Genomic DNA, 144179 nt, shown 5'->3' with positions numbered 1-144179 from the left:
TTTGCTGGCATTTTGTGTGTAGCACTTTCACAGCATCATCTTTCAGGATTTGATATAGCTCAACTGGAATTCCATCACCTCCACTAGCTTTGTTCATAGTGATTTTTCCTAAGGCCCACTTGACTTCACATTCCAGGATGTCTGGCTCTAGGTGAGTGATCACACTACCGTGATTATCTGGGTCATGAAGATAATTTTTTGTGTAGTTTTGTGTATTCTTGCCACCTCTTTTTAATATCTTCTTCTGTTAGGTCCATATCATTTCTGTCCTTTATTGTGCCCATCTTTGCATGAAATATTCCCTTGGTATCTTTAATTTTCTTGAAGAGATCTCTAGTCTTCCCCATTCTATTGTTTTCCTCTATTTCTTTGCACTGATCACTGAGGAAGGCTTTCTTAATCTCTCCCGGCTATTCTTTGGAACTTTGCATTCAAATGGGTATATTGTTCCTTTTCTCCTTTGCCTTTCACTCTCTTCTTTTCTCAGCCATTTGGAAGCCCTCATGAGACAATCATTTTGCCTTTTTGCATTTGTTTTTCTTGGGGGTGGTCTGGATCACTGCCTCCTGTACAATGTCATGAACTTCCATCCATAGATCTTCAGGCACTCTATCACATCTAATCCCTTGAATCTATTTCTCACTTGCACTGTATAAAGATAAGGGATTTGATAGGTCATACCCAAATGGTCTAGTGGTTTTCCCTACTTTCTTCAATTTAAGTCTGAATTTGGCAATAAGGAGTTCATGATCTGAGCCACAGTCAGCTTCTGGTCTTGTTTTTGCTTACTTTATAAAGCTTCCCCATCTTTGGCTGAAAAGAATATAATCAATCTGATTTTGGTATTAACCATCTGGTGATGTCCATGTGTAGAATCTTCTCTTGTGTTGCTGGAAGAGGGTGTTTGCTATTACCAGTGCATTCTCTTTGAAAAAGTCTATTAGCCTTTGCCCTGCTTCATTCTGTACTCCAAGGCCAAATTTGCCTGTTATCCAGGTATTTCTTGACTTTCTACTTTTGCATTCCAGTCCCCTATAATGAAAAGGACATTTTTCTTGGGCGTTAGTTCTAAAAGGTCTTATAGGTCTTCATAGAATCATTCAGTTTCAGCTTCTTCAGCATTACTGGTCGGGGCATACACTTGGAATGCTGTGATATTGAATGGTTTGCCTTGGAAACGAATAGAGATCATTCTGTCATTTTTTAGATTGCATACAAGTACTGTATTTTGGACTGTTTTGTTGACTATCATGGCTTATCCATTTCTTCTAAGGGATTCTTGGCCACAGTAGTAGGTATAATGGTCACCTGAGTTAAATTCACCCATTCCAGTCCTTTTTAGTTTGCTGATCCCTAAAATGTCAACGTCCACTCTCACCATCTCCTGCTTGACCAGTTACAATTTGCCTTGATTCATGGACCTAACATTCCAGGTTCTTATGCACTATTGCTCTTTACAGCATCAGATTTTACTTCCATCACCAGTTACAGCCACAATTGGATGTGGTTTTTGCTTTGGCTCCATCTCTTCATTCTTTCCGGAGTTATTTCTCCACTGTTATATTCCCACTGATCTCCAGTAGCATACTGGGCACCTACCAACCTGGGGAGTTCATCTTTCAGTGTCCCATCTTTTGCCTTTTCATATTGTTCATGGGGTTCTCAAGGCAAGAATACAGATGGCTAAAAAACACGTGAAAAGATACTCAACATCGCTCATTATTAGAGAAATGCAAATCAAAACCACAATGAGGTATCACCTCACACCAGTCAAGATGGCCATCATCAAAAAGTCTACAATCAATAAATGATGGAGAGGGTGTGGAGAGAAGTGAACGCTCTTGTACTTTTGGTGGGAATATAAATTGATTCAGCCACAGTGGAAGATGGTATGGGGATTCCTTAAAAAAGAAGGAATAAAGCCACCATTGACCCAGCAATCCCACTCCTAGGCATATACTCTGAGGAAGCCAAAATTGAAAGAGACACATGTATCCCATTGTTCACTGCAGTGTTATTTACAATAGCTAGAACATAGAAGCAACCTAGATGTCCAACAACAGATAAATGGATAAAGAAGTTGTGGTACATATACCAATGGAATATTACTCAGCCATAAAAAGGAACACGTATGAGTCATTTCCAAAGAGGTGGATGAACCTAGAACCTATTATGCAGACTGAAGTAAGTCAGAAAGAGAAAATTAAATATTGTAATCTAACACATAGGACATGGGTTTGGGTGGACTCTGGGATTTGGTGATGGACAGGGAGGCCTAGCATGCTGTGGCTCATGGGATTTAAAAGAGTCAGACATGACTGAGCGACTGAACTGAACTGAACACATATATATGGAATCTAGAAAAATGGTACTGAAAAATTTGTTTACAGGGCAACAATAGAGAAACAGACATGGAGAATAGACTTATGGACATAGTGAAGGGGAGAAGAAGAGGAGATGTATGGAAAGAGTAACATGGAAACTTACATTACTTACATTTATCTATGTAAAATAACTTATATTCATATCTATGTAAAATAACTTACATTTATCTATTTAAAATAGATAGCCAATGGGAACTTGCTGTATGGCTCAGGAAAGTCAAATAGGGGCTCTGTATCAACCTAGAGGAGTGGGATGGAGAGGGAGATTCAAAAGGGAAGGGATATGTGTATACCTATGGCTGATCCATGTTGAGGTTTGACAGAAAACAGCAAAATTCTGTAAAGCAGTTATCCTTAAATGAAAAATAAATAAATTAGACAAAAAAATGACAATAAGAAGTTACAAATCAATACTACCCATAAACGCAAATGGAGCAAATGCTCCGATTGAAAGACACAGAGTGAATGAATGAATGCAAAACCAAGATACCAAGACTCTTTTCAGATGTAAACATGCACAGACAGAGAGAAAGAGATGGAAAAAGGAAATGGAAGTCAGTATGGAATGGAAGTCAATAGAAAGCCAGGGTATCAATATGTAGAAAAAATAGACTTTAAATATATCAAAATAGCAAAGAAGGACACTATATAATGATCAAGGAGTCAATTCAAGAAAATATAATATCAAACATAGGAGCAACTAATATGCAAAGCAAATACTAAAAGACATAATGAGGAATAATAACAATGATACAATAAATGAACAGATCATCCAGACAGAAAAATCAGTGAGGCCTTAAATGACACTTTAGACCAGATGGAGATAATAGATATACATATAGACTATTCCATCTGGAAGTACAGAATACATATTCTTTACAAGTGCACATGAAACATTCTCCTGGATAAATCACATACTAAGCCACAGAATTAGTCTTGGTAGATTTAAGAAAATGGAAAGATGTTAAGCATCTTTTCCAAATCACAATGCTATGAGACTAGAAACAAACTACAACGGAAAAAACTGCAAAAAAAAAAAAATGTGGATGCTAAGCTATATGCTATGAAGAAATCAGTGGATCACTGAAGGAATCAAAGAGAAATTTTTTAAAATCATGTCAATGTATGACAAAACCCACTACAATATTGTAAATTAATTAGCCTCCAACTAATAAAAAAAGAAAAAAAATAATACTTGAAGACAAACGAACAAACAAAAAAGCAATTCAAAATCTATGGGTGGAACAAAATCAACTCTAAGATTGTACAGTGGAGGTGAGGAATAGATTCAAGGGACTAGATCTAGTAGACAGAGTGCCTAAAGAAATCTGGATGGAGGTTTGTAACATGGTACAGTAAATGGTGACCAAAACCATCCACAAGAAAAAGAAGTGTAATAAGGCAAAAATAGTTGTCTGAGGAGGCCTTGAAAATAGCAGAGGAAAGAAGAGAAGTGAAAGGCAAGGAGGAAGGGAAAGATATACTTAATTCAATGCAGAATTCCAGAGATGGCAAGGAGAGATAAGAAGGCCTTCTTAAATGAACAATGCAAAGAAATAGAGAAAAACAATAGAATTTCTAGAGATTTCCTCAAGAAAATAGGAGATATCCAGGAAACATTTCATGCAAAGTGTAAGTGAAGGGTTTCAGTCATGTCCGACTCTTTGCAAACCCCATGGACTGTAGCCTACCGGGCTCCTCTGTCCATGGGATTCTCCAGTCAAGAATACTGGAGTGGGTTGCCATTTCCTTCTCCAGGGGATCTTTCCAACCCAGGGATCGAACCTGGGTCTCCTGCATTGCAGGCAGATGCTTTACCCTCTGAGCCAACAAAGATGGGCACACTAAAGGACAGAAACAGCAAGGACCTAACAGAAGCAGAGATAAAGAAGAGGCGGCAAGAATACACAGAAGAACTGTACAGAAAAGGTTTAATGACCTGGAAACCATGATGGTATGGTCACTTACCTAGAGCTAGACATCCTGGAGTGTGAAGTCAAGTAGGCTTAGAAAGCATCACTTTGAACCAAGCTAGCGGAGGTGATGGAATTCCAGCTGAGCTACTTAAAATCATAAAAGATGATGCTGTTAAAGTCCTACAATGCAATGTGCCAACAAATTGGGAAAATTCATCAATGGAAACAGGACAGAGAAAAGGTCAGTTTTCATTCCAATCCCAAGGAAAGGCAAAACCAAAGACTATCCAAATTCTGTATGATTGCACTCACTTCACATTCTAGCAAAGTAATGCTCAAAACCCTTCAAACTAAGCTTCAGCCCTATGTGAGCTGAGAACTTTTAGATGTACAAGCTGGATTTAGAAAAAGCAGAGAAGCCAGAGATCAAATTGCCAATATCTACTAGATCATAGAAAATGCAAGGAAATGAAAAAACAAACAAACAACTTCTGCTTCATTGACTACGCTAAAGGCTTTGACTCTGTGGATCACAACAAACTGTGGAAAATTCTTAAAGAGATGGGAATACCAGACCACCTTAGCTGTCTCCTGAGAAACCTGTATGCAGCACAAGAAGCAACAGTTAGAACTGGACATGAGACATTGGACTGGTTCCAAATTGGGAAAGGATTACATCAAGGCTGTATTTTGTCACTCTGCTTATTTAATTTATATGCAGAATACATTATGTGAAATGCAAGGCTGGATGACTCACAAGCTGGAATCAAAATTGCTGGGAGAAATAGCAACAACGTCACATATGCAGATTATTACTACCCTAATAGGAGAAAGGGAAGAGGATCTGAAGAGCCTCTTGATGAAGGTGAAATAAAAGAGTGGAAAAGCTGGCTTAAAACTCAACATTCCCCCAATGAAAATCATGGTATCCAGTCTCATCCCTTCATGGAAAGTAGATGGCGAGGGGGTTGGGGGGGGCGGAATTGGAAACACTGACAGATTTCATTTTCTTGGGCTACAAAATCACTGTGGTTGGAGACTGCAGCCACGAAATCAAAAGACACTTGCTTCTTGGAAGGAAAGGTATGACAAACATAGACAGTGCATAAAATAGCACTTTGCAGAAAAAGATCCATCTCAACTGAAGCTATGACCTCCAGTAGGCATGTAAGGATGTGAGAGTTGGACCATAAAGAAGGCTGAATGCTGAAGATTTGATGCTTTCAAAGAAGCATCAGTTGCTGGTGAAGACTCTGGAGAGTCCCTTGAACAGCAAGGAGATCAAACCAGTCGGTCCTAAGGAAATCAACCCTGAAAGGACTAACATTGATGCTGAAGCTACAGTACTTTGGCCACCTGTGGTGAAGAGCCAGCTCATTGGAAACAGCTGGGAAGTATTGAGGGCAGGAGAAGGGGGTGACAGAGAATGAGGTGGTTGGATAGCATCACTGACTCAATGGTCATGCTGCTGCTGCTGCTGCTGAGTTGCTTCAGTCGTGTCTGACTCTGTGCAACCCCATAGATGGGAACCCACCAGGCTCCCCCATCCCTGGGATTCTCCAAGCAAGAACACCAGAGTGGGTTGCCATTTCCTTTTCCAGTGCATGAAAGTGAAAAGTGAAAGTGAAGTTGCTCAGTCATGTCCGACTCAGTGACCCCATGGACTGCAGCCTACCAGCCTCCTCTGTCCATGGGATTTTCCAGGCGAGAGTATTGGAGCGGGGTGCCATCGCCTTCTCCACTCAATGGTCATAAGTTTCAGCAAATTCAGGGAGATAGTGAAGAACAAGGAAGATTGGAATGCTGCAGATCATGAGGTTGCAAAGAGTCAGACATAACTTAGCAAATGAACAATGAACAATAAGAGGGAAGTTTATAGCAATACAAGCTTAGCTCAGGAAACATGAAAAACTCACTCAAATAAAAAACACAAACGTGTACATAAAGAGCTAGTAAAAGAAGAATAAAGAGAGCATAAATTTAGTAGAAAGGAAGAAATCATAAAGATTAGAGTTGAAATAAGTGAAATAAAGACTAATAAAATAATAAAAAGAATAATGAAACTAAGAGTTGGTCCTTTGAAAAAACAAAGTTGATAAACCTTTAGCTAGATTCATAAAAAAAAAACTTTAGATAAGTTCAGATTGTCTAGCCATTGTTTTGTTTGTGCATTTTAATTAATATTGCTGTGTATTAAAGAATAGCCCCTTAATAAATATCCTTTTGTTGGTTTATAGGAAGGGCTGTGTCTTCTGGGGGTATCTATGTTAATCCACTTCTTGGAGCTAGATGTATTCTAGTACTTAGTTATTGAAATGCTGGAGAAATAAGAGGAAGGGTGAGGGGAAGGGCTTTTGGCTAATATCTACAATGTCTAAAAGACTGTTTTAGACTATAACCATAGGTCCATATGTGCATTTTTGTAAAGTTCCGATGTTTATGTGAACAAGGTTCATTATTTTGCAACATTTAGCTTTTTAGATGTCCTGAGGACCAGATCAAAGCAGTCAATCCTAAAGAAATCAGTTCTGAATGTTCATTGAAAGGACTAATGCTGAAGTTGAAGCTCTGATACTTTGGCCACCTGATGAGAAGAGCTGACTCATTAGAAAAGACCCTGGTGCTGGGAAAGATTGAACACAGGAGGAGAAGGGGATGACAGAGGATGAGATGATAGGATGGCATCACCGACTCAAGGGACATAAGTTTGAGCAAGCTCCAGGAGTTGGTGATGGACAGGTAAGCTTGGCGTGCTGCAGTACATGTGGTCTCAGAGTCGAACATGACTGAGTGACTGAACTGAACTGAACTTACAATGTATAACAAAAAGTAGAACTAGTTAATTAACCAATTTGTAAATATCTTTGTTATAACTGAGTTTTCTAAAAGGCAGCATCTTGAACATGGAATTGTTAAACTGTCTCTGAGAAGTGTACATAAGGACTTGTTTATTTAGGTTGGCAGCAGAGGGGCAGAAGGAAGTATAAAGGGAGGGCTGTATGAGGATGTGTTCATATTTATATTTTGATGATAACCATTTATGTGTATGCATATCTTGGCTCTAGTATAGGAATGCATTTTTAAATAATTGATTCAACAGAAACATATCCCCCCTTGCTAATACTTAAATAGTTTAGATCATTTAATGAATCCTCTTAGAAGCATTATACTTTGTGTACTCTGTCGCTTTATGTCTCATTCTTAATTAAACATTAAGGGAATGTAATATTTTAACCTTAGCTCTGCCTATATCTTTATATAAAGGCCTGTTGCCCTTTTTTTCCTTCTCTGAAATTTTTGTCACCAAAAAAGGCAGGATTGCATTTTTTTCCTTTCTAGATTGAGTTGGTGTAGTGTATTCTTGGTTATCAACATACTCAAAGCTTTGGGACTTTGAAATGGTAAATATTCATGATGTGTGAAACAGCATGATACATAACTGTATGACCTTAATTACATAAAAATGGATGCTTAGCTTTGAAAATACACAAGTGAGACCCAGGATACATCAAATGGTAAGATGTTTATGATTATGAATGCCTTTGTTTATTGCTTCTTGTGTTTTTGGTTTCCTATTATGCACATGTCAACTCTTAAGAAATAAATGCTATTTTAAAAACCTTTAAAAAATGAAAAAGAAGTTATAATTGACACAAGAGAAATACAAAAGATCAGAAGAGACTACTAAAAACAACCATATGCCAATAAAATGGACAATCTAAAATAAATGCATTAAGTCTTAGAAAAACCTCCTGACTGAAACAGAAGTAGAAAATATGAATGGACAATTTAACAGCAGTAAAATGGAGTCAGTAATTTTAAAACTGTCCCTCAAAAAAGTTTAGGACCAAATGGCTTCACAGTGGATTCTACTGAATATTTAGAAGAGAGTTAACATCTATCTTTCTCAAACTATTCCAAAGATTTGTGGAAAAAGGAATGCTTCCAAACTCATACTATGAGGCTAACCTCACTCTGATACCAAAATGAGACTAAGATATCACACACACAAAGAAAATTTCAGATCAATACTACTGATGCAGGTATATACAAAAATCCTCAACAAATACTAGCAAACGGAGTCCAACAATACAGGAAAAGATGAAAAGATTCATACACCATGATCCTTGTACTTATGATCTGTTTTCTGATACCAGGATACCAGTAAACATTTTTTTTCTAAGATAAGGAACAAGACAAGAATGATCACTCTTGCCACTTCTATTCAACATAGTACTGAAAGTCCTAGCCACATCAATTAGACAAGAAAAAGGAATAAAAGGAATCCAAATTGGAAAGGAAGCAGTAAAACAGTCACTGTTTGTAGATGATATAAACTATACATAGAAAATCCTAAAGATAATACCAGAAAACTAATAGAGTTCAATAATGAATTTGTTAAAGTTTCAGGTTATAAAATTAATATACAGAAATTTGTTGCATTTCTATGCACTCAAACTCTCAGAAGGAGAAATTAAGGGAATAATCCCATTTAACATTGCATGAAAAATAATAAAATGCCTATGTATAAGCTTGTGTAAAGGAAGTAAAAGATCTGTATTCAGAAACTGTAAAGCACTGATGAATGAAACTGATGATGACACAGATGGAAAGATATACTGTGTTCATAAATTGTAAGATTTATTATTGTTAAAATGACCACAGTACTCAAGAAAATCTATGGATTCATTGCAATTCCTATCAAAATATCAATGGCATTTTTCATAGAACTAGAAGAAATAGTTTTTGTTTTGTTTTTTTTTTCACTTTCTTTTTTTTTTTATTAGTTGGAGGCTAATTACTTCACATTTCAGTGGGTTTTGTCATACATTGATATGAATCAGCCATAGATTTACACGTATTCCCCATCCCGATCCCCCCTGCCACCTCCCTCTCCACCCGATTCCTCTGGGTCTTCCCAGTGCACCAGGCCCGAGCACTTGTCTCATGCATCCCACCTGGGCTGGTGATCTGTTTCACCATAGATAGCATACATGCTGTTCTTTTGAAACATCCCACCCTCACCTTCTCCCACAGAGTTCAAAAGTCTGTTCTGTATTTCTGTGTCTCTTTTTCTGTTTTGCATATAGGGTTATCGTTACCATCTTTCTAAATTCCATATATATGCGTTAGTATGCTGTAATGTTCTTTATCTTTCTGGCTTACTTCACTCTGTATAAGGGGCTCCAGTTTCATCTATCTCATTAGGACTGGTTCAAATGAATTCTTTTTAACGGCTGAGTAATATTCCATGGTTCTATATGTACCACAGCTTCCTTATCCATTCATCTGCTGATGGGCATCTAGGTTGCTTCCATGTCCTGGCTATTATAAACAGTGCTGCGATGAACATTGGGGTGCATGTGTCTCTTTCAGATCTGGTTTCCTCAGTGTGTATGCCCAGAAGTGGTATTGCTGGGTCATATGGCAGTTCTATTTCCAGTTTTTAAAGAAATCTCCACACTGTTTTCCATAGTGGCTGTACTAGTTTGCATTCCCACCAACAGTGTAGGAGGGTTCCCTTTTCTCCACACCCTCTCCAGCATTTATTGCTTGTAGACTTTTGGATAGCAGCCATCCTGACTGGCGTGTAATGGTACCTCATGTGGTTTTGATTTGCATTTCTCTGATAATGAGTGATGTTGAGCATCTTTTCATGTGTTTGTTAGCCATCTGTATGTCTTCTTTGGAGAAATGTCTGTTTAGTTCTTTGGCCCATTTTTTGATTCGGTCATTTATTTTTCTGGAATTGAGCTTCAGGAGTTGCTTGTATATTTTTGAGATTAATCCTTTGTCTGTTTCTTCATTTGCTATTATTTTCTCCCAATCTGAGGGCTGTCTTTTCACCTTACTTATAGTTTCCTTTGTAGTGCAAAAGCTTTTAAGTTTCATTAGGTCCCATTTGTTTAGTTTTGCTTTTATTTCCAATATTCTGGGAGATGGGTCATAGAGGATCCTGCTGTGATTTATGTCGGAGAGTGTTTTGCCTATGTTCTCCTCTAGGAGTTTTATAGTTTCTGGTCTTACATTTAGATCTTTAATCCATTTTGAGTTTATTTTTGTGTATGGTTTTAGAAAGTGTTCTAGTTTCATTTTTTTACAAGTGGTTGACCAGTTTTCCCAGCACCACTTGTTAAAGAGGTTGTCTTTTTTCCATTGTATATCCTTGCCTCCTTTGTCAAAGATAAGGTGTCCATGAAGAAATAGTTTTAAAGTTTATATGGAAACACAAAAGATCCTAAATACCCAAAACAATCTTGGGAAAAAAATATCAAGGTTGGAGTTATCATACTCCCTGATTTCAAGCAATACTACCAAGTAACAATAAAAATGGGTACTGACACACATGTTCACATGCACGCACACACACACACACACACACACACACAAATAAACACATAGATCAAGGGAGCAGAATAGAAAGCCCCCCAAATCACCCACACGCTTACAGTCAATTAATATATGACAAAGGAGGCAACAATATGCAGTGGATAAAATACAATCTCTTCAATAAGTGGTGCTGGGAACACTGTACAGCTATGTGGTAAGGAATGAAGTCAGAACATTTCTCATATCATAAATGAAAATAAACTCAAAATGGGTAAAGACCTAGATGTAAGACTGGATACCATAAATCTTCCAGAAGAAAAGATAGAATACTCTTTGACATAAATGATAGCAATATTATTTTGGATCTGTCTCGTAAAAGAAAGGAAATAAAAGTAAAAAATAAACAAATGGGACCTAATTAGACTTAAAGCTTTTGTGCAGCACAGAAAATCATGGACAAAATGAAAAGACAAGTTAATGAATAAGATAAAACATTTGTAAATAATATGACAGAAAAGTGGTCAATACCCAGGATATATAAAGAGTTCATGCAAATCAACAGTTGATAAAATAAACAAAACTACAAACAATGCAATTTAAAATGTACAGGGAACCTGAATAAACATTTTTTTTCCCACAGAATACAGGCAGATAGCCAATAGGTGCATGGGGAAAATGCTCAACATTGATAATCATTAGAGGAATGTAAAAGCTAGAATGAGATATCATCTGACACATCTCAACATGACTATCATAAAAAAGACCATGAATAAATGTTGGGGAGGATGTGGAAAAATGGGAGCCCTCATAAACTGTTACTGGGAGTGTAAATTGGTGCAGACACTGGAGAAAATCAAGTGGTAGTCTCTTAAAAAAAAAGATAAATAAAACTACCATGTGATCCAGAAATTCCAATTCTAGCTATATATATTTTAAGAAATTGAAACACTGATTTTAAAAGATGCATGCATCTCAATTTTCTCAACATCACTATTTATAATTGCCCATTTGAGAACTCCTTATTGTCAAATTCAGACGTAAAAGAAAGTAGGGAAAACCAGTAGGCCATTCAGGTATGACTTAAATAAAATCCTTTATAATTATCCAGTGGAAGTGACAAATTCACAGGATTAAATCTCATAGATAGAGTGCCTAAAGAATTATGGGCAGAGATTCATAACATTGTGTAGGATGCAGTGATTGAAAACATCCCCAAGAAAAAGAAATGCAACAAGGCAAAATGGTTACCTGAGGAGGCCTTATAAGTACCTGAGAAAAGAAGAGAAGCAAAAGGAAAAGGATAAAAAGAAAGATAAACCCATCTGAATACAGAGTTACAAAGAATAGCAAGGAGAGATGAGAAAGTCTTCCTAAGTAAACAATGTAAAGAAATAGGGGGAAACAATAGAATGGGAAAGACTAGAGATCTCCTCAGAAAATTAGAGATACCAAGGGAAACATCATGCAGAGATAGGCAAAGTGAAGGACAGAAATTGTATGGAACAAACAGAAGCAGAAGAAATTAAGAATAGGTGGCAAGAATACACAGAAGAACTACACAAAAAAGATCTCAGAGACCCAGATAATCATGATGGTGTGATCACTCACCTGATATCTTATAGTGAGAAATCAAGTGAGCCTTAGGAAGCATCACTACGGAAAAAAGCTAGTGGAGGTGATAGAATTCCACCTAAGCGCTTTCAAATCCTAAAAAAAAAAAAAAAAGCTGTTAAAATGCTGCACTCAATATGTCACCAAATTTGGAAAACTCAGCAGTGGCCACAGGACTGGAAAAGGTCAAGTTTTCATTCCAATTCAAATGAAAAGCAGTGCCAAAAAATGTTCAAACTACCACACAGCCGCACTCATTTCACGTGCTAGCAAAGTAATGCTCAAAATTCTCCAAGCTAGTCTTCAGCAGTACATTAACCGAGATATTCGAGATGTTCAGGTCAGATTTAGAAAAGGCAGGGGAACCAAGATCAAATTGCCAACATCTGATGGGTTATAGAAAAAACAGAGAATGCCAGAAAAACAGTTACTTCCTCATCATTGACTATGCTAAAGCGTTTGACTGTGTCTATCACAACAAACTGGAAAATTAAAGAGATGGGAATACCAAATTACCTTGTCTGTCTCCCAAGAAACCTGTATGCAGGTCAAGAAGCAACAGTTGCAACCAGATATGAAACAATGAACTGGTTCCAAATTGGGACAGTAGTACGTTAATGCTATATATTGTCATCCTGCTTATTTAACTTATATGCAGAGTACATCATATGAAATCCTGGGCTGGATGAAGCACAAGCTGGAATCAAGATTGCCTGGAGAAATATCAAGAATCTCACATATGCAGATGACACCACCCTTATGGTAGAAAGTGAATATGAACTAAAGAACCTCTTGATGACAGTGAAAGAGGAGAATGGAAAAGCTGGCTTAACACTCAGCATTCAAAAAACTAAGATCATGGGTCCAGTCCCATCACTTCATGACAAATAGATGGAAACAGTGAGACTTTATTTTCTTGGGCTCCAGAATCACTGCAGATGGTGACTGCAGCCATGAAAATAAAAGATGTTTGGTCCTTGGAAGAAAAGCTATGACCAACCTAGACAGCATATTAAAATTCAGAGTCATTATTTTGCCAACATAGGTCCATACAGTCAAAGCTGTGGTGTTTTCCAGTAGCCATGTATAGATAGAAGAGTTGGACCATGAAGAAGGCTGAGTGTCAAAGAATAATGCTTTTGAACTGTGGTGTTGGATAAGACTCTTGAGAGTCCTTTGGACTGCAAGGAGATCAAACCAGTCATTCCTAAAGAAAATCAGTCCTGACTTCATTGGAAGGACTGATGCTAAAGCTGAAGCTCCAATACTTTGGCCACCTGGTGAGAAGTGCCGACTCATTAGAAAAGACCCTGGTGCTGGGAAAGATTGAAGGCAGGAGGAGAAGAGGATGACAGAGGATGAAATGGTTGGATGGCATCACTGACTCAATGGGCATGAGTTTGAGCGAATTCTGGGAGATGGTGAAGGACAGGGAAACCTGGCCTGCTGAAATTCATAGGGTTGCAATGAATCAGATACAACTGGGTAACTGAACAACAACATATAAGAAGGAACCTATGTGTCCATCAGCAGATGAATGGGTAAGGAAGATGTGGGATATAGATACAACAGACTATTACTCAGCCAAAAAAACAATTTTTGAAATTTTTCTATTTGCATAAACATGGATGGACTTTGAGGGTACTATGCTAAGTGAAACAAATCTGTCAAAATATGTAATATTTTAAGACTTCAATGTATGGAAATTAAAGAATTAAATGAATTAGAGATATAACCAAATAGAAACAGACTCACAGATACAGGCAACAAACTACATGTTACAGCAGGGAGAAGGAAAGGGAGAGGGGCAAGATGGGGTAGTGGATAAAAGGTACAAAGTATTATGTATAAAATAAATAGCTACAATTATATATGTACAATGCAAGGAATTAGCCAATTTTTATAATACTATAAATGGAGTATAGCCTTTAAAATTTGTGACTCACTGTATTATATATGGACTTCCTTGGTGGCTCAAGTGTTAAAGAATTTGCCTGCAATGCAGGAGACCTGGCTTTGATCTCTGGGTTGGGAAGATGCCCTATGGAAGAGAATGGCTATCCTCACCACTATTAATGCAGGGAGAATTCCTTGGACAAAGAGTTCTCATGGATATTTGGACTACAGTGCATGGGGTTACAAAGAGTTGGACACTACTGAATGACTAACTCTTTCACTTTTCACTTTTTCATGTTGTACACTTCTAACTTATATAATATTGTACATCAAATCTGCATGAATAAAGAAAAGAATACAATCCACTTTAAAGAGGAAAAAAGCAACAAGATTATCACACATATAGAAAAAGATAAATGAATTTTATTTTTTCCATTATGGAGTATTACATTGCTTATGTAGCCCTCATAGTCAACAAAAGAGTCCAAAATGCAGTTCTTGTGTGCAATCTCAAAAATGACATAATGATCTCTCTTCATTTCCAAGGCAAGCCATTCAATATCACAATAATCCAAGTCTATGCCCCAACCAGTAATGCTGAAGAAGCTGAAGTTGAATGGTTCTACGAAGACCTACAAGACATTCTAAAACTAACACCAAAAATTATATCCTTTTCATCATAAGGGACTGGAATGCAAAAGTAGAAAGTCAAGAGATATCTGGAGTAACAGGAAAATTTGGCCTTGTAGTAAAGGATGAAGCAGGACAAAGGCTAATAGAGTTTTGTCAAGGGAACGCACTGGTCATAACAAACACACTCTTCCAACAACACAAGAGAAGACTGTACACACGGACATCACCAGATGATCAATACTGAAATCAGATTGATTATATTCTTTGCAGCCAAAGATGGAGAAGCTCTATACAGTCAGCAAAAACAAGACTGGGAGCTGACTGTAGCTCAGATCATGAACTATTTATTGCCAAATTCAGACTTAAATTGAAGAAAGTAGGAAAACCACTAGACCCTTCAGGTATGACCTAAATAAAATCCCTTATAATTATACAACAAAAGTGACAAATAGATTCAAGGGATTTAATTTGATAGACAGAGTTCCTGAAGAACTATGGACACAGGTTCATGACATTGTACAGGAGGCAGTGATCAAGAACATCCCCCCCAAAAAGAGAAATGCAAAAGGGGAAAATGGTTGTCAGAGAAGCCCTTACAAACAGCTAAGAAAAGAGAAGGTAAAGGCAAAAGAGAAAAGGAAAGATATACCCATTTGAATGCAGAGTTCCAAAGAATAGCAAGGAGAGAGAAGAAAACCTTCCTTAGTGATCATTGCAGAGAAATAGAGGAAAACAATAGAATGGGAAAGACTAGAGATTTCTTCAAGAAAATTAGAGATAACAAGGGGATATTTCATGCAACGATGGGCACAATAAAGTACAGAAACAGTATGGGCTTAACAGAAGCAGACAATATTAAGAAGAGGTGGCAAGAATACACAGAAGAACTATACATAAAAGATGTTAGTGACCCAGATAACCATGAAAATGTGATCACTCACCTAGATCCAGACATCCTGTAGTGCAAAGTAAAGTGGGCCTTAGGAAGCATCACTATGAACAAAGCTAGTGGAGGTGATGGAATTCCAGTTATTTCAAATCCTAAAAGATGACACCTCCCCACCACCCCATGTCCATGAATCTGTTCTCTATAACTGTGTCTCCATTGCTGCCCTGCAAATGTTGATGCAAATGTTCCCGTTGCCATCTTCTTAATTGTTCTGGGTTTGTTTTCATAGGTGTTTTTCTTGTGTTTTCTACCTATAGAAATCCCTTTAACATTTGTTGTAAATCTGGTTTGGTGGTACAAAATTCTCTCATCTTTTGCTTGCCTATAAAGCTTTTGATTTCTTCATCAAGTTTGAATGAGATCTTTTCCAGGTATGTAATCTTGGTTGTAGATGTTCTTTTTCAGCACTTTAAATATATTCTGCCATTCCCTTCTGGCCCACAGTTTCTACTGAAAGATCAGCAGTTAATCATATGGGATTTTCTTGTATGTTACTTTTTGTTTTTCCCTTCCTGTTTTTAATATCTTTTCATTGCGTCTAATCTTTGTTAGTTTGATTAGTATGTGTCTCGACATTTTTCTGAGACATGTGCATGTTTCATCCTGTATGGGACTCCGTGCTTCATGGACTTGATTGACTATTTCCTTTCCCATGTTGGGAAATTTTTCAGCTATAATCTCTTCAGAAATTTTCTTAAAAGCTTTCTCTTTCTCTTCTTCTTCTAGGACCCCTATAATTTGAATGCTGGTACATTTAATATTGTACCAGAAGTCTCTGAGATTATCCTCAATTCTTTTCATTCTTTTTCCTTTATTCTACCCTTCAGCAGTTCCTTCACCCCCCAGGTGCAAGTCCAGTTATGCTCACTCTCCTATTTTTCTCCTCCTTCCTTTGTCCTACCAAGCTTTGCATGAATCTATATATTCCTTTCCAGTGGTTATGGATTCTTGCCATCTCTCATTTGCTGTTCTGCAGGATCTTCTGTACTATTGATGCATTGGTGGAAAAAGATGTACTCCACATCCACCATCTTGTCACTCTCCTTGTCTGATTTTTATATCAGGGTGATGGTAGACTGATAGAATGAGTCTGGAAATGTCCTTTTCTCTGTAATTTTTTTCAGAAGCATAGGTGTTGACTCTTCTCTAAATGTTTTATAGAAATTGCTTGTGAAGCCATCTGGTCCTGGACATTTGTTAGTTGGACATTTTTACATCAGTTTCAATTTCAGTACTTGTGATTGACCTGTTCATAATTTCTATTTCTTCCTGGTTTAGTCATGGGAGATTGTTCCTTTGTAAGAATTTGTCCATTTCTTTCAGCTTATCTATTTTATTGGCACAGTTGCTTGTCTTTTATCATCCTTTGTATTTCTGTGGTGTCTGTTGTGACTTCTCCTTTTTCATTTCTAATTTTATTGTTGTGAGTCCTCTCCCCTTTTTTTCTCTATGAGTCTAACTAAGGGTTTATCAATTTTGTTTATCTTTTCAAAAACCAGCTTTTAGTTTCATTGATCTTTGCAACTGTTTTTTCCCCTCTATTTCATTTATTTCTGTTTTCATCTTTATGATTTCTTTCCTTCTGGTAACTTTGGGTTTTATTTGGTCTTCCTTCTCTAGTTGCTTTGGGTGTAATACTAGGTTGTTTATTTGAGATTTTTCTTGTTTCCTGAGGTAAAATTGAGTTGGTATAAATTTTCCCTCTTAAAACTCTGCTTTTGCTTCATTTAGAGGTTTTGAATCATTGTATTTTTGTTTCATTTGCTACTAGATTGTTTAAATTTCCTCATTGGTTTCTTCAGTGACCCATTGATGGCTTCATATGAAGGAACCTGTTGTTTAGCCTTCATGTGTTTGTGTTTTTTTTTAAACAGGTTTTTTTCTTGTGTGATATTTCTAATCAATAGCATTGTGGTCAGAAAATATGCTTGATATGATTTAAGTTTTCTTAAATTTACCAAGGCTTGATTTATCAGCCAGTATGTGATCTAATTAAAATCCTTATAATGTTCTATGTTTGCTTGAAAAGAATGTGTACGCTGCTACTTTCAGATGGAGTGCTCTATAAATATCAATTAAGTTCATCTGATCTAATGTGTCATTTGAGGCCTGTGGTTCCTTTTTTATTTTCTGTCTGGATAATCATTCCATTGATGAAAGTGGGGTGTTAAATAGTCCCACTCTTTTTGTGTTACTGTTTATTTCATCTTTTATGGTTTAGCATTTTCCTTATATATTGAAGTCCTCCTATGTTGAGTGCATATATATTTACAAATGTTATATTTTCTTCTGGGATTTATCCCTTGATCATTATGTAGTGCCCTCCTTTATCTAATAACACTTTATTTTAAAGTTTATTTTTTCTGATATGAGTATTGCTATTCCAGCTTTCTTTTGGTTTCCATTTGCATGGAATACATTTTTCCATTTTCTCACTTTCAGTCTATTGATTGCTTCTAGTATATTTTTCATTTCATCTATTGTATTGTTCATCTCCCTTTGATTTTTACATCTTCTAGCATTTTGAGAAACATTTCTTATATCTTTTCAGCCTGTGCCTACATACTTTTTGTGAGATAATTTTCATCACCTTTATTATAACCAGTGGTCATGTATGGATGTGAGAGTTGGACTGTGAAGAAATCTGAGCACCGAATAATTGATGCTGTTGAACTGTGGTGTTGGAGAAGACTCTTGAGAGTCCCTTGGACAGCAAGGAGATCCAACCAGTCCATCCTAAAGGAGATCAGTCCTGGGTGTTCATTGGAAGGACCGATGCTGAAGCTGAAACTCCAGTACTTTGGCCACCTCATGCGAAGAGTTGACTCATTGGAAAAGACCCTGATGCTGAGAGGGATTGGGGGCAGGAGGAGAAGGGGACAACAGAAGATGAGATGGCTGGATGGCATCACCGACTCGATGGGCATGAGTTTGAGTAAACTCTGGGAGTTTGTGATGGACAGGGAGGTCTGGTGTGCTGCGATTCATGGGGTCACAAAGAGTCGGACACGACTGAGCAACTGAACTGAGCTGAACTGAACTGAATAATTAATCTGAATTCTTCCTCAAGTATAATGCCTATCTCCACCTCACTTAGGTATTCTTCTGAGGTTTTATCTTATTCCTTAATTTTTTGTCTGCTGAACATATTTCTCTGATGTCTCACTTTGTCTAAAGTTCTGTGTCTGTGGGCTCTGTTCTGCAGGCTTCAGGATTGTAGTTCTTGCTTCTGGTGTCTGCCCTTTATTGGGTTCATTTGATCTAGTAGCTTGTGCAGACTTTCTGGTGGGAGGTGCTAGTGTGTGCTCACTGGTGGCTGGAATTGGGTCTTGTCCCTCTGATGAGTAGGGCCACGTCAAGAGGTGTGTCTAGAGGTTACTGTGTGCTCAAGAGGACTTTATGCTGCCTGTTTGTTGATGGATGGGGCTCTGTTCTCTTCCTGTTGCTTATTTGGCCCAAGGCATCCCTCCACTGGAGCTTGTGGGCTCTTGGGTGGGGCCATTCTCAATGCCAAAATGGTCACCTACTGAAGTTCTCACACCTTTGAATATTTCCTAGGGGCCACCAGTGACCTTGCTCCCCACTCAAGGCCACTGCCAACTCCAAACTTCCTTAGAGACCCTCAAAGATCCTCTGGTAGGCTGGCCCATTGTCCTATGAAGTCACTACTTTGCCCTCGGTCCCAGTCCATGTGAAACTTTGTGGCTATCCTCCAAGATTGGAGTCTCTATTTTTCCCAGTCTTGTGAAGCTCCTGAACTCAAGCCCTACTAGCCTTTGAAACCAAATGGCTTGGAAGCATGATGTGGGGCTCAGAACTCACTCCTGTGGGAGAACCTCTGTAGTTTAATTATTTTCCAGTTTGTAGGTCATTCCCACCTGGTGGGCATGAGATATGATTATATTGCAACAGTACCCCTCCTGTCTTGTTGTGGCTTCTGCTTTATCTTTTGATATAGAAAATATTTTTTCGCTATGTTCCAGTCTTTTTTAATCAATGATTGTTCAGTAGTTAGTTGTGTTTTTGATGTTTGACTGAGAGGAGGTGGGCCCAAGTCCTCCTATTCCATCAACTTGTCACCAGTCAGGTTAAAGTTATATATGCCCAATGGTTTAAATAAACAGCTCATTGTCTCATTTCTGTTTCCCCTTCCAAGATATCCATTCTCAATTTCTTTAGCTAAATCTTTTGTTTTAACTCAATATACCTGAAAACTTTGCTTAAATTAGTATTTATTCATCCCTATTTTTTTCCATTAGACAACTGTCTTTGTTGTCTCTTTCCTTCCTTTACCTTGAATGAACATGCACACTTTCAATTTTCATAATCATCCTAATAAACTATTGCAATTTTTAGTAGAATCAATATTTAGTATTTACATTGTAAATACATTTCACAATTATAAAGTTGTTCAAAATTGAGCAATGTACTATTGTTATATGATAATTTTCTTTGCCCATATAAATTTTTCTTTTCCATGGAGTTGATGGGGATATAGTAGGATAGTTAAATTGTTAGTTTAGAAATCCTATAGGAGATTAAAGACAGAAAGGCAATTTTAAGGAATTTTGGGAGATTATTTTCATCCAATGACTACTCAAGAAAAGAATCCAGTAACTGTCTATACTTACCTTGAAAAAAGACCAGGTGCATTTAAGTGCTGGGCTTAGTCAGATCACAAGACCCATTAGTTAAAACACATGCCAATAGATATGGGGTCTGAATTTTGTTACATGAAGTCAGGGAGTTAATGGACCTTGAAGAGCAGCATCTCTGCCTGTAACCAATATAAGAATATAGGTAAAAGGGGAAAGAAACTAAGTGAAATGGCACACTATACCAGAACCTGAGATGAATCACTATATTTTGGTACATGCTACCACCATTTTAGTTTTATACATATGATTCAAGTAGTGCCATAACAGTCCCAGTTACACCATATAGGTTAAATGGAAGGATTAATGACATAAGTCTTGATGGCAATCCCAAAATGAGGAAGAAGATGGTCTTCTCCTCTCCCACATTCTCTTTGATTCTAAAAATATAACCCTGTTTGTTCTTTTGGCTGCACTCTGCTGCCTACCTATTTGTGGCTCCCACAAGCACTCATCTTTTGCCTGTCACTTTGTTTCTTGCTGAGTTCTGTCTGTGCTGAGACAAAAGAACCTGAGTTTCAGTAAATACTGAGACCAGATGTGCAGTTTCAGTCAAGACTGTGGGTTCGAATTCCCTTCTAAGTCAGAGACTGTGGATTCAAGTCCCAATTTGAGATGCGACTAGGTTCAAGTCCCATTAAAAGAGTACAGTTTCAGAGTTAATAATTGTCTTTTTTTTCCCCACTAGCTTAATGTTGCAATTGTTTTTCAGTCACTAAGTCATGTGTGATTCTTTATGACATAATGAACTGTAGCACATCGGGGTCCTTTGTCCTCCACTGTAACCTAGAATTTTCTCAAATCATGTTCATTGAATCAATGATGCTGAGAGAGTTAATTCTTAGGTATATTGATAAGGAGTCCAGAGCCCCTGAGGAAGAGAAAGGGGTCCAGGGACCTCAAGGAGGAAAAAGCAACAAACTTTTTTTTTCTACATTGCTTTGTCTTGGTCACAAAAGACATTTTTTTTTTTCTTAAACTCTTGAATTGTTATGGCAACAACCTATTTATTCTAAGACTGACTTTCTTTAAGCACAGAGCTAATGATTACATAACAAAACAACTAATCTTGCTCAAGGGTATGTTTTTACTTATGCTATGTACTAATGATTGCATAACAACAATGTATCTTGTTTGAGGGCTTTTTTCTCCTTCTTAACAAGAACTTTCTGACTAATCCTGTTAGCTTAAGATGTCTGTTGTGGGAGTGGGTCTGGTAAATTGAAAAATTATATAAAGCTCTACTGAAATAAGTGAATGGGGCACTTTCTGCCCCTTTCTGATGCCTATGTCAGAAGTTTTTGTATTCCTTTTTTACTGTAATAAAACTTTTGCTGCATAAAGCTCTAAGTGACTGAAGCTGTGTCTTTCATCCAAAAGTGAAATTCTTTCCTTCAGAGATCATGAATCTGACTCTGTTCACTGTAAGCCATCAATGTTGTCTCACCATCTCATCTTCTGCCATCCCCTTATCCTTTTGCCTTTCATCCTTCCCATGAATTGGCTCTGTGCCAATGAATTGGCTCTTTGAATCAGGTGGCCAAAATAGTGCAACTTCAAAAACAGACCTTCCAATGAATATTCAGGGTTGATTTCCTTTAGGATTGACTGGTTTTATCTCCTTGGATTCCAAGGAACTCTCAAGAGGCTTCTCCAACAGCACATTAGAAAGCATAGAGAAGTGATTACTGGCTAGCTTGCTCTTTCCCCTTTTGATTCCCCCTCTTCTCCTGGTCACCTCTACCTCCTTCCTCCATCTTCTCTTCTCCGTGTAACTCTGTGTACCTCTCCAGGTGTCCCTCGCTGAGGAGAAACTTTTCATCATTAACCTAGATGTTTTATCATCGGTGCTGTATAGATGGAGAAATCCTGAGGATACTGTAAGAATAAGACTGAAAACCAGAGGCAGGAGGCTTAAGTCCAAAACCTGAGAACACCAAAGAACTCCTGAACCCTGGGAACATTAATCAATAGGAGCTCATCAAACGCCTCTATACCTACATTGAAACCAAGCACCACCCAGAGCCAACAAGCTCCAGAGCAAGACATACCATACAAATTCTCCAGCAACACAGGAACATAGCCCTGAGCTTCAATATACAGGCTTCCCAAAGTCACACCAAACCCATAGACATCTCAAAACTCATTACTGGACACTTCATTGCACTCCAGAGAGAAGAAATCCAGCTCCACCCACCAGAACACCAATGCAATCTTCCCTAACCAGGAAACCTTGACAAACCACCTGTCTAACCCCCATCCACAGGGAGGAACTTCCACAATAAAGAGGAACCACCAACTGCCAGAATACAGTAAGGACACCCCAAATACAGCGATATAAACAAGACGAAAAGGCAGAGAAATATCCAGCAAGTAAAGGAACAGGATAAATGCCCATCAAACCAATCAAAAGAGGAGGAGATAGGGAATCTACCTGACAAATAATTCCAAATAATGATAGGGAAAATGATCCAAAATCCTGAAAACAAAATGGAGTTACAGATAAATAGCCTGGAGACAAGTATTGAGAAGATGCAAGAAATGTTTAACAAGGACCTAGAAGAATTAAAAAAGAGTCAATATATAATGAATAATGCAATAAGTGAAATCAAAAACACTCTGGAAGGAACCAACAGTAGAATAACGGAGGCAGAAGATAGGATAAATAAGGTAGAAGATAGAATGGTAGAGATGGATGAAACAGACAGGAAAAAAGAAAAAAGAAATAAAAGAAATGAGGACAACCTCAGAGACCTCTGGGACAATGTTAAGTGCCCCAACATTCGAATCACAGGAGTCCCAGAAGAAGAAGACAAAAAGAAAGACCATGAGAAAATACTTGAGGAGATAGTAGTTGAAAACTTCCCTAAAATGGGGAAGGAAATAGCCACCCAAGTCCAAGAAACCTAGAGAGTACCAGATAGGATAAACCCAAGGTGAAACACCCCAAGACACATATTAATCAAATTAACAAAGATCAAACACAAAGAACAAATATTAAAAGCAGCAAGGGAAACACAACAAATAAAACACAAGGGGATTCCCATAAGGATAACAGCTGATCTTTCAATAGAAACTCTTCAGGCCAGAAGGGGATGGCAGGACATACTTAAAGTGATGAAAGAGAAAAACCTACAGCCCAGATTACTGTACTCAGCAAGGATCTTATTCAAATATGAAGGAGAAATCAAAAGTTTTACAGACAAGCAAAAGCTGAGAGAATTCAGCACCACCAAACCAGCTCCTTAGCAAATGCTAAAGGATCTTCTCTAGATAGGAAACACAGAAAGGGTGTATAAACTCGAACCCAAAACAACAAAGTAAATGGCAACGGGATCATACTTATCAATAATTACCTTAAATGTAAATGGGTTGAATGCCCCAACCAAAAGACAAAGACTGGCTGAATGGATACAAAAACAAGACCCCTATATATGTTGTCTACAAGAGACCCACCTCAAAACAAGGGACACATACAGACTGAAAGTGAAGGGTTGGAAAAAGATATTCCACACAAATAGAGACCAAAGGAAAGCAGGAGTCACAATACTCATATCAGATAAAATAAACTTTAAAATAAAGGCTGTGAACAGAGACAAAGAAGGACACTACACAATGATCAAAGGATCAATCCAAGAAGAAGATATAACAATTATAAATATATATGCACCCAACATAGGAGCACCACAATAAGTAAGGAAGATACTAGCAAGTATGAAAAGGGAAATTAACAATAACACAATAATAGTGGGAGACTTTAATACCCCACTCACAACTATGGATAGATCAACTAAACAGAAAATTAACAAGGAAACACAAACTTTAAGTGATACAATAGACCAGTTAGACCTAATTGATATCTATAGGACATTTCACCCCAAAACAATGAATTTCACCTTTTTCTCAAGTGCACATGGAACCTTCTCCAGGATAGATCATATCCTGGGCCATAAATATAGCCTGGGTAAATTCAAAAAAATTGAAATAATTCCAAGCATCTTTTCTGACCACAATGCAGTAAGATTAGATGTAAATTACAGGGGGGAAACTATTAAAAATCCCAACATATGGAGGCTGAACAACACGCTGCTGAATAACCAACAAATCACAGAAGAAATAAAAAAAGAAATCAAGATATGCATAGAAACAAATGAAAATGAAAACACAATAACCCAAAACCTATGGGACACTGTAAAAGTAGTGCTAAGGGGAAGGTTCATAGCAATACAGGCTTACCTCAAGAAACAAGAAAAAAGTCAAATAAATAACCTAACTCTACACCTAAAGCAACTAGAGAAGGAAGAAATGAAGAGCCCCAGGGTTAGCAGAAGGAAAGAAATCTTAAAACTTAGGGCAAAAATAAATGCACAAGAAACAAGAGACCATAGCAAAAATCAACAAAGCCAAAAGCTGCTTCTTTGAGAAGATAAATAAAATCGACAAATTATTATCCAGACTCATCAAGAAACAAAGGGAGAAGGGTCAAGTCAACAAAATTAGAAAAAAAAAAATGGAGAGATTGCAACAGACAACAGTGAAATGCAAGGATCATAAGAGACTACTGTCAGCAACTATATGCCAATAAAATGGATAACTTGGAAGAAATGGACAAATTCTTAGAAAAGTATAACTTTCCAAAACTGAACCAGGAAGAAATAGAAAATCTTAATAGACCCATCACAAGCATGGAAATCGAAACTGTAATCAGAAATCTTCCAACAAACAAAAACGCAGGACCCGGATGGCTTAACAGCTGAATTCTACCAAAAATTTAGAGAAGAGCTAACACTTATCCTACTCAAACTCTTCCGAAGAATTGCAGAGGAAGGTAAACTTCCAAACTCATTCTATGAGGCCACAATCACCCTAATACCAAAACCAGACAAAGATGCCACAAAAAAAGAAAACTACAGGCCAATATCACTGATGAACATAAATGCAAAAATCCTTAACAAAACTTTAGCAAACAGAATCCAACAATATATTTAAAAGATCATACATCATGACCAAGTGGGCTTTATCCCAGCAATGCAAGGATTCTTCAAACATCTGCTAATCAATCAACATAATACACCACATTAACAAATTGAAAAATAAAAACCATATGATTACTTCAATAGATGCATAAGAAGCCTTTGACAAAATTTAACATCCATTTAGGATTAAAAAAAAAAAAAGCTTCCAGAAAGCAGGAATAGAAAGAACATACCTCAACATAATAAAAGCTATATATGACAAACCCACAGCAAACATTATCCTCAATGGTGAAAAATTGAAAGCATTTCCCCTAAAGTCAGGAACAAGGCAAGGGCACCCACTCTCACCACTACTATTCAACATAGTTTTGGAAGTTTTGGCCATAGCAATCAGAGCAGAAAAAGAAGTAAAAGGAATCCAGATTGGAAAAGAAGAAGTAAAACTCTCACTGTTTACAGATGACATGATCCTCTATATTGAAAATCCTAAAAAATCCACCAGAAATTTACTAGAGCTAATCAATGAATACAGTAATGTTGCATGATATAAAATTAACACACAGAAATCCCTTGCATTCCTATACACTAACAATGAGAAAACAGAAAGAGAAATTAAGGAAACAAGTCCATTTACCATTGCAATGAAAAGAATAAAATACTTAGGAATATATCTACCTAAAGAAACAAAAGACCTGAATATAGAAAACTATCAAACACTGATGAAAGAAATCAAAGAGGACACAAATAGATGCAGAAATACACCATGTTCATGGATTGGAAGAATCAATACAGTGAAAATGAGTATACTACCCAAAGCAATCTATAGATTCAAAGAAATCCCTATCAAGCCACCAATGGTATTTTTCACAGAACTAGAACAAATAATTTGACAGTTTGTATAGAAATACAAAAAATCCTCAAATAGCAAAAGCAATCTTGAGAAAGAAGAATGGAACTGGAGGAATCAACCTGCCTGACTTCAGGCTCTACTACAAAGCTACCGTCATCAAGACAGTATGGTACTGGCACAAAGACAGAAATATAGATCAATGGAACAAAATAGAAAGCCCAGAGATAAATCCATGCACCTATGGACACCTTATCTTCGACAAAGGAGGCAAGAATATACAATGGAAAAAAGACAACCTCTTTAACAAGTGGTGAGGGAAAACTGGTCAACCACTTGTAAAAGAATGAACCTAGAACACTTTCTAACACCATACACAAAAATAAACTCAAAATGGATTAAAGATATAACATAAGACCAGAAACTATAAAACTTATGGAGGAAAACATAGGCAAAATACTCTCTGACATGAATCACAGCAAGATCTTCTATGACCCACCTCCCAGAATATTGGAAATAAAAGCAAAAATAAACAAATAGGACCTAATTAAACTTAAAAGATTTTGCACAACAAAGGAAACTATAAACAAGATGAAAAGACAACCTTCGGAATAGGAGAAAATAATAGCAAATGAAGCAACTTACAAATAATTAATCTCAAAAATATACAAGCAAAGCCTGCAGCTCAATTCTAGAAAAATAAACGACTCTATCAAAAAATGGGCTAAAGAGCTAAGCAGACATTTCTCTAAGGAAGACATACAGATGGCTAACAAACACATGAAAAGACGCTCAACTTCACTCATTATCAGAGAAATGCAAATCAAAACCACAATGAGGTACCATTACACGCCAGTCAGAATGGCTGCTATCCAAAAGTCTACAAGCAATAAATTTTGGAGAGGGTGTGGAGAAAAGCAAACCCTCTTACACTGTTGATGGGAATGCAAACTAGTACAGCCGCTATGGAGAACAGTGTGGAGATTCCTTAAAAAACTGGAAATAGAACTGCCATGTGACCCAGCAATCCCACTCCTGGGCATACACACCGAGGAAACCAGAATTGAAAGAGACACCTATATCCCAATGTTCATTGCATCACTGTTTACAATAGCCAGGACATGGAAGCAACCTAGATGTCCATCAGCAGACGAATGGATAAGAAAGCTGTCGTACATATACACAATGGAATATTACTCAGCTATTAAAAAGTATACATTTGAATCAGTTCTAATGAAGTGGATGAAACTGGAGCCTATTATACAGAGTAAAGTAAGCCAGAAAGAAAAATACCAATACAGTATACTAAAGCATATATATGGAATTTATAAAGACGGTAATGATGACCCTATATGCGAGACAGCAAAAGAGACACAGATGTATAGAGCAGTATTTTGGACCCTGTGGGAGAGGGCAAGGGTGGGATGATTTGGGAAAATGGCACTGAAGCATGTATATTATCATATGTGAAATTAATCACCAGTCCAATTTTGATTCATGAGACAGGGTGCTCAGGGTTGGTGCACTGGGATGACCCAGAGGAATGGGATGTGGAGGGAGATGGGATGTGGGTTTACGATGGGGAACACATGTACACCCGTGGCGGATTCATGTCAATGTATGGCAAAACCACTACAATATTGTAAGGTAATTAGCCTCCAAATAAGATAAATTTATTTTTAAAAAATAAACTGTAGCATTAAAAATAAAAGAAAGGAAGCATCAATTCTTCAGTCCTCAGCCTTCTTTATGGTCCAGCTCTCACATCCATACATGGCTATGAGCTTTGTTGGCAAAATGATGTCTCTGCTTTTTAATTTGATGTCTGCATTTATCATGGCTTTCCTTCTAAGGAGCAAGTGTCTTTTAATTTCATGGTTGCAGTCACTTACACAGTGATTTTGGAGCACAAGAAAATAAAATCTATCACTGTTTCCAATTTTCCCCTTCTATTTGTATTAAGTGATGGAGCCAGTTGCCATTTATATTTTGAATGTTGAGTTTTAAGACAGCTTTTTCACTCCATTTCACGCTCATCAAGAAGCTCTTTAATTCCTCTTTGCTTTCTGCCATTAAAGTGGTATCATCCGCATTTCTGAGGTTGTTGATGTTTTCCTGGTAATCTGATTCCAGCTCGTGTTTCACCCAGCCCAGAATATAGTATGATGTACTCTGCATATATGTTAAATAAGCAGGGTGATACAGCCTTGTTGTATTCCTTTCCCAATTTGGAACCATTCTGTTGTTCCATGTCTGGATCCACCTGCTGCTTCTTGACTTACATACAGGTTTCTCAGAGACAGGTAAGGTGGCCTGGTATTTCCATTTTTTAAAGAATTTTCCAGAGTTTTTTGTGATCCATACAGTCAAAAGCTTTAGTGTAGTCAATGAGGCAGAAGTAGTTGTTTTCCCAGAACTCCCTTTCTTTCTCTGGATCCCTTGCTTTCTCTCCTTCAATGATCCAATGAATTTTGGCAACTTGGTCTCTGGTTCCTCTGCCTCTTTGAGTGTATATACTAGATATTCAATCTCAATTATTTCCCCACAGTCATATACAATAGCATTTTATTAATTTATTCTTGTAAGTTATTTCTTTTTTATGCTGCTTTTTTTTATTTCAGCTTTTTATGCTGAAAATATGTGATTGCACTTCACTGTTAATATTCAGCTATCATTCTGAGATTTCACCTTATCCTTCTCCTGAGTATTCTTTTTACTTTCCCCATTTGGATCTCCTGTTACTTGCATCTATGGTTTTCCTCTCTATTGGTTCTGTATTTCAGAGACACATATCTTTATCAGTTTTCTGAGAGAAGTTTATGAGTGGTGTGTGAAACATGTCTTCATTTTGCTCTTCACTTGATTATTAGTTTTGAATCAGTATAGAATTATGGGTTAATATCTCAGCATATGACTTTGAAATTCTTTCTTCATTGTTTTCCAGCTTCCAGTGTTGTTAGTAAGAAGTCTTCAGTTAATTTTTATTCCTTATCTATTATATGTATTATCATTCTTAAAATTTATGATGGTGAGTCTTGTATCAATTGTAATCCATGCCAGTAGATATTCAGTGTATCCTTTCATTCATGAAAGTCATGCCCTTTGATTCTTGGGAATTAGTGTTTTTGAAGATTCACACACGGGCCCCCACCCCCCACCCCCCCATTTTCCCTCTTTTCTTTTTCTGAATCTCTTATTATTCTTATGTTGAACCTCCTGGATTGGTTATCTTTTTCTTTTTTAATTCCTTTTTCATTTTTTCCATTTCTTTGTTTCTTTTCTCTTCTCTTTCTTGTTTCCTTTCTCTTATTTCTGGAAAGTTCTATGTGGTACACTGCATTGTCTACTGATTATGTAGAGTTAGCTCTCTGATGTTTGCTAAAAGGTACAATTTGTCTTACTGCTTTATACCAATCCTTTTTCTGTTGTCTCCCTTTTTGCTTATGATTTTCTGTCTTTGTAAAGCATTCAGTTTAGATATGAAGAAATGTTGACTATCTTTCTTCATATTAGTTTACTTAATACTTAATTAAATTGCATGTATGAAATAACCAGCAAAACTAGAATCAGCAATTTTGAAATTAACCACAGTCAGTATACAACTAGATTGGTGGGGTGTGGGAGAAGAAGCTAAAAGTTCCCTGGTCAGGGACCTTGTTAAAATGGTTGATCTTGAAGGGTACTGCCAGAGGAGTTCAATCATGATAAAGAGGGGCAAATGATAATTTGATTAGGAGGTTAGATGATAGTGTATAAGCCCAATTAGCGCAACAGAATTTGAGAGGTGCTCAGTGAGTAAATCGTCATTAGAAATGAGAATCTCTGAATTAAGATCTCTCTGACTTAATTATGTGAAAATGAAGTCACTTAGTTGTGTCCAACTCTTTGTGACCTCACGGACTGATTATAGCCTACCAGGCTCCTCCGTCCATGGAATTTTCCAGGCAAGAATACTGGAGTGGGTTGCTGTAAGAATGCTCTGCATGACATGAAAACTCATAAATAAAGAGCAACTAAATTCTAAAAAGTAAGATCTAATTCTTTATCTGATTTATTTGTCAGAAATGTACCAACTCTGTTTTATGACACAATTTTTCCATTTTTTTTATTAGTTGGAGGCTAATTATTTTACAATATTGTAATGGATTTTTTCATACATTGACATGAATCAGCCATGGAGTTACATGTATTCCCCATCCCGATCCCCCCTCCCACCTCCCTCTCCACCCGATTCCTCTGGGTCTTCCCAGTCATCTATAGTGAAACAGATCACCAGCCCAGGTTGGATGCATGAGACAATTTTTCCATTTTATCTCAAATATTAGAATGTTACTAATTTGGAGGGCTAAGGAAAGAGAGTATGGCTATGGATGCAAAAAGTGTTTAGATTGTTGTGTTTGAAATAATTTAGATTACCTGAAAACTTTGGCTGTAACTTGTGACTTCATCTTGAGACCACAAAATAAATACTTCTGGGCTTTGTTTTGTTTTGTTTAGCCACTAAGTCATGTCTGGCTCTTTGAGACCCCCTGGACTGTAGCCTGCCAGGATTCTCTATCCATGAGGTTTTCCAGATAAGGATACTGGAATGGGTCACTATTTCCTTCTCCAGGGGATCTTCCCAACCCCTGGGTTGGGTTCAATGAGGGATTGAACCCTCATCTCCGGCATTGGTAAGCGAATTCTTTACTGCTGAGCCACCAGAGAAGCCCTCAGAAAGTAAATGTATGTATTATTAAATTTTATAAAAAGAATCAGCATTTAGATTTGGAAGAAACTATGAAAAACAACCACATGAACAGGTAAATTAGCCTAATTTAATTTTTAAGAGAGAAATGAAAATCTTTCTGGTATATATTTTAGTAATTAATAACAGATCAAAATTTGTTGGCAATATAGCAACTGTTATATACAATATATTTGAATCTAATATTGCAGTTTGATTAGAAAGAAACAAAGAGTGTAAACTAAGAAGATACATTTATATGGTAGGAAAGAAAAACAATAATGATCAAAAGATTTTCAAATAAAGAAAGGAAAAATTAGAGTTGATTGCAACAAACATAAAATAATGACTATGAAACTGAAGAGAGAGAACAAGAGAGTCAGGCCCAGCTGACCAGCTAGAGTTTGGCCTGGACTTCCTCAGACCTAGATGACTTGGACAAGAATGATCAGCTGTGAAGACTGTACTTCATGCATGGAGGAGGATAGAGAGAGTTTGACTGGATTCAGAAAGTGCCTCCTACCACCCCCTCAACGAGTCTTGAAGTTAAGGTTGAAGGCAACAACCTCCCTTTGAGAAAGTATCTCTTATTTTCTCTGACTGATTCTGGGACAATGTCAGGCAGCTTGTAGATGATTCTGTGTTCATTGTACACAGCTGGAATGACCAGGGTCCCTCAGAGACTGGTATTTGGAGAATTGAAAAGGCCAGAGAAAGATGACAATAGTTATGCAACAAGAGACTAGAGTTAATTTAGAGACCAGAAGTGACGTTAGGAAAGAAAATAAAAATGGAAATTACAACTGAATAGATGGTGGAAATCAGTGAAAATCTGGGTCTCTCACATGTATATTTTCCAACAGTGCATTTGTCTATGGACTTAGATAGCATAGTTGCCTAATAAATATTTCATTGTCTCAGTCTAACAATAGATTTTATTCCAGAATCCAATTGTTATATAGCAAAACTTCAGTATGTTAGAGAAAATGTTGATCAGCATAGTTTTAAGCTTTGTATGTCCTTTGTTTGCAGAGAGTCAGGCATAAATGAGCATTTGTGATTAGACTTTTCTAGTGCATTTCTGGTGTCCTGTGCCTTGGGCATGACACAACAGAGTCTGGTGTTTATCTTTTGTTAACTGCCAGATTTCTCTGGAAAAAGCCTCCATGCAATACATCATCTGCAGTGTTTGCTTTGGGTATACATATAAATACATGTTGAATGCATTTGTTATGGATATTGGGGTTTCCAAAGCCAACTTAAGTAAAACAGTGTGAGATGAATGATGAAGGGGACCTTCTGAAGGAGGTATGAAATTAATAATCAAAATATTATTTACCTAAATATCAACAGCAAACTTTTTATTATTCTATGTCAACTATTTGAGTGCCAGAATGAATCAGGACAACTTGGTTATACTTGTTTTATGTCTGCACTGGGGAAGTTTGTGAAGGAACTCTCTATGACACATAGAGTATACAAATGTAATAAAAATTAAATTCTGAATTTGCATTAGAAAAGTGTATTTGGTTTGATTAATAAGTTAAAATAACTTCATTTGAAGCATAAGTATGATGTTAAAATTTTTAAGCCTATTTTGATTGTTATTGAGAGCCAAATCTGTTTTTCTCAAAGTTTTTATTTCATTCAAACAAAAAAATGCTTTGAGCTTAAATGATTAAAGGTGAGAAGTCATTTTCAAATTATATTTTAAAGTGATAACCACTCATCTGCTCTAGAATATCTTAAACAACTCATTTGTCAACATGTAGCATTTCTCATTATTTCTTAACATGTCTATACCCAAATTCAGCTTCTGTTATTCTCACAGACCATTCTGAATGTACACAGGGAGAGCATGCTGTAGTCAAGTCTTGGAGTATTGAGTTTTCATTAAAATTAAGAAAATACCATGTGTGAGGCACCATGGTAGACCAATATACTGTGTTTGAAATAGTGGGAAATAGAGAGTAGACTCCTCAACCTAGTGGAGAAGACAGCTAAAAATGTAAGGAAGAAAGGGGTCATTGCTGTGTATGATGAGTATAAGCAGATGGAGATGAGTTCTTTCCGCAAGGAAACCAGGTTACACTTTGTGAAGAAGGGACCCACTGAGCTGTGGCTGTGGTTTATCAAGCAGCATCCTGTTATTGTCAATGGGATCAAACGACAGAAATAGTTGAGTAAGAGAACAAATTAATCTGAAATTAAACTTGTAATTGCAAGTGATGGCTTAGAGGAAGAAAATAATTAGCATGCATATCGTTAGCTTTCTGAAATTTTGATTTCTAACTATTTAATTTCATCTTGGATTAGCTTTTACTACTTCTGAGACTATGGCAGAACTGTGTTTTCTCCCACACCTTCCACGATTTTAGTTAAGGATTTCAGATGACCCAGTTTTTTTTTTAATCTGTAAAAGTCACATTCTCCCCAAGATGAGTGTGGACCAAATGTTGATAGTTCACTCTTAGGAAAAGAGAAAAGAACAACAATATGTTTTTATAGTACACAGTTTTTAAAACAAAAAATATGCTATCTTTTGGATAAAAATTCCTTGCCAACTGGGTTGGAACATTATATTTAGTAGATGTAGGGAAAAAAGGTGAGTCTTGGTGTCCACTTGACCTAATTTTTCACTGAATAACCTCCTGTGTGCTCTCCTGCATAGGGTCATATTCTCAGGAAGAGAAAGAATATGGAAGGAGCAAGGAAGATGGTGTGTGACATCCCTTACCAGTTAACTGGTGCCTTGAAATGGACAATGATTGTGTTCCATACCAGATACTCTGGTAATGTGAACAGCAGCAGCATGACGTTAACTGCAAAAGCTAAAGGCTCAATAGATTCGGGGGGGGGGGGCACATTGTGTGCATAAAGAAAATGCCCAGAATGGTCATGTCCCCAACCTGAACAAATTCATTGTCAGAATCTTCAGTAAAAATGAACTGTTATTAACCTTAGGTATGGTATGATAGTCTCTAAAGAATATCTTACTGACATTCTCTATTCCAAACAATGTCATGGAGTCATGTGTTCAGCCAAATTCTTATCATTGAAAAGATATTAGATCAAAAGCACATTCTTATTCCTCAAAATAGACCCTATTGGTGTATGAAACAGTGAAATTGAGTAAAATAGCAGCACATCTACTTACCAAAATTAAATCTATTTATCAAAAACCTTGAGTGTGGTACTGAGTTGGGTGATATGCCAAGTGAGTTGGGTATGATCTATTAGTTGGGTAAGCCTCCTCATCCTCTGCAGCCTCTGTGTGTGTTGGCAGAAAGCATGGCACCGGGGAAGCTGATGGAGGCCACTGCACTCAATGCTAGAGACTTACCTCCCACAACTTTCCCTACTTTTCCTGCTTTATGATATTGTCTGTGTAACTTTATCAAGACTTCTTAATCCTGTTTTTATATCTTGAAGGTGCTCTGTCTTTTAGGATTCAAAGTTTCGTTTTCAGATTTCAAGGTTTTTAGTTTATTTTATACTTATTTTTATTTGCTCAAATTTACCTCCTTCCAGTTCATTAAGTGCCTCTATCAATGTTAAAAAATTAGGTTTGTGTTTCACAAGCAGTGGTTAAGGGTACATTCCTTAAAGTCAAAATGTCTTGTGTTTTAATGTCAATTCTACTGCTTGTCAGCTGTGTCATGTGGAGCAAATTATTGGACTTCTCTGTGCTTCATTTGGGTATTAATACTACCGTATGGAAGAGATTTTGTGGTGGGATTAAATGCCTTGATACACGTAATGTGCTTTGCATAGTGCTTACAATACAGTGAGCACAAAGCAGAAGTTGTTTATCATACATACTTTATTATATTGCAGACTGAATAATAGTATCTCCTAAGCTTTCATTTTTACAGGCTTGAAGAGTTTTACACTTTTTCTTTGCATGACAGAACTTCAGTTGCTTTTCCATGTGATAATGATAACAATTATATGTGATATACATTTATATAGATAAACACACATCTCTTTACTTCTAGCCCATTAACTCTTTCTTAAGGTACAATGATGAGAACTATATTTAGAATTCTAGATACAGGTACTTTATATTTTTTAAAAGATAGAATGCTTTCTCCTGTCATATTTAAAATATTTTGATATTTCATCTATAGTTTTATAATGTTCTTGAATCTTCTTTGAACTGTTTTCTAAGAATCTATTATCATAAATGTACATCATATTGCATAATATGCTAAATGCACATTTAAAATTCTTACAAGCCTTTTCTGCTTTTTAAGCATATTTGTTGCTTTCCTGCCCATCCACACTGTCAAAAATTATTTTAATCCTATCTACACAGATAAATATACTTAGGTGCAAAACCTTAAGTTTCCTAAAGGTGTCTTTTTTTGGTTCACTTATGGAAAAACAAAATAAAATTGGTGTACTAGCACCAAGCCTGGGGAATTGACTTAATTTTTTTCAGCCTCTTCTGTTATTTAGATTTCTGTTATGAAAATAGCATGGTTTTAGACCTTTGGAGAAGGAAATTGCAATCCACTCCAGCATTCTTGCCTGGGAAATTCCAAGGACAGAGGAGCCTGATGGGCTATATGCAGCCAATGGGGTTGCAAGAGTTGGACATGGCTTAGTGACTAAACCATCACCATACCCTTATAAGATCATTTTTTCCCTTCTCTAAAGCTATTGGCTGGGCATGCTTTTCCTTTATAGAGTTTTCTGTTGCAGATTTTTCTTTGCTCCCAAAGTTGCAATTTGGTGCTGATGTTGTGTAATTGCCGTCTTGCTGGGAATGGAAGCGAGATACAGAGCTCTTCATATAAGAAACAGCCGTATCATTTACATTGTGAAAATTGCTTCACACAGAGGTTTTTTTATAAAGGTAGTTTCTCTACATTTCTTAGGTGGATGTGGATATATATTATATTCCAACTAATCTACCAACTAGTATCTATGATCAGCTAGCTCAGTTCAGTCGCTCAGTCGTGTCTGACTCTTTGTGACCCCATGGACTGCAGCACGCCAGGCTTCCCTGTCCATCATCAACACCTGGAATTATACAAACTCATCCATCAAGTAGGTGATGCCATCCAAACATCTCATCCTCTGTCGTCCCATTCTCCTGCCTTCAATCTTTCCCAGCACCAGGGATTTCCCCAGTGAGTCAGTTCTTCACATCCAGTAGCCAAAGTTTTGGAGTTTCAGCTTCAACATCAGTCCTTCCAATGAATATTCAGGACTGATTTCCTTTAGGATTGACTGGTTGGATCTCTTTGCAGTCCAAGAGCCTCTCAAGAGTCTTCTCCAACACCACAGTTTAAAAGCATCAATTCTTCAGCACTCAGCTTTCTTTATAGCCCAACTCTTAACATCCATACATGACTACTGGAAAAACCACAGCTTTGACTGGATGGGCCTTTGTCAGCAAACTAATATCCCTGCTTTTTAATATGCTGTCTAGGTTGGCCATAACTTTTCTTCCAAGGAGCAAGTATGTTTTAATTTCATGGCTGCAGCTACCATCTGCAGTGATTTTGGAGCCCTAGAAAATAAATTATCTCACTGTTTCCACAGTTTCCCCATCTATTTCCCATGAAGTGATGGAACAAGATACCATGACCTTAGTTTTCTGAATGTTGAATTTTAAGCCAACTTTTTCACTGTCCTCTTTCACTTTCATCAAGAGGCTCTCTAGTTCTTCACTTTCTACCATAAAGATGGTGTCATCTGCATATTGGAGGTTATTGATATTTCTCCCAGTGATCTTGATTCCAGCTTGTGCTTCATCCAGCCCAGCATTTCGCATGATGTACTCTGCATATAAGTTTTAAAAAAGCAGGGTGACAATATACAGCCTTGACATACTCCTTTCCCAATTTGGAACCAATCTATGTGACCTGCATACAGATTTCTCAGGAGGCAGGTCAGGTGGTCTGGTATTCCAATCTCTTGAAAAATTTTCCAGTTTGTTGTGATCCACACAGTCAAAAGCTTTGGCATAGTCAATAAAACAAAAGTAGATGTTTTTCTGGAACTCCCTTCCTTTTTTGATGATCCAACAGAAGTTGGCAATTTGATCTCTGGTTCCTGTGCCTTTTCTAAATCCAGCTTGAACATCTGAAAGTTCATGGTTCATGTACTATTGGAGCCTGGCTTGGAGAATTTTGAGCATTATTTTGCTAGCATGTGAGATGAGTGCAACTGTATGGTAGTTTGAACATTCTTTGGCATTGCCTTTCTTTGGGTTCGGAATGAAAACACATTTTCCACTCCTGTGGCCACTGCTGAGTTTTCCAAATTTGCTGGCATTTTGAGTCTGACACTTTCACAACATCATTTTTTAGGATTTGAAATAGCTCAACTGGAATTCCATCACTTCCACTAGTTTTGTTCATAGTGATGCTTTCTAAGGCCCACTTGACTTCACATTCCAGGATGTCTGGCTCTATTGAGTGATCACACCATCGTGAGTATTGTGTCGTGAAGATCTTTTTTGTATAGTTCTTCTGTTTATTCTTGCCACCTCTTCTTAATATCTTCTGCTTCTGTTAGGTGCTTTATTGTGCTCATCTTTGCATGAATGGTCCCTTGGTATCTCAATTTTCTGTCGAGTTCTCTAGTCTTTCCCATTCTATTGTTTTCCTCTATTTCTTTGCACTGATCACTGAGGAAGGCTTTCTTATCTTTCCTTGCTATCCTTTGGAACTCTGCATTCAAGTGGATATATTGTTCCTTTTCTCCTTTGCCTTTCACTTCTCTTGTTTTTTCAGCTGTTCGTAAGACCTCATCAGACAACCATTTTGCACTTTTGCATTTCTTTTTCTTGACAATGGTCTTGATCACTGCCTCTTGTGCAATGTCATGAATCTCCACCCATTGTTCTTCAGGTACTCTATCAGATCAAATCCCTTGAATCTATTTGTCACCTCCACTGTTGTCAGGGGTTTGATTTATGTCATACCTGAATGGTCTAGTGGTTTTCCCTACTTCCTTCAATTTAAGTCTGAATTTGGCAATAAGGAGTCCATGATCTTAGCCACAGTCAGATCTTGGTCTTGTTTTTGCTGACTGTATAGAGCTTCTCCATCTTTGGCTGCAAAGAATATAATCAATCTGATTTCAGTATTGACCATTTGGTGATGTCCATGTGTAGAGTCTTCTCTTGCATTGTTGGAAGAGGATGTTTGTTATGACCAATGTATATCTATGTTATCTTATTGGAAAAGTGGTGAGAATCTATGGTAGTAGAACTGAAAACAGTCTGGGTCATCCCTAAAACCTGACTGTCTAATCTCTTTGCAAATGAGCTTGAGGATAAGATACATGACGCTTTTCTAAAGAGGCCATCCCATTTTATCCCCTTATATTAAGCAAAATTCTGACTCTCTGTGACTCCCCCAAAAAATGTATCTGTATTTTCCATGTATGCTTAGTTTCACTTCAATGACTGAAATGACACTTAGGTTGGAATGTGAAGTTTTCTTAAAAGACTCAAATTTCTTGTTACTTTTTTATAAAGCTACTCAGTACTTAGTATTCTTAAGGACAACATTTTTAGTTTTCAGTATTTTGTTCCTGTAAACTTTATGTAAAATGAAGAAATGAAAGAATGGTTTCAAACAGCATATTTAATTCTCCTGCTTTCCATGTGTGAAGACAGATAAGTTACTGCATCTTTCAAAGACTCAGCTACCTCAATAGGAAGATGGTCCTAATGATACTTTTCATTCATGTAACACATGTTTACAGCTTTTTATCATGTATTATGTTTATATTCCATGGAACAATAAGCAATTTATTTTTCCTAGAGCTTCTAGACCTAGGACTGACTGATTCTAGGTGTTCATTATTTAAGATGCATGGTGTTAATTAGTATTGACACATTAAAACTGGAAACAATTATTAAAGAACTTATATTAGAAAATGAGCCATTACAATAACTATTCACAGCAATACTAAACTATTTTTAAAATTTTTATTTTATTTTTAATTGGAAGAGAATTACAATGTTGTGATGATTTCTGCCATCCTTCAACATGAATCAGCCATATGTATACATAGATCTCCTCCCTCCTGAACCTCCATCCCACCTCCCACTCCATCCAACCCCTTAAGGTCGTCACAGAGCACAGGATTAGGGTTCCCTGCATCATACAGCAAATTCCCACTAGCTATCTATTTTACATATGGTAATGGATATGTTTCAAAGCTTCTCTCTCAAGTCATCCCACCCTCTCTTTCCCCTACTGTGTCCAAAAGTCTGTTATTTATGTCAGTGTCTCCTTTGCTGCCCGGCAAATAGGATCATAAGTTTCATCTTTCTAGGTTTCAAATATATATGCATTAATATATGATATCGTTTGTCTCTTTCTGGCTTACTTCACTCTGTATAATAGGTTCTAGTTTCATCCACCTCATTAGAATTGACTCAAATGCATCCCTTTTTATAGCTGTGTAATATATGTATGACATCATCTTTATGCATTCTGTCACTGGACATATAGGCTGCTTCTATGTCCTAACTATTGTAAATAGTGCTGCAATGAACATTGGGTGTACATGTTGTTTTCTTTCAATTATGGTTTCCTCACTGTATCTGCCGAGTATTAAGATTGTTGAGTCATATGGAGTCATGGGGCTTCCAGGTGGCACTAGTGGTAAAGAATCCACCTGCCAATGCAGGAGATGCAAGAGATGCAGATTTGATTCCTGAGTTGGGAAGAGCCCCTGGAGTAAGAAATAGCAACCCACTCCATTATTCTTGTCTGGAAAATCCCATGGGAAAAGGAGCCTGGCAGTCTACAGTCCATGGGGTCTCAGAGTTGGGCATGACTGAGCACACACACACACAGTAGTCTTATTCCTAGTTTCCTAAAGCAATAACCATACTGTTCTCCATACTGGCTGAATCAATTCATATTACCACCAACAGGGCAAGAGGGTTCTCTTTGCTCTACACTCTTTCCAGCATTAATTATTTGCAGCTTTTTAAAAATTATGGCACTTATGACTGGCCACCTGATGCAAAGAACTGACTCATTGAAAAAGAACCTGATGTGGAAAAGATTGAAAGCAGGAGGAGAAGGGGATGACAGAGGATGAGATGGTTGGATGGCATCACTGACTTGCTGCAGATGAGTTTGAGCAAGCTCCAGAAGTTGGTGTTGGACAGGGAAGCCTGGTGTGCTGCAGTCCATGGGGTCACAAAGAGTCGGACATGGCTGAGCGACTGAACTGAATTCTGACTGGTGTGAGGTAGCTTTGATTTGCGTTTCTCTAATAATGAACAATGTTGAGTATCTTTTCATGTGTTTAACAGCCATCTGTATGTCTTTTTTGGAGAAATGTCTGCTTGAGTTTTCTGTCGACTTTTTTATTGGGATTGTTTTTCTGGAATTGAGCTGCATGAGATGTTTATATAATTTGGAGATTAATCCTTTGTCAATTGTTTCATTTGCTATTATCTTTTCCCATTCTGAGAGCTGTCTTTTTACCTTGTTTACAGTTTCTTTCATGTGCAAAATCTTTCAAGTTTAATTAGGTTCCATTTGTTTATTTTTTACTTTTATTTCCATTACTTTAGGAGGTGGATGATAGAAGATCTTGCTGTGATTTATATCAAAGAGTATTCTGCCTATGTTTTCCTTTAAGAGTTTTATAGCTTTTGGTCATACATTTAAGCCTTTAGTTCATTTTTAGTTTATTTCTATATATGGTGTTAGGAAGTATTCTAATTTCATTCTTTTACATGTAGCTACCCACTTTCCCCAGTAGTCCTTATTGAAGAGACTGTCCTTAATCCATTGTATATTTTTGCCTCCTTTGTGAAAGAGAATGTACCCATAGGTGTGTGGATTTATCTCCCAGCCTTCTTTCTTCTTCCATTGAGCTATAGTTCTGGTTTCGTTGCCAGTACCATGCTGTCTTCATGAATGTAGCTTTGTAGTACAGTCTAAATTCAGGAAGGTTTATTCCTAGAGCTCTATATTCTTTCTAAAGTTTGCATTTGTTATAAAATGTCTTTTGGCTTTCATACAAATTGTGAAATTGTTTGTTCTAGTTCTATGAAAAACACCATAGTAGTTTGACAGGGATTGCATTGAATCTATAGATAGCTTTGAATAATAATCATTTTCACAATACTGATTCTTCCAGTCCAAGAACATGGTATATCTCTCCATCAGTTTGTATAATCTTTGATTTCTTTCATCAGTGTCTTATAATTTTCAGCATACAGATCTTCTGTCTCTTTAGGTATATTTAAGTATATAAATATTTATATTATTTTATTCTTTTTGTTGCAGTGGTGAATGGGATTATTTCCTTAATTTTTATTCATTATTTTTTATTATTAGTATATAGGAATGCAAGGGATTTCTGTGTATTAATTTTATATCCTATAGCTTTACTATATTTATTGATTAGCTTTAGTAACTTTCTGGTGGCATCTTTAGGGTTTTCATGTCATCTGCAAACAGTGAAAGTTTTACTTCTTATTTATTTTTCTTCTCTGATTGCTGTGGCTAGGACTTCCAAAACTACATTGAATAATAGTGGTGGGAGTGGGTACCTGTGTCTTCTTCCTGATCTTAGAATAAATATTTTCTGTTTTTCACCTTTGAGAATAATGTTGGCTGTGGGTTTGTTGTATATGACCTTTATCATGTAGAGGTATATTCCTTTTATGCCTACTTTCTGGAGAATTTTTTTTTAATCATCAATAGTTGTTGAGTTTTGTCAAAAGCTTTCTCTGCATGTATTAAGATGATCATATGGTTTTATCTTTCTATTTGTCAATATGTTGTATCACATTGATTGATTTGCATATATTGAAGAATCCTAGAATTCCTGGGATAAAGTCCACTTGATCATGATGTATGATCTTTTAAAGAGTTGTTGGATTTCATTTGTTAGAATTCTGTTGAGGATTCTTGCATCTATGTTCATCAATGATATTGACCTTATTATTATTTTTTTTGTGGCATCTTTGTCTAGTTTGGCTATCAGGGTGGCAGTGGCCTTGTAGAATGAGCTTGGGAATTTTCTTTCCTCTGCAATTTTCTGGATGAGTTTAATCAGGATAGGTGTTAATTCTTCCTAAACATTTGGTAGAATTCACCTGTGAAGTCATCTGGCCTGGGCTTTTGTTTGTTTGAGAATTTTTTAATTACAGTTTTGATTTCTTTGCTTGTGATTGGTCTGTTCAAGTTTTTTTATTTCTTCCTGGTTCTGTTTTGGAAGACTATACTTTTCTAAGAATTTGTCCATTTCTTCGAGGTTATCCATTTTATTGGCATATAGCTATTTGTAGTTGTCTGTTATGATCCTTTGTATTGCTATGTTATCTGTTATAACTTCTCCCTTTTCAATTTCTAGCTTTATTGATTTGAGTCTTCTCCCTTTTTTCTTGATGAGTCTGGCTAATGAACTGTCAATTTTGTATATCTTCTCAAAGAACCAGTGTCTAATTTTATTGGCCTTTGCTATTTTCTCATTCATTTCTTTTTCATTTATTTCTGTGCTGATCTTTATGGTTTATTTCCTTCTACAGACTTTGTGTTTTTTGGTTCTTTTTTTAGTTCCTCTAAGTGTAACATTAGGCTGTTTATTTGTTGTTTCTCTTGTTTCTTGAGGTAGGCTTGTATTGCTATAAAATTTTACTGAATTTCATAGGTTTTGAGTTGTTGTGTTTTTATCATTTGTTTCCCTGAACATTTTTATTTCCTTTTTTATTTCTTCAGTAATCTGTTGGTTCTTCAGAAGCATATTGTTTACCATCTATGTCTTTGTGTTTTTGTAGTTCATTTCCTGTAGTTCATTTCCAACTTAATCTACCTTGTTGTGGTCAGAAAAGATGCCTGAAATGATTTCAGTTTTTAAAAATTTACCAAGGCTTGATCTGTGACCCAAGATGTGATCTATCCTGGAGAATGTTCCATATGCACTTGAGAAATCTATTTAGAAGATAAACAAATGTGAAATCTATTGTTTTTGGATAAAATGCCATGTAGGTATCAATTAGGTAAAACTGGTCCAGTGTATCATCTAAAGCTTTTTTATTAATTTTTTGTCTGGGTGATCTGTACATTGGTGTCAGTGGGGTATTGAAATCCCCCACTATTACTGTGTTACTGTTGATTTCCCCTTTAATAGTTGTTAACATTTGCCTTATTTATGTTGGGTGCACCTATGTTTATAATTGTTATATCTTCTTCTTGGATTAATCCCTTGATCATTATGTAATGTCCTTCCTTGTCTCTTGTAATAGTCTTTATTTTAAAGTCATTTTACCTGATATGAGTATTACTATTGCTGCTTTCCTTTTATTTCCAATTACATGGAATCTTTTTCCAGCCCCTAAAGGAATATCCACTATTGAATCAATAACTCCTATAAATACACATAGGGATATATAAAACATGAATTTTTATGATCTATCTGGGAGATCACTAAACTTTTCTTACTATGTGGTATGTATAATCAGCATCCATCAGAAAAGCAGAATCAATGGGAGGTTTTATATATATATGTATGTATTTGTGTGAATACATATACATATATATATGTATTTGTGTGTATACATATATATATACACATATACATATATATATTATATATAATATATATATACATGTAAGAGAAGATTTATTATGGAAATTAGTTTAAGCCTTTATGGGTGCTGGTTTGTTCATGACCTGTTGTCTTTAAGCTGGAGAACCAGGAAAGTCACTGGTAAAATTAAGCCTCAGTCCCAAGACCTTAGACTGGGGCCACAGGTCTATGTCCAGGAGTCTGAAAGCCTGAGAATCTGTCCAAGAGGAGAAGATGTGGACATCCAAGCTCAAGAAAAGAAAGAGAATTCACACTCATTATACTTCTTTGTCCTACTAGGGCTCTTCAGCAGGTTGGATATTGGCCACAGTGGGGAGGGTAGATCTTCTTTATTCAGTCTAGTGATCAGATGCTATTATATTCTGGAAAACCCTGTCTTAGTCCATTCAGACTGTATTGGTCTTGGTTTTGTATACGTTCAGCCAATCTATGTCTTTTGCTTGGAGTATCTAGTCCATTTGCATTTAAGGAAATTATTGATATATATAATCCTATTGCCATTTAATTTATTGCTCTTGCTTTTTTTTTTTTTTTTTAATGTAGACCTTTTCCTTCTCTTGTGTTTTCCTTTCTAGAGAAGCTCCTTTAGCATTTGTTGTAAAGCTGGTATGATGATGCTGGATTCTCTTAATATTTGCTTGTCTGTGAATGTTTTTATTTCCCCTGACTAGTCAGTTTGCCTACTCAGAAAGTCCTCCAAGATGTTTTCAAATGTCTCTGGACCTCTTGTGGACTGTGTGGGGTCAGCTCAGTTTCAGATCTTGCCTTTATCCAACTTGTACTTGCTTTCAAAGTCTACAATTGCCCCCACATTCCACAGTCTCAGGCTAATTGTGAGGATTTAATCTACTTCCCCTGCAACTGCAAGGGCAGTTTCCCCCTCTCCTTTACTCACAGAGCTCCTGGTGTTCCAATTGGGCCCACTTCTGCTATATGTTCCTTTCCAGGGCATGTTGTCTTCCCAGACCATTAGGGCCCAATTGCTCAGTTGTAAGTGGGGAGAGGGAGGGGTACAGCAGACACAGCTGGGCTGTGTTGGGATTGTCTGCCATGGCTGGTACCTGTGGGAGGTTGCCACAATCTGAGGCAGGTCTCGCACTTCCCCAGGAGAGTTGGTCCTGGGTTATGACTCCCTTGGTATAGCCAAGTCACTTAGGCTCCCAGGAAGATGTGGGCAGTGACCTGCAGCCACTCATAGTTTGGTGGTAGCTGTAATCCCTGGGGCCAAAACTGTAGCAGCCCCCCACCTTCCACCTTTGGCACTCAAGCCCACTTCTCTACCTCTGGAGCTGCAGACCACAGCCGGCTCACCCTCCTTCTTTGGCATTCGCTAAGGTGGGGTCCTTTGTTCTGCTAGCGGGTGGAGTTAGAGTACAGAGTCAGAGCCTTCTCATGGGAATGATTTTTTCCTTCTCTTGGGCCAAGGCTTTTCTCTGGTCTGCCTCCACTGTGTCACACTAGCCCCCTCATAGTATCTTCATGGCAATCAACCCCAGTCCTCTTCCTGAGGTCTGACCCCTGAAACCCAAGTCTCTGTGCCCATTCCCCACTCTCTAAAGCAACTGTGAGTGTGTGAGCGCTTCTCAGCTGAATCAGCTGAATTGTGCCCTTCAGCACAATCTCTGTGGTGAATTCTCTTTGTTTTGCCTTCTGAGCACCCACTGTTTTACTGCTCTCTGAGGCTCTGCTGCCTTCCCAAGACTCGCCCTTGTGAGAGGGCTTCTGAGTGTGTGGAAACATTTCCTCCTTCAGGACCCCCTTCCTGGAGAGCAGGTCCCCATTCCCAAACACTTTGTCTTGTTTTTTGTGTTTATCCTTTGCCCTATCTCATTCTGAGGAGATTGGTTTACCTTTTTGAAAGTCTGGGGTCCTCTGCCAGCATTCAGTATATGTTCTGTGGAGTTGTTCCACATGCAACTGAGTTTCTGATGTATTTGCTGGAGAGAAGGTGATTTTCCCAGCTTATTCCCCTACCATCTTGAAAGTCCTCCATGGAAAACAACTCTTTCTGAAAATGTTTAATTATTAAAAATCTAAATTTGGGGGGGGGGGAAGGATTTAATTTTTTTGTTGTTGTTGTTTTCCATTTTATTTTTTGAGTTTCTGATTTTATCTTTGAATTTTGCAATGAGTTATTATCACATTTGTAATAAAGAACATTTGTAACTAATTACAACAAAAACCTCCAGAGATTTCATGTGTTCAGATGAAACCTCTTATAATGCGATACAGTTTAAGGATTAAAATTCTTTAAAAATATACAGATGAAGATCCAGTTTTTAGAATGAGTACGTCCATGAATAGTGTCCATAAGAATATCTCATTTTCCATAAGTTGAGTCCTTGCCCATAATGATCTCAGGGACTCTAATTTAGTGTAAGACTATGGTGAGTTTGCAGAAGCAGCTTGGTGAAAGAAGTGAATCATTTACTAGACCACAAAGAAGTGTTTAAGTTTTTATTTATTATTTATTTAGGCTGGATCACCATATGGAACACTATATGGGTCCCTGACCAGGGATCGAACCCATACCCCCAGCAATGGAAGCACAGATTCTTAGCCACTGGACCACCAGAGAAGTCCCTGAAGTTTTAAAATAAGCTCCAAATGATGCCTACTTACCTGGGTTTCCAGATAACTTAAAGGGAAGATAATTTGGCCTAGGTCTTAAGACATAGAGCAGATCAGAGTACACAAATATAGTTAACTACTAGGACTACAGAAAGTGAATATTTTGTAATTTTGATTCTTTTATATGTTTCTAAATTTTCTTTATTTGCTTTTATATTGTTCTTTAACATTTGGAAAGTTCTTTTGAAATATTAATATGTTTTAGCTATGCTATGAGGAAACACTGGAAGATTCTAAGTTTTAAAGAAGTAATGCTAACCTGGAAATAAGGTACACCTTATTTTGAGAATACATATGATGAAAAAATTCCTGATAGAAAGGTGAAATTAATGGGTTGAGGGTACAGAGCCATTATGGAGTAGATTGTCAGCAGCAGAAGCTTTTCCTTCTCGTAGCTTTCTTGAGAAAACTTTGAAGGAGTTCAGTTAAGTTCATTTCAATTCAGTTTCTCAGTCGTGTCCAACTCTTTGCAACCCCATGAATCACAGCACGCCAGGCCTCCCTGTCCATCACCAACTCCCAGAGTCCACCCAAACCCATGTCCATTGAGTCAGTGATGCCATCCAGCCATCTCATCCTCTGTCGTCTCCTCTCCTCCTGCCCCCAATCCCTCCCAGCATCACGGTCTTTTCCAATGAGTCAACTCTTCGCATGAGGTGACCAAAGTATTGGAGTTGCAGCTTCAGCATCAGTCCTTCCAATGAACACCCAGGACTGATCTCCTTTAGGATGGACTGGTTGGATCTCCTTGCAGTCCAAGGGACTCTCAAGAGTCTTCTCCAACACCACAGTTCAAAAGCATCAATTCTTTGGCGCTCAGCTTTCTTCACAGTCCAACTCTCACATCCATACATGACCACTGGAAAAACCATAGCCTTGACTAGATGGACCTTTGTTGGCAAAGTAATGTCTCTGCTTTTTAATATGCTGTCTAGGTTGGTATAATTTTCCTCCCAGGGAGTAAGCATCTTTTATTTCATGGCTGCAATCACCATCTGCAGTGATTTTGGAGCCCCCCAAAAATAAAGTCTGACACTCCTTCCATTGTGTGAAGGAGTACACACAATATTTTATCTAGCCAAGTTGTTCTGATTATGTCAACCTATTGGGTTACCATCAGGTCTTATTGGACATTTAAAAAAAAAACCCATTTAGAATTATTTATGAAGGAGAGTTTTTAATCAAATGTCCCTTATGGCCTTATACTTTCACATGGTTGGGCCTGGTTGTAATTCATTCATTAATTTATTAGAAAGTGCTTACTCAAGTCCCATTTTATTTTAGTCAATATATTAACCTCACAGTTAATATATAGGTTAATATCTAAAAAGGTTCCATCTAGGAATACTCAATCCCTTGACTAGGTTCTTTGTCAGTCTTTCCAAATTTCACTTCTTATTGTTAATCTTGGATTTCATGTTTCATTATTTTAGCCTCTTGTTAACCAGTATCTTCAACTTATTTTTGTCATTGTCTTCCTGAGTCTGTATGATTACAAAACCTCAACCTTGTACGGTTCACAACTCCAATGGAACTTTGCTGGAGAAAAATAATTTCCCTGTGCAGATTGCTGCTCCTGAAACTTTATGTCTTCAATTCCTATGGGCAGTCAACATTTTTGTTTCCTGAGTTGCTTTTTTCTCATTCTTTGCAATGACTATGTCAAACCACTTCCATTCTTCTTAAATCTTTGGTTTTTCATATCCCCTACTGTCTGACCTCCAGAATGGATAAGAAATATAAAGATTTAAAATTGCTTTTAAATTCAGACTCTGCCACTCATTTGGTGAAATTAATCTTCCTGAGGATCAGTTGCACTATTTGAAAAAGTACCCATCAAATATTGACAATTCCCTTATGTATTTCCTACTCCTAATTCTTCGCTTCTTCCATATCTGTCCTCTTCTCTCTTCTAACTTTCTATCTTCTTTACCTCCTCTTATGGAAGGAGATATGTTAAAGTTACCCCTTCATTTCAACTCTAGTTTCCATCCTTTTTTCCCTTTCGGGGATCATGCTTTATCCTTTTTCTCCACTCTCTTTTTTTAAAAAAATTATTTATTTTTTAATTGAAGGATAATTGCTTTACAAAATCTTGCTGTTTTCTATCAAAACTCAACATGAATCAGCCATAGGTATACATATATCCCCGCAATTTTAACCTCCCTCCCATCTCCCTCCCCATCCCACCCTTCTAGGTTGATACAGAGCCCCTGTTTGAGTTTCTTGAGACATATAGCAAATTCCCATTGGCTGTCTATTTTACATAGGGTAATGTAAGTTTCCATGTTACTCTCTCTATACATCTCACTCTCTCCTCCCCTCTCCCCATTTCCATAAGTCTATTCTCTATGTCTGTTTCTTCATTGCTGCCCTGAAAATAAATTCATTAGTACCATTTTTCTAGATTTTGCATATATGCATTAGTATACAATATTTATCTCTCTCTTTCTGACTTACTTCCCTCTGTATAATAGGCTCTAGGTTCATCCACCTCATTAGAACTGACTCAAATGTGTTCCTTTTTATGACTGAGTAATATTCCATTGTGTATATGTGCCACAACTTGATCCATTTATCTGTTGATGGACATCTAGTTTGCTTCCATGTTCTAGCTATTGTAAATAGTGCTGCAATGAGCAATGGGATACATGTGTATTTTTCAATTTTGGATTCCTCAGGGTATATGCCTAGGAATGGGATTGCTGGGTCATATGGTAGTTTTATTCCTAGTTTTTAAAGGAATCTCCATACCATCTTCCATAGTGGCTGTATCAATTTACATTCCCACCAACAGTGCAAGAGCATTCCCTTTTCTCCACACCCTCTCCAGCATTTATTGTTTGTAGACTTTTTGATGATGGCCATTCTGACTGCTGTGGGGTGATATCTCATTATAGTTTTGATTTGCATTTCTCTAATAATGAGTGGTGTTGAGCATCTTTTCATGTGTTTATTAGCCATCTGTATGTCTTCATTGGAAAAATGTCTGTTTAGGTCTTTTCCCCACTTTTTGATTGGGTTGTTTGCTTTTCTGGCATTGAGTTGTATGATCTTGTATATTTTGGAAATTAATCTTTTGTCAGTTGTTTCATTTGCTATTATTTTCTCCCATTCTAGGGGGTGTCTTTTCACCTTGCTTATAGTTTCCTTTGCTGTGCAAAAACTTTTAACTAGGTCCCACTTGTTTACTTTTGTTTTTATTTCCATTATTCTAAAAGGTGGGTCATAGAGGATCTTGCCTTGATTTATGTCATCAAATGTTCTGCCTATGTTTTCCTCTAAGAGTTTTACAGTTTCTGGTCTCACATTTAGGTCTTTACTCCATTTTGAGTTTATCTTTGTGTATGGTGTTAGGAAGTGTTCTAATTTCATCCTTTTACATGTAGCTGCCCAATTTTCCCAGCACCACTTATTGAAGAGGCTGTCTTTGCCCCATTGTATATTCTAGCCTCCTTTGCTTTTACTCCTCTCTTTAATATCTTCTTTTTTATTAACTCCTTTCATGAAGTATTAAAATACTTGTAAGACTTTTCTTCCTAAAAGCAACATAAGCTTTTCTTGGACCTCTATGTACTCTTGCAGTGACCATCTTCTCTATTTTCTTTTCTTATACATATTAGTTGCACTTCTGCCTATTTCCACTTGGTTCAGTTCAGTTCAGTTCAAGTACTCAGTCGTGTCTGACTCTTGGCGACCCCATGAACTGCAACACGCCAGGCCTCCCTGTCCATCACCAACTCCCAGAGTCCACCCAAACCCATGTCCATTGAGTCGGTGATGTCATCCAACCATCTCATCCTCTGTCACCCCCTTCTCCTCCTGCTCTCAATCTTTCCCAGCATCAGGGTCTTTTCCAATAAGTCAGCTCGCCGCATCAGGTGGCCAAAGTATTGGAGTTTCAGCTTCAACATCAGTCCTTCCAATGAACACCCAGGACTTATCTCCTTTAGGATGGACTGGTTGGATCTCCTTCCAGTCCAAGGGACTCTCAAGAGTCTTCTCTAACACCACAGTTCAAAAGCATCAATTTTTCGGTGCTCCGCTTTCTTTATAGTCCAACTCTCACATCCATACATGACCACTGGAAAAACCATAGCCTTGACTAGACGGACCTTTGTTGGCAAAGTAATGTCTCTGCTTTTTAATATGCTATCTAGGTTGGTCATAACTTTCCTTCCAAGGAGTAAGCATCTTCTAATTTCATGGCTGCAATCACCATCTGCAGTGATTTTGGAGCCCCCCAAAATAAAATCTGACACAGTTTCCACTGTCTAGCCATCTATTTGCCATGAAGTGATGGGACCGGATGCCATGATCTTAGTTTTCTGAATGTTGAGCTTTAAGCCAACTTTTTCACTCTACTCTTTCACTTTCATCAAGAGGCTCTTTCATCAAGCATTCTTCACTTTCTGCCACAAGGGTGGTGTCATCTGCATATCTGAGATTATTGATATTTCTCCCAGCAATCTTGATTGCAGCTTGTGCTTCCTCCAGCCCAGCGTTTCTCATCATGTACTCTGCATAGAAGTTAAATAAGCAGGGCGACAATATACAGCCTTGACATACTCCTTTTCCTATTTGGAACCAGTCTGTTGTTCCATGTCCACTTCTAACTGTTTCTTCCTGACCTGCAAACAGATTTCTCAAGAGGCAGGTCAGATGATCTGGAATTCCCATCTCTTTAAGAATTTCCCACAGTTTATTGCGATCCACACAGTCAAAGGCTTTGGCATAGTCAATAAAGCAGAAATAGATGTTTTTCTGGAACTCTCTTGCTTTTTCGATGCTCCAGCGAATGTTGGCAATTTGATCTCTGGTTCCTCTGCCTTTTCTAAAACCAGCTTGAACATCTGGAATTTCATGGTTCACATATTGCCTAAGCCTGGCTTGGAGAATTTTAAGCATCACTTTACTAGCATATGAGATGAGTGCAATTGTGCGGTAGTTTGAGCATACTTTGGCATTGCCTTTCTTAAGGATTGGAATGAAAACTCACCTTTTCCAGTCCTGTAGTGGACATTTCCAGTATGCTTATTGTGTGTGGACCCAGGACTAAGCACCTCCCATTGCTCTTCATTTTACTGCAGTCTCATTGCTGCTCACATTTTTCCACTGAAACTACTCTTACCAAAGCCCCCAGTAACCTGGTTGCAAAAAACGGAGGGGGGCTGGGCAAGTTTTGATACTAGCTTTTTATCATTTCAGTAGCAGGCCTATAGATGTTCCCTTCTTTTATGAATAATACAGCTTTTATCTTTTGATGTCAATGAAGCCATCTTGTCCCCATTTTTTCTGTCACCTTCTCATTTTTATTTTCTGACACCCTCTGGGATTCAATTTCTGTATTTATTCATTAAATATTTTTTTTCCTCAGTTTTATCTTATTCCTTATTTTTTTTCAGTCTCTGCTCTTTTCCTTTATGATTCTAACCACTGTGTCAGGGTTTTTCTTTTTTCATTTTGTTTTATAATATCTTTTTTATTCTGACCCATATAGCTAATATTTGCTAGGTATTTCCAGAAGACATTAGATTCTATATACACAAAACGGAACCCCAACCTCCTCAAATCTCCTCTTTATTTGGGTTTCAGAAACCTTACCACTGTATTTGATCTTTCTGTCTCCTTTAACTCCTACATCCAATCACCAATCTACCAAATCTGCCTCTGAAATAGACCTGTGAAAATGAAGTCGTTCAGTCGTGTCTGACTCTTTGCGACCCCATGGACTGTAGCCTACCAGTCTCCTCCATCCATGGGATTTTCCAGGCAAGAGTACTGGAGTAGGTTGCCATTTCCTTCTCCAGGGGATCTTCCCGACCCAGGGTTCAAACCCGAGTCTCCTGCATTGCAGGCAGATGCTTTACCCTCTAAGCCAGACCTGTAGTATGCTCATTTTCCTTCATCTCCCAGTCATTATCCTAGTTTGGACCACTGTAATCTTTACCCTAGATTGCCCAAATGGATATTGGAGGTCTAAGTAGTTCCTAGGTTTGTGACTGCAAAGATTCTTAATTCTAAAAGGAGTACCTAAATATGCACTTTGCTCTTAAGGAATTATGTGATACTTCGGCTAAACTAATCACTGCCTTAGGGTTTGGAGGAAAAACTATGTAAATGAAAATAAATCTACTTTAGTAATATTGAGAGTTATTTTACAAAGCCCTAAATGAGATTCCTGAGGCAACTAAACAGTTTACCAATTGTGATAGAGACAACAACTGTGAGTTATTTGAACATAGTACCAAAGTTTAATAAAGAGTCTACTTTGATATGGACTAATTCAAAATTGGGAAAGGAGAATGTTAAGGCTATAAATTGTCACCCTGCTTACTTAACTTATATGCAGTGTACATCATGTGAAATTCTGGGCTGGATGAATCACAGCTGGAATGAAAATTGCTGGGAGAAATATCAACAACCTCATATGCAGATGATACCACTCTAATGGAAGAAAGTGAAAAGGAACCAAAGAGCCTCTTGATGAAGGTGAAAAGGGGGAGTGAAAAGGTTGGCTTAAAACTCAACATTCAAGGGCTTCTGACTTGAGATGGTGGAGTGGAAAGATGGGAGTTTATCTCCTCCTATGAGAGCACCAAAATCACAACTAGCTGTTCAATAACCATCAGCAGGAGCACGCAAGAACCCATTAAAAAAAAATACTCCATGTTCGAAGACAAAGAAAAAAGCTTCAGTGAGATGATAGGAGGGGCACAATTACGTTAAAATCAAATCCCATACCTGATAGGTTGGTGAACCACAAACTGGAGAACAATAATACCAAACAAGTTCTCCCACTGTTGTGGCCCCCATGTCAGGCTTCTCAGCCTGGGTATCTGACAAAAGGTCTGAGAACCCCCAGAGAATATGATCTTGAAGGCCAGTGGGATTTGATTATAGAACTTCTACAGGATTGGGGGAAACAGAGACTCTAGTCTTGGAGGGCACAAACAAAATCTTGCATACACCAAGACCAAGAGGAAAGAAGCATGACCCTATAGGAGACTGAACCAAAACTACCTGCTGTTTTGAAGGGTCTCCTGTGGAAGCATGGGTCACCAGGTGCTCACCACAAGGATGGGGTCACTGGCAGCAGCAGTCCAGGAATTCCCCCTTGGTGTAAGCCCTCTTTGAGGTTACCAATAACCCCATCATAGAACCTGTAGACCACAAAGCTGGATTGCCTCAGGCCAAACAACTACCAGGGAAGAAGTGCAACCCCAACCATCAGCAGATAACTGGAGTAAAGCTTTACTGTGTAAGGCCCTGCCCATCAAAGCAAGTTTGTTAGTTTTTCCCACCACAGGTTCCTCCCATCAGGAAGCTTACACAAGACTTAATCAGGATTAAAAAGTAGAAAGTTATGTCCCAGATGAAGAGACAAGATAAAACCCCAGAGAAACAACTAAATGAAGTGGAGATAGTCAAACTTCCAGGAAAAAGAATTCAGAATAATGATAGAGAAGATGACCCAAGATCTCAGGAAAACAATGAAGAAGGTGCAAGAAATGTTTACCAAAGACCAACAAGAACTACAGAACAAAGGAACAGAGATGAATAATGCACTAGAAAAAATCAATAGCCAAATAACTGAGGCAGAAGAACAGATAAATGACATGGAGGACAGAACAGTGGAAATCACTGCTGCAGAACAGAATATAGAAAAAGGGATGAAAAGAAATGAAGACAGCCTAAGAGACCTTTGGGACAACATTAAATGCACCAACATTTGCATTATAGGGGTCCCAGAAGCAGAATAGAGAGAGAAAGGACCTGAGAAAATATTTGAAGAGATAATAGCTAAAAACTTCCCTAACATGGCAAAGGAAATAGTCAACGACGTCCAGGAAGCACAGTGTCCCAGGCAGGATAAACTCAAGGAGGAACACACTGAGCCACATAGTAATCAAACTGACAAAAATTAAAGATAAAGATAAAATATTAAAAACAACAACAGAAAAATGACAACATACAAGGGAATTCCCATCAGGCTATCTGCTGATTTCTGAACAGAAACTCTACAAGCCAGAAGGGAATTGAATGATCTATTTAAAGTTATGAAAGGTAAGAACCTACAACCAAGAATACTCTACCTGGGAAGACTCATTCAGATTTGATGGGAAAATCAAAAGCTTTCCAGACAAGTGAAAGTTAAGAGAATTCAGCACCACCAGACCAGCTTTACAACAAATGTTAAAAAAAATTATCTAGATAGGAAACACAAGAGAAGGAAAAGACTTACAGAAAATAAACTCATAACAATTTTAAAAATGGTAATAGGATCATTGCTGTTGTTCAATTGCTCAGATGTGTCCGACTCTGTGATCCCATGCAGCATGCCAGGCTTCCCCGTCTTTCACCATTTCTTGGAGTTTGCTCAAATTCATGTCCATTGCATCAAGGATGCCATCCAACCATCTCATCCTCTATCACCTCCTTTTCCTCCTTCCCTCAATCTTTCCCAGCATCAGTGTCTTTTCCAATGAGTCCACCTTCCCATCAAGTGGCCAAACTATTGGAGCTTCAGCTTTAGCATCAGGCCTTTCAATGACTATTCAGGGTTGATTTCCCTTAGGATTGACTGGTTTGGTCTTCTTGCTGTCCAAGTGACTCCCAAGAGTCTTCCAGCACCACAGTTTGAAAGCACCAATTCTTTGGCCCTCAGCCTTTTTTATGGTCCAACTCTCAAGTCCATGCATATTGATAATTACCTTAAATGTAAATAGATTAAATGAACCAGCCAAAAGACATAGACTGGCTGGGCAGATGAAAACATGTGCATGCATGCCCTTCCACTTACCACATCACTCTGCTTGACCCCCCAAACCATATGCAATTATTTTATATTATTAGGTTAATCATGTTTCTATTATAGCTTGCAATTGTAATTATCTTTCATCTTTTGTCTGCCTATTGATTGTGAAAATTGTTAAGCATATTTTATTATTGTGATTATGTAACTATTACTCACTTAATTGGAGAAAGGAATGGTAATCCACTCCAGTATTCTTGCCTGGAGAATCACCTGGACACAGAGGCCTGGAAGGTTACAGTCTTTGGAGTCACAAAGAGTCGGACACAACTGAGAAACTAACATGCACACTCTCACATAATACCATTGTATCATGATTGGTCAACAGAAAATTAATAGACCTCTATATCACCAAAACTACCATTTAATAAAAAAAGCAAAAAACAAAAACCTGTAATCACTTTTTAAAACCCAGATGCATATCAGAATTACCTTGAAATTTTTTGAAAAAATGTAAATGCCCAGGTATTGCTTTTCTTTTCTTTCTCTCTCTCTTTTTTTTTTTTTTTTTTGCCAGAGCTCCAAATATGTTTCTAATGAGCAGCCATGCTTATAAAACAACTGGACTACATGAAAATCTTTTATTTTTATCTAATTTGTTTCAGTTTTCCTATTTCATATTCAGTGTTCCCATTTCATTTAGTTTATGTTTTCCAATATCTCCATTTTGTAGTTTTGTTTTGTTTTTTTTTAATGTTCTTTCTCAAGCCTTTGTCAAGCATAGTAGAAAAGCTGTTGTATACATATATGTATATGGAGAAGGAAATGGCAACCTACTCCAGTATTCTTTCCTGGTGAATCCCATGGACCAAGGATCCTGGTGGGCTATAGTCCACGGGGTCACAAAGAGTCGGACATGACTGAAGTGACTTGGCACTGGCACGTATGTATAATGCATATATTTTAGAAAACTTATGAATTTTTGCCTAACTAAAAAACTTATGACATTTTGATTCAACTTGTTTGACTTAGTATGAATAGGATGATAGATTTCTAATTTTAAAAAGTATAGATATGCAATAAGCAATGAAGTTTTACTATATAACACAGGGAACTATAGTCAATATCTTGTAATAACCTTGTAATAATAATAATGATAATAAATAAAATAATAATAATCTTTTTTCTGTTATTTTGCTATTTTTTCTTTTTTTAATTAATTATTTTAATTGGGAGCTAATTTTACTATACTGTACTGGTTTTTATCATACATTGACATGAATCAGCCATGGGTGTACATGTGTTCCCCATCCTGAATCCCCCTCCCACCTCCCTCCTCATCCCATCCCTCTGGGTCACCCCACTGCACTAGCCCTGAGCACCCTGTCTCATGCATTGAACCTGGACTGGTGATCTGTTTCACATATGATAATATACATGTTTCAATGCTGTTCTCTCAGATTATCCCACCGTTGCCTTCTCCCACAGAGCCCAAAAGTCTGTTCTTTACATTTGTGTCTCTTTTGCTGTCTCGCATATAGGGTCATCATTACCATCTTTCTAAATTCCATATATATGCATTAGTATACTATATCAGTGTTTTTCTTTCTGGCTTACTTTACTCTGTATAATAGGCTCCAGTTTCATCCACTTCATTAGAACTGATTCAAATGCATTCTTTTTAATAGCTGAGTAATATTCCATTGTGTATATGTACCTCAGCTTTCTTATCCATTCATCTGCCAGTGGACATCTAGGTTGCTTCCATGTCCTGGCTATTGTAAACAGTGATGCAATGAACATTGGGATATAGGTGTCTCTTTCAATTCTGGTTTCCTTGGTGTGTATGCCCAGCAGTGGGATTCCTGGGTCATATGGCAGCTCTATTTCCAGTTTTTTAAGGAATCTCCACACTGTTATCCATAGTGGCTGTACTAGTTTGCATTCCCACCAACAGTGTAAAAGGGTTCCTTTTTTTCCACACCCTCTGCAGCATTTATTGTTTGTAGACTTTTTGATAGCAGCCATTCTGACTGGCGTGAGATGATACCTCATTGTGGTTTTGATTTGCATTTCTCTGATAATGAGTGATTTTGAACATTTTTTCATGTGTTTGTTAGCCATCTGTATGTCTTCTTTGGAGAAATGTCTGTTTAGTTCTTTGGCCCATTTTTTGACTGGGTCGCTTATTTTTCTGTAATTGAGCTGCAGGAGTTGTTTGTATATTTTTGAGATTAATTCATGAGTTGCTTCACTTGCTATTATTTTCTCCCATTCTGAAGGCTGTCCTTTCACCTTGCTTGTAGTTTCCTTCATTGTGCAAAAGCTTTTAAGTTTATTTAGGTCCCGTTTGTTTACTTGTGTTTTTATTTCCATTACTCTGGGAGGTGTAATGTTTTACCCATAACTTTAATGAGGACTCAATATGCCCCTGAGAAAAAGGAACTGTCTCTTTTTGAACTCTCTCTAAGGCAGACCGTTTTTGCACACATAAGCAGATATTAACATACAACCTGAAGCCCAAGAATTAACTAACTAGGTGACTCAGCTTTCAGCCTTTGAACAGACATTACAAGAACTCTGGCGATGACTGCTGACCCAGCCCCCACACACAGTTCAGTTCAGTTCAGTGCAGTCACTCAGTCGTGTCCAACTCTTTGCGACCCCATGAATCGCAGCATGCCAGGCCTCCCTGTCCATCACAAACTCCCGGAGATTAATCAAACACATGTCCATCGAGTCGGTGATGCCATCCAGCCGTCTCATCCTCTGTCGTCCTCTTCTCTTCCTGCCCCTAATCTCTCCCAGCATCAGGGTCTTTTCCAATGAGTCAACTCTTCACATGAGGTGGCCAAAGTATTGGAGTTTCAGCTTCAACATCAGTCCTTCCAATGCCCAGGACTGATCTCCTTTAGGATGGACTGGTTGGATCTCCTTGCAGTCCAAGGGACTCTCAAGAGTCTTCTCCAACACCACAGTTCAAAAGCATCAATTCTTTGGCGCTCAGCTTTCTTCACAGTCCAACTCTCACATCCATACATGACTACTGGAAAAACCATAGCCTTGACTAGATAGACCTTTGTTGGCAAAGTAATGTCTCTGCTTTTTAATATGCTATCTAGGTTGGTCATAACTTTCCTTCCAAGGAGTAAACGTCTTTTAATTTCACGGCTGCAATCACCATCTGCAGTGATTTTGGAGCCCCCCAAAATAAAGCCTGACACTGTTTCCACTGTCTCCCCATCTATTTCCCATGAGGTGATGGGACCAGATGCCATGATCTTAGTTTTCTGAATGTTGAGCTTTAAGCCAATTTTTTCACTCTCCTCTTTCACTTTCATCAAGAGGCTTTTTAGTTCCTCTTCACTTTCTGCCATAAGGGTGGTGTCATCTGCATATCTGAGACTATTGATATTTCTCCCAGAAATCTTGATTCCAGCTTGTGCTTCATCTAGCCCAGCATTTCTCATAATGTACTCTGCATCTAAGTTAAATAAGCAGGGTGACAACATACAGCCTTGACGTACTCCTTTTCCTATTTGGAACCAGTCTGTTGTTCCATGTAACTGTTGCTTCCTGAACTGCACATAGGTTTCTCAAGAGGCAGGACAGATGGTCTGGTATGCCCATCTCGTTCAGAATGTTCCACAGTTTATTGTGATCCACACAGTCAAAGGCTTTGTCTTAGTCAGTAAAGCAGAAATATATGTTTTTCTGGAACTCCATTGCTTTTTTGATGATCCAGCGAATGTTGGCAATTTGAACTCTGGTTCCTCTGCCCTTTCTAAAACCAGCTTGAACATCTGGAATTTCACAGTTCACGTATTGCTGAAGCCTGGTTTGGAGAATTTTGAGCATTACTTGACTAGCCTGTGAGATGAGTGCAAATGTGCAGTAGTTTGAACATTCTTTGGGATTGCCTTTCTTTGGAATTGGAATGAAAACTGACCTTTTCCAGTCCTGTGGCCACTGCTCAGTTTTCCAAATTTGCTGGTATATTGTGTGCAGCACTTTCACAGCATCACCCTTTAGGATTTGAAATAGCTCAACTGGAATTCCATCACCTCCACTAGCTTTGTTCATAGTGATGCTTTCTAAGGCTCACTTGACTTCACATTCCAGAATGTCTGGCTCTAAGTGAGTGATCACACCATCGTGATTATCTGGGTCGTGAAGATCTTTTTTGTACAGTTCTTCTGTGTATTCTTGCCACCTCTTCTTAATATCTTCTGCTTCTGTTAGGTCCATACCATTTCCGTCCTTTATTGAGCCCATCTTTGCATGAAATGTTCCCTTGGTATCTCTAATTTTCTTGAAGAGATCTCTAGTCTTTCCCATTCTGTTGTTTTCCTCTATTTCTTTGCACTCATCGCTAAGGAAGGCTTTCCTATCTCTCCTTGCTATTCTTTGGAACTCTGCATTCAAATGGGAATAGCCTCCCTTTTCTCCTTTGCTTTTCACTTCTCTTCTTTTCACAGCTATTTTTAAGGCCTCCTCAGACAACCATTTTGCCTTTTTGCATTTCTTTTCCATGGGGATGGTATTGATCCCTGTCTCCTGTACAATGTCATGAACCTCCATCCATAGTTCATCAGGCACTCTGTCTATCAGATCTAGTCCCTTAAATCTATTTTCACTTCCACTGTATAGTCACAAGGGATTTCATTTAGGTCATACCTGAATGGTCTAGTGGTTTTCCCTACTTTCTTCAGTTTAAGTCTGAATTTGGCAAAAATGAGTTCATGGTCTGAGCCACAGTCAGCTCCCAGTCTTGTTTCTGCTGACTGTACAGAGCTTCTCCATCATTGGCTGCAAACAATATAATCAATCTGATTTCGGTGTTGACCATCTAGTGATGTCCATGTGTAGTCTTCTCTTGTGTTGTTGGAAGAGGGTGTTTGCTAAGTGCGTTCTCTTGGCAAAACTCTATTAGCCTTTGCCCTGTTTCATTCTGTATTCCAAGGCCAAATTTGCCTGTTACTCCAGGTGTTTCTTGACTTCCCACTTTTGCATTCCAGTCCCCTATAATGAAAAGGACATCCTTTTTGGGTATTAGTTCTAAAAGGTCTTGTAGGTCTTGATAGAACTGTTCAACTTCTGCTTCTTCAGGGTTACTGGTTGGGGCATAGGCTTGGATTACCATGATAATGAATGGTTTGCCTTGGAAACGAACAGAGATCATTCTGTCATTTTTGAGATTGCATCCAAGTACTGCATTTCAGACTCTCTTGTTGACCATGATGGCTACTTCATTTCTCCTAAGGGATTCCTGCCCACAGTAGTAGGTATAATGGTAATCTGATTTAAATTCACCCATTCCAGTCCATTTTAGTTCGCTGATTCCTAGAATGTCAACATTCACTCTTGCCATCTCCTGTTTGACCACTTCCAATTTGCCTTGATTCATGGACCTAACAGTCCAGGTTCCTATGCAATATTGCTCTTTACAGCATCAGACCTTGCTTCTATCACCAGTCCCATCCACAACTGGGTACTGTTTTTGCTTTGGCTCCATCCCTTCATTCTTTCTGGAGTTATTTCTCCACTGATCTCCAGTAGCATATCGGGCACCTACCGACCTGGGGAGTTCCTCTTTCAGTATCCTATCATTTTGCCTTTTCATACTGTTCATGGGGCAAGAATACTGAAGTGGTTTGCCATTCCCTTCTCCAGTGGACCACATTCTGTCAGACCTCTCCACCATGGCCCGACCATCTTGGGTGGCCCCACACAGCATGGCTTAGTTTCATAGAGTTAGACAAGACTGTGGTCCTGTGATCAAGCTGGCTAGTTTTCTGTGATTATGATTTTAGTGTGTCTGCCCTCTGATGACCTCTTGAAACACCTACCCTCTTTCTTGGGTTTCTCTTACCTTGGACGTGGGGTATCTCTTCACGGCTGCTCCAGCAAAGCGCAGCCACTGCTCCTTACCTTGGACGAGGGGTATCTCCTCAGGCCGCCCCTCCTGACCTTGAACGTGGAGTAGCTCCTCTCAGCCCTCCTGCGCCCGCAGCAGCCGCTTCTTGGAGGTGGGGTAGCTCCTCGGCGCGGCCGCCAGGGGGCGTGGGGTAGCTTCTCTCGCCATCGCCTCTGGCCTCGGGCGTGGGGTAGCTCCTTTCCGCCGCCGCCCCTGACCTCCAACGTGGGTTAGCTCCTCTTGGCCGCTACTGCGCTGTCGCAGCCTGGCGCTCACGGTCTCTGCCCCTGACCTTGGCGAGGGGTAGCTCCTCACGGCCACGCTTCTGCGTGGTCCGTCGGACCCAGCCTCCACAGTAAGTCTAATTGCTGGGTCTGCAGAGAGCTCCCCTCCTCATCCGTTGAAGGCTTCACATGGTGGGTTTCTCTGCTTCAAGGAAAAAACTTTCTTTAACTCTGCAAATACCTTCACCAACAACAGTCATACGTGACACCTCTTCTTAGTCTGATGATATCTTACAATCCTAAAATGAACTGATGTAACTATGGATATAATGTAACTTTTCATTTTAATTATGTTTTTTGTTTTTGCTGTTTGCTCCCTATATCTGTAACTGTGTAGCTGGATTTGTTTCTAGCCACACAAAAACTTTTAGGTTACAAATGGTTGTTCAAGCTTATACAAATGCCACAACCTCTACCAATTACTATTTGGGTTCCCTGGATCAGAGACCCTCAATATAAGGGTAAGGAAAATATGCTGCCTCAACAATTTAGGGCCTGTGCCCCTGGCCAGCAGGAAGTAGCTACAGAATGAGAGTGACACCAGTTTCCCCTCAGCAGCCATATTCTTCTAAGAGAAAAAGGGGGTAATGAGATAGCTAATTCTTAAATAGGTTGATAAGGAGTCTGAGGCCCTCAAGTAGGAAGGGATCCAGGGCCCTTAAGGAGGAGAAAGAGGTCCAGGACTCTTGAGGAGAGTGGGAGAAATGTTCTTTTTTTTCCTACATTCTTTTATCTTAGTCACGTAAGAAATTATTTCCTTTAAGCCCAGAGCTAATGACTACACAACTAAACAACTCATCTTGCTCAAAGTTATGTGTTTCCTTAAGCTCTGTACTAGTGATGGGGGAGCCTGGTGGGCTGCAGTCTATGGGGTCGCACAGAATCAGACAAGATGAAGCACTTAGCAGCAGCAGCAGTGATTATATAACAATGTATCTTGCTTGAGGACATGTTTCTCCTTGTTAACAAGAGCCTTCTGCCTTATCTTGTTATCTTAAGATATATGTTGTGGGAGTGGGTCTGGTAAGACCTTTCTATTGTTAGTTCTAATCTTGCTAACTTAAGATGCATGTTGTGGAAGTGGGTCTAGTAAAAGTATGTAAGGTCTTGATAAGACAAGACTAGTGTGTGTGGCACTCTCCATCCCCCTTCTGATGTCTGTGTCAGAAGCTTTCTCTGCCCTTTTTCACTGTAAGAAAACTTCTGCCAACAACACCTCTGAGTGATCAAGTCTGGTCTCTGGTCCTGAAGCTGGTCCAGCATCAATCACCATAAGCTATCACTACGCTGCTTGCAAGTTTTCACTATTATAACAAAGTTAGTACTGGACATGAATATAATTTTTGAATTATTTCTTAGAACAAGTTGCCAGAAGTGGGAAGTATGGTTAATAGGTATGGATATTTTTAGATAACATTATGTAAGTTTGCAATGTGTTCCTTGAAATATCTTTTCTGAAAATATTTTTAATGCATTTTCTTCTCCTTTGAAGAATACATTTTAAGGAAATGAAATTATTTTATCTTTGATATATTCCTTTAAATTTATATTCAGTGATATTTTTAACACTATTTCTAACACATTAGAACTTAAAATGAGTTTCCCCCCTTATACTATACAGTTGGTACTTTTTGCTTATCCATTTTAAATATAGCACTGTGTACATGTCAAACCCGAAGTCTGATTTTGTTAATGAGGGGAGGTTCATGAAAAAGTAAGGAAACAAAAACAAAAAAAACTTGATTTTTGCTTTTATCTGCTTACTTTTTCATGCACCTCCCTTCATCAACAAAATCAAAGTGTATGGTAAGTGAAATAATGATTATACCTCAGACTATAGCCAGTATACAGGGGTTAAGGGCCTCCTGTGGGACTCGGTGGTAAATAATCCACCTGCAATGCAGAAGATGCAGGGGATGACATGGAGTCAATCCCTGGGTTGGGAAAGTCCCATACAGCAGGGCATGGCAACCCACTCTGGTATTCTTGCCTTGGAAAACCCTATAGATAGAAGAGCCTGGAAGGCTACAGTCCATAGGGTCACACAGAGTCAGACATAACTGAAACAACTAAGCTCACACAGGGGTTAAAATAAAGATTTTTTAAAGTATTTACATTAAGAAGATAACTGTTAGAGAAAATTAAAAGTAAATGAACAGAACTAGTGATATGCAAATAATAAATAACACTGGTTACTCTATTGGAAAGAAACATTAAGTCAAATTATGTCAAATTTAATCCATTTAGAGTTAAATGTTTTAGTTGATTTGATCAGCCACTGATTTGAAATACAAAATGACAAGCATATTAAACAATATAAACAACTTTTAGAGCAAATGTTGTGATGAGAAAAATGTGAATTATGAAAATATTTTGTAATATGAAATGTGTATGAACTGAAGTCATACGATGAAATGATCGTAGAAATATTTCTAAAGTGAGAAAGACTTCTCTGGTGGAAAAGTTAAAAGAACTCAGAATCAACCTGTTGTAGTGGAATTTTGAGACTGTCTCAATTAAGCATAAGTTAGATTTGTATGTTCACACATATCTGTGTTTGTGCTTATGATTTTTCTAACCTTGTTTATTCATTTCTTTCAGTCTTTAGTTCAAGTGTCCCCTATTTTGTTTAAACTTGCTCCAGTTTTCCTGACTATCTGAAGACTCTAGTTATAAAATAGTCTGCCTGTTTAACAGCACTGCTGCAGAGTACAAGCATGAGTAATTGACTTCCCGGGGAACCCTCAGACCACCTCACCTCTCTGAGAGTTTCCCCTAGTTTATTGTGTTCAGAGTCTAGAGATGCTTAGATAAGGGAGGGATTAGAGCCTGCCTGAATGGGAATCGTCTCTCATGAGTTAATGGCCCAAGAGGTAGCCTAAAAAGAGGTATCTTTGACCAGAGATCCTCAGTAAAGCATGGTACCTGGGTAAAGACAATCATGACTAACATCTATTTAGCACTTACTAAATGGCAACCCACTCCAGTATTCTTGCCTGGAGAACCCCATGGACAGAGGAGCCTGGTAGGCTACAGTCCATGGGGTCACAAAGAGTCGGACACAACTGAGCGATTTCACTTCACACATCTGGCCCTGCATGTTCAACTTAATGGTGCAACCAGGAGATTGTCAGCTACACCTATAATGCCAGCTACTTGATAAAGATTTCCATACAGGTTGATAAGCAGCTGCTGACAAGAATCCCTTGAAGGTTTCTCAAGCCTCTAAACTCCTCTAACTGTCCTACTGTTTCCCTGGGGCCCTTAGACCTCTTCTTAATCTATCCACTGAAGAGTTAATATCTGGTCCTTCAGGGACCTTCTAAAACCCTGCCCTGACTTTCCAGCACCAATTCTGGGGAATTCTGACTAACGGTATTCATTAAGGATGCATTAACCACCATTGTGCTCTTGAGCCAATTGCCTGGGTTTGAATCCTATCTCTATCATATACTAGTTGTGTGATTTGGGGCTAATTAATCCTTATTTGACTCAGTTTTACTCATCTCTAAAATGGAGATGATAATGTATCTATCTCGGGAAGTTATTTGAGACTAAATGCAGAGCATTTAGAAGAGCCTGACACATAGTAAGTAAAATAAAACTGTTATTTTTATTATTTATGCATGTTAAGTCTCTTCAGTCATGTTTGACTCTTTGCAAGCCTATAGACTGTAGCCACCAGGTTCCTGTGTCCATGGGGTTCTCACCGAGTGAGAACTGGAGTGGGTTGCCATGCCTGCCTCCAGGGAATCTTCCCGACCTGGGTGTATGGGACTTAAGAACTTTTCTTCTTTACCACCTACTTTATACTTTAAATTGATTGCCAACATTTAAAAAATCATAAAATTTCTAGTAAAAATCCAGGTTTCTGGCATTCCTTGGAAATTTGGAAAACTGGCATCCCTGGGACCATATTTTGTGATGGCAACTCTTGGCCAGAGCCACATATTTGCTTCTTCTTTGGACTGATGTCAACTCAGGTGTTCACCATCCAACCCATTGCATCTCTTTGTTCCTTGCTGAGCACTGAGTCTGCTATCTCGGAACTAGAATAGCCTAACTCTATCACTTTCTTTATAACATGGGAATCTTCAACTTCCATAACAACACTTTATTGCCTATACTAGATTGCAATATTCTTTAGGAAAAAGACCATGTTTTATTTATTTGTATATCTTTGATTTTGCCTTACTCATAGTCCTCATTGTTTGGACTGATGAAATTTAAACCAATAGTGATTTAAGATGATTTTAATCTTTATTCAGGAAAGTTATTAAAACACAATATAATTGTGAAAGAATATGTACTTGAGCAAGTTGAGTGGACAAATTTTTATGAATCACACAGATAATCTTATAAAATAGAAGTGGAATTTCATCTAGTTTGACTGTCTTCTGTGGTGCTGTAGGAAGCTCCCCCAAGATTTAATCATGGTGAATCTGTTTCTGCATTGTCAAAATGTAGGTAATAACAAATGTTCCCTGAAAGTTGTGTTTAATTAGTTGTAAAATATTTATTTTTTGATTAAGAAAATACTTGTTAAATGTTAATATACTTGCAGGGTATGATTGTACTTGTAGCAGTGTTTACATGAAAATACCAAGGTTCCAGAGGACTTGTATTTAGTAGAAAAGTCAAAATTAGGACTCAAATCACATGAATCTTGCATAGTAGAGTTTTTGCTGAAACATCATTCACATTGTAACTAAACATAGTTAAGGGATTAAAGAGAATAAAAATACTTTACTAGAGGTGGGGTAAACCTGGGATCCACAAAATTTGTCTCAGCTATTATAGAAATGATCATTTTAGTATATAGGAGAAAATCAAAGGACTGAACTGAATGTATTCTTCATTTGAAAAAAAAAATGAGCATTTATTTTGGAGTCCAGGGGTTTTATTGGTGAAATTCTCAGGTTAGGAACCAGATAAATTGTCCTTGTTTTTCTTTTAATAAACTCCCCATTTTGGTGTGGATTATATGAAGGCAGGTGAATATTACTAAAGTAAACTTCCTCTGGGCTTCAGTCTCTGGCATTTAGGAAGCAGGTTGGCATTTTGGAAACCAGAAGACCTGTCTGTACTCTCTACTTGCAACTCACTTCCATTGCTTTGGACAAGTTTTTCAGGGTCTCGCTTTTCGGTTTTGCTGAGGACATGTGCCTGACAGAGTGCTCAATTTTAGCACATTGTTATTTAGTTGCAATTAGAATTTGAAGCTGGAAGAAATCTTAAGGTTTGTTTCATTTGATTCCTTCAATCTGTATATGAGAGGATCCCTAATGGATCAAACTAATACTAATGTTACTCTACTCAATTTCCTTTGATACTTATGTAACTGGCCTAGTAAGTAAGTAAGTAAGTAAGTAAGTGTTAGTCGCTCAGTCCTGCCGGACTATTTGTGACCCCATGTACTGCAACCCACCAATCTCCTGTGTCCATGAGATATTCCAGGCAAGGATACTGGAGTGGGTTGCCATTTCCTTCTCCAGGGGATCTTCCCAACCCAGGGATCAAACCCGGGTCTCCTGCACTGCAGGCAGATTACCAACTGAGCTAAAAGGGAAGCCCCCTAGTATGTAATTTTCTAAATAAGACTTCTCTGAAATAACCAGAGATATGAATATATGAAAACATTTACCAAAATTACAATTATATAATGTATATTTCTGGCAATGCAAATTTAGAAATGGTGAATACCTACAATAAGACTAGTATATCACATCAGAATCTTATCCAAAGTCTGTAGGGAAAATTTGCACAAATATTTGAATAAAATTATAAACTACTAGAAAAAAAAATGACCATATGTAATAATAAATAGCACATAATCCAATATAAGATTATCTACAGTGAAACACCACAATTTTCTAAAAACTTAAACTTTAAAATCATATACTTTATCCTACGAAGCACATCTTTTTAAAAACATAACAATAATAGCAATATATCATAACTACACATAGACACAAAAAGTTAAATTAATTTTTCCTGTTTTAACATTCAAAGATTAAGTTAATATAATTGACAACGGTAAAGATGTTCACCAGCAACAACTCTAGACATATGTTTATAACTTGCCTTCAGATATGGAAACTTCAGAAATGGCTCTTCAAAGGGAAAATGGCTCAAAACATTTCAGAATATAGATTTTTGACCCTGACATTCTCTCCTTAAACCACAATGAGGAGTTTGTTAAAAAACAGTAAAATAGAAGTGTTATCATAATTCTCTCCAGATTTATCCAAGTTGTTGCAAATGGCAAAACTTCATTTTTATGGCTGATAATATTCCATTGTGTATATATGCCATATTATCCTTAGTGAAGTAAGTTGGATAAAGACAAGTACTATATACTTTCTCTTACATGAGGATTTTAAAAAAACAAATGAACAAATACAGCAAAACAGAAACAGACTCACAGATACAGAGAACAACCTACCAAAGTGGGGAGAAGTGGGGAGGGATGGGTGAAATACTAGTAGATGATTAAGAGGTACAAGCTACTAAATAAGCTACAAGGATATGATGTGCAGCACAAGGAATATAGTCAATATTTTATAATAACTTTATATGGAGTATGTGCTATAAAAATATTGAATGTTGTACACCTGAACCTAACATAATACTGTAAGTAAATTATACTTCTTTAAAAAAAAATAAGAATTGACTTGGTAGAAGTAATGACACCTAAACAAAATTTAACATGGCAGAATCTGTAGTTGGTACATTATGATGTGTATAAAGTATCTAGCCTTCTACATAAAAATGATTGATTCTTTTAGAAATTATTTCAGTGAGTTAAAAATAAAGTGGATAATTGAAAAAGTCAACATCAACTTTTAAGTTTTAAAATACACTCATGTAGCTGTATGATGCAGGGAACTCAGACCTGGTGCTCTGTAATGACCTAAAGGGGTGGGATGGGGTGGGAGGTGGGAGGGAGACTCAAGAGGGAAGGGGACATGTGTATGCCTGTGGCTGGTTCATGTTTATGTGTGGCAGAAACTAACACAATATTGCAAAGCAATTATCCTCCAATTAAAAACAGAGTAAAAAAGCAAAAGATATATTCTTATTTATTTCAGCTGAGTCCCAAAACTGTAGGGGTGATTCTGTCTGCTGATGAGGCAGAGACATCAAAGCTCTGCATCTGCAGCCCTGCCTCAGTGTCCAGCTCCCTGTGGAGAAGAGCCCTTGAAAACTCTGTCAAAGGATCCTGTCAAAGATTATAACTAGGGTGTTGAAGTTAGGTTATTTTGTTTTAAAATGTTTTTCTCTAGGTTTTTCCAAGATATAAAACACTTTGAGCATGACATTGTTTTACATATATAAAACGGTCACAAAATAGCATTGTATGAAAGCATGCGCTTTTTCAAAGTATTCAATAAATATTGATGCCATTAGGATGAGGGTAAGGAGAAGAGAATGCCTCTGGTCAAAAACATTAGAGATTCTTTAAAAAGAGAGAAAAATTATAAAAGAGAGCTTTTTAGCTAAAACGGCTTTGGTAAAATTACTTAAGGAAAAAAAATAATATAAAATATCCCAGAGTAAAAAATAATGATAGAAAATCTTGACTAGTTGGGCAACACTTTCATTTATTTCATGATATTTTCTGTACCACATATAAAGGAGATAAAGAAAATCCATCTTGTCAACACAATGTTGAGCATCTTAATTTTGAATTATTCAAGTAGATGTGGAAATAACAAAATTTACCTTGCTTTGAAAGTCTCTATAGTCACTTTTGTATTTGGCTACCCAGTCATTTTTTCCCTTTATGATCCTATTTAGTTGCATGTGCAATCTATAATTTGACTTTTTGTTTATTGATTATTTTAGGACACAAGAGATGAAGGTAATCAGACTAAGGCCAGCAATATGAGTAAATTGACGAGGACAAGAGAGAAAGTCACTAAACTACATATTTTTTCAACTGAAATAGGAGTAATGGATATATCCAACTCAAAAGGTATCTTGCCATTATAATTCCTCAAGAACATATTGTCAAAGACAATCTCTATCTGGTCTCTTTTTCATAAAGTATTTTTCTTTTTTTTTCTATAGGAGAAGCAAAAAATTAAATAAAACTTACTCCTACATAGGCAACATAAAAGATGCACATATACATTTACAATATAAAATAATACAAATATTTAGAATGTAAAGGGAGTTAGAACTAAGATAATAGTAGTAGGGGAAAAAGAGAACTGAAGGAACATATGAGTAAAAAGAGAGCATATTTCTGCTCTGAGAATGAGTGCAAAGATCATTACTGAGGAAGGCCACAATAAAGGAGTGGGTCATGTTTTCATACCACATTTTGGAATTCCAACTAGACTCCAATGAATTTGAAACAGCCCTGAAACTAGGAGTTTGGACAGCACTCTCAATTCAGGAACAGTAGTGTTCTACGGCAGGGGCGGTAAGAATGGTCAGTGCCTGGCAACAATAAAATGCAGGCAGACTTTTGTAGAGTTTGTTACTCTTCTTAAATTATTTACAGACAATGCATCTCCATATGGCTTGCAACTAGGATGAACTACCTCCATGGCCCCTTATTTGATATGTCACTGCCTAGAAATAAATTATTTTCTTAAGTATTCCTCTTCATATCATATTGAAAGACAGTTGAAAACAATTTCAACATGTTTTAACACTTTTCTTACTTTTTAAAAAATTGTAAATATAGTTGATTTACAATATTGTGTAAGTTTCAGGTATATAAAAAAGGTGATTCAGTTATATACAGTTTTTCAAATTATTTTACATTATAGATTATTGCAAGATATTGAATATTGTTCCCTGTGTTATATAGTAAGTCCTTGTTGCTTACATATTTTATATTTAGTGATATGTGTCTGTCTGTAGAAGGAAATGACAACCTACTCCAGTATTCTTGCTTGGAGAATCCCATGGAAGAGGAGTCTGGCGGGCTATAGTCCATGGAATCGCAAAGAGTCAGACACAACCGAAGTGACTTAACACACACACATGTGTCTGTCAATCCCATACTCCTAATTTTTTTTTCCCTCCCCACTCTCCCTTTCCCCTTTGGTAGCCAAAAGTTTATTTCTATGAACACCATAAGTCTACTACAGCAAACATAACTCTGTTTGTGTTTTATATATAGATTCATCTTACTTTTTTAGATTCCATGTATAAGTGATATATATTTGTCTTTGTCTGATTTACTTCACTCAGTAGGATGATCTCTAGGTCCATACATGTTTCTGCAGATAGCAATATTTATTTTTTTTTTGGCTGAGTAATATTTCAGTGTGTGTGTGTGTGTGTGTGTGTGTCGGAGAAGGCAATGGCAACCCACTCCAGTACTCTTGCCTGGAAAATCCCATGGACAGAGGAGCCTGGTGGGCTGCAGTCCATGGGGTCGCGAAGAGTCTGACGTGACTGGGTGATTTCACTTTCACTTTTCACTTTTATGCATTGGAGAAGGAAATGGCAACCCTCTCCAGTGTTCTTGCCTGGAGAATCCCAGGGACGGAGGAGCCTGGTGGGCTGCCGTCTATGGGGTCACACAGAGTCAGAGACAACTGAAGCGACTTAGCAGCAGCAGCAGCATATATATATGTATGTATATTGTTGGTGCAAAAGTAATTGCAGCTTTGCTGTGTTGAACTTTGCTGTTTGATGTTGGAATACGTTCTTAAATAAATGTGGTTATGTTATACATTATTTTAATGCAAATTTTTTTAATTTTTTTTTTGCTGATGACATTACTTGTTATATATTTTATATTTATTTTAGACTATGGAAATGATGTTACACAAAAAGCAAATTCAAGAGATTTTCTTATTCAAGTGCAAAATGGGTCACAAAGAAGCAGAAACAACTTGCAGCATCAAGTCATTTTGTCCAGGAACTGGAAATGAACATATTGTGCAGTAGTGGTTCAAGTAGTTTTACAAAAGAGATGAGAGCCTTGAAGATGAGGGGCACAGTGGCCAGTCATCTGAAGTTGACAACGACGAATTGAGAGAAATCATGGAAGCTGATCCTCTTAAAACTAGACAAGAATTTGTCAAAGAACTCAAGTTTGACCATTTGTTTCATTCAGCATTTGAAGCAATTTGGAAAGGTGGAAAAGCTCAGTAAGTGAGCTGACTGAAAGTAAAAACAAATCATCTTTTGAAGTGTCCTCTTCTCTTATTCTATGCAATGACAATGAATCATTTCTTGATCAGATTGTGATGTGAGGTGAAAAGTGGATTTTATATGACAGCCAATGATGACCAGGTCAATGACTGAACAGAGAAGAAGCTTCAAAGCACTTCCCAAAGCAAAACCCACACCAAAAAAGGTGCTGCTGGTCTGACCCACTACAGCTTAATGAATCCTGGCAAAAGCATTATATCTGAGAAGTATGCTCAGCAAATCGATGAGATGCACCAAAAACTGCAACTCTTGCAGCCAGCATTGGTCAACAGAAAGGCCCCAATTCTTCTCCATGCCAACACCCTAAAGCACATCACATAACAACTGCTTCAAAAGTTAAATGAATTGGGGTACGAAGTTTTGCCTCATCCGCCATACTCACTTTACCTCTTGCCAACTGACTATTACTTCTTCAAGCATCTCAACAACTTTTTGAAGATAAAATGCTTCCACAATCCGTAAGAAACAGAAAATGCTTTCCAAGAATTCATCGAATCCTGAAGCATGGGTTTTTTGTGCTATAGGAATAAACAAACTTATTTCTCACTGACAAAAATGTGTTGATTGTAATGGTTCCTATTTTGACTAATAAAGATGTGTTTGAGTTTAGTTACAATGATTTAAAATTTGTGGTCCAAACCCACAATTACATTTGCACCAACCAAGTAATATACCAGTAATACCTTCCAGAGACACTTGGAGGGTACAGAAATAACTCTGTGTGCACCAGGACCCAGGGACAGGAGCAGGAACCACCACAAGAGACTGAAGCAGGCCTGCCTGTGAGTGTTTGAAGGTCTCCTTCAGAGGCTTGGGTCAGCAGTGGCCTGCTGTCGGGATGCAGGCCCTGGCTTCAGGAGTCCTGGGAGGAGTGGTGTGGGGCATAAGTCCTCTTGGAGGAGATTGCCATCAGCCCCACCACACAGCCACCAGGTGGGCAATCCACGAATTGCAGAAAAATACCAAAGAAGTTCTCACACTGTTGCAAAAGTTCTAGGCGCCACCACAGACTTCCTAACCTGGTAATCCAGCAAAGGACTAAGAATACCAAGGGAATGTGGTGAAGGGCAGCAGGATGTGATTACAGAACTTCCACAGGACTGAAGAAACAGAGAGTCTTGGAGGGTACAGACAAAGCCTTGTGTGCACCAGGACCCAGGACAAAGCAGCAACGGACCTACAAGGGGCTGAGCCAGACTGGCCTGGGAGTGTTTGCAAGTCTCCAGTGCAGGTGTGGGCTGACAGTGGCCTGCTTCAGGGTCAGGCACACTGGCAGCATTATTCCTGGGAGGCACCGTGTGCTAGCATAAGTCTTTTGGTCAGGTTAAAGTACAGGAAGAGCACAACCCCACCAATAAGCAGAAAAGTGGATGAATGATTCACTGAGCATGGCCCTGCCTACCAGAACAAGACCCAGTTTTCCCCACAGCCAGCCCCTCTCATCAGGAAGCTTCCAAAAGCCTCTTACCCTCATCCTTCAGAGGACAGAGAGAGTGAAAACCACAGTCAGAGAAAACTAACCAAAATGATCATATGCATCACAGCTTTGTGTAACTCAATGAAACTATGAGCTATGCCATGCATGGCCATCCAAGATGAATGGGTCAAAATGGAAAGTTCTGACAAAATGTGGTCCCCTGGAGAAGGGAATGGCAATCCACTTCAGCATTCTTGCTTTGAGAATCCCATGAAGACTATGAAAAGGCAAAAAGATATGACACAAAAGATATGAAAGGTGTCAGTAGGTGTCCAATATACTACTGGAGAAGAGCAGAGAAATAGCTCCATAAGGAATAGAGCCTGAGCCAAATCAGGCAAACACAATGCCCAGTTGTGAATATACCTAATGGTGAAAGTAGTCTGATGCTGTAAAAAGCAATGTTGCAAGGAACCTGGAATGTTAGTTCCATGAATCAAGGAAAATTGGAAGTAGTCAAACAAGAGATAGCAAGAGTGAATCAAAATTTTAGAAATCAGTGAACTAAAATGGATGGGAATTGGTGAATTTAATTCAGATGACCAATACATCTACTACTGTGGGCAAGAATCACTTAGAAGAAATGGAAAAGCCCTCACAGTCAACAAAAGATCCAAAATGCAGTACTTGGGTGCAATCTCAAAAATGACAGAATGATCTCTGTTCATTTCCAAGGCATACCATTCAATATCACAGTAATCCACGTCTATGCTCCAACCAATGATGCTAAAGTGGAATAGTTCTTGAAGACCTACAAGACCTTCTAGAACTAACACCAAAAAAAGATGTCCTTTTCATCATAGGGGATTGGAATGCAAATGTAAGAAGTCAAGAGATACCTGGAGTAATAGGAAAGTTTGGCCTTGGAGTACAAAATGAAGCAGATCAAAGGCTAACAGAGTTTTGCCAAGAAAATGCAGTGGTCATGGCAAACACTTTCTTCAAAAAACACAGGGGATGAGTTTACACATGGACATCACCAGATGATCAATACCGAAATCATATTGATTATATTCTTTGCAGCCAAAAATGGAGAAGCTCTACACAGTCAGCAAAATAAGACTGGGAGCTAACTGTGGCTCAGATCATGAACTCCTTATTGCCAAATTCAGAGTTAAACGGAAACAGTAGGGAAACCACCTATTTAGGTCATCCAGATATGACCTAAATCGAATCCCTTATGATTGTACAGTTGAAGTGACAAATGGATTCAAGGGATTAGATCAGGTAAACAGAGTGCCAGAGGAACTATTGTTGGAGGCTTGTAACATTGTGTAGGAGATGGTGACCAAAACCATTCCCAAGAAAAAGAAATGCTGCAAGCGAAACTTTTTGTCTGAGGAGGCCTTACAAATAGCTGAGAAAAGAAAAGAAAATCCAAAAGAGAAAAGGAAAAGATATACTCATCTGAATGCAGAATTCCAAAGAATAACAAGAAGAGGTTAAAAAGCCTTCTTAACTGAACAATGCAAAGAAATAAAAGAAAAACAATAGAATGGGAAAGACTAGAGATTGCTCAAGAAACTCTAGAGCTACCAATGGAACATTTCATGCAAAGAAGGGCACAATAAAGGACAGAAATGATATGGACCTAACAAAAGTAGAAGATTTTAAAAAGAGATGGCAAGAATACACAGAACTATACAAAAAATTTCTCAATGACCCAGATAACCACGATGGTGTGATCACTCATCTAGAGCCAGACATCCTGGAATGCAAAGTCAAGTGGGTCTTAGGAAGCATCACTATGAACAAAGCTAGTGGAGTTGGAGTTGATGAAACAGCTGAGCTATTTCAAATCCTAATGGTGATGCTGTGAAAGTGTTGCACTCAATATGCCTGCAAATTTGGAAAACTCAGCAGCAGAAACCAGGCTGGAAGAGATCAGTTTTCATTCCAATCCTGAAGAAGGGCAATGCCAAAGAATATTCAAACTACTGCGCCATTGCACTCATTACATGTGCTAGCAAGGTAAAGTTCAAAATCATTCAAGTTAGGCTTCAACAGGACGTGAATTGAGAACTGTCATATATACAAGATGGATTTAGAAAAGGCAGAGAAACCAGAGATCAAATTGCCAATATACTTCGGATCACAGAAAAATCAAGAGAATTTCAGAAAAGCATCTATTTCTGCTTCAGTGACTACGTCAAAGCCTTTGACTGTGTGGGTCACAAGAAGCTGTGGAAAATTCTCAAAGAAATGAGAATACCAGACCACCTTACCTGTCTCCTGAGAAGCCTGTACTCAGGTCAGGAAGCAACAATTAGAACAAGATATGGAACCACAGACTGGTGCAAAATTGGGAAAGGAGTCCATCAAGGTTGTATATTGTCAGCCTGCTTATTTAACATATGCAGAGAACATCATGCAATATACTAGGCTGGATAAATCTCAAACTGGAATCAAGATTGCTGGAAGAAATACCAATAACTTCAGATATACAGGTGACACCACCCTTATGGCAGATAGTGAAGAAGAAGTGAAGAGCCTCTTGACAAAGGTGAAAGAGGAGAATGGAAAAGCTGGCCTAAAACTCAACATTCAAAAAGCTCAGATCATAGCATCTAGTCCAATCAGTGCATGGCAAATAGATTGGGAAATAATGAAAAAGTGACAGACTTTATTTATTTTCTTGGGCTCCAAAATCACTACGGATGGTGACTGAAGCCATGAAATTAAAAGACATTTGCTCCTTGGAAGAAAAGCTATGACAAACCTAGACACTGTGCTAAAAAGCAGAGACATCACTCTGACAGCAAAGGTCAAGTATGAATGTGATATTTGGACCATAAAGAAGGCTGAGCGCCAAAGTATTTAAGCTTTCAAACTGTGTTGCTGGAGAAGATTCTTGAGAGTCCCTTGGGCAGCAAGGAGATTAAACCAGTCAATCCTAAAGGAAATAAACCCTGAATATTCATTAGAAGGACTGATGCTGAAACTGAAGCTTCAATACTTTGGCCACTTGATGTGAAGATCTGACTCATTGGAAAAGACCATGATGCTGGAAAAGATTGAGGGCAGGAGGAGAAGTGGGTGACAAAGGATGAGATGACTGGATGGCATCATTGACTTAGTGGACATGAATTTGAGGAAACTCCACAGATGGTGAAGGACAGAGAAGCCTGGAGTGTTGCTGTCCATGGGATTACAAAGAGTTGGGACTGAGCGACTGAACAACAACAACAAATATTCCACTGTATTTATCCCTCTCTAGTATTCTTGCCTGCAAAAGCTCATGAACAGAAGAACCTTGATACAGTCCATGGAGTCCCAAAACAGTCAGATATGACTTAGTGACTAAACAACAAAACAAAGCTTCGGGGGTTTCCCTTGTGGCTCAGTGGTAAAGAATGCACCTGCCAGTGCAGGAGACATGGACTTGATCTCTGCATTGGGAAGATCCCCTGGGGAAGGAAGTGGAATCCCATTCTAGTATTCTTGCCTGGGAAATCCCAGGGAGAGATGAACCTGGCAGGCTACAGTCCAGGAGGTCAAAAAAGAGTTGGACATGACTTTGCAACTAAGAAACAAACAACAACAACATATACCACACTTTCTTAAGCTAGTCATACATTAATGGGCATTTGGATTGTTTCCATGACTCAGTTCAGTTCAGTCACTCAGTCGTGTCTGACACTTTGTGACCCCATGGACTGCAGCATGCCAGGCCTCCCTGTCCATCACCAACTCCTGGAGTTTACTCAAATTCATGCCCATTGAGTCGGTGATGCCATCCAACCATCTCATCCTCTGTCATCCCCTTCTCCTCCCACCTTCAATCTTTCCCAGCATCAGGGTCTTTTCAAATGAGTCAGTTCTTCACATCAGGTGGCCAAAGTATTGAAGTTTCAGCTTCAGCATCTGTCCTTCCAATATACATTCAGAATTGATTTCCTTTAGGATGGACTTGTTGGATCTCCTTGCAGTCCAAGGGACTCTCAGGAGTCTTCTCCAACACCACAGTTCAAAAGCATCAATTCTTTGGCACTCAGTTTTCTTTATAGTCCAACTCTCACATACATACATGACTACTGGAAAAACCATAGCTTTGACTAGATGGACCTTGGTTGGCAAAGCAATGTCTGCTTTCTAATATGCTGTCTAGGTTGGTCATAAATTTTATTCCAAGGAAAGAGTGTCTTTTAATTTCATGGATGCAGTCACCATCTGCAGTGATTTTGGAGCCCCCCAAAATAAAGTCTCTCACTGTCTCCACATGTATTTGCCATGAAATGATGGGACCAGATGCCATGATCTTAGTTTTCTGAATGCTGAGTTTTAAATCAACATTTTCACTCTCCTCTTTCACTTTCATCAAGAGGCTTTTTAGTTCTTCACTTTCTGCCACAAGGGTGGTGTCATCTGCATATCTGAGATTATTGATATTTCTCCCGGCAATCTTGACTCTAGCTTGTGCTTCATTCAGCCTAATATTTCTAATTATGTACTCTGCATATAAATTAAATAAGCAGGGTGACAATATACAGCCTTTACATATTCCTTTCCCGGTTTGGAACCAGTCTGTTGTTCCATGTCCAGTTCTAACTGTTGCTTCCTGATCTGCATACAGCTTTCTCAAGAGGCAGGTAAGGTGGTCTGGTATTCCCATCACTTTAAGAATTTTCCAGAGTTTGTTGTGGTCCAAACAGTCAAAGGATTTGGTGTAGTCAATAGAGCAGAAATAAATGTTTTTCTGGAACTCTCTAGCTGTTTCGATGATCCAATGGATGTTGGCAATTTGATCTTTGGTTTCTCTGCCCTTTCTAAATCCAGCTTGAATATCTGGAAGTTCACAGTTCACATACTGTTGTAGCCTGGCTTGAAGAATTTTGAGCATTACTTTGCTAATGTGTGAGATGAGTGCAATTGTGTGGTAGTTTGAACATTCTTTGGCATTCCTTTTCTTTGGGATTGGAATGAAAACTGACCTTTTCCAGTCCTGTGGCCACTGCTGAGTTTTCCAAATTTGCTGGAGTGTTGAGTGCAGCACTTTCACAGCATCATCTTTCAGGATTTGAAATAGCTCAACTGGAATTCCATCACCTCCACTAGCTTTGTTCATAGTGATGCTATCTAAGGCCCGCTTGACTTCACATTCCAGGATGTCTGGCTCTAGGTCAGTGATCACACCATTGTAATTATCTGGGTCGTGAAGATCTTTTTTGTACAGTTCTTCTGTGTATTCTTGCCACCTCTTCTTAATATCTTCTGCTTCTGTTATATTCATACCATTTCTGTCCTTTATTGAGCCCATCTTTGCATGAAATGTTTCCTTGGTATCTCTAATTTTCTTGAAGAGATCGCTAGACTTTCCCATTCTATTGTTTTCCTCTATTTCTTTGCATTGTTTGCTAAGGAAGGGTTTCTTATCTCTCCTGGCTATTCTTTGGAACTCTGCATTCAGATGGGTATATCTTTCTGTTTTTCTTTTGCTTTTAGCTTCTCTTCTATTCACAGCTATTTGTAAGGTTCCTCAGACAACCATTTTTCCTTTTTGCATTTATTTTCCTTGTTTAGACTATTGTAAATAGTTCTGTTATGAACACTGTGGTACACATATCCTTTCAAATTAAACCTTTCATCTTTTCTGGATATGTGACCAGGAGTGTGATTTTGGATCATATGGTAGCTTTATTTTTGATTTTTAAGGAACTTGCATATAGTTTTCCAATAGTGCCTGCACCCATTTTCCCACCCATTATTTTCTGACTAACAGTATAAGAGGATTCCCTTTTCTCCACCCCCTATCAAATATTTATTTGTAGACATTTTGGTGATAGACATTCTGACTGCTGTGATGTGATACCTCACTGTGTTTTTTATTTTCCATAATTGGTGATGTTGAGCAGCTTTTCATTTGCCTGTTGGCCATGTTGGTGTCTCTTTGGAGAAATGTCTACTTCATTTTGCACAAATGGCCATACTACCCAAAATAATCTGCAGAATTTAATCAGAACCCTATCAAATTAGCCAGGAAAATTTTCACAAAAGCAGAACAAATAACTGTAAAATTTATATGGAGCCACAAAAAGACTCAGAATTGCCAAAGTCCTGAGGAAAAAGTACAAGCTGGAGGTCTAATCCTTTCAGATTTCAGACAATATTGCAGAGCTACAGTAATCAAAACATCATGGTATTGGCACAAAAGCAGGCAAACAGATCAATGGAACAGAATAGAGAGCCTAGAAAGAAACCCACATACCTAAAGTCAATTAATCTTTGTCAAAGGAGGCAAGCCTATACAATGGAAGGAAAAAAAAAAAAAAACAGTGTCTTCAGCAATTGGTGTTGGGAAAGCTGAACAGCTGGATATAAATCAATGAAATTAGAACACTCCCTCACACCATACACAAACAAACTCAAAATGGTTTAAAGACCCAAATATGCCATGACACAATAAAACACCTAGAAGACATAAACTGTGACAATATTTTCTTACATCAGTCAATATTTTCTTTAGAGCAAGGCAAAAGAAATAAAAACAAAAATAAACAAATGGTACCTAATTAAATTTAAAAGCTTTTGCAAAGCAAAGAAACCATCAACAAAACACAAAAGACAATCTATGGAATGGGAGAAAATATTTGCAATGGCATGACCAACACAGGATTAATATCCAAAATATTTATACAACTCAATATCAAGAAAACAACCTAATCAAAAATGGGCAGAAGGTCTTTACACTCTTCTTTGTTTCTACAGAAAAGAATAGAAACCTCAGAGTGTGCCACACACTGGCAGATACCAACAAACCAGTCATGGCGCCTGGCTCTCCTGAATCTCATTTGACACCAGATGACAAGGACTCCAAGGATCAGGCAGTAGTGATAAAACCATTGCCCCTGCCAACACTAATCATTGCTCCTGATGGTGAATTTCACCCAAACTCCAGTGATACTGGTAAGGTCTATGGAACAAACTGGTTTATGGGTGTAGCTGCTAATCTCAAATTTGTATCTGAGTTAATGATAATGTGATGTTGGGTGTTAGCTTGGGAGTCAGAATACTTGCCATTTTTACACCTATCACTTTATAAAAATGTTTTCGTTTTCTTTGCCCAGTAGGCTGCTCACCTGAAAAATGAGGATTTGCAATGGATGATCTGTCAAATCTTTTCTAAAAGTGAAAATCTGTTACTCTATTTTTTTTTTCTTTTTTAGATTCTATTCCCATGCAGGTCATTGTAGAGTATTGAATAGAGTTTCTTGTGCTACACAGTAGGTTCATTAGTTATCTGTTTTATATATAGTAGTGCATATATGTCAATCCCAATCTCCCAAGTTATCCACCCCCCATTCCCTGCTTGATATCCCTGTTTGTTTTCTATATCTGTGACTCAATTTACATTTTGTTAATAGGATCATTTTTACTATTTTTTTATTCTTCATAATAGTAATATAATATGGTATTTGTTTTTGTCTGAGTTACTTCACTCAGTATAACAATTGTTAGATTTATCCATGTTGCTACAAATGGCATTATTGCATTCTTTTTTATAGCTGAATAATTATCACTGTATATATGTGCCACCTCTTTATCAATTCCTCCATGGATTGACATTTAGTATTGCAAGTAGTGCTGCAGTGAACCTTGGGGGTGCATGTATCCTTTTGAATGATGTTTTTTTCTGGATATATGCTCAAGAGTGGGACTACTGGATTATATGGTAGCTTTATTTTCAGTCTTTAAGGAATTTCCATAGTGTTCTTAATAGTGGCTGTACCAATTTACATTCCTACCAACAGTGTAGAAGGATTCCCTTTTCTCCATACCCTCTCCAGCATTAAATGTTTGTTGGTTTTTTGAAGATGGCCATTTTAACTGGTGTGAGGTGATACCTTATTTTAGTTTTGATTTTCATTTGTCTAATAATTAGTGATATTGACCATCTTTTCATGTGCCTCTTGGCCATTTATATGTCTTCTTTGGAGAAATGTCTATTTAGATCTACTTGTTATTTTATTGGATTGTTTGTTTTTATATTGAGCTGCATGTGCTTTTTGTATATCTTGGAGATTTGTCCCTTGTCGGTTGCTTCATTTGCAAATATCTTCTCCCATTCAGTGAGTTGTCTTTTCTTTTTGCTTATGGTTTTCTTTACTGTGCAAAAGTTTTTAAGTTTAATTAGGTCTCATTTGTTTATTTTTGTTTTTATTTTCATTACTCTTGGAGCTGGATCAAAACAGATATTGCTATGTCAGAGAGTGTTCTGCCTATGCTTTTCTCTAAAAGTTTTTTTCAACATAGTTCTGAAAATCCTAGCCACAGCAATCAAAGAGGAAAAAGAAGGAAAAAGAATCCAAATTAGAAAAGAAGTAAAACTGTCAGTTTTTGCTGATGACATAATACTATACAAAGAAAATCCTAAAGATGAAACTATTAAAATTCATGAGTGAATTCAGTAAAACTGCAAGATACAAAATTAATACAGAGAAATCTCTCTCATTTCTACATATTAACAATGAAAAATCAGACAGAGAATTAAGGGAACAATACCATTTACCATCACATCAAAGGGAATAGAATACCTTTGAATAAACTTACCTAAGGAGAACAAAATACCTGTACTCTGAAAACTATAATATAATTATGACAGAAATTAAAGATGACACAACAGATGGAAAGATATACCATGTTCTTGGATTGGAAGAATCAATATTGGCAAAATGACTACTGAAGGCAATCTTCAGATTCAAAGAAACCCCTATCAAATTACCAATAGCATTTTCACAGAATTAGAATGAAAAGTTTCGCAGTTTGTATGGAGACATAAAAGACTCCAAATGGCCAAGGACAATCTTGAGAAAGAAAAAGAGATTCTTCCAAAATCTGTTCCCTGACTTCAGACTATAGTGTTGTATTTGTTTAGTCACTATGTCTTGTCTGACTTGTTTGCAACCCTATGGACTGTAGCCAGCCAGGATTCTGTATCCATGGGATTTCCCAGGCAAGAATACTGGAGTGAGTTGCCATTTCCTTCTCTACGGGATCTTCTCAACCAAGGATCGAACCCATGTCTCCTGCCTTGGCAAGCAGATTCTTTACCACTGAGCCACCAGGGAAGCCCTTATACATAGTAAAAGCTACAAATGAAAACACTATGTTACTGTCACAAAAACAGAAATATAGATCAATGGAATTAGATAAAAAACCCAGAGATAAACCCACATACCTATGGTCATTTAATCATTTAATCTGTGACAAAGAAGGCAAGAATATACAATGGAGAAAAGATAGACTCTTCAGTAAGGGGTGCTGGGAAAGTTGAACAGTTACATGTAAAAAAATGAAGTTAGAACACCACACACAAAAATAAACTCAAAATTGATTAAATACCTAAAATTAAGGTCAGATACTAGAAATTCTGCTTTTCTAAATTTGTGGGTTATCAACAATAATATAGCTATTTTGACCTATGAGGGTCAAAAAATTAGGATCCTTGAGATAGACACTAATTTAAAATAATTTAAAAGCTATTTATTTCGCAAGGGAATTCATGATGAAAAGACTGAAGAAACAAGGTTTGGAAAGGTAGAAATATATCAGGGTGTGAAGTTACAAGTACAGTGTCTACCAGCTGTTCACACTTCTGACACCAGTTTCAAGATGAGATGTTCCCTAAAAATTTTTTTTTTTTTTTTTGGATAATTGGCTACAAGAATTCAGAACTCACTGAAAGCTATTATGCTCAAGATTATGGTTTTTTACAGTGCAAAAAAATGCAGATTAAAGTCAATCAATGGAAAAGATTCATGATGAAGTGTCCAAGGAACTTCTAAGCATGTAGCTCCCATTTGTTCTCTCCTAATGAAGTCATTTATTTTGGGGAGCTACAAAATCACTGCAGATGGTGATTGCAGCCATGAAATTATTATTATTATTTTTTTTTTTTTTACAAATCCACACTTTTATTTATTTTCAAGAAGTTTAAATCCTCGAAGGGTACAGCATCACATGGATTCTGTGTCCAATGGCCTTAGCAGGAAGGTTACTTCAGAATTTGGCACGAACCATGCCACTGTTTCCATGAGCTCGAGTTATCTTTCCCCAGATTACTCTGGTTTTGTTAGGTTTTCCACCAGGAGTTACTGTGTTGTTCTTTGCTTTGTACACATAAGCACATTTCTTGCCTAGATAGAATTCAGTTTCATCTCGAGCATATACACCTTCAATCTTCAGGAGAGCAGTGTGTTCCCTTTGGTTCTGTAGACCCCGTTTATAGCCAGCAAAAATGGCCTTGGACCACAGCCTTCCAGACATATTTGTCGTTTTAAAAGTCCCATTCCCAGCAGGCCTTCACAGGGTCCAAGATGGCTGAAAGAGCTGCAGCCATGAAATTAAAAGACGCTTACTCCTTGGAAGGAAAGTTATGACCAACCTAGATAGCATATCAAAAAGCAGAGACATTACTTTGCCAACAAAGGTCCATCTGGTCAAGGTTATGGTTTTTCCAGTGGTCATATATGGATTAGTTGGACTGTGAGGAAAGCTGAGCACCGAAAAATTGATGCTTTTGAACTATGGTGTTGGAGAAGACTCTTGAGAGTCCCTTGAACTGCAAGGAGATCCAAACAGTCCATCCTAAAGGAGATCAGTCTTAGGTGTTCATTGGCAGGACTGATGCTGAAGCTGAAACTCCAATACTTTGGCCACCTCATGTGATGACCTGACTTATTGGAAAAGACCCTGATGCTGGGAAAGATTGAAGGCAGGAGGAGAAGGGGATGACAGAGGATTAGATGGCTGGATGGCATCACCAAGTCGATGGGCATGAGTTTGAGTAAACTCTGGGAGTTGGTGATGGACAGGGAGGCCTGGCGTGCTGCAATTCATGGGGGTCGCAATGTGTCAGACACGACTGAGCGACTGAACTGAAGTGAACTGAATGAAGTCATGGATAGCACTATTCTCTTGGCGATGACTTGCGACAAAGTAATTGAAGTATTGCCAACCAGGGATGCTCACCTGAGTTTTGGTGTGCCCAGTCTTTATTGGAGCTCCACAGTCAACTCCACAGTCAGTTCCACATAGCTGACCTCAGTCTCCAGGCCCACTGGGGTCAAGTTGATACCACATGACTCAATAATAAATGACATTGCTGGACTTTCTACTTTGGCCACAGACCAAAGACATCCTGTCCTCATCAGACAGGACATTCTAAGGGATTAGCTATTACCCACCAGGGCTAAGTGTAAAGGCCAGAGCTTTTTTGGGGCAAGGTAAAATTCTCTATTACATACAAGGCCTAAGGATGACAGAGAGGCCAAGTGTGAACACTGTCAGGACTCCATATATATTAGTTTTCTGTTGTCTCTGAACAAATTTATCATTGTAAAAGAACACAATTCATTATCTCACAGTTATGTACACTAGAAGTTTCGGTTGGCACAGTTGATTTCTCTACTTCAAGTATGGCAAGGCCAAAGTCAAGGTGTTGCCCATCTCAGATTTTAGCCAGAGACTCTAAGAAGCAATACACTTCAAAGACCATTTAGACTTGGGAGAAGACTGTTCTTTGCAGTCACCAGACTGAGGTTCCTGGTTCCTTGTTGCCTGCCAACTGGTGTGGCTCTTAGCTCCTGGAAGCCTCTGATTCTATATCTCTGAGCCAGTTGTGCCTCAGATCCTTCTCATGTTTGGGATTTCTCTGAACTCTTTGTCTTTCACACATCTTTTCTGCCTACAGCTGAATAAATTTCTCTCCTTTTAAGGGCTCACCTGAACAATCCAAGACAATATTCCTGTTTTAAAGTCCATAACCTTAATTACATCTGCAAAGCCCCATTTTCCCTGCAGTTTAACATATTCTATAAGTTCCAAGGTTTAGGGTATCAATATCTTGGGGAAAATTCATATAATCTCTCATCTCTACAATTCTCTGTGGCTTCATGAATTTCTCCATGAAGCAAAGAACATGAGCACCAACAGCCTCTAAGCATCAATGTCTATTATATTAATACAAATACCGCAAAGGCCAGGCAGATAATGCCGATGAATGAGATGGGCTGTTGAGAAAGTAGTGAGTGCAGGCTATGAGGAAACTAGAGCAGAGGATGATAAACTATGGCCAGGTGCAAGCTCAGCTTACTGACCAGTTTCAGTAAATAAACTTGTATTTTCTATGTCTCTTTTTATTCTATAATGACAGAGATGACATGTCAACCAACACAGACCGCATGGTTTACAAAACTGCAAATATTTACTATGTGTCCATTTACAGAAAACATTTGCCAACCCATGAATTATAAGCTGCATACGTACCCCATTTGAAGGCCACCTCAGAGTCCCAACCAATGGTTGTGGTGGACAAATGTTCACCCAGTGTTCCCCAATCTCTCTCTTTTTTCAAGAGAAGCTTGAGCTCAAGATTTTTATATGAAAATTTCTAACATGTATGTCAACTAACTTTAAAAAGTTTCCAAAATCCTAGGAAGGCTAATGAGAAAACATCTGCTGGTCGCATTGGCTCTTCCATAGTTTGTGGCTTTTGTTTTATGTAGTTTCAGCCATAAGAGAGAAATGGAATTTAGTCTCAATATCTGAGGAGAGAACTGTGTCATGAGCTCTCTTTGCACCAATCAGTTATGACAAGGGGTGTGAATACAATTATTGATTGACTAAATTTGGTTAATTCAGAATCTTCTGCTTTGGCCCAGAGGTAGATTTTTTATAGGTCCTAGGCATGAGAAAGTTCACAACTCCAAACAAACCACCAATAAATAATTTCAAAATAAATATTAAAGTCAATCCCCAAAATAAAAGTAAGGAATTTCAACATGATATTTTCTTCTCTGTAATAACTACTTTGAATTTATTAAAACTCTATTTTTTCAAGAAGCAATTCCCCCCACTCTGACTTTTTATTGCTTTTGTCCTGGTTTTCATGCCAGGTTATCCTGCATTTCCTCTATAAAAGAACAATGATTTAATTTATTAACTCTCTGAGAAGAAGAGAAAGGAAAACACCACCCAGGAGCCACACTGTAAGAAAACAAATGACCCCTGAGCTGGCAAATTTCTGCCTGCTCTTCATCTTACATCTGGGAAGCGTTGACCAAAACATTTCATTATAACTAGCAAGTATGATTTATTTGAAGAAAAGAAATTCAGACAATTCAGATTAGTTGATGCCTTGGAAATGAAATTTGATTGAATAAGACTCTCGTATTTGGTAAAAGAATTAAACTTATAAATAAAAAATTGATACTTAGGATATATATTGAAACATATGATGCCAATTTTTACCTTTTAATTAGACAAGCTCAAAGCACACAAGATGCATTAATTAATTAATTAAATCACATTAATTATTAAATTATGAAAGACATAGCCAGTGAGTGCCTGTGATATATCTGTTCTGCTACAGGTACTGGAGATATAGCATTAAGTAAATAAATAAATAGGCAAGCTCTTCTGGAGCTGACATGAAAGCGGGGAAAGACAGTAAACATGTATTAAATAATATGGCAGGTGGTGAAGAAAATGGAAACTGGTCAGTATATTATTATAGGCCGAATTCTGTCTTCTCAAAATTGATATGTTGATGTCTTAATCCCTAGTACCTTACAATGTGACTATATTTAAAGACAGAATGTTAAAAGACATAATTATTGTTGAATAAGGTCTGTCTCCCAAGGTTCCAAATTAGGAAAAGAGTACATCAGGCTGTATATTGTCACCCTGCTTGTTTAAATTATATCCAGAGTATATCATGTGAAATGTCGCACTGAATGAAGCACAAGCTGGAATCAAGATTGCCAAGAGATATAGCAATAACCTCAGATATGCAGATGACACCACCCTTATGGCAGAAAGCAAAGAGGGATTAAGGAGCCTCTTGATGAATGTGAAAGAGGAGAGTGGAAAAGCTACCTTAAAACTCAGAATTCAAAAAACAAAGATCATGGCATCTGGTCCCATCACTTCATGACAAATAGATGGGGAAACAATGGAAACAGTGACAGACTTTATTTTGGGGAGCTCCAAAATCACGGCAGATGCTGACTGCAGCCGTGAAATTAAGATGCTTGCTCCTTGGAAGAAAAGCTATGACCAACCTAGACAGCATATTAAAAAGTGGAGACATTACTTTGCAGACAAAGACCCAACTAGTTAAAGCTATGGTATTTCCAGCAGTCATGTATGGATGTGAGTGTTGGACCATAAAGAAGTTTGAGCACCAAAGAACTGATCCTTCTGAACTGTGGTGTTGGAGGACTCTTGAGAGTTCCTTGGACTGCAAGGAGATCAAACCAGTCAAACCTAAAGGAAATCAATCCTGAATCTTCATTGGAAGGACTGATGCCAAAGCTGAAACTCTAATACTTTGGCCACCTGATGTGAAGAGCTGATTCATTAGAAAAGACCCTAGGAAAGATTGAAGGAAGGAGGAGGAGGGGATGACAGAGGACAAGATGGTTGGATCACATCACCAACTAGATGGACATAAGTTTGAGCAAGCTCTTGGAGATAATGAAGGACAGAGAAGCCTGGTGTGCTGCAATCCATAGGGTTGCAAAGAGTAGGACATGACTGAGTGACTGGACAACAATGACAAGATCTGTAGGGTGGGCCCTAATCAAATATGTCTGGTGTGGTGTCCCAATAAGAAGGGAAGATTAGGAAACATACACACATAGGGAAACCATGTGAAGAAGATGGCCATCTGCAAGCCAAGGAGAGAGGACTTCAGAAGAAACCAACCAATGCTGCTGACACCTTGATCTTGGATTTCTACCCTTCAGAACTGGAAGAAAATATCTGTTTAAGCCTCCTGGCCTGTGGTGCTTGTTATGGCAATTCTAGGTACACTCACTGCCCAGCCATAGTGCAACTTGGTGATCTTAGAGTGAATCAGAGGTTTTAACCTGTCCACATTCTGGTCAAATCTCATAGAATTAATACTTCAGGTGATTTTTTTCAGCATTTTCACCATGGCAAATTATCCCCCCTTTGCATTTGATGGCATGTTTAATGCCTATAGTTTTCTCACTCAATAATATAAAGCTCTGTTAGGGTATCATTCTTTTTCTGGCTGCTTCCTAGATATATGTCCAGTATAAATAGTATGTGGTAACAACAACAGCAACAATAAAAAACTATATTGAGTGGATAAATATTTTTCTTATTTTAAAGTAACATACATTTATTATAGTAATTTTATTTTTTTAGTGGAAAACATTTATATAGATTTTTTAAAATGCAAAGCAATATAATATGTTGAGCATATACATATGTTGTAAAAAATTCAAACATACAGGAAAAGATACACACAGACTTCAGAATAGTAATAATTTTAGAAGGCACAGATAAAGCAAAGAACTAGATTATCTGTGATTGTATTATTGGTGAACCAGTTAGATGACTTTATTTCTTTAATAAGAGTTTTACATTGCTAATATATTTATAGTTTACATGTAATTGCTTATTACATTTAAAATACTAATTATCTGAAATTTCCATATTTTAAAGTGCCTATAAATTTTATTTTCTTTAAGGGGAATTATTCATTTTGGGCAAAACACCCAATAGTTCATAATAGGTTGGAAACACAGCAACTGCTAATTTAACATAAAACAATGTAACTGCTAGAGCTTGTTTGTGTTAAATAGAAGGTAGTTATGAAGCCTATGGAGCCTCAGAGAAGCCAAATTCTTAATATATTTGCATAGGTGGAACAAGTAACTTGTTTTCCACATGCTTCATATACTTAAAATCTACTTAAGCTATGTTTTTAAACTGCCAGTCTTTTGGTTTAAAAGCCTAACTACATCTCAAAAAGTGATATTCAAGAATCGTTTTAAAATTACAGCTGCTCAATGTCAGTGATATGATAGATTGATATATTCAGATTCAGACATGATCATGGTACCATTACCAGAGTTAGAGTAGTTGTATCAAACTGATAGATTTAAGAAGCATTGATATGGTGCTTATTGTCTATCAGAAACTCTTAAGTAACTTGTTTAATCATCATAACAAGCCCATGAAGTAGGTAATATTGTGTCAGTGAGAAAGCTGAGGCACATAAGAAAGTTGAGATAAGAAAAGTCGCCAAGGCAAAGGCAGGATATGGAGGGAGGCAGATGAGCTTCAGTGTTTGTGCCAAATCATTACAGTCTGTTGCCTCACCAAAAAGTTTAGACTGTATCTAACATTTGTGATGCATGCTGTGGATCTGAGCTTCTGTAGGCTTTACATACATTCAGTTGTCTTATGGTATTGAGCCATCACTGGGAATCAAAAGGTCTGGATTCCAGTTTCAGTTTTGGTGAAGGACAAAGAGTGTGATTCAGGGAAACTGGCTGTAATTTTCTGGGATTCAAGCTAATGAATTGGTTAAATTAGATGATTTATCTCCAAAATCTCTTCTAATTCTAAAGTTTTAGAATTTGTAGACTATCTTAAAAGTCATGAAATGAATATATATTTTTTAGTTTTTAAGTTTTTTAAACTGAATACTCAGCCTATATTTTTCATCTTCTACACTCTCATTCTTGAAAAAAACTTTTATTTAAAATTTATTTATGCATTTTAAATGAAACAAAGATGAATATTTTTAATGATAAAAGGTAAAGAATCTGCCTGCAGTGTGGAAGACCTGGGTTTGACCCCTGGATTGGGAAGATACCTTGGAGAAGGGAAAGGCTACCCAGTCCAGTATTCTGGTCTGGAGAATTCCAAGGACTATACAGTCCAAGGTGTCAAAAAGAGTCAGTCACGACTGCCTGACTTTCATTTCACTCACAAAAAAAAATTAGACATGATAAACCATTAGACACCTTAACAACAAAGAAACAAAGACACACAAAGGAAAAATCAGAAGAAATATATGGGAAAAGAAAAAATACATAACCATAGTGAGACATATTAACATTTCTCTAAGAACATTTTATCAAGTGAAGAAAAAATAAGAATAGGAGCCTCTTGAATGTTGTTATTAATAATTTAAATATAATAGATTTATATTTAGCTAATTTATATTAATCACATCCTACACAAATATATTTAAAATTTTGTATCTCATACCATGTTATTAGATGTCTGTAGGACATTTAGAAAAACTGGCAAAAAGATAAACATTACTAAATTTCAAAAAGTAAAATTCTTTTTGTGTGTGTGATTCAGCTATACATATACGTATGTTATTTTGAACTTATTTTTCATTTTAGGTTATTGCAAGATATTGACTATAGTTCCCTATGCTATACAGTAAACCTTTGTTGCTTGTTGCATATATATTTTTTTAAATTAGAAATGTAGCTTTCTGGAGGGGAGGAGCTAAGATGGTGGAGGAATAGGACGGGGAGACCACTTTCTCCCCTACAAATTCATCGAAAGAACATTTGAACGCTGAGCAAACACCACAAAACAACTTCTGATCGCTAGCAGAGGACATCAGGCATCCAGAAAAGCAGCCCATTGTCTTCGAAAGGAGGTAGGACAAAATATAAAAGATAAAAAAAGAGACAAAAGAGTTAGGGACGGAGACCCATCCCGGGAAGGAAGTCTTAACAGAGGAAGTTTCCAAACACCAGGAAACCCTCGCACTGGAGGGTCTGGGAGAAGTTTTCGAATCTCAGAGGGCAACATAACCAGGAGGAAAAATAAATAAAACCCACAGATTACATGCCTAAAAGCAACTCCCAGCAGAAAAGTACCCCAGACGCTCGCATCCACCACCAGCAAGTGGGGGCGGAACCGAGAGGAGCAGGCAGCAGCATTGCTTAGGGTAAGGACCGGGCCTGAATGCCCTGAGGGCAATCTGAGGGAGCAAAGGAGAGATGGCAACTTAAACTGTGGGATAGCAAGAGAGACAGGGAAAAAATTAACCTGCAAAAAGCCCAAACTGAAGATACTGCCAGCCCATTCGCAGAACAAAGGAAGGACTGAGCAATTCCAGAGAAGAGCTAGCCGGCTGTGGACAGGCCCATCCCCCGCCGGAGGCAGGAGACAGGGGGGAGGGGAAAGGGGCAAACTCGCCCCGGAGAGGGCATCTCCTACCAAACTGCAAACAGGCTTCCAGTCTCTAACCAAAGACTTCCTGAGATTCTGTATAGTTGACATCTGCTGGGAGGGTCGCAGGCAGAGATCAGCTCCCCAGAAGAGACACAGGCACACCAGACCAGCGGCACGCATGGAAACTGAGGCTGGGACCGCGAAGGGGATAAGGCGCACCATACCCGGGGAGAGTGCGCACCTCAAGCTCCTGGCTGCCTGAGCTGCTCGGGCCGGGGAAGGCACAAAGCGCAGGCCCAACTGAGTCTGCATCTTTGTGGAGTACCCGAAAACCTGAACCTGAGTGGCTTAGGCCTGGGAAGTGCACGCAACTCAGGGCCCGCTCCCTGTAGAGCAGCCGGGAGCCTGAGCAGTGTAGACGGGGAAAGCACACACCCGTGAGCGGGGGCAAACCCAGTGTGGCCGGAACACTGCGAGTGCTCCCCACACACACCAGTGACATTTGTCTGCAGCGCCCCTCCCTCCCCACAGCAGGACTGAACAAGCGAACCTAAATAAGAGACCACCTCCACCCACTTGTGTCAGGGCGGAAAATAGACACTGTAGAGACCTGCTAACAGAAGCCAAATAAACAAACGGAACCGCTTCAGAAGTGACAGGTGCAACAGATTAAAATCCCTGTAGTTAACACCGACTACACCGGAAGGGGCCTATAGATATGGAGAAGTGTAAGCTGGAACAAGGGGCTATCTGAAACTGAACCAAACCCACACTGCCCGCAACAGCTCCAGAGAAATTCCTAGATATATATTTTACTATTTCTTTTTCTTTTTTAATTAAAAAATTTTTTTCTCTTTTTTCTTTTTTTTCTTTTATTTTTTTTCAAGTCCTATATTACTCCTCTATTACTCCTTAATTTTCATTTTCATAACCCACTGTAACCTTGCAAAAAAAAAAAAAGACCCTATTTTTAAAGCAAATTTCATATATATTTCTTAAATTTTTTGTGTTTTTGTTTTTAACATTGTATTTTTAAGAGTCTAACCTCTACTCTAGATTTTTTATCTTTGTTTTTCAGTATTTGATATCAATTTTGGACATTTAAGAATCCAATATTCAGTACCCATTTTTACTCAGGAGTGTGATGATTACTCTCTCCTGCTTTTGATTCTCCTTTTTCTCCCCCAAATCACCTCTATTTCCTCCCTCCCCCTTCTCTTCTCAATCCAATTCTGTGAATCTCTGTGGGTTTCTGGGCTACTGAGAACACTTAGGTAATGGAGTACTGCGTAGATCTGTCTCTCTCCTCTTGAGTCCCCCTTTTTCTCCTCCTGCTAATCTCTATCTCCTTCCTCCCTCTCCTCTTCCTCATGTAACTCTGTGAACCTCTCTGGGTGTCCCTCACTGTGGAGAATCTTTTCACCATTAACCTAGAAGTTTTATTATCGTAGTATAGTAGGAGAAGTCTCGAGGCTACTGGAAGAATAAGACTGAAATCCAGAGGCAGGAGACTTAAGAAATGTAGCATTCTATTCATACTAAGTCAAACAAAAAACACTTTTATATTCTCATTTATACAAGTTTTGAATTTAACAAATAGATGTAGATATCTTAGATTCAGATGCTTTTATAAAGATATAAAGCCATTTTGCCAAAGAAAAGGAAATAAAAAAGCAAACCAACAGAAAATAAACAAGAATAATTTTACCTTTAATATTACAGAAACTTTTTATTTGTGGAATACCACTACACATTATTGTTCCCCTAGGAGCTAAATGTGTACTTTCAGCTCCCAAACAGCATTTATTTACCCAATAGAAATGCAAAGCTAATTATAATTAAGACTGTTAATTTTAGTTCTGCCTTGAATAATTCCACTTCACAGAGCTATCTTTTTTCCTCTTATTGAAATTATGAAATTATGATTTGTTTGATATGAGAAAATTAAGACAGAAGACTTAGGAATAAATATAAAAAGAAAGTTTGATGACTTAATAAATATCATTAAGTTTTCAAAAATGGTAAAGCTCAAAGAAGCTCAAGAAGCTCAAAGTCTTTTCAGTGATACTTATCTATATACATCTTATATGGTGCCAAAGCAGTGAGGGAAATATATTTTAATTTCTGTAAACAAAGACATTTTCAGTAAGTATTTCCATATAATACTTTTGTTTATTTAAGCAAATACTCTTAGACTGAACTTCATCCCAAGTGATAATCTCTCAGGCTGTTTAGAGACTATATTCTCAGGAATATGGCAAAGGCAGGCTAAGAAAAATAAGATCTCCAGCTCTAAGACAAAGACATGGAAACATGATGCTTTTGCTAACGATCATAATGACAAATTCCCTATTCTTTAGCCTCATTTTACTTCTCAGTTCATCATGATCTAATGATTTAGATCATTTTTTATTTTACAGATAACACCAGGGACAACACTCAAGTTCCTACTGAACCTCAACTCTTCTCTAGAATGAAGCACATTAAACAAGAGATGGCCAAAAATCACCTTCAATTTGTGCGATTTGAAGCAACAGACCTCCATGGTGTGTCCAGGTCTAAGAGTATCCCTGCACAATTTTTCCAAGTGAGTTTTGCAAGTAGTTATGGCTGAATGTCATTTCATTCAATTCATTTGCAAGTGAATGGTCCTTATTACTCTTTCTAATTTTATTGTAATCTAAACAGCAATTCAAACTGAAAACAAATCTAACCCTTGTTTGATATGAGAAAATTATGACAGAAGACTTAGAAGCAAATATAAAAAGAAAGCTTGATGACTTAACAAATATTATTAAGTTTTCAAAAATAGTGATATTAAGAAACACTGCATTTTCAGATGTTTGAGAATTGAGATTTTTTTTTTCAGTTTATGTCATGCGTTTATTTTGATAACCGATTACTGTGTTATTGAAACATTTCTTAGGAAGGGACATCAGTCAGTATTATACAAAAGTATCAAAATTAAGCATCCCCAAAGATTATTATTGAAATATTTCTTTCAATATTAAATTGTAATTTTCTAATTTGCTTTACACTGAGTAAAACTAGAGTTTTTCAAAACATTTTTTAAAGAGTTCCAAATAAGTCAAACATGTATCTCAAAAAAATTATTTAAATCCGCCTACACACACACACAAAGAAATAGAGGAAAACAACAGAATGGGAAAGACTAGAGATCTCTTCAAGAAAATTAGAGATACCAAGGGAACATTTCATGCAAAAATGGGCTCATAAAGGACAGAAATGGTATGGATCTAACAGAAGCAGAAGATATTAAGAAGAGGTGGCAAGAATACACAGAAGAACTGTACAAAAAAGATCTTCACGACCCAGATAATCACAATGGTGTGATCACTCACCTAGAGCCAGACATCCTGGAATGTGAAGTCAAGTGGGCCTTAGAAAGCATCACTACGAACAAAGCTAGTGGATGTGACGGAATTTCAGTTGAGCTATTTCAAATCCTAAAGGGTGATGCTGTGAAAGTGCTGCACACAATATGTCAGCAAATTTGGAAAACTGAGCAGTGGCCACAGGACTGGAAAAGGTCCGTTTTCATTCCAATTCCAAAGAAAGGCAATCCCAATGAATGCTCAAACTACCGCACAATTGCACTCATCTCACACACTAGTAAGGTAAGGCTCAAAATTCTCCAAGCCAGGCTTCAGCAATATGTGAACCGAGAACTTCCAGATGTTCAAGCTGGTTTTAGAAAAGGCAGCGGAACCAGAGATCAAATTGCCAATATCCGCTGGATCTTCGAAAAAGCAAGAGAGTTCCAGAAAAACATCTATTTCTGCTTTATTGACTATGCCAAAGCCTTCGACTGTGTGAATCACAATAAACTGTGGAAAATTCTTCAAGAGAAGGGAATACCAGACCACCTGACCTGCCTCTTGAGAAACCTGTATGCAGGTCAGGAAGCAACAGTTAGAAGTTGACATGGAACAACAGACTGGTTCCAAATAGGAAAAGGAGTACGTCAAGGCTGTATGTTGTCACCCTGCTTATTTAACTTATATGCAGAGTACATTATGAGAAACGCTGGGCTGGAAGAAGCACAAGCTAGAATCAAGATTGCTGGGAGAAGTATCAATAACCTCAGATATGCAGAAGACACCACCCTTATGGCAGAAAGTGAAGAGGAACTAAAAAGCCTCTTGATGAAAGTGAAAGAGGAGAGTGAAAAAGTTGGCTTAAAACTTAACATTCAGAAAACTAAGATCATGGCATCTGGTCCCATCACCTCATGGGAAATAGATGGGGAGACAGTGGAAACAATGTCACACTTTATTTTTGGGGGCTCCAAAATCACTGCAGATGGTGACTGCAGCCATGAAATTAAAAGACGTTTACTGCTTGGGAGGAAAGTTATGACCAAGCTAGATAGCATATCAAAAAGCAGAGACATCACTTTGCCAACAAAGTTCTGTCTGGTCAAGGCTATGGTTTTTCCAGTGGTCATGTATGGATGTGAGAGTTGGACTGTGAAGAAAGCTGAGCACCAAAGAATTGATGCTTTTGAACTGTGGTGTTGTAGAAGACTCTTGAGAGTCCCTTGGACTGCAAGGAGGTCCAACCAGTCCATCCTAAAGGAGATAAGTCCTGGGTATTCATTGGAAGGACTGATGCTGAAGCTGAAACTCCAATACTTTGGCCACCTCATGCGAAGGGTTGACTCATTGGAAAAGACCCTGATGCTGGAAGGGATTGGGGGCAGGAGGAGAAGGGGACGACAGAGGATGAGATGGCTGGATGGCATCACTGACTCGATGGTCATGAGTTTGAGTAAACTCTTGAGAGTTGGTGATGGACAGGGAGGCCTGGCATGCTGTGATTCATGGAGTCGCAAAGAGTCATACATGACTGAGCGACTGAACTGAACTGAACACACACACACATGAAATTTATATATACAAGTCCGTGAGTAGGTTGAAAAATTAAACAGTCATTGAATAGTGCTTGACTTATCAACTTTATTACTGGTAAAGGTGGATTCAGATCACATAAGTCAAATGGCATTTGAAATTGTGTAGAGATGGTGGAAAGTGAAGGAGGCAGTGACTCAACACCAATCACAGCAGAGTCACCTCTTCTAGTACCAGCTGCTCCTCAGTAGCCAAGCTCTTTGAGATTTGGAGGTATTTAATATAAAAACCGAATTGGCTTGCAGAATTAACCTCACCATGTTCACTGACATCACGGGAACGGAACTTTACAGCCAACTTTTTCTCTACCCATATATGTAAATTTCAACACATGAAACCTTATTGACATTCCTGCCACACAATTTCTAGAAAAAAATTTATGTGTCTATTCAACTTCATACTTCATCATTTCCCAGTTGTGTGGTACATAGAAAAGTTAAATAAAAACTAAATCTATTGAATCCAACAGGTATTTGACCAGAAAATGCATTAGCAATCATTTCATCTAACACTTTTGTTTCACAGATATGGCGGCTGAGGTATGTATATAGTACCATGACCTGCCTAACTTCACACAAGCAATTAATGAAAGAGTTAGGACTAGAAATAGATTTGGTGATACTCAAGTCATGCTGACTTGAAGGCTACAACATTCTGGAAACTATAACTTAGGTCCACATTCATGGGCAAGGTTTTCGGAACTCTGTGCCTATGAGGTAGTTTGCTCATTAGTGGACTGTAAAGGTGAGTGAGGAAGGAAGAGCCATGGTCAGCAACCCTGGCTCCCCTGTCCCATGTGTCCTGTGTGTGACCAGTGAGCTCTCTGAGAAGGACTGCAGACGGCCTACTGACTCTTTTTGGAGGATTACAATAGAATAAGTTGAAATAAAGCCTTGTTGGCAGTATTAGCAACTATGCCATGTGATAAAAAGTGACTTTAAAAAGTACTTTTGGTTATAATCATTTCAAATAATTCCTTTAGGTTTTACCTTTTTAATTTGCTATAAAGACATTTTCTTTATTGCTATAGCTTTTATTTATGAGTGCTGTTTGCATGAGCATATAAAGTCTCCAAAGGCTAAAGCCTAGAGCTATTGACTTGTTTATAAATTACCTTTGAGAATATTATTTTAAACTATTTAAAATGTATCTGTAATAAGCTAGTTTCAACTAACAGATGAAGCATGTTTTTTTTGTTGTTTTTTTTTTTTTTTCTCAGTAGGAATGCTCTCCCACTCCCACTTCCCGTCCCCCAACTTTTTTGTTTGGTTTCAAGCTTCAAAAGTTGATTGCTCTGTCCTTTAACTTCTTTAGGAAAAAGTGATTCATGGTGTTTACATGCCCCGAGGTTATCTTGAATTGATACCAAATCCTAAGGACAATGAAGTGGATCACATTAGAGCAACGTGTTTTAATAGTGACATAGTACTGATGCCAGAGCTATCAACCTTCAGAGTTCTGCCGTGGGCCAAGAGAACAGCCAGAGTGATCTGTGACACGTTCACTGTGACCGGGGAGCCTCTTCTGACCTCCCCGAGGCACATCGCCAAAAGGCAGCTGAGCCAGCTGCAGGATGCTGGCTTCTCCCTGCTCTCTGCTTTCATTTATGATTTTTGCATTTTTGGTATACCTGAAATTATCAATTCAAAAACCATATCTCTTCCTGCTTCAGCACTGCTAAATAATCACGACCAGCCGTTCATCCAGGAACTCGTGGATGGTTTGTATCACACTGGGGCCAATGTTGAGAGCTTTTCCTCCTCTACCAGGCCTGGCCAGATGGAAATCTGTTTTCTGCCTGAATTTGGCATCAGTTCAGCTGATAATGCATTTACCCTCAGAATGGCTGTCAAAGAAGTGGCAAGGAAGTATAATTATATCACCAGCTTTTTCATCGAGACTGGATTCTGTAATTCAGGAATTTTGTCTCATAGTCTCTGGGATGTCGATGAGAAGAAAAACATGTTCTGTAGCAGTTCTGGAATTGAGCAGCTCACGATTACTGGGAAAAAATGGTTGGCAGGCCTCTTGAAGCACTCTGCTGCCCTCAGCTGCTTGATGGCTCCTGCTGTTAGCTGCAGGAAGCGTTATTCTAAAGAGAGCAAAGACCTGAAGGAGAGTGTGCCGACCACGTGGGGGTACAATGATAACAGCTGTGCTTTTAATATTAAGTGTCATGGTGAGAAAGGCACTAGAATAGAAAATAAACTGGGCTCAGCCACAGCAAATCCTTACCTGGTGCTGGCTGCCACTGTTGCTGCAGGCATGGATGGACTTTACAGCGATGATGGTGTTTTGGCTGGTCCAGAGAACAGCACAGACCTTCATCAGTCCAAGCCTTCTGAGATCCCTTTGAAACTGGAACATGCCCTCATGGCACTAGAGGAAGATCAATGTCTGAGACAGGCTCTAGGAGAAACTTTCATTCGGTATTTTGTTGCCATGAAAAAATATGAGTTAGAAAATGAAGAAACAGATGCTGAGAGAAATAAATTCTTAGAATATTTTATTTAGAGTGGAACCCTTAACTATTTCTGTAACAGTGTGAGTTTTTTTTTAAGTTGCTGATTTGCCAGAAAGAAAAGATGGAATTTTCTAATAATAATAAGACTACAAATGCTTTCTCTCTGTTTTGCCCCATGAAAATATTTGAAGATGACATGGGGCTACTGAGAAGATTCTAATAGAAACAAACAATAAAGTTGTGGTGCAATAGTGATGTGCAAACCCAGCAAGTCTTGTCACTCGGTGGTCATTGCCTCTGTGTATGTTTGTTGACCTAGACACAAATATTCAGGGTTTTTTTTTTTGGGGGGGGGGGCAACAAATATATTTGCAGAATAAAAAAGACTTAAGAGTTAGAAAACAAAATTTAAATGACTAAAAATACAATGAAGTAATTTTCAATTATACACATACATTGTGACTGCCAGGGAAACAAAGACATTTGATAATATAATCTCACTCATATTGAGGATCTATTTTTCAAACATCATTGTGATGTTTCCAAATGATTTAATTAAGGTTTTCAAAAATATGTAATGATGACAAATTAGCAGAAGTTTTCACATATGTCCCATCTCTTTCTACCCTGCATCACCAACTTCTGAAAGTCTAAGGAAGTTCAAGTCTGTAATGTCCACAAGAAATGGATTTTGAGCTGGGAGCAATGAGATCAAACATTTAAAAGTAGTTAAAATCTTTCTTTAAACCATATCTTATATAGAAGCCTAATCCATAGAATACAGATGAAATGGGGATGGACTGGGGTAGGTGGGCTGTGCCTGGTTTGTACCACTCTTTGGAAATTCTAAAGATACCTCTAGTATCTAGTGCTTTGTAAAGTGCAAAAACAGCTGCCTTGATGTCTAGGACACTGTTTCAAGCTAAAATTGCCTTTAAATTACTGATTCTCTTACTGTCATAAGCTGGTATCTTCCCAGACAGTATTAAATGTTCTAAACATTGTTTGAATGAGAGACTATTGTAACTATCACTGAAGTTTAGCTCCTTTGGGAAGGAAATTAAATATCAACCTACTAGCAAACAAAACCCTATTTCACTGCTTAGAATCAAATAGGAAATTTTATGTTCAATTAAAACTATGATCTCAGCTTAGACAGCAAACACACAGTCAGAGGATTAGAATATGACTCAGATCTTCCTAATTCAAATCCATGAAGAGTGAAAAAGTGTGAAAGTGTTAGTCACTCGGTTGTGTCTGATTCTTTGCCACCCAATGGACTGTAGTGAAACCAGGCTCCTCTGTCCATAGAATTCTCTAGGCAAGATTACCTTCCTTACCCAGGTGTCTAACTCTGGTCTTCCATGTTGTGGGCAGATTCTTTATCATCTGTGCCACCAGGGAAGACTCAAACCCATGCAACTGTCAACTAAAAAATTAGTAGAGAGTTATTTTATTTGGTTGTAATGTTAAGGACTCCAAGCCCAGGAGGCAGTATCTCAGAAGCCCTGAGAAAACTACTCCAAGCATGCAGGAGAGGGAGTCAGAAGATATACAAGTTTGCAACAAAGGGGGCAGGTAGTCTGAATATCAAAGATTATCGTTAAGTAAACAAGTAAGGAAAACCAGATATCCAGTTAGGGAATTTAGTATTCTTCTATGCATGGGAAGATGAAAGTCTCTGGGCTCACTGAACTTATTCCTTTCATATGTACTTCAGCCATCTAGGCCAAACGCTGTCTCTTGATTATTTACACCCTCAATTCCTTGTTCTCCTTGTTCACCCTACAGGGTGGCAGGTGTGGCAGCTGGCTGTTTCTTGCATCCCTGCAAGCTCCTCAGCAAAAATTGAGGTGGGTGGTAGCATCTGCCAGGTCACAGGAATTATGTTCCCTTTTGGGGGCTCTCATTCACATTGGAGGTCCCAAATAACTGGTGACTGTGACATTTCTTGCCCACCGATATAGTTTCATTTCACAATACTCAGTGACTTGAATAGTGAAAGTCAGTTAGTCTTCTAATTGCTCTCCCTCTTTCCTTTGAGCAGGAAAAGTGTGTTTGTATACACAAAAATAAGATTTTTTTAGACGATTAAGAGGAGGAGAGAAAGTTAGCGTAGGGTAGGTGGAGAAGGAAAGGAAAATGCAAGGACGCTCCAGAGAATGAAACCCCTCACATTCTGGGTGGGGTGGGGGAGGAGCTTGCTGGTTGTCTCCCTGTCTTTATTTTCCCCTCTGTTCTCAGTAGTGACATACAAAGGTGTCTGTTTGGAACACACTATAAAAAATTAAAATGACATTTCTGGAGTTTCATTGTGACTATGTGCAGTCATGTTACTAGGACCAGACCAAAGAAATATAACTTGAAATGTCATAGGAAGCTCTACAAAACTCCTTCAAGGACAGATTCTCTGCTCCCTGTCCTTTCCCCATGCTTCTGCCCTTGTCTTCCTGTTGGCTACCTTGCAGAGCAAGGAGGGCAATACCTTTGACAATGGAGCCACACAGGGGTAGTAACAGGATGGGAGGGAGCAGAGGATGCAGGCTTTGCCAACTTTCAGATTTTTATTTCTATTTCCTTTAAGGCATAGTGATTTTGTGTCTTTGTTACTTGGATAAAATTTACCTTTCTCACTTGTGTGTGTGTGTGTGTGTGTTGGGAGGGCATTTGAGGGGTTCGAGGATGAAAGAATAAAAGTAAAAGGACTAGTAAAAGACCACTTCTTCAATCTTTCTACTACTAGAGAGGAGAATCTGAACTAGAAGACTTATACGTGCAAAAAAATTGCATTGTCATTCACTCTGAAAGAGCTGTATAGACCTATAAAATAAAGATTATTTTCCACCCCCCAGTTCTACAAGTATCAAGTCTTTAGCACTGCAGTCATTGACTGATGTCCATGCATGCATGTTTAGTTGCTAAGTCATGTTCAGACTCTTTGTGATCCCATGAGCTGCAGCTCACCAGGCTCCTCTCAAGATTTTCCAAGCGAGAATTCTAGAATGGGCTTCCATTTCCTCCTCCAGGGGATCTTTCCAATCCAGAGATGGAACCTGCATCTCCTGAGCCTCCTGCTTGACAGGTGGATTCTTTACACCTGAGCCACCTAGGAAGCCCCCCACTGACCAATGGTGGGCCCCAAAAGGAATTCAGGACGAAAAACAGAATGAAGCACTCCATGCCTTGGAAAAACAGGCCCTTAGATAGTTAGATGCATATCTGAGGAAGAATTTTAATAAACCAAGATTCTCACATCTTCCCATACATGAAAAATCATTAAAATCATTAACTGAACTACCTGTTCACTGTGGTAATGAACCAGGTAATCTTTTACTTAATTGTATGCTTGGTTGTCTGCACTTATTCTCTAGCCAAAAATCATGTATATCATGTATATACCTCTTTGGAGCAGTTCCTCACAGCTCTCTAAGAGGTGGCATGGCAGGCTATAGTCCTCAGTAAGACCCTAAATAGAATTTAAACTCACAGCTTTTACACTGCGCATTTTTCTTTCAGTCAACATGGGCCCTACTATAGCCCAGGGGTTTTCATGAAACTGGTCCAGCTTGGTTTTACCATAATGTGTAAAAGATGGTATGAAAGTGAAAGTGAAGTCGCTCAGTTGTGTCCGACTCTTTGCGACCCCATGGACTGTAGCCTACCAGGCTCCTCCATCCATGGGAATTTCCAGGCAAGAGTACTGGAGTGGTTTGCCATAAATCTCTGTTAATCAAGGTGTTTGTAGAATTTTTTACCCTAGCACATAACATTAGTATAATAACTTAAAAGAACACAATATTCAGGATGGCAGTATGAGAGAGTTATGTAACTAACTGGGAACGTTATCATTAGTGTTCAGTACACAATACTGAGTTGACAGAAAATATTCAGCCATGTGCTACCAATCAGTTTATAACATAATTTGGTGTGGCAGTCTTCACAGGGATTTCCTTTAAGTGTGTACTGATGTATATATTCTATTCTTTAAGGCAAACCAAAAATAAACATTGACTTATAGATTTTAGAGCTAAAGAAAAATTAGAGCAGATATACAAACTCAGTTGTCTGTTTCTTTCCTATTTATCTTGTAACAGGCTTTATATTTTTGAAGGGACTATCTCTGGTGCTTCTATTCTCTTAGTCTAGGTTAAGAGGGCCAGACAGTGATTCAACATCATTCTGTGTGCTAAGCTTTCTGCTGGGACTCACAGTACTAGGAGAGAACAAAACAAAGGTGACCAGACAATGAGTTTTGGATCCGTGTATATTAAACAGAATAGGAAGGATTCTTGGAGCACTGGTATTGAAAAACACTACTTAAAAGGCTGTTTGTTTGCCTGCAAAGAATCTCTTCATGAAATCGGGGGCTTCCCTGATAGCTCAGTTAGTAAAAAATCTGCCTATAATGCAGAAAACCCCAGTTCAATTCCTGGGCAGGGAAGATTCTCAGGCTTCCTTTGTGGCTCAGGTGGCAAAGAATTCGCCTGCAATGTGGGAGACCTGGGTTTAATCCCTGGGTTGGAAAGATTCCCTGGAGAAGGGAAAGGCTACCCACTCCAGTATTCTGGCCTAAAGAATTCCATGGACTGTATAGTCCATGGGATCACAGAGTCAGATAGGACTAAGCGACTTTCACTTTCACTTTCTTTCATGAAATTACTATTAATATTTTCAATTAGTATATTTTTTCTAATAAGAGATCATGAGAAAATGTGATTACTGAATTTAAGGTTTTTATTTAATTTGTATACATAAAAAGTATAATTTTTACAAGTTTTTAAATTTATTTATTGATGTTGCTGTGTCTTTGTTGCTGCTCAGACTTTTCTCTACTTGTGGTGAGTGGGCACTACCCTCTGGTTGTGGCGTGTGGGTTTTCATTGTGGTGGCTTCTCTTCTTGCTGAGCAAGGGGCTCTAGGGCACACAGGCTTCAGTAGTTGTGGTGCAAGGGCTCAGTACTTGCAGTTTCCAGAGCACAGGTTCAAAAGCTGTGTCCCACAGGCTTAGTTGATCTGTGCCATGTGGGATCTTTCTGACAGAACTGCTCTGGGTCCTCATCTTCATTAAAGAAGTAGGAACAAGCACCCCAAGAATGCACTCCAAGTCCTGCTATGTGACTCTAGGTGGCTACTGCCCTCTCATTGCCTCAGGGTCCTCAGTGGTTAAAGAAAGTTTGTAACAGAGCCCCAGGAGGGCTCATTAAGACCCTGCTCTGTGACTCTGAGGGCAAGTACACTCTCTGTGAGTCAGTTTTTTCACTGTAATGGAGGACTACTGAGAGGACCCTCAGCATTCCCCAAGGATGCCCTGAGACTCTGCTTTGTGACCTTGGCAGCAAACCCCACTCTGTGCTATGTCCTCATCTCTATTAAGGAAGGAGTAAAGGGTAAACCAGGAAGGCTCCCTCAGTACTCACGTGTGGCCCGAGCTGGCCACTGCCATCTCTGTGCCTTAGCAGCCTCAGCATTAATAGAAAACAAGTAACTGGGCCACCAAGAAAATGTGCAGAGACCTTGCTGTGTTGGTGGTCTCTCCTGTCTGTGTGCTGCAGTGTCCCCCGATGTCACAGAGAACTAGTAACGGGGCCCCCCTGATGGCTCACTGAGGCCCGCTGTGTGACCTTGGGTGCAGTGTCCCCCAAGGTCACAGAGAACTAGTAATGGGGCCCCCTTGATGGCTCACTGAAGCCCGCTGTGTGACCTTGGGCACAGTGCCCCCCGATGTCACAGAGAACTAGTAATGGGGCCCCCTTGATGGCTCACTGAGGCCTTGCTGTGTGACCTTGGGTGCAGTGTCCCCCAAGGTCACAGAGAACTAGTAATGGGGCCCCCTTGATGGCTCACTGAGGCCCTGTGTGTGACCTTGGGCAGCTACTCCCCCCTCTGTGCTGCGTTTATATATGTATTAAGGAAGTAGTAACAGGTACCCCAAGAAGACTCCATAAGTCTTGCTGTGTGACCTGGGGTGGCCACCTCCCTGTCTGTGCTGTCCCTCATCTGTATTACATTATTAGTAATGTGTCCCCCAGGGTGTATCCCTAAGTCCTGCTGTGTGACTGTAGGCCCCTCAGAAACCTGAAGGATAATGAAGAACTTGTAACAAGGCCAAAAGAGGGCTCACTAGCAACCTACTGTGTGACCTGAAGAGGCCATTGCCCTTCCCGTGCCTCTATGTTCTCGTCTGTATGAGAAAACTAGTGACAGAGGTGATGTAAGAGACAAGGGTTCAATCCCTGGGTTGGGAAGATCCCCTGGAGGAGGGCATGGCAACCCATTCCAGTATTCTTGCCTGGAGAATTCCATGGACAGAGGAGCCTGCAGACTACAGTCCATTGGGTCACAAAGAGTCAGATACAACTGAAGTGACTTAGCATGCATGCACTCAACAGGGCCCAGGAGGGCTCACTGAGAGCCGCTCTCATCAGCAGCCCCACCATTATAAAGGAACGGGAAGGAGGCCTGCTACAGAGCCGGGTGATATCCTTTCTACTCCCCACACCTTCTGAGCCATTGTGCTTTCTGCTCCACCAAACACACCTGTCCTCCATCCCCACCGGATCATACTGTAATGCGTTGCAGCCGCCCTGTCATCCACTCCTCTGCCCCATCAGATGAATCCCCCTTGAATGTCACTTCCTTCTCATCTGGCTTATTTGGTCCCCTGTAGTCAGATGCGCAGACCCCCTCATTACCCAAGCTCCCATCCTAGCAGGGAATGCACACTTGCTCTCCTTCAGAGAGATGCTTCTCTGGGGGAGGCCAACTGCAGCTCTTCAGCATGCAGGGAACATCTAGTCTGGAGCCTGGAGGGCTGGATCAGTGCTCCGTTGGGGGAGAGGGGAACATGTAGGTCTCAAAACCTCAGCTTCTGGGGATTTGCTAAAGGAAAGGGCAACCCTGAAAAACCCTGTCTCCCCTCCATACCTTGATGGGGGCTGAAGTTGTGCCCTGAACATCCATGAGGAGGCACTGGGTGGGACGTGGGGGCTGTGCTGTGACAGAGCACCCAGTCTGGACCCTGCCTCTGGGTGGCTGCCCAGCTCATGCTTGGTCTTAAACCAAGGGCTTTGAACTAGGACTTTTTAAAATTAATTCTAGATTTTTTTTTAATTAATTCTAACATTTAAAAACTAGATTTCAGGGGGGGAAATTGACTTCTAAATTAGGTGGGGTTTTTTTATTTTATTTTGTTCAAGGAGATGTTTCAACCTCACGGGAGACGTACCCTCCAGGCAAAGCTCTTTGGGGACTGAGTGGGAGCCCTCTGGATCAGCTTGAATTCCCAGATCATCACAGTCCCCACCACGCCTAAGCTTCCCCTGGCTTCTCCTTGTCTGGCCCCTGCAGACTTATGAGTTTGCAGTCCTCCCTCTGACCCCATGGAACTTCCTTCCTTCACAGGGGACAGGAGACTACAGTAGGACAGAGCCTGCGCGGACTCACTGGGTGGGTGAGATGGACTGAGAGCACAGCCCTCAAGGGAAGGGCTCATCCCATGTCTTCCAAAGGCAGCAGGAAGGGTGTGGGAGGGACCAAGGACGCCGGCCAGGACCTCTGGAAAGTGTCCCCTGGAATGTCATGTCTTCTGGCTCCAAAGCTGCCGCCTAACCCCTCCCTTCTCCCCCGCCTCTTGTGTATCACTGCACCCAGGCGTCCCACAGTCCCTGACCCTGCTAGGGCCTGGTCGCAAGATCAGCACTGAGGGCCACAGCAACAGGCCCCCACCCAGCTCCACCTCTGCAGCTCAGCCAGCTCAGCGTTGCTGTGGAGTTAGCACCTCCAGACCCCTTTACTTGAAACATGGAGCCTCTAAGGTGATAATGGACTTGCCCAAGGTCACACATATTTGGGGTTATAACCAAGGTCTGCTGGTCTCTCCAGCTCGTCCTGAAGAGCAAACCATGTCCTGGTGAAACTGGCCATCCTCAGACAATGAAAACCAGGAGAGCTGAGTACAGAGCAGGTGGGTGAGTCATGGTGGGGGCGGGTGCACTGGGCACGCAGGGAAGAGACAAATCTTAGAAGAGCAAGTTCTTGAAAGGCGAGGGCTTTGCTGCTGATGAGTAAAGGAGAGGGTTCCTGGTGGAGGCCAGATGTGTGAGGGCCTGGGGGTGTGAGGGAGCATGGGAAGAAGGCTCCAGTGTTGAGGCAGGACCATCAGGAAGTGACAGGAGGGACCCTGGGAGCCCCTGGTCTCCCCTCCTCCTGCTGTGATTCAGACCCCAGCAGCTCTGCCCTCTCCTCTCTCTCCATCTCATTTCTTCCTGCACCCGTGGCCTGGCCCCTGAGCTGTCTCCTCCTCCACATCCTGTGTTTTCATCCTATCCAGTCTCAGCTGAGGCAGATCTCATTCCTGAAGCGGTGACTAAGTGTCTCACCACTGAGGGACACCAAGGTGACAGCTTCCAAGTTAAAAAATCTTAAAACTGAAAAACAAAACAAAGCAAAAAACCCAGACTGTTAGTAGTCTACATGAGCATGTGGGTGAGAGCAGGTCCCTCTGATTCCTGTTGATGATGCCTTGGTCCTGGAGGGATGGAGAAGGTGAACTTGAAGGACATGTGGCCTGTGTTTGATCCTTTCATCTCTTTGGTGTTTTATCCTCATCACATTTTTCTGAAGCCCTTTCTGCATCAGGCCCAGAACCTCACAGAGCTCCCAGGCTGGAGAGGAAATCAGAGTGTGATCACAGCCTGAGGGCCCCAGGTGAGGCCAGAGGGGCTAAAGGAGGGAGTAAGGATCAAGAAGTGCTTCATGAAGTAGGTGACTTGTGAGCTGGATCACCAAGGATGAGCCATCATCCAGCTGGGACCTAGCACCAAATCTGTGATCAATGAATGAATGAGTGAGTGAGTAAATGAGCATCCCCTAACAGAGAGCAAGGTGGGAGGGGCAGCAACCAAGGCCAAGGCAGGAAACACAAGGTGCCCTGGGGGATGGGGGGCAGGGACTGCAGCATGAGCCTGCCTCACCCCTTTATGGGTATCTTGCTGCCACTGTACGACCTGTGTTGTGGCCACTTGGGAGCCCTTGTCTGTCCTCAGCTCAAGGATCTGTTTCTTCCTTCCCAGCGATACCTACCCCCATTCACCTCCATGTCCCCATGTGTAACTGTTCCTGCTTTGTGGGCATTTGTGAAGAGAGGGCATCAATTGGTGAACAGACTAAGGCTGAGGAGGGAGTGAAACAGTGGGGGACAATGGGGAGCTCCCAGGGGTGGAATCATGGGCTGGGAAAGGGGCCATGCCTTGAGGTTCAAGAATCCACCTGGGGGTGGCTTCCTCCAAGAGAGGGGTTTTATGGGGAAGAGTTAGTCATGGGCAAGGCTGAACTCAGTTTGGGACATGCTCACCTTAAGAAGTTCAGGAGCCATAGGACAGAAATGTCCAGGAGAAGCTAGAGGTAGGAGATGAAGGTGTAGCTGAGGCCAGGGTGGGAGCTTGAGACCCAGATGAGGTGGGGGACAGGCTGCAGAGGAAGGGGCCTGAGGAGGTCTGAACATTCACTAATGGGGGTTCTCAGGGTGGAGACCATTGTGCTCACTTCACAGTCTCCTGGTGCCTGACACAGCTAGGCCCAGGGAAGGCACTCAGTAAACATGCACTGACGTGAACCAAATTCAGCCATTTCCACTGGGATAGAATTTGCTAAACTCAATAGATTGGTGACTGAGACTCAGATTAGTTAGCTAGAAAAGTGGAACCAAGTATTGTAGATAAAAGCAATATGCAGACTTGAGAGAAAACCAAGAACCCACAGGGAATAACTAAGACTCACCGAGCGGCCCACTGCAGCCTCAGGACCTTTGCACTGGCCATTCTCTTAGTAACACGCTCCTTCTCCATCACTTGCTCCACGAACACCTCCAGGAGGGTGTCCAGGGGACACCTCTGTTCCGAATCACCTAGGTGTAGCCTCCTGCCTCTCTTGTCAGGCCCCTCCCACCCCAAGACGGTGTCCTTCTAGGGGTCACTTTTCAAATACAAACCAATCACTATTGGACTCATGCTCTGAGACACTCTCCATCTGCCTTGCTCCCCCAGGGTCAGATTCCCAGCTACTTAGGGCCATCCACCCACCCCAGAGCCCATGAAGTTACTCAGATCAGCCAGTCTTCAGCCTGCTCACCCTGCCTACCATTGCTTCTGCAGAAACCACGATGAAGGCTCCTGTCCATCCACAGCTCCTGGCTCCTCTGCCTCTTGACCTTGCTAGGCTTCCCGGCATGGTGAGACCCTGTGTCGTGTCCTGTCCCCCTCCTCCAGGACTTTAAGTAGAAACTTTGTTTTCAATAGCAGATGTCTCCTGATCTGTTGACCTTATTGAACCTCAAATTTTTGTTTGTTTCTATCAAACATTCAATTTTAAACCAGCCTATGAGACACTTTACAGACACTTAAACAAATGAAGAACAAATGAACATTTTAATAGTATCATCAAGTTTAATATTTTAATATATAGTGAAATTCCTTTTCACCACAAAATCACAGGCTCTGTAAGGGTGAAGGGCATATAAAATTTGCCTAGACAAGACCACGAGGCTGCAAGATCCTAAATATCCACCTCTGCATGCTGAGGTCTCACACCCAGGCTTGACCCATTCCTAGATTTTGCCTTCACACTGTGAATGGCATTCAATTGGCTTTTCAGATTAAGCTTTTACACTTGTTAGCAGGGATGTTGTTGGTTCCAAACTCATCTTTCGGGCAATAATAAAAAAACACCACACTTGAGATGGCTTGTTTCCTGATTTGTTTGATTAGAGCCTGCAGGTAGTAGGAGTGAAAGCATCAGAGAAATGTCTTTCAAAATAAGGTGCGTCTCTGGGAGAGAGTGAGGGTGGTGCCCCTGGAAGACATTACCTCCTGACTTGTTTAATCAGGACCATTTATCTTCTTATGTTAGATTCCCAGAGAAGCACCTAGAGAGGAGAGTGAGCTGGACTGAGCCCGACCATCATGCATGGCTGGAAACGTAGTAGGCAGAGGTAGATGGAGGTAGTCCCTGGAGCAGCCTAACCCAAGGGACTCACGGGAAATAACTGCTGTCCTGCTTAGGGTAAGGTTCAGCGGCTCTACAAAAGGGCCCTGCAGCAGAGGGGCAAATGGGATTTTTCATCCTTCATGCTGGGTCTGAGGACAGACAGTCCAGGACTGGTCCAGGAAGCTCCTGTCCCTGATGCTCTGTCATCACAGATGAGTTGCCCTATACACAAGCCAGGGTGAGCTCTAACCTCAGAACTCACATTCCCAGTGGGAGGACAGAAGGAGAAGCAGAAAGGGCCTGCTTCTCTCTCCTAGGATGTATTAGCGTATAAGAGGTTGTGCAAACTACTCCCCTTCCCATCTGGAAGGAGAGCTTGGTCACACAAGCAGTCTCACTGCAGAAGAGGTGGGAACTCAGTAGTCCTGGGCAGTCATATGTCCAGCTAAAGGCTGATGTTGCACAGTCTGGGATGTGGACAAGGCTACTGGGAGCCACCTGGATGCCTCAGCCCCAGAGTCCCTTCTAATATTCCCTCCCACCACCCGATGACTCCCTACACTGAGGTGATGTTTTATGAGAGACTGTCCATTAGATAAAATGTGTTAAACAATTCATAATTCAGGAACCAGTTGAAAATCATGAGCTGGTGGGTAATGTTCATGAGTTTTGCTGGTAAACTGCTGGCAGAGCTCTGTTGCTGATCCTGAGGTTCTCTCCCATCCAGAACCCACAGAGCACCTGCAGCCAGAGGAATCTTGTCTGGTGAAAGGTGACCATGTCACTTTCTGTTCATGGATCCCCTGCTTATTAGAACAAAATCCACAGCTCTCCCTGTTACAGTGAGCTTGGACTAATGAGGGTGACCAGAGGCAGTCATGGCCCAGTCAGCCCAGGCCCAAGGCTCACAGAAGAGGAGACAGACTTATGAGTACAGTGCTCATTGATGTCAACTGCTTTCCAGGCCCTGAGCTGGGGGATGTTTAAGTTTAGAGATGCAGAGTACAATGCACCACAGTGGGTGGTCCTAGAAGCAAGGGAGGCTGCTCCAATGCCCCACTCTCCAACCTTCTCCTGACCTCTGTCCTGTGTATGCCTAACATTCCAGCTTCCTCCTGCCCCGATGTCTGCTCTCCAGTCCCTGCGGTCAAACCCTTGCATTGGTTCACCTCCCCACATGATAGGAAAGTCAGTTGCACAGGGACCTGACTACACCACACACAGGTTGGTTCATGGGACTTTGTTGTCCTATTACAGACATCTTGATGGTGATTAACACAGTCTTCAGTGACCAAAAGTTCCTCTTGGACCTTCTAAAAATGTTTAGTAATGTTAGTAGAGGAAGGTAATACAACTTTCTGCCTTTCTGCCCTGCAAGGCAGCAATTGTTGCTGTTGGGAGTCATTATGATAATACTCTTAGGCCATTTTTCCATTTTGTCGTTCTGATTGATTCCAAGTATTACCTGACTACATGTTTCTCAAACTGGAAAAGGCACAACTCCAATTCTGTGCAGGGAGGGTGCAAAGCAGCATCTATGATACATCTTTCTGGAGCATCAAGTTTACTGACAAAGATTGGAAGAACCAAGTAGTTGACAAGAACTATCTCCCTCCCCCACCAATATAGCAGACAGAAGAGTTGGGGAGGGGAGATGTGCCCCAGAAGACAGTCCAGTCTCTGAAATCTCACCCAGGTCACCAAGGGGTGGACCTGCAGCCAAGGCAGCCTTCTCTGGTCCCCCAGTGACACTGGACCGTCCTCCGAGCTGGCCAGAGTTTTGGATTTGATGTTTCAAATCAGAAAGCTTATACAGGTTAGAAATACCATCCTGATTTTAATCTCATGGAGAGAACACTCTCATCGTTGGCCAGACCAAGTCCCAGGGAGTGTGACCTGACCTTCCTGCCTTGGCCAACTATGGGGGATTACACTGGGCTCACTTTATTTTGATGCTTCTTTCTGGATAGCCTGCATTATAGATGTTTTGAAATAGAGTTTTAGACTCTCCCAGCCACCCCTGCTGTTTGGCTGTGGTCAGAGGGGGAGGCTGGGACACGCTATCAGGCCGCCCAGCTTGGAGAGAGTTTCAGGTGTTGAACACACCGGGGAGGAAGCTGTTTCCCTCTGGGGATTCAGTCCTGGTGCTGATGCTGCTGGAGCTGCTGGGGGAGGCTCTGGGCTATGCTCTGGGAGCTGGGCTGGTTTTGGTGGTCATGGTCCCATGCTGGGTGGGAGACTGGCAGACTGTCTGGTCTTCTTCCCTGACTCCTGGTCCTTCTGAAGCTACTCACTTTCTCCCTGGTAGAGCCATGTGGGGATAAGTGGCTCACTCTTTGTAGACACCATAGGGCTTGGGGAAGGTTCGACTTCATGGTTGCTAGGTCACCTCACAGTGACAGTGTGGCCCCCATCTTGAGTTCCTTGGAGTTTATGCTGTCACGCCTCCTGCATGTTCCTGAGTCCTGGATGTGGTCCCACCCCAAGTCCCAGAGTCCTTGTTACAGGACAGCTCACTGTACAGCCTGAGTGGAACTTCCTGGGCTGTGCTCACCCATGGTTGCCTCATTAGGTCATTTAAACTGCCTCTGTCTCTGGGGTCAAGGGTCATCATTGTTTTCAAGAGATTTCTGTCTCGAAGGAGAGATAAAAGGGGATATTATATTTCCCTTTCAAGATTTGCTGCTGCAGCTCCCAGAAGTTCTCTTTCTCAAAGAGCAGGGACACAGTCACCATTAAGTGGAGAACTACTTCTAGGCTCCACATGTCAACCACAGGGCTGGTGCAGTCATGGCCTAGAAAGAGTTCCAGACTGGGACTGTCAGAAGGCAGAAGGTGTAAATCTTGTCACACCCATTACACTGTTGCTGAGGCTGAAGTCTATAATTTTGATGCTCAACTCATCATCAGAGAGGAGGCTCCCTGGCTTCAGATCCAGTGCGTGATACCCCTCTGGTGGCGGTGCTGCAGAGGCCAGCTGCTGGGACATGTCTCAGGTCCCTGCTATGCGGTGATGATCCCGCACACAGCTGGACTTGTCTCCCACTGAGGTATTCCATTACCTGAACAAGGTCTCCTTAGTTTCCATCACCCAACCTGAGGTACAATATCAGAGGGGAGGAGCTAAGATGGCGGAGGAATAGGATGGGGAGACCACTTTCTCCCCTACAAATTCATCAAAAGAACATTTGAACACTGAGCAAACTTCACAAAACAACTTCTGATCTCTAGCAGAGGACAGCAGGAGCCCAGAAAAGCAGCCCGTTGTCTTCAAAAGGAGGTAGGACAAAATATAAAAGATAAAAAGAGAGACAAAAGAGCTAGGGATGGAGACCCGTCCCGGGAAGGGAGGCGTAATAGAGGAAGTTTCCAAACACCAGGAAACCCTCGCACTGGTGGGTCTGGGGGAAGTTTTCAAATCTCGGTGGGCAACCTAACTGGGAGGAAAAATAAAACCCACAGAGGTACAATATCAGAGTGACTTAGAGCTTTCATACTGCAGACAACCTAGAAAAGTCCCTGGAGCCTGGAGAGCTCTGTTGATTTTTCTTAATGACCTTGACAGCCACCTCTGTCCTGGTCAGAAAGTGCCAGACCAAATTCACCTTGATGAACCTACCTTCACAAATGGTGTGAAGGATCTCATAGTTGTCAGTACAAGCCTCCTCATCAGCGGAGATGGCCACGAGTCCCTGTATCATGGTGTCCTGCTAACTACACTGACTGACAGAACTAACTAGCAATGCTAGCTATGCTAACTGGAGACTGTACTCATAATGCTGACTATGCTAACTCTACCAATAATATTAACAACAGTGTTAACAGTACTAGTTATACTAAAAATGCTAACTATGCTAACTGGAGACTGACTAGTAATGCTGACTATGCTAACTCTACCAATAATATTAACAACAGGGTTAACAGTACTAGTTATACTAAAAATGCTAACTATGCTAACCGGAGACTGTACTCATAATGCTAACTATGCTAACTCTACCAATAATATTAATAACAGTGTTAACAGTACTAATTATACTAAAATGCTAACTATACTGTACTAATAAACTATTAACTACACCAACTATTGAGGTTCTCCAGTGGCTCAACAGGTAAAGTATGTGCCTGCTAGTGGTAAAGAATCTGCCTGCCAATGCAGGAGACACAAAAAAAATACTGATTTGATCCCGAGTCAGGAAGATCTCCTGGAGGAGGAAATGGCAACTCACTGAAGTATTCTTGCCTGGAAAATCCCCTGCACGGAGGAGCCTGGTGGGCTGCAGTCCAGAGGGTTGCAAAGAGTCAGACATGACTGAGCAACTGAGCACATAGCAACTATGCTAAATGCCAACAAAACTAGATATGCTAACTATACCAATACTAGCAATACTAATTTAAAAATTAAGAAAAGTGAGAAATAGAACAAAGAACAATTGAAGGAAAAGAAAAAAAGCTGAGAAAAATAGAGTAGAGAAATAAGAAACAATAAGGTGACAACAAAAGCAAGGAAAAAACATAAGCTCCCCATGGGTCCAAGGCCATCAGTTCACCAAAAGCATCTTCCTGGATTATGAAGATCAAAAATCTAGACCCAACCAGGGATTTACACGTATTTTTTTTTTTGTGAGTTCCATCATAACGACACCTCATGAGATCAGAGCAAGAAATGAACCAGTCACAACTGGAGATAAACCATAGTAGTTCTCATTTTGGGGGCTCAAGACATTTTTGTAAGTTAATTAACTTATTTTAATTGAAGGATGATTTCTTTACAATATTGTGGTGGTTATTGTCATACATGGATTGCCTCCCACCGCCCACCCATCCCATCCGTCTCGGTTGTCCGAGAGTACTGGCATTGAGTGCCCTGCTTCATGCATCAAACTTGTACTGGTCATCATTTTACATATGCTAATAGTAATGTACATGTTTCAATGCCATTCTCCCAAGTCATCCTACCCTCACCATCTTCCACAGAGTCCAAAAGTCTGCTCTTTACTTCCGTGTCTCTTTTGCTGCCTTGCATATAGGATCGTTGTTACCATCTTTCTAAATTCCATATATATGCATTAGTATATAGTATTGGTGTTTCTCTTTTTGACTTACTTCATTCTGTATAATAGGCTCCAGTTTCATCCATCTCATTAGAACTGACTCAAATATGTTCTTTTTTTATAGCTGAGTAATAATCCATTGTGTATATGTACCACTACTTCCTTATCCATTTGTCTGCCAGTGGACATCTAGGTTGCTTCCATGTCCTGGCTATTGTAAACAGTGCTGCAATGAACATTGGGGTACATGTATCTCTTTCAATTCTGGTTTCCTCAGTGTGTATGCCCAGAAGCAGGATTACTGGGTCATATGGCAGTTCTATTTCCAGTTTTTTAAGGAATCTCAACACTGTTCTCCATAGTGACTGTACCAGTAAACATTCCCACCAACAGGGTAAGAGGGTTCCCTTTTCTCCACCACCTCTCCAGCATTTATTGCATGTAGACTTTTTGATGGTGGCCATTCTGACTGGCATTGTGTTTTTGATTTGCATTTCTCTGATAATGAGTGATGCTGAGCATTTTTCATGTGTTTATTAACCATCTGCGTCTTCTTTGGAGAAATGTCTGTTTAGTTCTTTGGTGCACTTTTTGATTAGGTTGAAGAGCTGGTTTGGTGGTGCTGAATTCTCTCAGCTTTTGCTTGTCTATAAAGCTTTTGATTTCTCCTTCATATCTGAATGAGATCCTTGCTGGGTAGAATCATCTTGGATGTAGGTTTTCCTCTTTCATCACTTTCAGTATGTCCTGCCATTCCCTTCTGGCCTGAAGAGTTCCTATTGAAAGATCAGCTGTTTTCCTTATGGGGATCTCCTTGCATTATTTGTTGCTTTTCCCTTGTTGTTTTAAATATTTGCTCTTTATATTTAATTTTTTGTTAGTTTGATTAATATGTGTTTTGGTGTGTTTTGCCTTGGATTTATCCTGTTTGGGACTTTCTGGGTTTCTTGGACTTGGTTGGCTATGTCCTTCCCCATTTTAGGGAAGTTTTTGACTATTATCTCCTCGAGTATTTTCTCATACCCTTTATTTTGGTCTTCTTCTTCTGAGTCACCTATGATTAGAATGTTGGGGCGTTTACCATTGTCCCAGATGTCTCTGAAGTTGTCCTCATTTACCTTAATTATTTTTTGTTTATTTTTCCCTCTCTGCTTCATTTATTTCTACCATTCTATCTTCCCCTTCCCTTATCCTCTCTTCTGCCTCAGCATTCTACTGTTGGTTCCCTCCAGAGTGCTTTTAATCTCACTTATTGCATTGTTCATTATTGATTGACTCTTCTTTATTTCTTCTACGTCCTTGTTAAACATTTCTTGCATCTTCTCAATTCTTGTCTCCAGACTGTTTATCTGTGACTCCATTTTGTTTTCAAGATTTTTTTTTTACCATCTTTACTATCATTATTCTGAATTCTTTTTCAGGTAGACCCCCTATCTCATCCTCTTTTGTTTGGTTAGGTGGGTTTTTATCATGTTCCTTCACCTTCTGTATATTTCTCTGCCTTTATATTTTGTTTAGATTGCTGTTTGGGGTGCCCTTTCTGCAGGCTGGAAGTTCATGGCTCCTCTTAATTGTGGAGACTGCTCCTGCCACAGTGGAGTCTGTGGGTGGGGTTGGACCAGTGGCCTGTCAAGGCTTCCTGGTCGGGGGAATTTGTGTCTGTGTTCTGGTGGGTGGAGCTGTATTTCTTCTCTCTGGAGTGCAATGAAGTGTCCAGTAGTGAGCTTTGGGGTGTCTATGGTTTGGCATGGCTTTGGGCAGACCATCTTTTAATGTTCAATGTTGTGTTCCTGTTTTGCTGGAGAATTAGTGTCGTGTGTCTTGCATTGGAACTTGTTGGCTTTTCAGTGGAACGTGGTTTCAGTGTAGGTATGGAGGCCTTTGGGTGAGCTCTTGTTTATTAATGTTCCCTGGAGTCAGGAGTTCTCTGAGGTTCTAAAGTTCTGGAGTTAAGCCTCCTGCCTCTGGGTTTCAGTCCTTTTCTTACAGTAGCCTCAAGCCTCCTCCATCCATACAGCACAGAAGATAAAACCCCTAGGTTAATGGTTAAATAACTCTCCACAGCCAGGAACACACAGAGAGATTCACAGAGTTAGGCAGAGAAGAGAAGGAGAAGGGAGATAGAGACAACCAGGAGGAGAAAAGGGAGATTCAAAAGAGGAAAGAGCAATCAAGCCAGTAATCAAATCCCCAAATGAAAATGGATATCAAAGATTTGATACTTAAAGGTACAAAATTGATAACAAATATAAAAAAGCAAAGAATAAAAACCCATAATAGAGGTTAGACTCTCAAAAATACAATATAAAAATACAAAACAAAATCGATCACAAAATTAATATTATATATTATATATATAGAATTTTTTAAGTAGAGTTTTTTAAAAGGTAATAGTAGGCTATAAAAAATGAAAGTTAAAGGAGTAATAAAGAACTAAAATTTTTTTAAAGTTAAAAGTGACAATGGTAAAACTACATCTAGAAGTTTCTCTGGAGCTGTTGTGGCAGTATGGGGTCAGTTCAGTGTCAGATTATCCCTTGTCCTGGCTCATACTTGTTCACAAGTTCTATAGTTGCCCATCAGATACACAGTCTCAGCATTAACTGCAGGGTTTTAATCTGTTGCACCTGTTACTTTCAGGGCGGTTCCCCCTTCTTTGTTTATTTTGGTTTCCTCTGTTTGCAAGTCTCTTCAGTGCCTAATTTCTGCCCTGACATGAGGAGGTGAAGGTGGCCCCTTGTTTAGGCTCACTTGTTCAGTTGTTCTGTGGAGAGGGAGGGACACTGCAAACAAATACTTCTGGCATGTGTGGGGAGTGCTTCCAGTAGGTGGACCACACTGGGTTTGCCATGGCCCAAGGCAGCATATAATTCCCGGGTCCACACTGCTCAGGTTCCAGGGTGCTCTGCAAGGGCACTGTCCCAGATGGGCCCTGCATTTTGTGCCCTTCCCAGGTCCAAACTGCTTAGGCAACTGGGTGCTTGGCAAGTACAGTGTCCCAGGTGGGTCATGCATCTTATGCACCTCCCTGGTCTCAGCCACTCAGTTTCCCATGTGTGCTGTGAGGGCACAGTTCCAGGTGTGTTGTGTTTCTCCTCTGGGGAGCTGATCTCAGGTTGTGACACTACTGGCAGATGTGAATTATGCAGGATCCCAGGAAGATGTGGTTAGCAACTGGCAGTCCGCTCACAGTTTGATGGAAGATGCAGTCTCTGGGGGCAAGATTGCAACAGCCCCTTGCCGTCCAGCTCTGGCTGTCACACATATGCCTCTCTGCCTCTGGGGAGGGAGGGCTCTAAATGACAGCCTGATTGTTATCCTTCGGTATTTTCTCATGCACAATCCTTTGTTCTGTGAGAGCACCAGGGGTCACCATGTGGCATTAGAGTCTCTCTTTTTGGGGGCGGGGAGGGGTAGTATACTACAGTTTGGATTCTATGTCATGTCACATTAGTTCCCTCAGATTGTCCTCAGGTCATTCAAGGCTAGTCCTTACCCTAAGGACTAGATGCATCCCTTGCCTCTCTGCTCAGCCCACACTTGCTGCTGGCAGTTGCAAAACGTCTGGGCCACTTCTCCACTAGCAGTTGCAGTTAAGTGTGCATTCTGTGGGTTGTTCCTCCCCTCCCCCAGTTATTTTGCCCTCTGAGATGCCAAAGCTTCCTACAGACACGCCTGTGAGAGGGCTTCCTATTGTGTAAAAATTTCTCCTCCTTCACACTCCCTCCCCAGAATGGGTCTCCATCCCTAAATCTTTTGTCTCGTTTTCATCTTTTATATTTTGTCCTTTTGAAGAAATTGGACTGCCTTTCTGTGTGTCTGGTGTCCTCCACCAGCGTTCAGAAGTTGTTTTGTGGACGTTGCTCAACATTCAAATGATCTTTTGATGAATTTGTTGGGGAGAAAGTGGTCTCCCCATCCCATTCCTCTGCCATCTTGGAACCATCTCTCAAGACACTTTTATGCTTAGAAAAAAAATCTCAATAAGATTTTTTTTATGTATGTTATTCAGATTGCTATTTACTTTGTTAGAAATTTAAATTGGTAGAATGCTTCAGTGGCCTTTTGATTTCTAGATTGAAAGTCTGTAGGGGTTTTAAAGATCTCATAATTGCCAAGATTGTAGAGTAGAAGGATGTGCGCTCATCTTCTCCTGTGAGAACACCAAAATACAACTAGCTGCTCAGCAACGATCAACAAGAAGATGTTGGAACCCACCAAAAAAGATACCCCACATCCAAAGACGTAGGAGAAGCCACAATGAGATGGTAGGAAGGGCGCAGTCACTTTTAAAGTCACTTGAAGGGCACAACTAATACCTTGTGTGCATGAGGACCCAAGGAAAGGAGCAGTGACCCCCAGAAGAGACTGAGATGGACCTGCCTGTGAGTGAGTGAAGGTCTCCTGCAGACTTATGGGTCAGCAGTAGCCTGCCAAGCAACTGGGGCACTGGCTGCAGCCGTCCTGGGAGGCACAGCATGTTGGCATAAGCCCTCTTGGAGGAGGTCACCATTAGCCCTACCATAAAGCCACTGGGTGGGTGATCCACAAACTGGAGAACAATTATACCAAAGAACTTCTCACACTGTTCCAAAGATTCTGGGCCCCACAGCAAACTTTCCAAACTAGGGATCTGCCAAAGGGACTGGGAAACCCCAGGTAATCTGACTTTGAAGGTCATCAGGATTTGCTTAGAGAAGTTGCACAGGACTAGGGAAACAAAGACTCTTGAAGGGCACAAACAAAACCTTGTGTGCACCAGGACACAGAGGAAAAGAGCAGTGACCCCACAAGAGCCTGAGCCAAACTTGCCCGTGAGTGGGAGTCTCTGGCAGAGGCCTGGGTAGACAGTGGCCTTCCATGTAGTTGGGGCACTGGCAGCAGCATTCCTAGGAGGTATAGCTTGCTGACATAAGTCCTATAGGAAGAGGTCATCATTACTCCTACCATAGAGCTTATAGCCCTACCATAGAGACAGATTGCAGACCCCATGATTGAGCCACCTCAGACCAAACTACAGGGAGGCAGCAGAGTTCCACCCATCAGCAGAAAATTGGATTAATGATTTACTGAGCATGGCCCTGCACACCAGAGTGAGACCCAGTCCAGTAGGTCCCCATAGCCAGTCCCTCCCATCAGCACTTGTCCACAAGCCTTTTATCCTCATCTATCAGAGGGCACACAGAATAAAAACCATAATCACAGAAAACTAAACAAAATGATGACATGGATCACAGTCTTGTGTAACTCAGTGAAACTATGAGCCATGCTATGCAGGGCCACCCATGACAGAAACTCATGGTAGAGAGTTCAGACAAAACATGGTCCACTAGAGAAGGAAATGGCAAACCATTTCAACATTCTTGCCTCAAGAACCCCATGAACAGTAATGAAGAGGAAAATATATATGACATTGAAAAATGAAACCCCCAGGTCTGTAGGTATCCAACATGCTACTGGGGAAATAGCTCCAGAAAGAAAGAAGAGGCTGAGCTAAAGCGGAGATGATGTTCAGCTGTGGATATATCTGGCGGTGAAAGTAAAGTCCATGTTGTAAATTACAATATTGCATAGAAAGCTGAAATGTTAGGGCCATAATTCAGGGTAAATTGGATGTGGTCAAGCAGGAGATGGCAAGAGTGAACAGAGACATTTTAGGAATCAGTGAACTAAAATGGGTGGAAATGGGCCAATTTAATTCAAATGACCATTATATCTACTACTGTGGGCAAGAATCCCTTCGAATAGAATAACCCTCATAGTCAACAAAAGAGTCTGAAATGCAGCTCTTGTGTACAATCTCAAAAGCGACAGAATGATCTTGGTTCATTTCCAAGGCAAATCATTCGATATCACAGTAATCAAATCTCAACCACTAATGCTGAAGAAGCTGAAGTTGACTGGTTCTATGAAGTCCTATAATACCTTCTAGACGGTCTTATTAAAAAAAAAAAAGAGAGAGAGATATCTTTTTCATTTCATCATAGAGGACAGAAATGTGAAAGTGGGAAGTCAAGAAATACCTGGAATAACAGGCAATTTTGGCTTTAGAGTACCAAATGAAGCAGGGCAAACATTAACAGAGTTTTGCCAGGAAAACACACTGGTCATAGCAAATACCCTCTTCCAACAACACAAGCAGCAAACAACGGACTGGTTAAAAATTGGGGAAGGAGTACATCAAGGCTGTATATTGTCACACTGTTTATTGAACTCATTTGCAGATTATATCATAAGAAATGCCAGGCTAGATTAATCACATGCTGGAATTAAGATTGCTAGGAGAAATATCAGAAGCCTCAGATATGCAGATGTAACCACCCTAATGGCAGAAAACAAAGGAACTAAAGAGCCTCTTGATGCAGGTGAAAGAGGAGAGTGAAATAATTGGCTTTAAATTCAACATTCAAAAAACTAAGATCATGGCATCCAGCCCCAACACTTCATTACAAATAGATGGGGGTGGGGGGGAAATGGACAAAGTGACAAAGTATTTTCTTGGGCTCTAAAATCACTGCTGATGGTAACTGCAGTCATGAAATTAAAAGATACTTGCTCCTTGGAAGAAAAGCTGTGAAAACATAGCATATTAAAAAGCAGAGACTTACTTTGCTGACAAATGTTTATATAGTCAAAGATATAGTTTTTATAGTAGTCGTGTACAGATGTGAGAGTTGGACCATAAATAAGGCTGATCACCAAAGAATTGATGCTTCCCACCATCAGTGGGAAAGATTGTGGTGGTGGGAAAGATTCTTGCTGTCTCTTGGACAGCAAGGGAGATCAAAGCACTCAGTCCTAAAGGAAATCAACCCTGAATATTTATTGGAATGAATGATGCTGAAGCTAAAGCTCCAATACTTTGGCTACCTAGTGCAAAGAGCTGATTCATTGAAAAAGACCCGGATTCTGGAAAAGATTGAGGGCAGAAGGCGAGGAGACAACAGATGATAAGATGATTGGATGGCATTATAGACTCAGTGGACATGAGTTTCAGCCAGCCTCAGTAGATGGTGAAGGACAGGGAAGCCTGATGTATTGCAGTCCATGGGGTTGCAGAGTCAGACACAACTTAGCAAGTGAACAACAGAATAAGAATAGAAAAAGAAAGGATATGTTAAAATATTTGAGGTTATAGTCAAGAACTTCCCTAACATGGGAAAGGAAATGGCCACCCAAGTCTAGGAAGCCCAAAAAGTGTCAAACAGGATAAACCCAAAGAGAAATATTCCACAAAACACCTTAATCAAACTAACAAAAATTAAACACAAAGCAAAAACATTAAAAGCAGCAAGAGAAAAGCAACAGATAATATACAAGGGAACACCCAGAAGGTTAACAGCTGAGTTTTCATCAGAAATTCTACAGGCCAGAAGGGAGCAACATGATACATTTAAAGTGATGAAAATGGGAAAAAAACCTACAACAAAAATTATTCTACCCAGCAAGGATCTCATTCAGATTTAATGATGAAATCAAAAGATTTACAGACAAGCAAAAGCTGAGAATTCAGCACCCCAAAATCAGCCTTACAATAAATGCTAAAGAAACTTATCTAGACAGAAAACACAAGCAAAGAAAAAGACCCAAAACCCAAACCCCAGGGAATTCCTTGGTAATCCAGAAAATGTCTATACAACTGAGCGACTGAACTGAACTGAATAGGAGCATGAATGTTGATAAGTACCATAAACATAAATAGATCAAACGCCCCCAACAAAAAGACAGAGACTTACTAAATAGATGCAGAAAAGAGATCCATGTATATGCTGCCTACAAGAGACCCACTTCACACCTAAGGACATAAGCAGACTGAAAGGAGATAGAAAAATATGTTCCATGCAAATAGGCCTCAAAAGAATGTGGGAGTAGCAATACTCATGTGAGACAAAATAGATTTTAAACTAGAAACTATTACAAGAAGTAAGGAAGGACACTACATAAAGATCAAAGGATCAATATAAGAAGAAGATATAACAATTATAAATATTTATGTACCCAACAGGAGCATCTCAATATATAAGGCATCTCAATATATACTTGTTAGCACAAGTACAAAAGGGAAAATCAACAGCAACACTATAATAATAGAGGACATTAACACCCCACTTACAAGAGAGAGAACATCCACACAGAAAAGTAATATGGAATCACAAGCCTTAAATCACACATTAGACTAGATGGAGCAAATAGTTATCTTCAGGACATTCCATAAAATAACATCAGAATACACTTTTTTTCCCCCAAGTACACACAGAACATTCTCCAGGATACAGCACATCTTGAGTCACAAACCTAGCCATGGTAAATTTAATAAAATTGAAATATCAAGCATCTTTTCTGACCACAATCCTATGAAATTAGATATCAATTACAGAGAAAAAATTGTAAAAAGCACAAGCACGTGCAGGCTAAACAACACACATCTAAATACCAAGAGGTCATTGAAGAAATCAAAGAGGAAGCAAAACAACACCTAGAAACAAATGAAAATGAAAACACTATGACCTAAACCTATGGGATGCAGCATAAAACAGTTCTAAGAGGGAAGTTTATAGAAATATAAGCCTACCTGAAGAAATGAGAAAGAAATGAAATAACCTTACACACAAATCAACTGGAAAAAGAACAAAAACTCCAGTTAATGGAAAGAAGTTGTGACTATCAGAATAGAAATAAATGAAAAATGAAGGAAACAATTACAAAGACCAATAAAACTAAAACTAAAAGCTGGTTCCTTGAGAAGATAAATGAAATTGAACAAACCATTTGACAGACTCATAAAAAATGGGAAAGACTCAAATCAATAAAATTAGAAATGAAAAAGGAGAAATTACAACAGACAATGCCGAAATACAAAGGATCATAAGAGACTACTATGAGGAACTATGTGCCAATAAAATGGACAACATGGAAGAAATAGAGAAATTCTTAGAAAAGTACAACCTTCCAAGACTGAACTAGAAAGACATAGAAATCATGAACAGACCAATCACAAGCCCTGAAACTGTGATAAAAAATATCTTCCAACATGCAGAAGCCAAGGACCAGATGCCTCCACAGGCAGATTCTTTCAAATGTTTAGAGAAGAGCTAACACCTACCTTCTCAAACCCTTCCAAAAAATTGCACAGGGATGAACACTCCCAAACTCACTGTATGTAGCCACCCTCCACCCTGATACCAAAACTAGACAAAGATATCACACAAGAAAAGAAAATTACAGGCCAATGTCACTGATGAGCATAGATGTAAAAATCCTCAACAAAATACTAGCAAACAGAATCTAACAACACATAAAAGGATCATACACCATGATCAAGTGAGGTTTATCCAAGAAATGTAAAGATTCTCTAATATATGCAAATCAAGAGGATTCACCATATAAAGAAACTGAAAGGTAAAAACCATAAGATCATCTCAATAGATGCAGAAAAAGACTTTAACAAAATTCAACACCCATTTATGATAAAAAGCTCTCCAAGGAATGGACATAGAAAGAACCTATGTGTGTTAGTTGCTCAGTCATGTCTGACTCTTTGTAACCCCATGGACTGTAGCCTGCCAGCTACAGACTATAACTCTGTTCATGGAATTCTCCAGGCAAGAATCCTGGAGTGGGTTGCCATTCCCTGCTCCAGGGGATCTTCCTGACTGAGGGATCAAACCCAGATTTCCTGCATTGGCAGGCAGATTCTTTACCATCTGAGTCACCAGGGAAGCCCCAGAAGGAACCTGACCTATAAAATAGGACAAACCCACAAGAAGCATTATTCTCAGTGGAGCAAAAATGAAAAATTTTTTTAAGATCAGGAACAAGACACTCCACTATTATTCAATATAATTTTGCTAACCCTAGTCTCAGCAAGCAGAGAAGGAGGGAAAAAAAAAAAACTGAATCCAGATTGGAAAGAAGTAGTAAAACTCTTACTGTTTGCTGACAACATGTTAATATTCATAGATATCCTGTTACACAGCCACCAGACAATTACTAGAACTAATTAATGAATTTAGTAAAGTTGCAGGATACAAGATAAATACACAGAAATTCTTTGCATTTTTATACAATAACAACAAAAATTCAGGAAGAGAAATGAGGAAGACAATCCCATTCACCACTGAAACAAAAGAATAAAATACTTAGGAATAAACCTACCTAAGGAGATGAAAGACCTGTATACAGAAAACCATAAGATACTGATAAAAGATTTCAAAGACAACAGAAACAGATGGAGTGATATACAATGCTTTTGGACTGGAAGAATCAATATTGTGAAAATGACCAAATGATACTATCTAAAATTTCTACAGATTCAATGCAATCCCTATATAATTATCAATGGCATTGTTCACAGACCTAGGAAAAAAATTCTTTTTTAATTTGCACAGAAACAGAAAAGACTCTGAATAGCCAAAGCAATGTTGAGATGGAAGAATGGAGCTGGAAGAATCAAGGTCCCTGACTTCAGGCTATAGTACGATGGAACAGTAATCAACACAGTATACTATGTCTGGCACAGACACAGAAATATACATCAATGGAGCAGGATAAAGCCCAGTGATAAGCCACAAACCTGAGGGCAACTTATCTTTGACAATGGAGACAAGAATATACAATGGACAAAAGACAGCCTCTTCAAAAACTGGTCTGGGGAAAACTGGACTGCTACAGGTTAAAAAAAAGAAAAAAGAAAATAGAACACTTCCAAACACTATATTAAAAAATTAAAGAATTAAAGATTTAAATGTAAAGCTAGAAACTACAAAACTCTTAGAGTACAAATGGTGAGAGGGTAACAGGGAGGAGGGCTAGGGGTCCCCAAGTGGAGGAAATAGACTGCAAGTGTCAGACATTTTTTTGTCTCTCTTAAGTGGCAGGAGGAAACAAATTACAGCATCAGACATTTTTTTCCTTCTCTATACAAAATAAAAGGTTTCTTTTAAAATTCTGTGTTGCCATGATGACACCTGGTTCCTCCTAAACTTAACTTTTCTCAAACCTTGAGCTAACCAATGCGTTCTTCTTATGGAAATATTTTTCTTAAACTATGTTAATGAAATATGTATTTATCTTAGAATTGACAGGGTAACATGCAGAAAGGCCAGGGGTCTCCAAACAGAGGAAATAAGCTGCAAGTGTCAGACATTTTTTATCTCTTAAGTGGCAGGAAGAAGCAAACTACTAGTGTTATATATTTTCCTCTTCTCTATACAAATTTAAAAAGAGATTTCTTCTAAAATTCTGTGTTGCTATGATGACACATGGTCACATCTGAACTTTTCTCAAACCTTGAGCTAACCCATGCGTTTTTCTTATGGCAATGTTTGTCTTAAGCTATGTTAGTGAACTATGTATTTACCCTAGACTTTGTCTTTCTTCAAGTCACTTCCGCTTAAGACTCAGAACCGATAAGGGCTCAACAAACCTGTGTGTTTTACTCATACAATGTTCTCATAATCTATGTTAATGAAACTATATATTTACTTGGAAACCTGCCTTTCTTCAAGATTCATGTCAACGTTTCATGGCAGGGATGACTCACCTGGTGCCGATGTTATCTCAAAACGCATGTTGTGGGTGAGGGAACAGGTGCCACTCTGAGTTTTGAGACATCTCCTTTCTGTAATTAACAGCTTGCTGATAGGTATATAACACACTGCTAAAGGCTAGCAGAGGGGCACTCTTTCCGCCCCCTTCTGATGTCTATGTCAGAAGCTTTCTCTATCTCTTTTATACTTTAATAAAACATTTTTACACAAAAGCTCTGAGTGATCAAGCCTCATCACTGGCCCCAGATTGAATTCTTCTCCTCTGGAGGCTAAGAATCCCAACGTCTTTCATGGTTCAGCAACAGCCTTTCAGAAACTGCCTTTTTTCAAGTCGGTTCCACCTAAGACTCAGAACTGATAATGGATCAACAAACCAGTATGTTTTACTCATGGAAATGTTCTCTTAAACTACATTAATGTAACTATGTATTTGCTTGGAAATCTGCCTTTCTTCAAGGTTCATGTCAATTGTTTCATGGCCCAGGATGACTCACCTCGTGCCAATGCTATCTCAAAATGCGTGTTGTGGGTGAGGGGCCTGGTGCCACTCTCTCAGTCTTGAGTCCTTTCTCTAATTAGCAGCTTGCTTACTAAAAACTACTTACTAAAAACTCGAAAACGGGGCACTCTCTCTGTCCCCTTCTGATGTCTGTGTCAGAAGTTTTCTCTCTCTTTTATACTTTAATAAAACTCTATAACACAAAAGCTCTGAGCGACCAAGGCTCATCACTGGCCCCAGATCAAATTCCTCCCCTTCCGAGGACAAGAATCCCAGTGTTGTTCATGGCTCATAGTAGCAACCTTTCATCTTGGGGATTGTCTGGGATTTCAGGACAAGGTAAGGATGCTTAGAGCTCTAGTTCTTTCTCCTAGTAAACATGTTTTCTGCTGTACTTTACTAACTCTACAGTGTGCTTGTGTGTGAGAGATTGATTGAAAGAGATGCACGTGTGCAAAGTGAGAGCCGTGTCCTAATCTGCAGTTTTGCAGTGACCTGATGTGGCTTATGGCAGAAACCAAGTCAGGAGATTATACTGAACTGCTCACGCCAAGAGGCAACCATCGCCTCCTCCAGGGGAGAGGCCAGAGACGGACAAAGCATGTGGATCAAACTCTTTCTCAGCCAAACTTTATGGCCTCTCTGACCATTTCATAACTGTCTGGGGATTAGACTATTAACCTAATCTGTCAGATCATAGACTTTCAAGGGACTTGTGACCTATGCTGTTACAGTGTACTGTTACTTAGGTCCCAAACTTGGATTGGCAGCCAGGAAGCGCCTAGTGACTTGAAAGTTACAACAGGACCACGTTCGGAAGCTAGGTGGGGCTCCAGTTCCAAGAGCATCTCTCAGATTAAAGGTTACTCAGATAGAAGAACAGCAGGCTTCTTACTTTGGTAATGCTAACTTTTAGTGGACCAGAGGAGGCTCTCCAGTGGCTTTTTTCCCAACTCTTTAGATATTCTTTCTGTGGAATCTGTGGGAATGAACTGGAAGGACTGGCCCTAATAACTCAAGGACAAAAATCACTTTTTCCTAGCAGGCCAGCACTTCACATCTCTTTTACTATCACTTATACTGGTGTAGTGAGGCTCAGAAGGAGCATCTTGGTTTTATGTTCATCCCTTTATGATTTACTGGTCTCATTGTGGTCAGAAATATACTCAGGGTCATGCATAGACACCCAGGGGATGAATGTTTCCCCTAGTGGTCTTAGCGAGGGTGGCATTCTGGAACGCTACTCTGCACCTCAGGTGGCATCAGAGGTAGGCAAAGGTTTTAAAGGTGAGGAACTGGACATTAGTCTGGCATGCCATCAGGTCTACCCCTGATGCATCTCCATCCCACTGTGATGGTAGAATGGGGAGGGACAGTAGTGGAATACCTGCATCAGTAAGAGATAGGTTAACTCTGGCCAGGGATGGAAGCTTAGGTGGAAGACCTGTCTCCATCCTCATCTAGAGCGAGGAGGGACGCCTCCCATAGAAAAAAGTCACTGGTTGCTGCTTTTTTCTCTCTCACAGATGGGAGCTACCAATTCCAGCCTCACTCCTTTGAACTGTATTCTGAATAACTGGGATAGATTTGATACCCAGAGCTTAAAGAAGACACATCTGATCTTCCTATGTGATACTGCATGGCCACAGTATCCATCAGAAGACAGTGAATAGTGGCCAGTTGGAGGGTCTCTTAATTATAATACTGTTTTACAATTAGACCAGTTCTGTAGAAAACAAAGGAAATGGGTGGAAGTAGCATATGTGTTGCCCTTTTTCTCTCTGCGAGACTTGCCAGATTTATGTCCTAAAGGTATAGATTTGGGTATGAAACCTTCAGCTCCCTCCTGTCCTCCTACTATACCCCCATACCCAGGGCTCCAAACTGAGCAAACTGAGAGTCAGAGCACGCCCACAGGAAGGCTTGCCTTGGTCTTGGTGAAAACACAGACTGAAAGTCAAACTGCCCAAGTAGAGGTCCAAACAACCCCTGTCTCAGTACGAACTCAGGCTATTCTGGCTTCAATAGAAATTCAGACAATCAAAGCAAGAGAAGCTCAGATAATAAAATGAAGGGTGAAATACAGGACGAGATGAAGGACAGGAGACAAAGAGATAAGTAAAGACAGGTTTCCCCAGTCTATCCCTGGGATCATGTGCGAGGGGCAGCCAGAGAGACTGAAAACAGCCACACAAGCTGTTGTTGCTTCATAAAGAACCCGCCAGGAGAAATAATCAGTCTATGACAATTAATAAGCCCTTTTTCTTATCAAGAAATACAGATAATCAAGGAGGGTCTGAGAGACTATTTGGAGGACCCAGAAAAATACATTAGAGCCTTTAATGGTGCTACTCTGCTTTATGACCTTACTTGGAAGGATGTGATGTATATCCTGGGACAGACGCTAACTCTTGACTCAAAAACTCGAGTTTGGGGGAAAGCTATTGCCCATGGAGATGAATGGCTTGGTAATAAATCAGTAAGGAAGAGGGAGGATGAGATATGGCCACTCTCCCCACTGGAAATCAGTCAGTCCCAACTATAGAACAAGATTGGGACTATAACATGGCTAAAGGAAGATGGGATCAGAGTCATTTTGTCAGATATGTTATTGAAGGACTCAGAAGAGTGTGTGCTAAGACTTTAAGCTTTACCAAATTGGCAAACATAGAACAGGAAGAGAAGGAATCTCCTGTTAAATTCCTAGACAGACTGAGGGAAGCCCTTCACAGATTCACTGAGATTGATCCCGAAAGTGAAGAGGGAAGAGTGATCCTAAAAGATAGATTTCCCACTCAGTTGGCTCCAGATAGCTGCTGTAAGCTACTAAAACAGGCATATGGGCCAAATCAGTCTTTAGATAATCTGTTGCAACTGGCTCAGGCTATTATGGCAAGGAATATGAGGAGAAGAAATAAAGGCAGAAAAAGACCAAGGAACAGATGGAAGCCCTTGTAATGGCTGTCAGAACCATTCTTAAACAGCTTGAGAAAAATGCCCAGACGGACCCAGGTGAAAAAGGATGGACTTGCTATTACTGTGGAAAGGAGGGGCACCTCAAGCAGGATTGCCCTCGTGCTTCTAAGCTGCCCCCAACTCCATGTCTGCTCTGCAAAGACATGAAGGATAGACTGACCCCAGAGGCGTAGGTCCAGGGGTTGGACTCCCAAGACAATCAGGACTGAAGGTGTGTGTGCAGGGGTCCCCACAAAAGCTCCCGTCTGAATTACACCTGAGGAATCCTGGGTATTAATAACTGTGGGGGGCCAATCCATTGATTTCCTTTTAGACACTGGGGCAACTTACTCTGTGCTTCCTGAAGCACCTGACCCACTTCTTCCCCAATCCAATTCCATGATGGGACTGTCTGGACAAGCCAAACGTTATTATTTCAGTTGTCCTCTAAGGTGCAACTGGGACTCTGTGCTATTTTCACAAGAGTTTCAGATCATGCCTGAGTCTCCCTCACCCCTTTTGGGGAGGGATATACTGAGCAAGGTCTGTGCTTCTGTTTACATGAATATAGAGCCCTCCATTTCTCTCCCATTAATTGAACAAAATATAAATCCTAGAGTGTGGGCTGATGGAAAAACTGAGGGTCCAGCACAAAATGATACTCCTGTCATTGTCAAGTTCAAACATGTGCACCTACTTCTACTTCAAAAGCAGTATCCACCGAAACCCGAGGTTAAGGAAGAATTAACACCCATCATTGAGAATTTAAAAGAGCAAGGTTTATTAATTCCCTGTAACAGTCCCTGCAACACTCCTATTTTGGGTGTGAAGAAGTCAAAGGATAAATGGAGACTAGTTCAATACTTATGAATGATAAATGAGGCTATTGTTCCTTTACACTCCATGGTGCATAATCCTTATACTCTGTGTCTGAAATTCCTGAATGAGCCACATATTTTTCAATAATTGATTTAAAAGATGCCTTCTATCCTACACCATTGGTGAAGGAAAGTCAAATCTTATTTGCCTTTGAAGACCCTACCCAGCCAGCTTCTCGGGTAACCTGTACCGTTTCACACCAGGGGTTTTGCGACAGCCCTCACTTATTCAGATAGTTTGTCATGGGATGTACAAAACTTTAATAGCCCCAAGGAAGTGGTGTCACAATACATAGATGATATTCTGCTTTGTGCTGAGACATAGGAAGCTTGCTCACAAGACGCAGAAGACTTCCTAAACTTTTTGACTGGCTGCGGTTATAAGGCATCAAGGGAAAAGGCTCAGCTTTGTCTGCAATCTGTTAAATATCTGTGTGGATCACAACAAACTGGAAAATTCAAGATATGGGAATACCAGACCACCTTACCTGCCTCTTGAGAAACCTGTATGCAGGTCAAGAAGCAACAGTTAGAACTGGACATGGAACAACAGACTGGTTCCAAACTGGGAAAGAAGTATGTGAAGGGAGTATATTGTCCCCCTGCTTATTTAACTTATATGCAGAGTACATCATGCAAATTGCAGCTGGATGAAGCACAAACTGGGATCAAGATTGGCAGGAGAAATATCAATGACCTCAGATATGCAGATGACACCACCCTTATGGCAGAAAGTTAAGAGGAACTAAAGAGCCTCTTGATGAAGGTGAAAGAAGAGAGTGAAAAAGCTGGTTTAAAACTCAACATTCAAAAAATGAAGATCATGGCATCCAGTCCTATCACTTCATGGCATATAGATGGGGAAACACTGGAAACAGTGAGAGACTTTATTTTGGGGGCCTCCAAAATCACTGCAGATGGTGACTGCAGTCATGAAATTAAAAGATGCTTGCTCCTTGGAAGAAAAACTATGACCAACCTAGACAGCATATTAAAAAGTGGAGACAATACTTTGCTGACAAAAGTCTGTCTAGTCAAAGCTATGGTTTTTCCAGTAGTCTCATGTATGGATGTGAGAATTGGAATATAAAGAAAGCTACACACCAAAGAATTGATTCTTTTGAACTGTGGTGTTGGAGAAGACTCTTGAGAGTCCCTTGAACTGCAAGGAGATCAGGCCAGTCAATTCCAAATGAAAGCAGTCCTAAATATTCATTGGAGGGACTGGTGCTGAAGCTGAAACTCCAATACTTTGGCAATCTGATGTGAAGAACTGATTCTTTGGAAAAGACCCTGTTGCTGGGAAAGACTGAGGATGAGATGAGATGGATGGCATAGTGATGTCATGGTTGAGGATGAGATGGTTGGATGGCATCACCGACATGATGGACATGAGTTGGTGATGGACAGGGAAGCCTGGCATGCTGCAGTCCATGAGGTCACAAAGAGTTGGATACAACTGATTGACTTAACTGAACTGAACTAGGGTATCACAGGCTACTGCTGCATTGGGATTCCGGGTTATTGGGAAGTTGCCTGACCTTCATATAAACTTATAACTGAAACTCCACAAGCCCAAGCCAACAAACTGGTTTGGTTTCCAGACACTCAAAAGGCTTTTGCTGCTGCTGCTGCTGCTGCTAAGTCGCTTCAGTCGTGTCCGACTCTGTGCGACTCCATAGACGGCAGCCCACTAGGTTCCGCCGTCCCTGGGAGTCTCCAGGCAAGAACACTGGAGTGGGTTGCCATTTCCTTCTCCAATGCATGAAAGTGAAAAGTGAAAGTGAAGTCGTGTCCGACTCTTCGTGACCTCATGGACTGCAGCCCACCAGGCTCCCCCATCCATGGGATTTTCCAGGCAAGAGTACTGGAGTTGGGTGCCATTGCCTTCTCCCAAAAGGCTTTTAAGACTCTTCAAACTGCTCTCCTGCAAGATTCCACTTTGAGCTTGCCTACAAGGTCTGGATTTAATTTGTCAGTGATAGAAAATGTATGGCCTTGGGAGTTTTGACACAATCTCGAGAGCCTAACCAGCAGCCTATATGATACCTGAGCAGAGAATTAGACGTAGTGGCACATGGGTAGCCACACTTTCTAAGAGTAATTGCTGAAGTTGCTTTATTAGCACCTGAACCTCTTAAGCTTATTAATGGGCGAAAACTTACTGTACTGATTTCTCATTATGTGAGTGGAATTTTAAACTCTAAAAGTTTGTGGAAACGTAAATCCTGCCACTTTCCTTCCTGAGAAGGAAAATGAAACTCCTGATCATGATTGTTCCCAATTCCTAACTTTAAACCATGCAGCTGTAGAAGATCTGATGGATACCCCATTAGACAATCCTGACATGGAAATATTTACAGATGGCAGTTCTTTTGTTCTGGAAGGGAAACGTAAAGCAGATTACACCATGGTGATGGCTGAACAAGTTTTAGGAGCAAAGTCTTTCCCCCCAGGAATGTGTGTTCAGCTAGCGGAGCTTGTGGCTCTGACCCGAGCTCTAGAGTTATGCAAAGGGCAGTGAGTAAATATCTACATTGATTCTATGTATGCTTATTTGACTTTACATGCTCATGCTGCAATATGGAAAGAAAGACAGTTTAAAACAGCAACAGAAGAAACTATTAAACATTTCAAAGAGATTGAGAGACTTTTAACTGCTGTATATTGTCCTAAAGAAGTAGCTGTTATGCATTACAAAGGACACAGCAGAGATGGGAGTGACATAGCCTGGGGTAAACTGCTAGCTGGCTGCAAACCCAGAAAGGTGGCACTTTACAGAACCCCTTCACTGCAGACACCTTTGATCTGGACAGGTTCTGTTGAATAGGAAAAACTACAGTATATTGAGGAAGAATTAGAAAGATATGAGAAAAGAGGAGCAAAGATTACTGATAAAGGATGGTTACAGCCTGAGGATGGATGATTAATAGTTTGTGAAAATGCTCAATGGAAAATTCTTAAGGATTTACACCAGGGTTTTCATTTAGGTGTTGAGAGCACCTACTGTTAGAAAAAACGCTGCGGGAGGAAAAAAGCCGCCTCTAAGGACCGGTGGTAAAGGCCTTTATTAAGCGTTGCTCTCGGGCAGAACTCCCGGGGGCGGGTGAGTGAGGAGACGAAGGGAGTCTGCGAGGTATGAGGGGTGGGGAGGGGTTTTATAGTCAGGGCCCGGCGTCCAAGCCAGGTCTTCCCATATAAGGAAGAAAGCGCGGGCTACAGCAGCGGTTGGTGTCCAAGGGCTCCGTGTCGGCACCCGATTGGACCAGGCTGCAGGGGGCCGGCCCCTGGAAGTTTAGCCAGCCTCCGGAACTTGCCTGCAGCACTTTTCCGGGGCATGCCTCAACATGCCCGACCTTTCACTTACCAAATGGCTTCTCCTTTGTTTGAAGGTTAAAATGTAATGAAAACTTTAAAGAACATTATTAAAAGATATGAGGTCTGTCAGAAAAATAACACAAAGACTGAAAAACTAGCAATACCTGGGTTACAATGAAGTGGACAATATCCTGGAGGGGACTGGTAAGCTGATTTTACTCATATGTCAAAAGCAAATGGATATTCTTGCTTACAAATTTGGTGGATACCTTTACTGGATGGATTGAGGCTTCCCTGTCATAGTGAACAGGCTAAGGAGGTTATAAGAACTTTAATCCATGAAATTATTCCCAGGTTTGGCCTGCTGTGGAGCCTTCAGAACAACAACGGCTCTGCCTTTAAAGCTGCTGTAACTCAGGGGGTGTCAGAAACTCTAGGAATAGGATACCACTTACACTGTTCCTGGAGACCCCAATCCTCAGGAAAGGTTGAAAAACCTAATGACATTGAGACATTTGCATAAATTAACTCAAGAGATGCAGGACAATTGGCTTAAAGTTCTACCCATAGCTTTAATGAGGGCTCAAACTGCTGCCAAAAAGGAAAGACTGTCCTACTTTGAATGCATTTATGGAAGACCCTTCTCATGCACAGGCATCATTATAGACCCTGAAGCCCTCAGTTTGGTTCAGTTCAGTTGCTCAGTCATGTCCGACTCTTTGCGACCCCATGGACTGCAGCACACCAGGCTTCCCTGTCTATCACCAACTTCCAGAGTTTACTCAAACTCATGTCCATTGAGTCAGTGATGCCATCCAACCATCTCATCCTCTGTTGTCCCCTTCTCCTCCTGCCTTGAACCTTTCCCAGCATAAGGGTCATTTCCAATGAGTCAGTTCTTCGCATCAGATGGCCAAAGTTTTGAGGTTTCAGCTTCAGCATCAGTCCTTCCCACGAATATTCAGGACTGATTTCCTTTAGGATGGACTGGTTGGATCTCCTTGCTGTCCAAGGGACTCTCAAGAGTATTCTCCAACATAACAGTTCAAAAGCATCAATTCTTTGGCACTCAGCTTTCTTTATAGTCCAACTCTCGCATCCATACATGGCTACTAGAAAAACCATAGTTTTGATTAGATGGACCTTTGTTAGCAAAGCAATGTCTCTGCCTTTCAATATGCTGTCTATGTTGGTCATAACTTTTCTTCCACAGAGCAAGCCTTGGAATTAACTAATTATGTAACTCAGCTCTCAGCTTTTCAACAGGCATTAAAGGAACTCCAGAAGGTGACTCCTGACCCAGACTCTGAGTCAAACAAGCTGCTGTTTGAGCCAGGAACTAAGGTCCTGATAAAGACATTGGGATCTGGAGGGCAATCCCTTGAGCCCCTCTGGGAAGGCCCTTAACGGGTTATTCTTTCTTCTCGCACAGCTGTCTTAAGTGCCAGGAGTTGATTTGTGGGTGCACCACACTTGAGTTAAGAGATAGCTCCCTGACCAGAACTAAGTGATTTCATTTTATGTCTTTATTCTCTAATGCTCTTACTTTTTACCTTTCAGATGGGCCTGATAATCTATGTGAGCCTGCTTCTGCTTACTTCAAATATCCTGAGTCTGCCGTTTGACCCTCAAGACCCTTCCTGTCCTGGGCTCACACTTATGCCCCATTCCACAACCGTTCTAATTTCTGTGTCTGCGGAGTGCTGCCATCTTCAGCAATGGAAGGCTTCCCATGGTGGGCATCTCCAGTTCAGGGAAAGGACTTTCTCCAAGTCTGAGCATACCTTCGACAACAACAATCATATGTGATGCCTCTTCTTAATCTGCTGACATCTAACAATCCTAAAATGGACTGGTACAACACTTTGTACCTTAACTATGGACATAATGTGATTTTTAACTTTGATTGTACATTGTCTTGGTTTAATGACTATTTTGCTGCACATGGAAGGTAAATGGGTCTAGATTTGGTGGCTTTTTACCTGACATTTATGAAATAAGGAATGAGGTTATACAGTTAAATCTTGAAAAGGGACACCTAATAATCTAACACCTCCATATGCTGGGATCAAATAGAGCCATCCCCAGAAGCTGGTCAACAACTTAATTATAATGATTGGAAACATGTGGGATTTTTGCCTCAGGAAATATACAATGTAACCATTCCCGTGTTGTCCAATCCAGTTCAGGTCCTCCTTTTTCCTGGCCAGGCACTGATTGGGACTGGATACCTCAGTCTCACTGGCTTGCTCCAAACGGGATCTACTAGATATGTGGCTCTTACCTATGGGCGTGGCTTGTCACTGACTGGATGGGGAGACGCACCCCAGGTCTAACTTTTACTCATGGCTTCATATTTTCAGAGCTTCTAGAAAAGCCTGCTAATTTTCCACACCTTAGATTTCATTGGACCAGGTCTGTATTTCAAAGGTATGATTATTTGGCTGCAATATTTTTTCCCTCTCCAGGAACTATGGATGTTATGCAAAGAGTTGATGCTCTGACTAACTTTACTCTTACAAGAGTCTCAAAAAGCTGTTTCAGCTCTTAATGCTGAACAAATACAAATTAGATAGGTGGTTTTACAAAACAGATTGGCCTTAGATAGTCTAACAGCAGCACAAGAAGGAACTAGTGCCATTATTCATACCCAGTGCTGTACATATACCAGATAAAAGCTTTGGTGTTACTCACCTTACTAAGATGAACAAGATGATTCGGGCTATGGATACTCCTTAAACGTCAACTGCCACACTTTGGAAGATATTAACTAGTTCCTTGTGGTGGAAAACTATCCTAATTGCAGTAATTCTGATTGCTCTGTTTTTGCTGTTTGCTCCCTGCATCTGTAACTGTGTAAATGGATTTGTTTCTAGCTGCATGAAGGCTTTTAAGTTACAAATGGTTGCTCAAACCCCTGCAACTGTGACGGCTTCCTCCAACTTCTACTTGGGACTCCTGGATCAGAGACCCTCAATATGAGGGTTAAGAGAATATGTTGCCTCATCAATTTAGGGATGACACCGCTTATCAGCTCAGAAGCAGTTATGGAACAAGAATGATGCCCCTTTCCCTAGGCAACATAATTCTCCTAAAAGAAAAGTGGGGGTGGGGGGGCAGGGAGGTTAACAAGCAGGAAGGCTAGGGGTCCCCAAGCAGAGGAAATAGACCACAAGTGTCAGACTTTTTTTTCCTCTCTCTTAAGCAGCAGGAGAAAACAAACTACAAGTGTCAGACTTTTTTTTTTCCTTCTCTATACAAAATTAAAGGGAGGTTTCTTTTCCAATTCTGGGCTGCATGAGGACACCTAAACTTAACTTTTCTCAAACCTTGAGCTAACCAATGCATTTTTTCTCATGGGAATGTTTTTAAGCTATGTTAATGAACTGTGTATTTACCTTAGAAACTGCCTTTCTTCAAGTCAGTTCTGCCTAAGACTCAGAACCAATAATGGATCAACAAACCAATATGTTTTACTCAAGGAAATGTCCTCTTAACCTATGTTAATGAAACTATTTGCTTGGAAATCTGACTTTCTTCAAGATTCATGTCAATTGTTTCCTGGCCCTGGATGACTCACCTCGTGCCAATGCTGTCTCAAAATGCGTGTTGTGGGTGAGGGTCCTGGTGCCCCTCTCTCGGTCTTGAGGCATGTCGTTTCTCTAATTAGCAGCTTGCTAATCTGTGTATGATTCCTTGCTGTAAACTAGAAAAGGGGGCACTCTTTCTGTTCCCTTCTGATGTCTGTGTCAGAAGCTTTCTCTATCTCTTTTATACCTTAAGAAAACTTAATTACACAAAATCTCTGAGTGATCAAGCCTCGTCACTGGAATTCTGGCATCGTTCATGGCTTGTAGCGTCAACCTTTCAATGGGCAGAGCACTCTTTGTCATAAATCATAGCAAAATCATTGTTGACCCAAATCCTAGAGTAATGAAAAGAAAAACTAATATAAACAAATTATTAAGCAAGCTTTTAGCTAAACAAAATCTTTTGCACAGGAAAGGAAACTGTGAACAAGCTGAAAGGAAAGCCCTCAGAATGGAAGAAAATATTTGCAAATGAAGCAATTTTCAAAGGATTAACCTCTGAAATATAAAAGAAGCTCAGTATATGTGTGTGTATATATATATGACTGAATCAAAAAATAGGCACAAGAGTTAAAGATATTTCTCTCCAAAGAAGATATACAGATGACCAACAAACACATGAAAGGGTGCTCAACATTTTTCATTTTTAGAGAAATACAAATCAAGACTACAATGAGGTATCACCTCACACCAGTTAGAATGGCCATCATTAAAAAATCTAAAAATAATACATGCTAGAGAGAAAGTGGAGAAAAGGAGTCCTTGTTGCACTGCTGGTTGGAATGTAAACTGATACATTCATTATGGAAAGCAGTATGAAGGTTCTTTTAAAAACTAAGAATAAAACTATTAATACCATATGACCCAGTAATCCCACCACTGGGCGTATACTCTGAGAAAACTATGATTGAAAAAGACACATGTACCACAATGTTCATTTCTCACTATTTATAATAGCCAGGACATGGAAGAAACTTAGGTGTCCCTCAACAGATGAATGGATAAATGCATTGTGGTACATATATACAATGGAATATTACTCACCCAGAAAAAAGATTCTGAGTCAGTTGAAGTGAGGTGGATGAACCTAGAACCTGTTGTACAGAGCAAAGTAAGTCAGAAAGGGAAAGACAAATATATTAGCACATATATATGGAATCTAGAAAAATGGTACTGATGAATCTCTTTGCAGGGCAGGAGCACAGAGGCAGACCTAGAGAACAGACTTGATACAGTGGGGGAAAGAGATGGTGGGACAGCCTGAGAGAGTAGCACTGAATCATATACATTGCTATATGTAAAATAAATAGCTAGTGGCAAGATGCCTTATAGGAGAGGGAACCCAACCCAGTACTCTGTGACAACCTAGACGGGTGTGATGGGGTGGGGGTGGGGAGGAGTTTCAAGAGAGAGAGGACATATATATACTTTGGCTGATTCACATTGTTGTATGGCAGAAACAAACAACATCATCCTCCAGTTTAAAATAAATTAAAATTTTATGTGCAGTGTTTGTTTTTCTCTTTCTGACTTACTTCACAATGTATGGTAGACTCTAGGTTCACCCACCTCACTACAGCTGACTCAAGTTCTCTCTTTTCATGGCTAGTATTCCATTGTACACATGTATCACATCTCCATTATCCACTCATCTGTCCATGAACATCTAGGTTTCATGTAAATTTTAGGGATTAATCCTTTTCAGTTGCTTCATTTGCAAGTATTTTCTCCCACTCTGAGTGTTCTCTTTCCATTTTATTTATGATTTATTTTGTGGTGCAAAAGCTTTTGAGTTTAATTAGGTCCCATTTCTTTAATTTTGTTTTTATTTTCATTACTCCAGAAGATGGTTCAAAAAGATCTTGCTGCAGTTTACATCAAAGACTGATTTTACTATGTTTTCCTCTGAGAATTTTATAGTTTCCAGCCTTACATTTAGGCTTTTAATCCATGTTGAGTTTATTTTTGTATGATATTAGAGAATGTTCTAATTTCACTCTTTTACATGTAGCTGTCCAGTTTTCCCGGCCCCACTTATTGAAGAGACTTTCTTTTCCCCATTGTATATTCCTGCTACATTTTTCATAGGCTAGGTGACCTAGGATGTGGGTTTATCTCTGGGCTTTCTATCCTGTGCCGTGGGTCTGTGTTTCTCTTTTGTGCCAGTACTTTACTGTCTTGACTACTGTAGCTTTGTAGAATAGTTTGAAGTTGGGGAGCCTGATTCCTCTAGCTTAGTTTTCTTTCTCAAGATTACTTTAGCTACTCAAGGTCTTTTGTGTTTCCTTAGAAATTGTAAAAGGTTTTGTTCTAATTTTGTAAAGAATCTCAATAGTAACTTGAGAGGAATTACATTGAATATATATATTGCTTTGGGTAGTATTATATATTCATTTTCACAATATTGGCTCAGTCAATCCAAGAACCTGGTAATCTCTCCAACTGCTTGTGTCATATTTGATTTCTTTCATAAATGTTTTATAGTTTTCTGAGTACAGGTCTTTTGCTGCCTTAGGTAGATTCATTCTTCAGTATTTTATTCCTTTTATTGTGATGATAAATGGGATTGCTTCCTTGATTTCCCTTTCTGATCTGTCATTATTAGTATATAGGTATGCAAGAGATTTCTGTACATTAATTTTGTATCCTGCAACTTTACCAAATTCATTGAGTATCTCTAGTAGTTTTCTTGTAATTTTCTATGCATAGTTACATGTCATCTATGTATAGTTATACATCTATGTATAGTTACATGTATAGTTATTTCTTTTCTGAGTAGAAATTCCAAAAACATGTTGAATTAAGAGAGGAAAGAACAGACATATTTGTCTCATTCCTGATCTTAGGGGAAACGCTTTTATTTTCTCACCATTGAGAATGATGCTTGCTCTGTGTTTTTTCTTATATGGCCTTTATTATTTTGAGGTAGATTACCTTGATGCCCACATTCTGGAGTGTTGAATATTAACGTTTTTTCTCAGTGTATTGAGATGATCAAATGGTTTTATTCTTCAATATAGTGTATCACATTGCTTGATTTGTATATATTGAAAAATCTTTATATCCCTGCTATAAATTTCCTTTGATCATGATGTATGATTCTTTTAATCATACATGTTATTGTATCATTTTCTAGTATTATATTGAAGATTTGTCTATGTCCATCTGTAATATTCATCTGCAATTTTCTTTTTTGTGATTTCTTTCTCTGGTTTGGTATTGGAGTGATGGCAACCAAGTAGAATTAATTTGGAAGTATTCTTTCCTCAGCAAGTTTTTGTAAGAATAAGGGTTTAAAAGAAGACTAGGTGTTAGCTCTACTCTAAATGTTAGATTAGTATTCTCCTGTGAAGCCATCTGGTCCTGGGCTTTTGATCATTGGGAGATTTTAAATCACAGTATCAATTTCATTACTTGTGATTGATTTGCTTATATTTTCTAATTCTTCCTGATTCAGTCTTAGAAAGTTGTGCCCTTTCAAGAATTAGTCCATTTCTTCCAGGTTGTCCATTTTACTGGCATATAGTTGCTTTTAGTTGTCTGTAATGATCTCTTGGTAGTTTGTAATGATTCTGTGTTATTGGTTTTAATTTCTCTTTTTTCATTTATAAATTTATTAATTTGAGTCCTCTTCCTTTTTTTCCTGAGGAACCTAACTAAAGGTTTATCTTTTTTTTTATCTTCACAAAGAACCAACTTTTATTTTTATGAATCTTTGCTATCGTTTTCTTCATTTCTACTTCATTTATTTCTGTTCTGATCTGTATGATTTCTTTCTTTCTACTGACTTTGGGTTTTTTTGTTCTTTTTTCTCTATTTAGGCATAATGTTAGATTGTTTACTTGTGATTGTTCTCATTTCTAAAAGATAAATGAGAGGTTGAATGGCTATAAACTTCCATCTTAGAATTGCTTTTGCTGCACCATGTCGCGGGGCGGGGGGGGTGGTCATCCCATCCACCAGGGTGTCGAGGTTCTCCACCAGTGTCCAGCAGGTGCCCTAGTTGTGGGAAGATATGGACTCTCCATCTTCCATCTCTGCCATCTTGGCTCTGCCCCTTCCCAATTCTATTATATTTTTCTTTCCTAGGAGTTCTATTTAATTCTTTTCTTAATCTACTTAGTTATTTTAAAAATTTGTCGTTCCTAAATGCTTATGCTTTCATGTCATTTTTCATGCCTTAAAATGTACTAAACATTTTTGTATTAAGCAAGTATCTGATAATCCAAGGTACTAGATACTCTCTTCTTGTTTCCTCTCATTCATGAAGACTTATTTCTCTGTGTGGCTTTGTGAGTTTTGACAAATACAACTCTTTCTTTTTTTTTTTTTTAGGTTCTTTCACTGCTTTGAGCCCAGAGTTGAATCTCAGAACTTCCAGAAGCACCACACCAACAACAGAATAAGTTTTTTTATCATTAAAATAGTTTGAAACCTATCTTTAGTCCTGTCTGAAGAATGGTCTCTCCTTAGGAATATTCACGGAATTTCCTTCCTTTCCCTCATAGCACTGATATCACTGCAGACCAGCTCTCTGGCTGGTTGCTTAGTTGTCATATAGGTTGTAATCCGTGGGGGCTCCAGCTTCATAGGTGTCTCCATGACACTTCTCACTAGAGGTGTGCTCTAGCTTTGCTTTGCCCCCTCCCAGATCCTCAGAAGCTGTAAAGTGGAGGTTTGTGGTCTGTTTCAACAGATCTGCTTCCTTATTTTCCAGATTCCAGCTTTCAGTAAAGTTTTAGCCTCTCTGGGCTTTTCAGGAATTATGCTTCATCAGTAGCTGTGGTGGGTATGGAAGACATTGGAAGGGATCTCTGTGTGGGTTCTCTGAATGCTGGGAAGTTCCTGTTCTGGTCTGACAGAGGCAGCGTGGAACAGAGATGGGAGGATCGGAAGGTAAGGGGAGGCTGGGGTGGGAGGCTACCAGGCAGCTAGAACTTATAGGATTGTCTGAGAACGTAGCAAGTTTGTGCACTCATGATGCACTCAAAACTGGGGCTCCGGCTCAGGTGAGCAAGCTTCATGCTCCAGAGGCCCTGGCTGTAAGGCCTTGAGAAACTCCTCAATCTCTACATTGTTTCTTTATCTGTGAAATGTGGATGCTGTGCCTGAGGACCTCTTAGAAATGTCAGGAGAATCCAGAGCCTTAAAATGCTCTGTCCCTTCCATTTTCTGCATTCATTACGGGTCAGAACAGCCTGGCCTGTTAGCCTTGTGGGGGCCGCTCACTATGTGCTGACACAGGGCAGATGTGCAGCACAGGTTAGTCATCTACATATCACTGTGGAAACAAGCCTTCACATTTGTGTCATTTCAAGGGCCTTGTGATGCTGGGACTGTTCCTGTCCTGAGACTGGCCAGAAGGCACCCTCCAGGAAGCTGGAGCTAAACTGAAACTGTGGAAGGCTCGGTGCAGACAGATCAAACTGAAACAGATGGACACCTTGACCCTGCCCCCCAGGGAGAGGTAAGGTAAGAGGGGCTGCAGGCCACCTCGCTGTGGAGTGTCCACTGTGCGCACAACCTCACAGGAAGCAACCTTAAGATGCCATACTGGTTTCGATGAGAAACGGACCCAGCGAGGCTGTGTCTTGCCAAGTGTCACATTTTGAGCAGACTTAGGATTTTTCCCTAGACATGCAGAGTCCCCATTGCTGTGTCCCCCTGAGTTGCCAGAGGTGTCGGAGTTACTCACTGTGGTAAAAGGGTGAGGGCAACTGGCAGTGGATGAGGCATTGAGATACTCCCAGCAGAGCTCCACCTCCAACTATTCCCACGACAACAGGACAGCCAATTTGGAGGAGATTATCTGAACAGGAGCCTTTAGTTTATGATGCCCCCCAGTCTCTGAGCGTGTCACCTGGCCAGGCTGCAGAACTGAAGCAGTGGAGGGACTCCACACATAAGCTCTCATTGTCACATGCCTGGCTGCATGTGTGTGTGTCATGGAGACACCAGCGAGCTGACTTTGCAACCACTGGGTGCCAAGCACTCTCATACACATCACTTCATCTTCAGGAACCCTTCTGAGGATAAATAAACTGAAGTACACGTGAGGTCAAAGCATTTTCTGATTCCAGCCAGCAAATAAGTGGCAGAGTACCAGGTGTGTCTCCCTTCAGATAATGTGTTGTTTCCATCCTCATTCCTGCTTTCTTAAGCAGGTAGTGATACTGGACCCTTCATTATCTGCACCATCCCGTCAGCATCTTCATCAATTAACAGCATCATCATTATCACCATGTCATTATCACTCTTACTGTCGTAATCACACTCATCCTTACATAAGCAACCTCATTACTATCATTATCCTCACCATCACCATAGTCATCTACCATCATCACTGTCACCACCATCTTCCTTCTCTTCTTCACCATCTTCACCACCACCCTGACCACCATCACACCATCAGCATGCTGCTTCCATTAAATAAAACTCTCCACTGGTTTCTTATTGCTCTTAGCACAAAGACTAAGATCTTTAACCTAAAACCTGAGACCAAGTACAGCCCATCCTCGTCCCTCCCTCTTTCAGTCTCTGAACTCCAGCTCACTTGCCTCCTGTTGACTCCTTAAACGGCACAAGAACTTTTGCACCTGGGAACATTATTGTCCACTTGCAGGTCAGCCAAGGTCAGTTTGAAAGACCCTTCAAGCAAATATCTCTTGATACCTAGAATGAAACACAGCTGTCTGTTTTATACTCATATATTGCTCTTTATTTCTTTCATATGATCCACCACAATTTGTCTCAGTTTCCTTGCATGACTCATGTCTAACTTTGCTATCAGAATCAGCTTCATGGAAGCAAGAATTCAGTCTGTCCTGCTCTCCAGCATACTCTGAGGGCCAGTCATGCAAAGGGTTCATGTAAATGTGAAGCTGGGGCTTAAATGGCTTGTCCTTAAGGCCAGTGGATTTAGACAAAGGAAAAAAAATGGGAGAGCAAGTTTCCACTTCATAGGTGAGGGTAAAAGGGGAGGCACTAGGGGGTCTGGGACAGGGCAGATGCAGGAACGTTGAGGGGCCACAGCTAAAAATAGTGAAAATAGTAGGTACAAGGAAACCTGTGTACCCAAGAGTATGAACACCATGATTTTAGGTACTAGCTCTGAACATACAAGCTTGCTAAGGCAATGACAAACAGTTTAATACTGCCACCTCATTGGCAAGGCTCATAGCAACATATTTTTGGAGGGAAGAGAAAGGAAAAACCCAACTGGGCATGAAAATGTGAACAG

The 144179-nt window shown here is 39.6% G+C and overlaps 1 protein-coding gene and 1 pseudogene across 1 annotated transcript; one reads left to right on the top strand and one right to left on the bottom strand.

Annotated features, from left to right (window-relative positions):
• The first annotated feature begins 32173 nt into the window (after positions 1-32173).
• Positions 32174-98387, top strand: LGSN (lengsin, lens protein with glutamine synthetase domain). The gene is made up of 5 exons (XM_043487865.1): positions 32174-32231; positions 68950-69079; positions 79466-79663; positions 93142-93308; positions 96967-98387. Exons 1-5 carry the CDS (start codon positions 32202-32204, stop codon positions 98164-98166), a joined length of 1725 nt encoding a protein of 574 aa, XP_043343800.1. The 5' UTR covers positions 32174-32201; the 3' UTR covers positions 98167-98387.
• On the bottom strand, positions 82660-83072 carry LOC122453726 (annotated as a pseudogene).
• Positions 98388-144179: the final 45792 nt, after the last annotated feature.

The sequence above is a fragment of the Cervus canadensis genome, chromosome 15, assembly GCF_019320065.1.
Source record: "Cervus canadensis isolate Bull #8, Minnesota chromosome 15, ASM1932006v1, whole genome shotgun sequence".
Classification (NCBI taxonomy): Eukaryota; Metazoa; Chordata; class Mammalia; order Artiodactyla; family Cervidae; genus Cervus; species Cervus canadensis.
The sequence above is the reverse complement of the archived record's forward strand: the minus strand, read 5'-3'. Positions and strand labels throughout refer to the sequence as shown.

Bases quoted from the DNA above. Each gene is read 5' to 3' on its own strand.
- LGSN (XM_043487865.1), top strand. From the start codon at position 32,202: ATGAATGATGAAGGGGACCTTCTGAAGGAG. The intron at 32,232-68,949 runs GTATGAAATTAA...TGATTATTTTAG, and splicing joins AAGGGGACCTTCTGAAGGAG to GACACAAGAGATGAAGGTAA. The intron at 79,664-93,141 runs GTAAGGTCTATG...TTTATTTTACAG, and splicing joins CCCAAACTCCAGTGATACTG to ATAACACCAGGGACAACACT.